The sequence below is a fragment of the Bacillus rossius genome, chromosome 1, assembly GCF_032445375.1.
Source record: "Bacillus rossius redtenbacheri isolate Brsri chromosome 1, Brsri_v3, whole genome shotgun sequence".
Lineage (NCBI taxonomy): Eukaryota > Metazoa > Arthropoda > Insecta > Phasmatodea > Bacillidae > Bacillus > Bacillus rossius.
The window spans coordinates 80,716,897-80,861,075 of NC_086330.1; the positions used below are offsets into that span (position 1 = coordinate 80,716,897).

Here is a 144,179-nt window from a genome sequence, read left to right on the forward strand (position 1 = left end):
AATCACTGGAGGCTACCCAGATTCTGCCCTTAAAGGGCGCACATGCTGAGGCCCAGTCTGGACTCTCTCATGCAGGCGAAGATGGCCTGATAACATGTCATGTTTTAATAGTGTATGTTTATCTGGTACATATGAGAGAAAATGATGTTTGTCGCAAGTGCAAAATTTTTCCAATGACTGATGCACAATGTTGTAAGAATAAGCCCAAAGGCATATTTTATGACAATATTTCATTTTGACGAGTAATGCTCCCCAAGCCTAATGAGCCTAGTTTCCGGGGCGAGTTATACTTTATTCTGGGCATAGAGCTCCAGTAGGGTTTTAAGTGCTCATATAATGTATTCTGAAATCGTTCATAATTTTATTGTTTTTATCTCTGCTAATGCTTGTATTTAATTGCGCACTCTTTTGATGGCAGTGTGGCATCGTAAAGGAGCGCTCATGGTATGTACGAGGCTGTTCACCGAAGCAAGAGAACGTGTGCTGTTTTTAACAATTTTTTGTGAATCAATTCAGTTGCAAATATCTGTTAATAAGTACGTGTCTCTCTCACCACAGTTTATATATATATTTATTTATTGCTTGGTTCAAACTCTTTCTTGTCCCTTGCGGGGGCCAATAAGTAATAATAACTTTGCCAGTTTAGCACGCTCCCGAATACGATGCCCGGGGAAAAGCCCCGTATATTCCCCTCCAGTTACGTCCCTGAGCCTCCCGAAACAGGTGTGTGTGGAGGTCTCTCTCGCCGGGTCTTGTCGTCGCTATTCATCGAGGAGTTTTCCCGTCAATCTATTCCTCTGGATGTCTTGCATTTTTGTAGTGGTCTCACAAATTTTCAGCCTCGTTTAAGGTTATACTTTTATACAGTCCATAAATGAATGTCCCAGTTTCAATGGTATATTATAACAGTTTAATTTACACTATTTACAACAAATCATAGATCAAATTGAAGGAAAACTAACCTAGTTTTACTTACAAATTACAAATGTTCAATATGTGCACCTTTAGTTATACAGTACACTCCAGCCTAAAGTCCAATTCTTCCTGCACTTTAGTTTTCACGTCCGGAGTAACAGAAGCAATAGCCTCTTCGATTCTGTGTCTCAACTCTGGCAAGCCATTAGGTAGCGGCGGAACGTAGACACGATCTTTTATAAAGCACCAAGGGGAAAAAATCGAATTTCCTTATGTCAAGTGAACATGGAGGCCAGCGAAAAAGAGCTCTGTCATCTCAACCATTACGGCCAATCCAACGGTCAAGGACATCGATGTTCGACCGCTCTTGTACAAAGAGATTCCAATAAGGAGGGGCTCCACCCTTATGCCAAATAAAGTTAACAGGTCAACCCTATACTAATTATGGAAATAGCCATTCTTTCAACATAGGTGGCACTGCAAGCGAGAAAAAATCAATGCAGTACTCGCTCATGCGCTTACCTAAAACTGATTGAGTTACTCTTTAATTGTGACCTTGAACCAACACACCACAACAATGCTTACAGTTGATACTTTTAACATTTATAACTGGGGCTTCCTTTCATAGACTTTTGGACTTTTTGAGTGGCATAAATTTCACCAAATATAAACCTATTTATTGCGTACGTTTTTCATTAATTAGCTAACAAAATTATATTTTTAACGTACATATAATAAAAAGAGATGTATTACAGAACAAAAATTTTAGGTTAACAAAAAGGTGCTGACTTCTTCATGACATTTTTTTTAACTTATTTCAGAAAAAAATATATTACTTTACGTGGCTGTCGAAATCAATACAAATGTGAAAATTTCTAAAGGCTAGGTAAATTTATAAATAATATATCCTGAAATAAATCCAATCTATATCATGAAATAAACAGTGGTATTGCCTTTAAATCTAGACAGTGTTAGTTAAGTAATCTATTTAATTTATCCTTACTGCCACGCCCCAAAAAAAAGTTAAAAATTTAACTTTATCGGCTATTTATTAAAAAAAGTATGCAACATATATAAGTTGCGTATATTCATTTTGTGAAAGTTAAGTCACTCATTAGAACTGTCTACAAGTTAGACCGTGTTTAACGCGCACATAAAATAATGACCTTAAAAGGGATAAAAGGGTCACACATCCTTCCAGTTTGTGAATTTTCCGACTTTAAATATTCCACAGTATTCTACATAGATGTACTAATATTTCTCTGTTATGCGTCAATTGGCTGTTGCGCGAGTTAACAACTCTAATCATGACATCAGACTCGAGAAATGCGCGAATTTATGCTGTATTTTTTTGTTTCTCTGTAAAAAGTACTTGATCTTCAACATAGAAACAATAGGGCCTAATGAATTTGTTGAGATCCAGCAATGTGTTACAATAAGTAGTAACAGGAAATTCAGGAATTTTTTAGTCAACGGGGATTAGGCGTCAAATAAGTTAATTTGGAGCCACAAGGACAGTATAATTGTAAGTAATTTAGGATTAGAGAAATTACAGTCAGCAGATCAGCAAACTCTGGTCATTGGGACACTAAAAATATGTTTCTGTAAAATAGGTAACTGAAATAATTTTTGATATAAAATTGCAATTTCAAAAAAAAATTGGTAGCCTTTCCCGTTTGCATTCTTTTGCAAGAGCAGCAATTGCAATTTTTGGAAGAAAAAAATTGTTTGGATTTACCCGGAGCTGAAATAAAAACCTAAATATTTTGAATTTTTGTGTAAAAATATAATTAACTGAAGGCTTACAAAAAAAACTTTCATATTGTCTCATTTAATACACTGTGTCTTTTTTTATAATATTTTTGCTAATTATTTATTTTTTAACACCGATGAAAAAAATGGAGGAGTAAAAATTTTGGAGTAAACTAATTACATGATTAAAGACTTGGCTTGCATTTAGATTTACAATTGCTTAACGATTTGGTATTGTTTTGTCACCTTTTTATTCTGTTTTAATTTTGCTAGTTTTAACTCCCTATTTAGATAACTTAGTGGTCCGCCGACGCATTTAAGGGTCAAAAATAATTTTGAAATTAATAAACAAGTTTAATTTTTGACTTTTTAAGAGTTATTTTGCTGTCAGTGTTTTAGTTTTCTATTTAAGTTTTATTGTAAGCTTTTTAAATTGTATTATCATAAATTATAATAATTTCAACTAAGACTCGCTTCTGTCGACATGCTATCCCCACACTAGCGCAAAAAGTTACCTACCCAAGCGATCAAAATCATAATTAGTAATTTTAAGTGAAAAGTTGATTAATATTCGTGGCCACTGTTTCCCAGTTAGAAATTTTACCAGTATTTATCAGCCCACATTAAAAAAATTATACTTGTAATAGTTAAATAATAATACAATACTATTTTTGATACTTTGATATTAGCTATTCCCTTAATTAAGAGCAGCTTGCATTTAGGTTAGTAAAATCGAAGCAAAAACTTCTCAGGTAAATCAGATTTATAAATAATTAACTTTGCCTCAATTCTCGACTGCGCAAGTCGGCCTAAGTCGTTTTCAAACTGTTAACTAATGTTTTTTTTTTAGAATTTACGATTTTATACATATAAATAAAATAATTTTTTATTTGAGAAATTGTTTGGACATACGCCATTGCTGTTTATACTGTATGTCGTAATAAACCTCAATTTGTTTGTGCCTGAGGACAAGAACAGTTCTCAATCCCCGAAACGTCGCCACTGCTGTTTTAGGAAGCCTGCCAGCTGTGTTCTTCTGTGCTGTCTTCGTTGTGGTGTCCAATATATATATATATATATTTTTTTTTTTGTCACATCATTGGGTTTGTCTGTGCGTTTCCGTGTTTTCGTTTTGTTGTCCACATTATTTGGTTAGTATCATAGTTGGGTTATTCTGATTTTTGGTTTTTATGCCAGGCCATTTTTGTCTTTATTTACTGTTCTGTTGTTGGCCCAATGTGTCCATCTATGTTGTAATAATTTTTGACTAATTCCTTCCACGAAATTTTTTGTTCTATATGGGTTTTAATTTGTTTTCTTTATTGTCCGTTAATGAGGTTTCTTATGGCATACTGTAAACAGCAATGGCGTATGCAAAAAAAATCAGATCAATCTTCCCCACAGCAAGTATCATTCAAAGAATGTATTTTTTTGTGGATAAGTGTAAGACATGTGAAAATAAGGCGCGTTATAATAAGTGAATAGTTAAAAAAAACTGTAAAAACGTGCTTATTTCTTACTAATTTATTTTTACATTGTACAAAACATGAACAGTTTACTACTAGCCATTGAAGAGTTCCACTAACCACATTCATGGCTTCATCATCTGATCAGTTCAATGGTACCAAATTATTGTATTGTCATCCGTATTACAAATACTTGCAGGGTTTAAAAATCGATACGTAAGTTAGAAGTAGGTTAGAATCGACTTCCAAGGTTTATTTACATAGTTCGTTAGTTAGTTGCGAGTGAAGCTAATGAAAGTGTGTTGATAACTAGACTCGCTCGTCACCTCGGAGCAGAGCAGAGGAGCCTTGCGCCTGTTTTGCGCGCGCCCGGCCCAGGCGGGCTCAGGAGCACACACACTTAGTCCGTAATTAGCCCGCTATCTATCCAGCTTATCAGGGAGGATTGTGGGAGGCTCGTGCGCGCGTGTGTTTGATGGGTGTTGGGGGCGGGGGGGGGGGGGGGAGGGTGGCGCCGCAAGGGGAGCATCGGGTAACCTCAGCCTCCCGTCACGCACGCACACGCTACAACCCCCCCCCCCCCCCCTTCCCGCCTCGGGGACGCGGGGCAAACTCGATTCACTGTCGATAATGAAGAGATGCTCTCCCCCTCCCTCCTCCCCCCCCCCCGACACCAGTAATCCGGTTAGGTCCCCCAATCAAATTGCAGGCAAACTAAACTACTTGCGTATTCTAAGGTCGTGCGCGCGGGTATAAAGGGTCTGCTTGGTTAAAGCGTGTAAGTTTCCTGTGTGGGTTCGGAAATGGCGTGGAGGGGGGTCGGGGAAAGGAGGAGAAGGCTTTTGTGAGGAAATTTAGGTTCGCGGCAGGAAATCAGGAGCCCTCTCCCTTCACGGGCCGTAGTAGTTTAGCATTCAGGGGCGCGGCGGCCGAGTTGGGCCGGCGAGGTTCATCTCTGTCTGTGTGCGCGCCCGCCCAGCTTCACACTGGCTCAGCCCGGCGTTCTCCAGTGGCGACTTTACAGGAAATACGTGTTTTTTGTTTGTTCTTTTTAGTGAAAACTGTCTTGAGGCTGAAGGCCCCCCCTCCCCCGGCCCACATGGGCACACATACGGTATGCAAAGCTTCAGAAGAAATTATGCTGTTACGGGGCGTTTCCCTGTAACACCACTTGAACGCCTGAGTAACCGCCAGACCCTGAGCCTGTGAAGCTGGTGGACACCGATATTGACAGAAGAAAAGGGAGTGAGGGGGGGATGCATTCTAAAACGAATTGACCACACCTGGCGGAGAGGTATGAATAGGGGCGCTGCCTCCTGAGTCTACAAACTTAATGAAGTCACTCACCGCCACTCACTCGCACGAAACTAACACCTTCCTACTTCGTCCCTGCCCTGACCTGTAATTTACTGCGTGCTTGTCGCAGTTTTAATCCCTCTGCGCTCTGTCTCACGGCTTTCGGGGCGTGTCCGTGGTCTCAATAGCAGCCGTGGCGCCAGACTGCGCTGCTAACAGCCGCGATGCACGCGAAACCTAGAGTGTACAGGGCTTGTCCTGAGACGCACTCAAACTCCAACTGAACTTAGCTACTGACATGCATGCCGGAGGGCCCACAGAACTGTGAAGAACGTTGGCGTGGCGGGATTTGGGGGCAAGAAAAAAATAAATAGTCTACACAGTCCACCAAGCCGGACAGCCATGCTCGCGGTGTTGCTCAGCCAGTCTTCAGGATGTCGCCCGAAATCAACGGCGAGACTACGCTACTGACGACGGCGACGAGTAGCTGAGCGAGTGGGCTTAGCGAGTCTCGTGAAAGCAACCAGGTGTTTGAAGCTGCAGCCATGTTGGTTACGAGACAGACGTGACAGGGCGCGACACTCGCTGGGCGAGTGAGCTGCAGTCCCAGCTAAACAAGATAAGCGGCGCAGTCTGCTAGAGACTCGTCGAGCCGAGGAGAAACTGGAACCCAACTAGCGGGAAGGATTCGCAGCCTGCAACTTGAGGTCGCTGGTGCGGCCGCGGACGTGTGCACGCAAACTCGCTGGACGAGTTCCCCTGCCGGAGAGGACCCGGCACGATGACTTGCGGCCACTGCAGAGATCCCGCAGGTGCGAGCACGCTGCAGCACTACTCGCTAGTGCTAGGGCGAGTCCTTCAGCCAGAGGCCCAGGTCGCCAGTCCTGGAGGAGCTGGCCGGAGGAGAATCCGAGTGAAGGAGCCGACAGCCGATGAGTCACCGCAACCCCAGAGTCCAGGTGATGCAGCAGAGTTCGAGTGTAGACTAGAGAAGGCGAGTAGAGACTTTCTTTGCCGACCACAGCCTTCGGCGGCTGGTAAGTTAGTGTTCCAAGTTTATTGACGACTCGCCTTGGGAGTCAACGAGTAAACTCGTTAAAGAGAAAGTATAAACTCTGGTTCCATTGCAAGTTTAATCTGAATATCCGTAATAAAATAAATAATATTTTAATTGTAATTTGTAAATAGCCCTGTTAGCAGGAAGTTGATGTTTAATGTTGGCCTAAAAATAAATTTCCAAAATTTTGGAATTTTATTTTGATGAGAATTTACAGATAATTACTATGCCATACAGTAATAGAAGTGTCATGTATGTGTTGGTCAGAGTTCTGTTAGGTATGCTTAATGTTTAACGATACATATTTTATTTCGTTCTCTGATTAAATGAGATAAAATACGCCTTTCAGAGGAAAATAATTTATAGCCCTACCCACGTTTGTGAAGAGTAAGCTTTGCTTTTTAACATTAATGTTAGAAGAAAACTGAAATCGCTTTGAGGCTGGTTCAATATCCCTGCATCCTTTACGTTTTTTGGTTGTCTAGCCACAACAACGCCGTATGAAAATTGATCATTATATCAGATTGAGGTCTGTTTACGAAAAGCATTTAATAATACTCCGTGGGCGTATAAGTAGTTGTTTCTGGATTGCGTGTGTAAACTGTATTCTTAGGATAATTTTTAGACATGAAACACCCGTTAGATTCTTGAAGGCTGTTAAGGAACTTGCATTACACCTTTATCTTCATTTACCCGTCATAGAATGTTATGGTTACCGCTCAAATCTCATAGTTTCCCTATGCACGACGAGAAGACTGCGTGCCTTTGCGGTTAGAGGCGAAACCGTGCTATAAGCGACAGCCAGTGTCGCACGTATCAACCCGCCTCTTTAACACTACACATCTTACTTGGCTGGCGCCTTAAATAAACGTACCTACGGTTTCAATTTTAAGTTCATTTAATTTTAGCAAACGAAAACTTATGCTTCGTAAGAATTAACAATATATCAATGTAAATATTTCTCTGTTGCGAGTTGCATTTAAAACTGCGAAATTTTTGACGGTGTGGTATTTCTATTCCCGCCACGCCACTTCTATAGTCTGTGCCATGTAACTTGTTTCAAATGTGATAGTTCTCGCAAATAGTAGCAATGGTCTACGTATCCTACCGCCACTGTTGTTTTGTTAACAGTGCGCGTGAAATTTCATGTGTCGCTCTACAAGTGCCAGTTAGGAAATGGATGCCAATGAACGTTTCTTCGAGACGATTCAAATTTGAGAAACATTACACGACACGGTCTCGATCCGTGCGCCGCCTTAACCGGAAACGAGCTGTCGCGCCGACAGCGAAGACGCACATCCGGGCCGTGTCGAGCAGGAAGGCAAGTCTGTCCGAGTGTAGGTCATCTCCGGACAAGCACGTGAGTTGCTTGATGCGAGGGGACATGTATTTGTCGCGGAAAGATGTCGAGATTAGCGAAAGTTGAAAAACTGCAGCATCGTCCGAGTTTCGTGATTGGTCGAGTTTCTTTCTATTGTCAACAGGGGCGACTCCAAGGCCGGGCAACTGCTCAGGGGTCCGCGCCTAGTAAGGCCCCGCGCCTGCCCGGGCCCCACGCCATCAGGGCCCCAGGCCTAGCAGGCCCCCTAGCCTAGCAGGCCCCCTAGCCTAGCAGGACCCTAGCCTATCAGGGCCCCGCGCCTAGCAGGACTCCGCGCCTAGCAGTGCCTCACGCCTAGTAGATCCTAGCGCATAGCCGGGTCCCACGCCACGAGAGCCGCGCGTCTATAAGGGCCTTGCGTGTAGGCTACCTCTTTTATTTTTCCCTAGTTTGTGTAAAAAATAAAAGAAATTAATGGGGAAAGGAACAAGTAAATTGTAACTAGCATGTCATGCTAGTCATTCAAATACCTTTCGTCTTTAATTGGATTTTCATGATTTCGTATAAGAAAATCTTTCAAAGATTTTATTTCCTCATGTAATGACTCGATTTCAACAGTTTGATCGTTAGCATTTTTTTAAAAACTAACCCGAGTATGATTTATCATGAGTGAATATTTAAATTTTTAAGACATATTAGCAAAACCATAGTCGACATTTAAGTTACAGGTTGGCTTCAAAACGTTGTTTCGAATAATTTCATTTTGAATTTTCAAGGGTGGAGCCCCCGAACGTCCTTTTTTGCGGGCTGTTTCTTCCCTCCTGCCAATCCCCCGGTTAAGGCGCTTCTTCACATATTATGGTCCCTTAAAAGTAAATAGGTCTAGAGCCCCGCAATTCCTAGGGCCGCTACTGATTGTCAACACACCAATCACAGCCACCAAGTGCGAAATGACCTGTTCAAATTAATGAATTGTTTCTCTTGCAAACGGTCGCCAATCACAAGGAAGAAACCTCTGGTGCGGGCGTACCTTAATGCAGTCTAATTAACGTTTAGATTTATTCGCGAAAAATGCATGGCCCTATGAACACAGAGGAGAAACGAAGGCGTTTAAATAACCTCTATAATGTTTCAAAACATAGGTACTGTGTATTTTGGCATGATCTAACAAGTAAACATAACTCATCAAAGACGTGTACTGAATTACCAGTTGGTAGCTATGGTGTGCTACCGTGTTGAAAAGTGAGGAAGAGGCATTGGAATAAATGTTTATGGAGAAGGAAAGGAAAATAACCTCTCCCCCCCCCCCCCCCAAATCGTTCATGACGAAACAGTATGAGAGTGCTTTAGCTGTCAAATTCTGAACTTCCTGTCTAAGATAAATGTCCCCCCCCCCCCCCCAAGTGTGTTTTCATTTGGTTTACTTGAAATCACGTTAGTCTGTAGGTCGTGGCCTAGAAAGGTTAACCCCTCCCATATCAAAAAATTAAAATAAAAAAAATGTTAACCAGTCTTTCAGTCGTCGCTATAGATGTGTAACATCAAACCTCGGAAACGAGCAACTTCGTGTGTTCTTATGTTGCAAAAACACTAACAATACGAAACTCGGACACGAAATTTGACTAGAATTCTTTAAAATACTGCCAAGAGTGATAAAATCGCAAATTGTGTTTTCAACTACATTTCTGCATGCGAATCAAACTTACTTCCCACACCCTATCTAGAATTCGCTGCCAAAGAAGCTACGTCAACTATAGAATCATTCGATTTATATAGCAAAATTTTAAACCATATGATGAAACGGCTCTGATAAAAAGCCAAAAAAACTACTCAACTCCTGCTTTGGACCTGATTTTCGTCAAGGAATTTTTATTAAAACACTGCCCATCTTGTTAAAATTCGTTAAACAGTTGATACTATCAACTGCCACAGGTGGCAGCACCGTGGTTGTTACGCATTTCCGGTCCTTGACTTCCGTCGCATTCACGAAATTTCACCCACCAAATGCCGTACACCGAGAGCTAAGATGTTTCACATCAAAAATTGGAGCTGACATTCCACACGGTATCAAATAATTTATAGCTGTAGGGCTCTCGGAGCAGACAAGAAGCTGTACCTACCTAACCCGAGATTTTGATACACGAACAATGCAACATTAAATTTCGCGCGTGTAAATAAATGTGAGCCCACTTCGTTAAACAACGTCGTCATAAAAAAAAGTTTACTTAAATGGCCCTTGATTGCGAGGAGTTAGTAACACGGCGAAGAGAGAAAAGGAGAGTTTGAAACGGGAAGTGTTGGGGCGTCGTTCGTGACACGGAGCTCTCTTCAGTTCCGGGCTCCGCCGCCCGTGGCGCTGACGCCTGCTGACGGCTGTCACGTGCTCTGAAGGGTTGCAGGGGATGGAGAGAGGAATAAAACACCCTCTCCTCCGGGAGCTCCAAGCGCTCGTAAATACGTAATTCCGCGCCGGGCGGCGAAGTGTGCCGACGGAATGAGTCGGCGAGACGGAACCATAAATCACCCTTTCTGCCCCGCGGATACACACGTCACAGGACTCCTGGGGGCAGGGGGGGAGAGGGTTGCTGTCACCGCGGAGCGAGATCAATTTAACCACTGCGTCGGAAGAAATGGCAATCTTCGCTCGGTGAAAGGGAACAAGAGAAGTGGAGGGGGGGGGGGATGTCCAGCGGCGAACGAATTGCGTCATAAGACAGATAAAACCTGCCCTCCTCCCACACGACATTCGCTGTGGCTGTGACGAATTACTGGTGCTCCCGTGGTCTGAATCCGTGTTCCACTCGACCACTAAACTAACACGGAGCTCTTGAATACTCCACCGTCAGACTAGGAACGAATTTGCTGAACTGAACCCTCAATGTGTGCCTACCCGGGCTCACATACGATGTGCAGAGGTTCAGAAAAAGACACACTGTTCAAGATATCCGAGTGGCATGTGTTTACGAGCAGTATTAAAAAAAAATTATGCTAAAAGTGAATGACTAGATCTGCTATCAGATTTCGTTTTTAAACTGTATTTTTAAGAGTGATAATGGCTAAAATGCGTGTTTTCAGAATATCGTTTAGGCACAGATTCTTGAAGGCATTCAAGAGCTTTGCATTAAACTTGTATCTTCTTTTCTCCACCGTATAAGGTCATGGTTACCGCTCATATATCTCAGTTGCCCTATGCACGACCAGAAGACTGCGCGCCAGTTCAGAGCCTTGCGACATCGCGCTGGAAACATCAGCCAGCGTCGCACTTGTCATTCCGCTCTCACCAACGCAAACACACCCCTTAAAGACGTTAGCTTTATACCTCCGACCATCACCGAGACTTCAACTTCCCGGTGTGTAAAGAACGTTCCAAGCTCACCACTCAGACGTCAACACCTTCATTCATGGGCGTCGCAAGAATATATATTTTTGGGGGGGACTTCAATTGATTTAGTTGTTGAGGAATATTCATCCCCTGGAAAAAAAAGTGGCGGGAAAATTTGGAGTTTGAAGGTGCAAAAAGGTGGTTTTTAGGTATTTTTCTTTCCTAAATATTATAATTATAGTTGGTTGCAATATATAATTTATTTTTTATAAAAAAATATTTAAGAGAACAAATTTGTAAAAACACAGTTAACATATCTGCTGGTGCTATATCCACACAAAATCATCAATTTAAACATCAGGAGAAACCTGAATGTTACACTTAAATGCCATAGCAGTATTAAGAATATTTCGCACATGTACACAAACATAAGTAATAAAGTGATTATATTCACTATTATTATAGTATCTCTCCTCGGTATCGGACCTGATTTTGATTTTACACGAAGATCGAATTAAAAAGTGCTCACATTACCACGATTGGACTAAATGAACCATACACAACATATGGGTTATATCACAGAAATCATAATTTTAATATAACTACGAAACTAAATATATTATTGGAGGGGACGAAATTGAAGACTTTTATAATTGGGGGGGACGTGTCCCCCCCCCCCCCCCCCCCGGTTGCGACGCCCATGCCTTCATTCATATTTCTTTTGCAACGCAACTCTCTCTCAGCTCACGTCTGCTAGGCCGCGCGCCGATCGCTTCTGAACCAGGCTTCAGCAATCCATCTGTGCTGGCCGACCTCCATGCTCCAGTGCAGTGGTCAGGCAAGGTACTCCCGGCTGTCGCGCTGTCCACCCCTCCCTCCCCCCCCCCCCCCACCCAACTCAAAAACGTCCAGTCTTGCTGACGTCACGAGGAGGGAGCTGGTCCAGCTCCTTGCTGGCTAAGCTGTACACAGCGGCAAAACTAACTTGTCCTTGTGAAGTAGGTAACAAACAAACCAAACTCCACAAAAATTTTAGATTATATTTCTTAAGGTTCATAGACGCCAATGGTTCAGTTGTTACCACTCAAAAAAATGTAATACAGTAGTTAAAAAAATTATACATCGCAGAATGATTATTTTAAGGTCTACGAAATGGTTTAGTACAATTTTTGCTATCAAATTATTATTTTTTTCCTGATTACACTTTAAGAAACTTAAGTTGGTACTGTATCGTTAAGTGGCAGAATAGTTAATATGAAAACATACTTATATATTCTTTTAACAAATTAAATACCATTTACAAATTTTTTCCCACTTAAATATTATTATTAAAAAATGTTTTCAGCTTTTTTCACTGCCATAAAATTATAGCTAAATAAAAAATTAAGAGAACAATTTTAACTCGTATAGAAGCTTTAAAAGGCCCTTAATTTAATTATTTTCTTTCAATTATATTCCTTAAAACCATATTGTTAAGTTTTTATTTTAAATCATAATTTCTTTTGAACCTCTGCAGTACAGTTTGATAGGGCAACCACCATAACTATTTTTTATTCTATTCTTATGCATATATTGTACAATGATTTTGTCTTCTTAGCATGAAAATACTTTTTGGATTATTTATTATTAAGAATCTGATTTATGATAAACAACAGTTATATTACTTGTATACGTTCACTTACAGTCCCAGAAACATCCCCGCCAGTATTGTTTTGCGATATAATATATTGTGGGCAATGTAGTGCGCATCTAATTCCTGCAAAAATGAAATGGTCGCATGTTTATGCTTGCTCATATTTTAAGCTGATGAGGAACGGTTTAGTTTGGCTAGAAATTTATAAACTTTATAAATGGTATACAGTTTAGTTTATTTATGTTCATAATTAAATTTAAACTGTTTTGTATGATTTCAACAATGCAACATTTAAAATTTATGACTTAAATATTAAATGTTATTGTTTTACTAAAATCCATACAAATATTATTAAATCAATCTATAAAATATGCTATGATTTTGAATACCATTTATAAATTATTCTGTATAGAAGGTTTGGTTCAGTGGTTCAGTAGTTAAAATTATGCATTTAACAATGAGATATTGCAAGGTTAAATCCCCATACAACAAATTATTCTTATCAATTTGTTTTTGAGAAATGTACGAAAACCTTTTTTTTTCTCAAGTCGTAACCTGCTACCTTTACTGCAGTGAAAAGTGTTTCAACCAATATCTGAAAATATATGTCTATAATTTTACATATAGGCTCAATAATTCCCTGAGGCTTTTTTATATCACTCGTAAATATAATATACATATTGTAATTAAAATGTAGTAATCTACATGGCACTTGTTGATAATAAGTGTTCTAATATTAAAACCACAACCAGGCAATCCATTTCTTATCCAAAATTATATCCCAATACTAACACCATGCAAATATGTTTTCGCTTAAATTAATTGCACCATGGATGTTGACTACGAATTATATAATGAGAAAATTTCTAAAAATTGTCAACTATCATTTGGCAATAATCACATTAATTAAAAACAGTTTTGAAATAACTAGACTTATAATTTCATTAAATTAAGCCCAGTTGTTCGGTTTTTATTTGATTATTTATCAAACCCAAATAAAGTGTTCAAATCATGGGCAAATATTTATAATCATGCTTACCTACTAAGAATTATATATATTTTCTATTATATGTTTTTTTTATTGCAGATTACGTGATGAGTCCCAATTAAAGTGATGCTAGCCAATTAAAAAAATTTTGTTTATAAAGAATACATCTAAAAGTGTCTAAATATCTAATATTATTACAATCTGTTGACCAGAAAGGTACCATACCATTTAATAGGGCTTATAAATCCTCTTAAGTAACAAAGTGATTTTTGAAACAAAACTGATATCAGACATGTTTTATCAGTTAGATATTTTTGAAGCACTGAATATTTTAGCAAGATATTGCAGAATTTATCTTTTAGGCCCAGCTAAAATTATAGTTTGGTAACTTTATTTTAACCAAAATAGAAAATTTATAAATCCTCCACAAAAATTTTTTATTGAAATCGGTGATAGGAGAAAAGTAGAGTGATACACATATATTTGCTTACATATATGTACATATACACAGACCAAAATACAAACACCTAGATGATCTTCTAAGCATATATTCCTTAGGAAAATATACTAAAAACCAAGAGCATTTTTTGAGATAGTTTTTCTGAAGCTATTACCATTGTACAAGTGTGAGTGTGCATGGAACCCAAAAGCATACAAGACGATTCTGAGCGAACGGCTGTATCCACCAACGACTAAAATTGGGTGCGTGTACTTATGTATGCACATTAGAATTTATAGCTACTTACTTGGCGTAATAAAAAACGAACTATAATATCGCATGCAAATAATTAATATGAATAAAATAATAAAAGGACTGGAGTGATATAAATATGTTTGGTATAGTATAAATTCAACCAAATTAAAAATTTTAAATAAATATTCAGTCGTAGGTATTTAATATTAATATAAATACATGTTTACAGTTTATTATTTAATTTAGTAAAATAACCGACACAAATTTTAATTAATAATGAAAACCATTAAATATGCTAGTTGGTTATTTTAATTTATTAATTTTAATTTTGTATTAAATACTAATGTAATACTTTATAATGCAAATTAATTATACATAAGGGAACATAACCTCACTTATATAAATACTCTTGAACAAATTTACAATTTACTGATTTTCACAATAAATAATTTTTTTTTTAAACATTTGGACCAGTATTCAATATCAATCACTTAAATATTAGCATTAAAAGCAAATATATATTTTTTTGTATATAGCTTTTTTTTTTTTTTTTAATCCTGTGAAAATTTCGTAGCATGATGTGTGCGCATCGTAAAAATTCACTCTCATATTTTTTCGTAATGCGGCTAAAAATCTACCTGGAATGATGATCAACTGCCCAAAGCTTCTTTGATATTATATTAAAGGTTTAATTCCCCTCTCACCCACCAGAGGGTTCTCTTTTGCAGTGTCAAGCAGATGTGCAATCTTCTTCTTTAGAATGAGGAAAATTGATGTGTCAGGAGAGTCCTACTTCCACATCAACTGTCAATCAAGGGCATCTTGTGCCGGCCAACACCCCCCCCCCCCCCCTCCCCCCGGCCATCACTTCGCTGAATCCAAAACACCCCACTGTGAAACGGTAACCCCTGGCTGGTGGAATCTAGAGGTGGTCACAAAACTATCATTAAAAGAGAAACACAGAGCAGCACTGGCTATATATTGATACAAAAATATTTTAATTTGATGATTTTTATATTCTAACACTACATTTATTTTTACCTAATCAATAAAACATTTTTTTATTTTTGTAAAATAACATAAAATCATTTTTAAAAGCAAAGCAAGAAAACTACTGAGATTTTAAGTAGACTTCCTACAGCCCTAGTTCATAATAATTCTGTAAGACTATCAAGATGTTAATTTACCAGATCCCATTTTTACCAGATGTCCTAGCTATGGGTGTACTTGACAGAGATTAACCTTTCCTGAGCCCATCTGTTATTTGCTACAGGCGTGTGTGGAGGAACAAACTTTAATAGAGCTAAACACACCATAAACATAAAGGCTATGAGCTATGAACTTGCATTTGGGCTCTTGTGGGCTATTAAAATTAAATTAAAACAATTTCTTGGACATATGCTATTGCAGTTTTGGACTGTTTGTCGTGAGAAAAAATTCATAAATGCAAAAAAAAAAAACATGAACCCACAGAAAATAAGCCCAAATCAACTGATGTTGAACAGATAAACCCAAAGATAAACCTAAACAAGTATTTTTGACATGATGACAGCACAGACAAACAAATTCAAACTTAAATATCAGCCAGCATCAGCTGATTTAGTCTTATTTTCTGAGGGGTTCGTGTTTTCAATTTTATTTCTTTTTTTTGCATTTATGAAATTTTCCTATGACAAACAGTGCAAAACTGCAATGGCGCATGTTCAAGAAAGAAAATCTTACGTTTGTACACGAACCATTTTCAGTACAGAACTGTCCTTCAAGGGGGCAGGTAGGCAGTTTGCGATGCATCCAGTGGTTCAAGGTGGTGCAAGGGCTCTTTTTTGAAGTGTGCTATGTTTGCAATTGTTTCCTCTTTAATTAATGTTCAAATAACCCTATTTCACACAAACTTGTACAGTATATTGTAAGACAGGTGATGCCCAGGTATTGTCTTGTCAAAATAGAAGTCATTAGACACAATGAGGGGTTATGAACAGGCACGCATGTAAAGTTTCATTTTTGGGGGGTGGGAGTTTGTTTGTTTTCAAAAAAATTTTTTTTTTCCTTTTTTTTGGTGGAATGATAGATTTTTTTATGATTTTGTGGGGTGGACGGCTACATACGCCCTCCACTGATTGAAGAGATGAGGATGAAACATTAACAAACTGCATGTGTTGGAGTAAATGAGAGCACCCTAAGAAGATCCATTGGATCTTTGTAACATCCAACACGTTATCCACTTGTGAAAATTCTAGTTTTGACCCCAGTAGGAATCAAACCCACACAACCTCGGAGGGGTGACAAGTGAACCGACCACTCACCCACATTAGCCCATCGCAGTCTCATCTGGCAAAAACATATAACATTTGTCAGAAACATTTATAACGCGGTCAGATGACCCATGTATCCTCAAGACTACTATCTCTCAGATCACAATACACATGGCGTCACTCACTGTCGTCCTTTGTCGACATCACTCTTAAAGGATGAAATCTTGCATGACTAAATTGAACATCACAAGGGCATGAAAGACTGCAGGGCCATCATGAGAAACCAAGGCCCCAGGGGCAAATAATTTTGTCCAGCTCCTTCCAAATTACTTAATTAATTTAAAAAAAAATGACAAAGACTAAAAGTTACTAAGGCCATAAAGAAATATTTGTTCTGAAAAAAATTGCATGATTTGTAATGTTTCCAACGAATTTTACTAGCAATAGAATTCTAATTTGTCCTATCAGAGAAAACACAAGCATAAAACAATACTTTGGAACTCAACAGGGCTCCTCTTTGTGCTCCTGCCACGGGTATTAGTCATCCCCTCCCCCCCCCCCCCCCCCAAATCACTTTCCAGCACATAAACTGACTCTATGCAAGAAATTATGTTGCACCATTACTCTATTGCTGCATGAAATAAGGACAAACCAACAAACACACTTTTGCATTTATAATATTAGTAGTATAATATTATAATAGTAGTAGTATTATATCATTTAGTGTCCCTGACTGTCTCTAACCAAATTTTCAAATTTCAGTGACTTTTTTAATATTTAAATTTTTTTTTATAATAAAAAATAAATAAAGATAAGCCCATTTCCAGCATCCCAATAGCTGTCCTAGTTCTCTCTTCACTATTTTTATTTTATATTTACAAGAACCTTGCATATGCAATTTCATAGTGTATAAGAATAATCTGCTCTAAAGAATCATCTAGGAAAAAAAAACTAATCACAGTCTCAGTGATAGCAGTCTGAAGCAAGATATTTTACCCTCTAATAACTGTAAAAATACAGTAGAAATTTTATTTATAATTTTTTGTGACAAATATAATTTTGTGTTGTATTATTACTCTTTCATAGACAAAACTATGGTTCTTTGCAATGTTAATTTTGTACAGAGAAAAGGTAATATATTATTTATAATCAATTAGTCTACGGAAAGTTATAAGAATAATAACATGGTATTCAACATTATGTTCATAAAGGAAAAATGTTGGAAAATATTTTTTAACTATTGTTTAGTGAATGTTTGTGTTAGTGGATATGCATCTATATATATATAAAACAAAGTCGGGTTAGTTACACCATTTATAACTCAAGAATGGCTGGACTAATTTTAATTATCTATGATTTTTTGGATTCGTCTCTGCCCCGAATAGCAGAATAACTATTAAAATATTGATAAAACTAAAAAAAAAACTTTAAATTAATTAGGTTTGGAACTCCGCCATATTCCGCAATTGACAGCTCATGTCACGCAGGTTGGTTATAGACATACAAAGTAACAGACGTACAAACTGCGAATGTTATTTCTCTATGTCCGCTAAGCAATAGCTGCGAAGCTATTCTAACGAATAAAGTAGAGAGAGTAAAAAAAACTAAAAATATAAACCGTTTGTTGTTGCCATGTTTGGGACTGTTGTTTCTACTTATTTTATGGTTTATTGTTTACTGTTATCATTAAAATTAATTAAATTTCTTAAAATTTCATGAAAGTGAAAGGAAACAATTTCGTGGTCAAAATCAGTTTGGATTGTTCCATATTCGCCACTTCTTTTCAAAACATTCAAGACAGATTGCAACGTTGAGTATTGCAATTCGGTGAAGTTCATCAAATACATCTGCAAATATGTCACGAAAGGCAGCGAGATGGCGGTTTTTGGCATCCAAACCTCCAATACTAACGATGAAATTACGCACTATCAAGTCAGTCAATATGTGAACTGCAATGAGGCGACTTGGCATATATTCTCATTCCCTATTCACGAACGTCATCCCACTGTTGAACATTTGGGTGCATCTGGAGAATGGTCAACGAGTTTATTTCACCGCGTAGAATTTTGCTCAACATGCTGAAGCACCTCCAGCGACGACATTGACCATTTTCTTTGCGATTTCCCAAAGCGATCCGTTTGCACGAACGTTGCTTTACTCGGAAATGCCACGTTATTACATTTAGAATGCTTCATCGAAGAAATTTCAACGTCGGAAGCAAGACGATGCGGTTCCTGGTCATCTGGATGTGCGTTCAACTGATGCTCTTGGTCATATTTACTCAGTTCATCCAAAGAATGATGAGTGCTTCTATTTTTGGTTGTTGCTGGCGAATGTTTGTGGGGCAACATCATTTGAATCACTACGAACTGTTAATGGTATAGTGTGCAAAACATTTCGTGCTGCATGTCAAGAGCTCAATTTGCTTGAAAACGATACTCATTGGGACACGACAATAGCTGAAGCAATTATTTCTGCATTTCCAAGTCAGATATGCACATTATTTTCTATTATCATTTCAACATGCTTCCCATCGAATCCACATGACCTGTGGAACAAATACAAGGATAAAACGTCAGAAGATATTTTACATCGAATTCGTGCAAGTTCAAGAAATCCCGATATAGAGGTGAATGAGGAGATGCATAACCAGGCTTTGCTCTTGATGAAAGACATGTGTTACCTCATGTGCAGCAGTTTGTTAGTCAGGTTAGGAATGCCAGCGCCAGATCGTGGAATGAATGACGCATTTAATCGAGAAATGGATTGTGAACGTGAATATGATCGACATGAATTAGACCAATCAGTTCAAACGAATGTACCCCTGTTGAACCCCTAACAGAAGAAAGTGTATTATACATTAATGAAGGCAATTTATGATGGAGATGGTGGCTTATTTTTCCTCGATGCCCCCGGTGGAACTGGAAAGACATTCCTCATGTCATTGATTTTGACCATTGTTCGTACGAGATCCAACATTGCGGTAGCAGTTGCTTCTTCTGGAATAGCAGCCACACTGTTAGAAGGATGCAGTACGGCTCATTCAGCGTTAAAATTGTCGTTAAAACTTGAAACTACTGAACAACCGACATGTAACATTGCAAAACACTCCGCAATGGCCAAAGTTTTAGTAGTATCTAAAATCATCATCTGAAACGAATGCACAATGGCGCACAAACGCGCATTGGAAGCACTTGAATGAACATTGAAAGATCTGCGCAATGACTCGAAATGTTTTGGAGGCGCAATGATTTTACTGTTTGGCGATTTCCGCTAAACACAGCCAATCATTCCAATATTGACTGCTGCCGATGAAATAAACGCTTGCCTCAAATCATCAAATCTGTGCCACTATGTGAAGACACTTCAGCTGGCAGCAAACATGAGAGTTGCATTGCTGAAAGATCTATCTGCTGAAGATTTCTCCAAGCAATTGCTTGTAATCGGTAATGGCCATGTTCCTGTCGATGAATCGAGCGGATTGATTTCATTTCCTCTGAAATTTTGCAATTTCGTCTCATCGAAAGACGAGCTCATCAACAAAGTGTTCCCGAACATCATTGCTAACCACAAAAATAACAAATGTTTGAGTGAGCAAGCAATTTTGGCGGCTAAGAACAAAGATGTGGATGACTCAAACTTCGTAATTCAGAATCAAATCGTTTGTACTCGGCATTCATTCAAATATATTGACTGTGTAACAAACGAAGACGAAGCCACCAACTATCCAACTGACTTTTTTAACTCCTTGGATGTGCCTGGTTTACCACCGCACAATTAACATCCGAAGGTTGGCTCAGTAGTCATCATGCTTCGAAATATAAACCAACCAAAACTATGCAATGGAACGCGTTTAGTGATAAGAAAAAGGATGATCAATGTGATTTACGCGATGATACTAAAAGGAAAATTTAAAGGTGAGGAAGTTCTCATTCCGAGGATTCCGATGATCCCAACTGATATGCCCTTTGAATTTAAACGGATTCAATTTCCGATTCGCCTTGCATTCGCCATGACGATTAACCAATCACAAGGCTAATACTAATAATTCTGAATCTAGAAAATGCATGTTTTTCTCATGGTTAATTGTACGTGGCATGTTCACGTGTCTGCAAACCAGCCGCTTTATTTGTTCTTGCTCCTGATAACAAAACAAAAAATGTTGTATATCACAAAGTGATTCACTGAAGAGAATCAACCCAAGAGCAACCCATGCAGCAAAATACATAGCTTCATTAAAGCAAACGTCTTGCTGACACACCATTGAAATACTTGTTTATTGTACTTTTATTGAATTTTTAGTATTCATATTATTACATTAATAAAATCCTAAATTAAGTTTAGCTAAAAGTTAACACGACATTCATTGACTTTTGGCTGTACGAAGTTCGCCGGGTCAGCTAGTATTGTCATAAAATGAAGGTAAATAATATTAATAAAAACAATTAGAGTTAGAATAATGAAAGTTTGGTACATTTTCCTAATGTTAAAAATTGATTCAGAAGATTGTTCTCTGGGTTATTCACTATCAGGTTGAGGGTAGTGATTGTGCTCGTACTCAAGAGCTAGACCTGGCAAATTAAAAGAAAAAAATTTCAGTTTTGCACCATTTATAAGAGAATTTGGACAGTATTTTCTGAATCAACAATACTTTGATAGTATTATCAATATGTCTACAGGGAGAGAGTCTAAATACAATTTCTGAGGGAAGGTTACTGAATTCAGTAAGACAGATGGACAGGAATCAAACGAAGATAGTGACACAGTATCTGCCAGTAGCACTGGGGTGTTTAGTGAGTCGAAGTGTAGGCCAACATACCCTGGTACCAGGAGCGGCAAGCACAAACACCTGGTCCACCATAGATGGAGGTTTTGCTAACTTAAACCACTGGAAACACAAATCTTGATTTCACGGATCTACAGGCATACATACAATTATTGTTAATCCAAATGAACACACAGTTTGGATCAATGATCACACAGTTTGAATCAGTGAACACTAAACACAATGAAAACAAGACATAACAGCTAATTTCGTACAATATCATTCTCATGTTTGTTTTGCAATTTGTGTTGTAATTTATTTTCTGTCAACACGCTATTCTGTTAATACACTAAATATTTGCACTATAAATGTTTTCATAATATTATAAGTACAATAAGTACAATAAGTATAATAAGTATAATTGTCTCTCCGGTTATGTAAGCATGTATACAATGTGGACGGCCGTGTCCGCTTGTGGTCGCTGAAGATGTCCTGCTGGCACCACACTTTGGCCTCCCTGGCACGGTAGATTTCCACAGGAGTACGGGACTCCGCGGGTTGCTCGGCCTCCCTGGTGTGATGATTTCCTGGCACTAGGCAGTGGCTTGCGCCACAGTTTGGCTTCCCTGACAGAGTTTCTGTGCCGTACCACACTTTGGCCTCCCTGGCTGCCAGCCTCATAAAACCACTACTGTATAGAATGTTCTATCCCTCAAATATTGGGCGCGAGAAGCAGTACATAAGGCCGCTTTCGCACTGCCTTGATGCAGAACACCGGGGACTGACATTGAGGTGCTGTCTCTGCCCGGCACCGCCAGCACCGCCTCTACCAATGATGTCACCGCTTCGACCAAATATGCCCAACTGCTGATCAATGGACTTATGCTCTGGTAAGCCTCGGCGCATACAGACTTAATCTCTAGAGTGTAAGACGCAGCATCAAAAAAGTTAAATGTTTGAGAAGTTGGGACTTGTGTTATGCAGCTCATGGAAGAAGCTGTTGTATGCACGAGTGTTATTCGCTGTGGAATAAGTCATACTCTAGCGATTAATTATGTATTATGTATGGGCATAGACTTAGCAATTCTTGCGGTAAAGTTGGCTATTTTGTTTGGTGGTGTGTGACATATCAACTGAACATAGAGAGAGAGAGAGATAGTGACAAAGATGGCCTAGAGGAGACCACGAATATGAATTACATTACCAAAAATTTTAAACTCGCAGTGCTGCAAGACACAACGGTCGTGTTTTCAAATGTGAGTGTTTTGAGTACAGGCTTCCTGTCGACAGAGAAAGTTCATCATGTATCGTTGTGACGGACACCTGCCTGCTGATATCTACCAAGACAGGCGTAATCTGTGTTGGGGTACCCGTCGTGCGACCACGTGGATTTCGAAGAAGGAACTACGAGCTGAGTGCCCCCATCGACTGGCAACTCATTTCGTCTACCGTCATACGACCTGCTGTCGCTGCAAGGCGAATAACCAATTATAATGTTGCCGCGCACTCAGGCAGTGATTGATTACATACTGTAAAGACTTCACCAATTATTCATCATTAATAATTTACCTTTTCACTTGTTACAAAAGTTTTATAAATAGCATTACACCATATGTTTCATAAAGTAATTCATTTTTGGATATGATGTTACTGTTTTGATATTCTTAATGTTTTTAAATAACATTTTTACTGTTTTTCAAATTAAATTGAGGCTGAATGGTTAGCCCTCTTTTATGGTTGTTTGAAGTGGCCTACTTGTTTTGCAATTCAAGTTATTGAAATGGAGTAATGTTTCGCCTTAATGCTTTGTGTTTTTGTATGGCCAGTTTGCAGTTCCAGTTTTGGTTCAGTTTGCTCAGTATTTTGGTACTTTTAATTGATTTAAAATTCCCTCTTTAAAGACATATGCCAGGGCTCTTTGTAATGTGAGCATTTCATTATAATTGTTTGTTTATTTGTTCACAGAGCCCCTGTACTTGTACCCTCAGAACTATTAAGACTTCAAGGCATTTATTTTGAAAATTTTGAGCGAGTATATTTTTGCGTTATGTCAAATAAATATTGTCATCTCGTACACCACTTGTAAATTTCTTAAGTACTTGGTCGCCCGTCTCTTCCAATGTGTGTATCAAGTACTTTATTTCCGATATACACCACCTTATGGCAGGCGCCATCTACACTGACTTAAAGAAATGCTCAAATCCCCAATTACAGAGCATAAATCCTACACGGGGAATAAAGAGATTTCAATTACAGTAAGTACGTACACAAGTAAAAAGATTTTTATTGTACATTCATGCATTAAAGTAAAAAGTTACACATGGTAATTAACTTATCTAGTTGTTACTGATAAATAGCAAATACCAAAATCTCGTACATGTTTATGATGTGAATTAACTATTAGTATTTGGATTGTTAGTTATTAAGTATTATTTCCTAAACAAGTAAATGGTTAGATTATAAATTATTATATCATCTTTCTACAGTTATATATTTATATAGATATCAAACAAAACATCTATAAAGAAAAATTACTTAAAACAGGGATAGTTTTAGGAGTTAGAATGCTAGCAAGTGTACTGGACAAACATTTTTTCAATAAATAATTTTATTGAAAGAGTGATACTAGTAATGGCACGAGTGAAATAACACCACATAAACAATAGTATGTGTGTAGCATCGTCAGAACTGAGTGTTGAAAAACAAAATGTGGTATGTTGGACCATGTGAGGCATCAAACAAGATGTGACGAGAGTAGCATTCCGCTGCGTGCTACCTTCTGCTGTGGCTGAGATGTCAACAACAACACAAGCAGCAGAGTTCGGAACGGCTGGCTTAGGCATCTGCTACCGTGCCACCGGACGACCACCAGTTGTAGTAACAGGCGCTACTTGACCGACAACTTCAGAGATGTACGCGGAAGAGTCTCTGTGTTCTACGATGCATCAAAGCTTGGGGATAAGTGTGTTCGACGTATCATAGAAGATTCAGGTCTCAAAGAGAGTGAATGTATGTAATGTTTATGTACTCTCTGACCTATTAATTAATGGATTCTAGTGTTATATTCTTCATGTGATCTATGTTCTTTTATTAAAAGTTTATTTGTTATTAGTTAAAGCACATGTATCACATTTTTACGTCCTATGTGGGGAGAAATGGGTTTGCAAGGAATAGCCCAATTAAGTTATATTACTGTTTTATTGAATACTAATATTTACATTAATAATAAATAATTGTACTTAAATGTGTCCGATCTCAAATCAATGGCACTTAAAAATGTTTATTCTCAAGTCACTCAATGTCTGTCAAGTTCCGCAGTTCGCACTCCTCATTGGAGCTAGACTCAACCGTGGTTCGCACCTTACTCTGCACCTGTTCACAAACAGTCTTGCGCCACTCAGTCGCTGCACTCTCACGATCCAGTCGAACTCCACGTTGCGCTACTTTCAGGGGGGGCTTTCACCTTCTTCGCAGATGTCACACTTCCCTTCGCTCTGAATCCACTCGGAACTCGGCACTTACGCAGCACTCCACGGACCTCTCATCGCACTCGCGCCACTCACCATCGTTGGACTCTCGCGGGACTCTCGCCGCACTCCTCGCAGAACTCGTCACCAAAAACTGTCGTGTAGACTGGCATCGCTGCTTAAGTACCTGAGCGCCCTTCTCGAACTGACGAGAGTGGTTGTGACAAGTCGCGTCATCCCGGGCCGACCCGAAGCCCAAACATTCCAGAAGGGCATCGTTTATTCTCACTACTCCGCACTGCGGCCCTCGGAATTCCCAAGGTCGCTCAGTAATAGATCACAGCACCGAGGCAGGACGATGAGCAGGGCGATGAGGTGGCGACGACCATTGTAATCTGGCCAGGTGCGCGTGGCATGCCTTACGTCAGTGGACCGCATGTGACTCGGCTCCAGTGGCCTTGTAGGGCCACCAGCCAGCTCCTAACATGGCACCGTGGTGTGGTCTCTCGCATTCATAACAATATTTTTAAAAAATGGAAGCAGTGAGAATAACAACACAAAAAAATATATACCTCTCATGATAAAATATTTAGGGTTAATATGCTTTTGGTGAAACAACAGATGTACTAATTTAACAGTGACTGTTTTGAAGCAGCATTCTGTAAAAATAAAGAAGATTTTTTTTTGTGACAAAATAAAATTTAGTGTTTTATTTTTACTCTGTCATAGACAAAATTATGGTTCTTTGCAATGTTAGTTTTGTATGGAGGAAGGGTAATATGTTATTTAAAATCAGGGTGTATATGGAGAGTTTTACGAATAAAATAACATGGTAGTCTAAATTTTGTTAATAAAGTAAAAATGTTTGAATAAAATCTTTTAACAATTGTGTGGTAAAAGTTTGTGTGTTAATGTGGCTACAGGGCTGAAGATATGCATGTGTTGTCAAAAAATGAAGATAAATATCTAGCATTGCAGGACAGTGCCTTCCCCAATTTTTCTTTAAGTTTTTATGAATAATATGTTTTAACAGTAATACAGTATGTAAGTTGTTTAAATAATTTTCAGGCATCATAACCTAACTGTGGTACATGTGGTAAATCATTGAAACTTACAATTGATCTTTTCAAATAACTTTGATGATAATATTTTACCATTTATAATTGTTTTCCAGGTTAATATTTATGTTTATTTATGTTTTATGAATGTACTCTCTCAAATAATTACTGTTTATAATATTTGTGTATTGTTTAAGCCTATTTTCTTTATTATGAAACAGCCATATAACTGTAAATTTACCGAATTCTACCTAAATAATTACGTTTTTATATGTTTTAAAATGGTTTTTAAGCTTTAAATATTTTGTTTGTATGCGTAAATGCACTGTAACGTATTTTTCTTTTGTAATTTTGTCTGTGGGATGATGCAATCATGAGAGCCAGTTGCGTGGCAGTTAGAGTGAGAAAGAAAGGCGTGCGTCAACACAGTGACGCTGAGGTGATAAAACGATAATGATGCATCCGGTGTAAGGCAGAGACAGAGCAACTAACGTGAGAAGATATTTTGGGAGTCCCCGATTTTGATGTGGATTTGAAAAGAGACAGATCAAGGGAAGTCCCGGGTTATGTGTGTACAGGGTTTTTTCATGTATTGTAATTTGTTCTGTGATTGGCTGGTGTTGGAGGGAGTGTTTGATACTGTGCTGTGATTGGCCGAAAGTTACGTCATGGTGCAATCCTTGGTCTCTCCTGAGACCAGTGTGTCGTTTTGGTTTTTTAGTCTTCTACTGAACAGTGACCGAGGAGGTGAGTAGTTGAGTAGGTGGCTCAAAACATTATATTATAAAGGTTTAAGAGTCATTTTCGCGGCTGTGGTCCAGGCGTCACCGGTTTATAATCAACCTTATTTTCGTTTTTATTGGACATAAATTAGAATTTAGTGACTACAGTCGTTGGTAATCGCCTAAAATATGACTTAGTAAAATTCGTCATTGTTTCCGAGGACATTGTCCTTCGGCATTGTACCGAAAAGTTGAGTGCAACTGTGGGACTTAACTTTGAACTGTTTTTAACATTCAATTTTCGGCCAGTCAGGGTGTGATTCAAATTAATGAAACTTATTCGTTGTAAGGAAAATACTGTTTCAACTTGTAAATGTTGTGGTCGCAAGATGGCGGCAAATGTCTCGTGAATTCGTAAGGTATAAATAAACCGTAAAAAACATTTTTGTGTACGAGAGACATCATTGCAATTCAACAATGCCCATAAATAATATTCTGCTCATATTAAAAAGAGCTAGACCTGGCAAATTAAAAAAAAAAAAAACTACATTATTATCACGAAGATTTTCCATGACTTTTCCCAGATTTGAATTAAATCCCCTGACCTTTCCTGACCATTTCCAACTTTCCCGACGCTTCCATGATTTTTCTTGACTTTCCAGACTGTGAACACCCTGCAAGCAAACACATACGGCATTTCATTCAACAAATAGTTCAGTAATGTGATGTGAGTAGCTTTAAAGGTTAAACTGTCAAGGAAATGCCAGTGTTTTGTCACTGAGAAGATTATTGGATTGGCAATATTTTCCACATTGCCAAGTAATGTAACATTTAAATGTTTGGATAAAATGGTACATTGAAGTCTTACACACTGTTTTAAAATGCAAATCCATTAAAAAAAAATCTTGACATTTCATCGGAAGATGTTTCACAAATTTCACTATCAGACTCTGTAAATACCAAGTGAACCATTTCAAGACCATTCAGTAAAGTTTTTTTTTTTTCATAACATAGGGTTATTTTTTTTTGAATAAAAAGTATAATAAAAAATTACAAAACAAATCTAGTCTTCACATATATCTGCTGATTTCTATGTCAGAGATAATTTTCATGTGACTTAAGCTTCGGCCACACAGAAAGCTACGCTATGTTCGCTATGTTCGCTATGTCCGCTATGTTTGCTGCGCGAGGTGGCCACACAGAAAAGTGCAGTTTGCGATGTCGGCGAGGTGCATGCCGTGGGATTCGAGTGATGATTTCGATGAGGATGATATTCTGTTGGCTCTCACAGTATGCAAACGAAAAAAAAAATGGGTTCATGAATTGAATCTCAAAAGAAATGAATTTGGTGAATTTCATCATTTAATGTAGCAGTTGCATGCGGACGAGGCCAAATTTATTGAATACTTTAGAATAAATACAACTCAGTTTGATAGCATATTATTGCTAATCAAGAATAAAATTGATAAAAAGAATTTAAATTACAGAAAAAGCATTGGAGCAGAAGAACGTTTAGCAGTTTGCTTGAGGTAAGTAAACAATGAATTCATTACGATATAATTCTTTAGCGATTAATATCAACACGTTAAGTAAAAGGAATAGTATGAATAAAAATTTTAAATCAATATTATTCCATAAATACCCAGCATGAGGGTACACTGCAATATACACACATATTTTTAAGGATTAACTCATAGGGGAAATGTTACTAATATTTATAGCAGATAACCAATTTAACAAAGTTGAAATAATTATAAGTCGGCTTCTGTTTCATAGTTTGGTGACAGTGGTATTTCCACATGGAAAGCAGGTGAAGGTGTTGATGTCTGTGGAAGTAATAAGTAAGGCGATGGTGTTTAAACCACATTAAAAGATGAAGAGGAATCGGAAACTTGAAGTTCATGTTCCATTTCGGCACTTACGACAACATTCATCACTTCTTTTTTGATTTTGAGCTGCACAGGTTGAGGGAGGCACTTGGTACTTTCACAAACACTCACAAAGAAGTAATCTATATCGCCCAGTTGCTTTTTGTTTTCTTTTTTGTTTTGCATCATGTAGGAAAGTACCTTATCCACATCTCGTTTCACGTCAGTGCTGACTCTCTTCCTCTTAGGTCGAGTATCATTTGATATTTCTTCAACCTGGCATTCAAGGTGTTCATTCACATCTGGGCTGGCCGGTATTTCCTGGGCCTCTTGAGAAGTGCATTGCAAATCAACATTGGAATGTGTTTCTCTCCCTAATACATTTGGTTGGAGGAAAGACATCTGCTGGTCAAACTTCCACACTTTCATGGTTTTTGCCCCATCACCACTCTTACTTTTCCTTCTTAGCAATGCTTGACGATAGCTGTCTTGCAGTCTCTTCCATTCTACTTTCAGATCTGCCACTGCAACAAACAATAGCACATACATACCATTTATTATCTACTGGTCGTCACTTATATTACTAAATAAGCTATATTATGTTTGAAATAAAAAAGTGTGAGAAACTTGTACACAAATTATTTTTATTTTTTGTTTTATTTTTCAGATACTTAGCCACTGGAAATTCATTTAAATCCATGGCTTTCTCATTTCGCATGGGCAGATCTACAGTTTCCGATATTATTAGCGAAGTTTGTGCAGCCTTGTGGGAAACCCTTCAACCTATCGTTATGCCCGAGCCAAATGAAGAGATTTGGAGAGCTTCTGCAGCAGTTTTCAGAGAGAGGTGGAATTTTCCCCACTGTGTTGCGGCGATTGATGGAAAACATGTAGGAGTTAAGGCCCCTGCGATGACGGGTTCACAGTTTTTTAACTATAAGAAGTTTTATTCCATTGTTCTCTTGGCTCTAGTTGATGGAAATTACAGATTTATTACTGTAGACATAGGACAGTATGGGAGGTTCAGTGATGCAAATGTGTTTGCCAACAGTAGTATTGGAATTCGCTTATCAAGCAACACTATTGGCCTGCCTCCTGACGAGAACATTCTAGGAAACCCTTTGCCCTATGTCATAGTTGGTGACGAAGCTTTTCTCCTAAAACGTTATCTCATGAGACCTTTCCCCAGAAGTGGCCGAGGTCTCAGCGATGCTGCTAAAGTTTTTAACTACAGACTTTCTAGGGTAAGAAACACAGTTGAAAATGTGTTTGGTATTCTTGCCAACACATGGAGAGTGTATCACAGTCCTCTGGAATGCAGTACTGAACTTGCAGTAGCAATTATCAAGGCTACAATTGTTTTGCACAATTATTTACGACAGAAAAACACTGCAACCAACAGTCACTGTAAACCTTACGAAGAGCACACTCAAGTAGTATGTGATCTTGTGCAACTAAATGCTACAAGTGCTACAAATTCTACGAAGGAGGCTTTGTCGGTTTGGAATTCGTTCATGGAGTACTTTGGTACCGACGAAGGGCGAGTTCATTGGCAAGATAATGCTGTAAATTGTGCAGCTTAAATAATTGTAACATATTGTGACTCCAATTATTGTTTTGTCATTTTTTAATTTTAAAGCATTGTTTAGTTTTTAAATTTAAAAATGTATTTTGAATTGTTAATAATTATTCACACAATGTAAAAACCTCAATTGTATAAAAAATTTGCAATATTACAGTCAATTTTATATATGTGCAAATTTAATTTGATCATTAACTGAATAACTAATAAATTGCAATTACACCTAACCTGGTTTATTAACCTCTTGGAAATCAAATCCCAGGCATTATCACGCATGTCCTGCTTTCTATAATCTTCTATTGATCTGTTCCATAATAATGGATAGTTTCTTACTTCTTCAATAAAATTTTCTGTTGACATTATACTAATAATGTAAACACTGAAGTGGGTACCTACAGCACAATTTTGCGCGAAAATATGTTTTTGTTTATCTGCGCATGCACGAAGTCAGCGACGTTTTAGAAAAATTGCCAAGAACCAAACACCTGGCGACGTCGCCAACATAGCGCACATAACGAACATAGCGAACACAGTTTTGTGTGGCCAGTGGCACCTGAAATGCAGCTGGCTATATTGTGATCGCATAGCGAACATCGCGAACATAGCGAGCATAGCGCTCTGTGTGGCCGTAGCTTTAAGTGGACAGCCTCCAACTTTTTACATTAATGTGAGACTATAAACTTAAGTTATGTGTCAAAAAACAAAATGCAAGCTAGCAAGAGACAACTGTAATATAAAGTTTTGTAACGTCAGCACTGTTTACTTTTTATTTCAGGACTTTTGTGAGACTTTCATGACCAAAAACTTCATTTTTAATTTTAATGTGACTTTAGTAATTTTTTTGGTACCTTGTAAACACCTTGACAACAGATACATCCTCCAGGCCAATAAACTTCATTGAAACACATTTAAATAACTTCATTGGTATTATATATGTTTAAACAAGAAACAACTTATTTTCTTCTAGTCTGTAATGTCATGTTGAGTTTATAATATTTTTCAATTTTTTCTCTCTCCAGGTTTTTACTGAGTAAAAAATTAAAAAAAAAATCCTGTCTTTTCTTCCATAGCTCAATATTGTTTCAATTTTGCCAATAATACATGAAAAGCCAAATCAAGGGATGGCTTTGCTATCATGTGTCTTAAGTTTTTATGTTTTAATAGCACTTAATTTAAGTGATTTCAAGATTAAAATGTACAAATATGAAACTCTTCAATAAGTCATAATACAGAAATGAATCAGAAGGACTCATTTCACAAGTAACATTGCAAACAGAATTGCCTTGAGACAATTAAATATTAAAGAATAAGCTCTTTTAAGTAGGAAAATGATAAAAATATTTTTATATGTATTTGACAAACCTAGTTTGAAAAGCATTGCACTTAACCTTAACTGTAATTGTCAACATCTGATAAAAGAGAAATTATTGGGATTAACTACAGTAAACTCCCGGTATACCGTGCCCCGATAGATCGCGGAATCGGGTATATCGCGGGTCAAACCATGTCCCCCAATCAGAAATGAATAATAATAATAATAATAACACAGTAGAACCTCGTTAATTCGTGATGGTCGGGAACGAGATAATCACGGATTACCGAATTTCACGGTCTAGCGATTAAAAGCCCGGAAGGTCTTGTCAAGCTTCTCAGACACCGGCGTGCAGCTGGGTAGGCCAAGGTCATGTGACGTAACATCTACCGAGGCTTACTGCGCCTTGGCAGCAGATGGATAAAAAATAGTAAACTCTCCATTATTCGTGTTAATTGGGACCCCGCCGATGCCCGGATAATTAAAATCATGTAAAAAAAAAAGTAATAAACCCGGATAATCCGTTCACGGTAAGGACCGTCTTCGAATTAGTCTCGGCTTAAAAAAATACGGCACTGCCTAGCCATTAGTTCACGGTCATTTACAACAGCGGAAGAGAGAAAGATAAGATCGTGCTGACCTTGCACCCCCCCTCTCCACCATCGTCCAGCCGAATGCCAGCCAGACACGTCACTCGCCAGGCGCCTGCCGTGCGTTGGCGGGTGGAAACAAACAAAGGGAGACGGGAAGCAGAAGTCAAGACATCCCCCTCAAGTTTAAAGAGTGACAAATGTGACAGGTGAAAGGGGGACGACACAAAGGGTCGGTACAAACAGCGTTGCAGAGTTTGGCGGCCCACGCGAAGGCTTGCAGTGTTTGCCGGCCGCCGGCCCGCGTGACGTTAATTTTAAGCGCTGACAATTTTTACTTCTCTTTTTTTTATGCACTTTTAAATCGTCCCGGATTATCCGGTTCTCGAATTAGCGCGTCACGGATTAACGAGTTTCTACTGTAATAATAATGGAATAAATGGTTGACAGCCGATTAGGATAATTTTGCGTTGTAACTCACAAACTAAGCATCGGGCAGAAAAAAGCCTAGGCGTAGAAAATGTCCGCAGTGAAATTCTAAACAAGATATCTCCGTACATTATTCCTCTATCTTGTAGTGTTTTCAAATTATGGTCCAATCCAGTCCAGTGTTATTTTCTGAAACACTAGTTCTTAACATTTTTTTTAACCCACAAATAAAGCATCGGACAGGGGACCCGATAAAGCCCACCGTCTAGCGACATCATCCAGCGTGACTCGGCTGGGGATTGATTTTGGATAGGTTTGGTTGACGGCCAGCGCTGGGAGGGGAGAGGCGAGCCGAGAATATGCGACCAAGACACCCGGGTAGACGGGAGGAGTGGAATATAAGCGCCAGTGATGAGAGGGGCGATTAAGACGAAAGGGGGGAAGTCTGGTGACCTTGAGTAGTTCACTCATTTCCGTCTGCACACTTCTCGTGGTCACGTGTGTTGACAAGCGGAGACATATAAATGTTTTGTTACAACTTGAACCTACAGACGTAATATTATTCGTTGTATTATACACGTTCATCTTTTTACTTTTGTATAATGTTTTAACATTAAATAGTAAAGTAAATCAGCTAGCGTATTTTTAATCTTTGCCGAGGAATTCCCAGTGGTCCAATACTTACGTGAACCATACTGTACCACTTTTGCCGTGAGGTAGTAAACAAGCCCCGGAAATGTTTATGTGTAGCGGCCTCCCGACCTTTAACCAGAGGCTGGGGAATATAACACTTGCCGATCCGAGCCACACACACTCAGCAACTCGACACAGCGTTTGATGGAATAAGTAAAGACAACGTTTAACAGACTTTTTAATACGGCGCCACTTATTGCGCTAAAATTATTTTGGCGCAATTTTTGTATCCCACATGTGACCATTTATAATTTACTGTAAGCATGGATAACAAAGTTTAACTAACCACTTTACACGATAGACGATTCTTTATTTTATATTGTACGAATGCTAGAATCGTTTTTCACGTATCTGCTGCATACTTCTGCAAAAGACACGCTATCTGTAAGTACGTAAATCTAGAATTTTTATTTTGTCAATCAAACTCGGTACTTTGCGATTCATATTCGGTTTGAAGTATTACTATGGCCTTTCTATTTAGAAGACTTTGACCACAGAATCGTGTGTAACCGCACACACTGCACTTACTTTGTTACGGACACTCAGACGAAGCAGATACTGTGGCTGACACCACGAGACTGGCAGCAGCTTGTGTGCCGCACGTGTGTATGGCGGCGTGTGGCGCGCTCGTAGGCCGTGCGACAAACTGTGCGCGGCGTGCGGAAAAATAAAAAATAAAATTCAACATTTAATATTTATCTTTAAAATTTATTATTTTTTTTTCACCCGCGTTTAGTGAAAACTGCGGATGCAAAGTTCGCACAATGGCGGGCCGTCTATTCTGTGCGTGCTTGCCGACCTATTAGAACACAGGCGGTGTTTTGACCTTGGTCACATCGAAACATCGCGGTTATGCAACAACGCGGGTAAAAGTTATGTCCCCCGACAACCGCGTTAAATAGGGAGTGTACTGTATATCTCGGGCAGATCCATTTTTATCAAAAGTCTGCATTCAAGTCACAAGGTTATATTAGTTTATTTATTTATTTTAATTTGTCACATGCCCACCAACAGTTGGGGAAATTATACAATGGACACACACAAAAATACATAGGACCATGTAGTCACTGCAAGTATGTGGGCACTGCTTTCGACAGGCACCACCTAAAGGAAAGCAACGCAACAGATAAGCACAACTGTAATTGGCCAACATACGCAAGCAGCCATTGCCACACACCTGCAGAGACCACAACAGACAAAACAAACACTAAGTTAATGAAGATCATAATATAACGAGAAAACAAACACAATTACACATACAAGTGCCTATAATGCTTAAGGTAACACAGAAGCAATACACAACCACATTAACATTAAATTTACTATTCATATGGATATTAAAATGTATAGGTACATGAAGTCAGGGCCTCATTTATGCATAAGCCTATTGGCCCACACAAAAAAAATGTTGGAAAATTTGAATTTTAAATAGACTAAAAAAAAGTGTGTGTTTAATAGTGCGGCGCGGGCTCTCATATAATTATAAAATATTTTGATGCAGTTGTATTGTTATCTGCTAATTTGGCTGAGTGAAGAGCTGTTATGAGCTGAATATCAATTGCTTAATGTGGTCTACAAACTGAAGAGGCAACGGAGAAAGAGTGCTGTCAGAAACTTTAAATAGATCATAAGCACTCTTTCGATTTGTTGAAATGCATGGATAAATAATTTGGATTGTTCTTTTAACATTTCATTATTGCGTTTTTGGTGATTGTAAACATATTTTATTATCTTTTTTTTTTTAATATGTGGACCCACAGTTCAATATTGTTATCAAAACATTTTCATAACAACAAAGTAAACATATCACTGCGATAAGTAATTTTTTATGTGCAATTTTATCTTACAGACTGATATAAAATACAAACTAATAGCCATAAAAAGAAAGAGGAATCGACTACACAAATATTTTAAACATTCAATTTGATATTCGCTTCACATCAAAAAACTAGTATTTACACAGGCCTATTAAGCATTAGCGAAAAAGAAATAACGATGCTCCTCTAGGAACCTTGGCAGAATTTGATGCAGTGGCACTGTGTTAAGGGCTTAAATGTAGCCCTACTGGGCTACTGGTGTTTTAAAGACCTTCAGGGGTAAAAATGGTGCTGACAATTTGCTCAATATACCGTTTTCCATAAAAGGCATATTGTTAATAATTCTAATAAGTCTTCCAGAACTGAGATGTAATATCAAGACATATGTATTGTACCATACTTGGTCTGGAGTTTAGCCACTTAGAATGGAGATGGATTGAGTTTATCAGTGGCATAGCGACAGTGGAGCGAGTGGAGCAGTCGCTCCAGGGCAGAAGGCTCTGGGGGGCGGAACTTCTTGGAGAAAATAGTTGTAATTATTACAAATATTGGATATATTTAAAATTAAAGTTGGCTCTTCATCAATCAGGTTTCTCTTTTATAAACTAAATATTATAAATTAAATAATTGTGATAAAGTATAATATTTGTAGCTGAATCCCCACCAAAAGGTTTGTCAAGGTCTGGATGTAAACTGAGCCACGTCGCCACGCTGCCGTCTGGCGGCGTATCGGCGCATGCGCACTAGACTTTTGCTACTGCGCATCTCATCTGTTGGGTTTTCACTCGTTCAACGAACTACAAGTTAGTGCTCAGTCTTGTGTAGTGAGTGGCTAGTGAGTCATCGGTGTCGCGCGATTTTGTGATCTTTGCGATTGCTTTGCTGTTATTTTATTTGATCTAATATAAACAGTACGTGCAATTTAGTTTTAAACCGCGGTTACATGGGTAAGTAATATTGTGATAGAGGGTAATAATTCGTTATATTTCCATTTTACAATGTCAAAGAAGTGTAGTGGTGCAGAATACCGCAAACGAAGGAAAGAGGAAGAAAGTGCAGAACTAATTGAACTGAAAAAAAACAAGAAAGTTATCATGTTATTTTTCGAAAACAAGTGAGGCGTTAAATAAACAACAGTTTTCCGGAGATAATGAAGAAGTAACACAGACTGAGACATCGGCTACTTCACACGTTCCCCCTGTTCCCAGCACCAGCTCAGAGTGCGAGTCTGTGGTTGTTCAAGGGCCCAGTGGCACAGTTGAGATTGCAAATGAAAAGATAGAGTGTGAACAGATTGCTGAAAAACGAGATGTCAAAGAGATTATTTCATGTGATAAAGGAAACTTTGAAGAAACTCTCACATCCAGGGCTCTATTTTAGCGCGTGTCCGCCTGCCCGGGACAGGCAAAATCTCGTCCGGGCAGGCAAAATAAAAAAGGCAACTGTCCGGTGGACAGGTGCAACTTGTGACGCCGAGGTTATTCGCACGCACTAATGCAGCAGAGGTGATTAATAACATTTATGCGACCGCAACCGCAAATAAAACGTCTTTGACAATATCTATAAATAAACAATAATGGCTGCTCTTTTGTGACGGACGACTCTGGCTATTGTATACCGCGGGGAAAAAAAGTAGGTTATGTACAAACCGTGCTGAAATCTTCTGATTCATAATTCTTAAAATCTTACCTTCACGTCATGATTCACGTAACATAGTCGTATTCGTATGCTAGAGATGCAAAACGTCTCACACCGATGATGTTTGTTTTTGTTGCCATGTTTTAATATTAATTTCGTTGCAGTGCAGCCAACAATTACGTAATTTACCGTTGTATACTTTCAAAATATAATTTTTTAAATTTATTGTCTTTATAAATCGCGACTTTACTAATTCCTTGTTCTACTTTAACATAGTTTGTTAACAGAAAAGCGTTTTCGCGTGGTTAACATTTCATGGCGTACTCCAGATGCAGCTGACAGTGGCCGCAGTGACTGCGACTGCTTGAAAATTCGCCTGTCAACTTTTGCATCAAAAAATAAACATTACTTGTTTACAGAGGACACTAATCTTTTACAGTTTATCTTGTCACAGCGATTGTTTAAGTATTTAATTAACTGCATTACACAATGTGGAAATTCATTACTGGTGCTTCAAAACCACCAGAAAAGAAAAGAAAAACGGATGAGGACAAGTCAGAATATAATGTTAAATATGACAAAATCGCCCGGTCCCGTACCTTTTTAACGTCTTGGTGTTCCGAGTTTCTTTGGCTTCGTTACGACACAGAAACAAAACAAATGTTTTGCAAAGTCTGCGAAACACATTCAAAATGATCTGGATCAGTTTTTCTTACGGGCTGCTCAAGTTTTCGCAAGGAAAACCTAACGTCGCATGCTACAAGCAGTGCCCACAACAAGTCTCAAGATATGGAAGATGCAATACTGACAAAACTTGGACAATCCAAAGCAGAGATTACCTTACAAAGTATTCAAAAGGATGTTTTCACTAAACTGGAAATACTGTTTCGTACGTCTCATGCCCTGGCTTAACATGGGCGACCTTTCACAGACTTTGTTTGGCAGTGTATACTTGACACAAAGAAAGGCCTGGATGTTGGTAATACTTACCGCACTGACAAGAAGTGCAAAGAATTTCTGGGTTCCATTGCAGAAATAGAACGCCAGGAATGGAAAATAACTTAAGAAGTGCACCATATATTTCAGTAATGTGTGATGAGTCTACAGACAGTGCTGTACAAGAACAGGTCATTGTTTATGTAAGGTTTGCTGTTAAAGGGGTAATACATTGTAAGTTTGTAGGTGTTAAATATGTAGAAAGGCCTAATGCAGCCCTGATTTATGACTACATATTGTGTGTTTTAAATGAGTATTGTGGTTTCACCATTTCAGATTTAAAGCTGCATTTGGTAGGCTTTGCAAGTGATGGTGCAGCAGTGATGCGAGGATTGCATAATGGAGTTAGTACCAAATTGAAGCAATCAATTCAGCCAAATTTGGTTGCTATACATTGTCTAGCACACCGTCTTGAACTCGCATTGAAGGCTGCACTTTCTGAAACACCATTGAATCTCAAAGTGGAAAATTTCTTGAAGAAATTATATGCATTCTTCCACCACAGTCCAGTGCACCGAGCGATCTTGAAAAAATATTGTGAAACTCTGAGAATCAAGTTCTACGTACCTACCAGAGTTGGAGGCACTCGTTGGGTTTCTCACACCAAACGAGCCTTGACAAATGTGCTCAAGATTGTTCCTGCACTTATCCTCACTGCAGAAAATTTACGCCAGGAATCAACGTGTAATGCATCAACTGCTGGTTCATGCAAATTTATTGAAGATGCACTGAACAATTTGGAATTTTTTCAGTATATTCACTTCTTTTGCGATGTAACCTCCATTTTGAGTTACTTTTCACAACTTTTGCAACATCCTTATTTGACTGTAGCAGAAATACAAAAGTCACTGTGTGATACTATCACCATGTTGCAGAAGCTCTGTGACAAAGATGGCTTTCATCTCCGTGCATGCAACAAATTAATTGAAGATGAAGCTAAGCAGTTGAAAGGAGCTCCTTTGCAGACACTCAAGAAAACAGCTGCTATAAATGCAATTGTTGAAAATTTAGAATCTCGCCTTGGAGATAAGAAAACTGGACTCTGTGAATTACTGACTGCTACAAATTTGTGTAGTTTTAAAACGTGGCCTACAAGCATTCAGCCAGAGTTTGGTGACACTTGCATCGTTAGGTTGATACACTTTTTTTCTCCCTTCCTTGTGAATAATGGAGTAAAGTGTGAAATGATTGAGTTGGAATGGACAAGTCTAAAGACCACAGTTTACCAGCTGTATAATCCAGTAACCAAAGCAAATTGGAGTGATATCAATCTCAAATACCACACTGAGTATGAAAATGTACTCTCTCTCATTGATCTTGTGCTATCCCTGCCAGCTCACACTGCAGATTGTGAGCGAGGGTTCTTGCTCATGAAGTCTATAAAGACAGACTGGCGAAACTGTCTAAATGATGATACACTGTCTGCCCTCATGCGTGTTCAAATACAGTCACCTTCTGAAAGTGAATTTGATCCAGCACCAGCAATAAATCTCTGGTATCATAATGTTCAGAGAAAACGTCGACCCTTTCAGCCTCCTTATCGAAGATGTTCAAGACAGAATCAGCCAAGTAATTCGTGCAGTGACTCGTCTGAAAATGATGATTAAATAAGGATGTTAAGTGTTTGATAAAAATAGGTGCAAAATATAGCAAAAATCCTTTTTTCTCACTTTTTCAGCGACTTTGAAATTTTTTTATTTGGGTAAAACAGCGGACAGGCAAATTGGATGGCGGACAGGCAAATTTTCGATTACACCTGTCCGTTGGGCAGGTTAAAATATTCCTTAAAATCTAGCCCTGCTCACATCTGAACAAAATAGGTTAATAATAAAGTTAGGTCCTCACCAGCCAAAAGGTCCATTTCCGAAAGACCAAGACGGTAGAAATAAAAATAGGGGGTTTGATGAGAAATGGTATTTTCAGAAAAATAAAAACCACCAATTAAAAGTAAAACGTAGCTGGTTATGCTATTCAAACGTCCTAAATGTTTGCTACTGTCAACCTTGCTGGCTTTTTGATATGTCTTGTAGTGAAGTAGGGTTTACCAAAGGTATGTCCGATTGGGCACATTTAGGACGAAACATAACAAACCATGAACAATCACAGTCACGCAATTTCAAGTGAAATATACTTTCGCTGGCAAATGGGTCTGACTGTTGACTGTGAAAATCTAGAAGAGGTTAAAAAAAGCTACTGATTATTGGAGGAAAGTGCTAAAACACGTTGTAGACGTAATTATAACTTTAGCTACTAGTGACTTGCCTCTGAGAGATCATAGGGTGTCAGTTGACGATACTGTATCCAACGGAAATTTCTTTGAAATAATTCACATGTTGGCAAGATATGACCAAGTCCTAGCAGACTTAATAAAACAACCCAAATGAAGTGTCAACTACCTCAGTCCTCAAATTCAAAATGAATTGATCAGTCTCCGTGCCAACGAAATAAGAAAACAAATAAGGACGAAATTCAGGAAAGCCCCTTTGTAACTTTAATTTTTGACACAACTCAAGACATTGCAAATATGGACCAGTTAAGCATAGTGTTTCGCTATGTGATAATCAAAACTGACGATGAAGAAAAGCCAGTAAAATTGGTAATAGAAGAAGCTTTTTGTGGATTTACTGAGGTAGAAAGCCAAAATTCAGAATATTTGGAAAAAAACTGTACTAAGTACAATTGAAGGATTCTCGGATGTTTCTAAAGTTCGAGGTCAAGGATAGGACGGAGCCGCAAATATGAGCGGTGTTTATTCAGGCCTTCAAGCAAGAATCAAAGAAATAAATCAGTCAGCAAAATACGTGCACTGTTGTGCTCATGCACTTAACCTGGTAATTATTGTGTAACAAGTATTCCTGAGATCAGAAACTTTTTCGACAATGTTCAAAAACTCTATGTATTTTTCAAAGCCATATCAAAATGGACGTTGTTGAGAAAATCAGCGATGTTAGATAAAAATCTGAAAAAGGTGTGCCCAACTAGATGGTCTTTGAGAAATCAAGCCATCGACGCTCTTCGTAGTGGTTATTTTGATATTATGGAAATACTTGGATGGTAAAGGCCAAGAAGAAATGGACCAAGCGAAGTGACTTTTAAAATATTTTGATTAATTTCCTACAGTAATTTTGATTTTGATAGAAAGTGTTGTACTAGAATCAATTGACATTATCTCCAAAAAACTGCAAAGTGTTGAAGAAGATATAGAATATGCAAGCAAGATGTTATCAAATCTCAAAACAAAAATCAGTAAACTCAGAAAAGGGGGGCAAACCATAAAAAATGATGCAACTGAACTTTGCTTAAAATGGAATGTTCCGCCCCACTTTCCCGTCTCAAGAATAAGAAGGAAGAAAAGAATGTTTGATGAAGTTCAGGTTGATGACTTAACTATAGTTGAAGAGAAGCATTACAGAGGTTACAGGTTACAGAGTGTTTTATCGTGGTCAGTGAAATCTGTTTAACTTGTAAGTGCTTGAGGCCCTCATTTTTAAAGGACTCAAATGATAAACAAATAGTATTAGAATCTTGCAAAGTTTTAGTACAAAACTACCCAGATGATCTCTTTTACAACCTAGGCCCACAGGCTGTTAGATTTAAAACTTGTTTTTTAAGTCACATTGAAGAAATGAAAAGCGTTAGGGACTTAGCGGATACTATAATAGTGCGTGCACAAGTTAGTTCCAGCTTTCCTGATATGGTCAATGCATGCTTAATTTTTTGACAATACCTGTTGCAACTGCAAGTGCAGAGAGGTCATTTTCAAAACTGAAAATCATTGAGAACTATCTAAGAAGCACAATGTCGCAAGAGCGGTTAAGCTCCTTATCAACAATCTCTATTGAACGTGCTAGAGCCAGAACCATTGACTTAGATGACGCCATAACACAGTTTGCAAGTGCCAAGTCACGAAAGAAGCTTCACTAAAAACCCTTTAAATTGTTAAGCAAGCCTCATATAAAGTATGTTTTATTTTGTTTATAGTGTAAAAAATCTTATGTTTGACTTTTGGATTAGCTCTTTTACAATGTAAAATGCTTTGCTTTTTGACGTGACAACGTCTAATAAATCGATGAACGCCGGCTGCACGCACAAAAAAGTGTCCTGTTATGCTGTCCCCCGTTACGCTCATTGTACACTTGCGCCGCATCTATCTCTCTTCCACTTGATTGGAACAACCATCGATTTGACTTTTTCGAGGCACATTAAACTTGAAACACTCCCATTCGTTTCATACTTTTCCTATCATCGTCCTATCCTTAACAGAATAACACAGATTGGAAGAAGTTAAATAGCAAACATGTATAAAAGTTATAGTTAAAATAATCTCTTTGTTAAAGTAATAAACATATTTGAATTAATGAGTACAAATAAAAGTAAATTTATCAATTAAATTGTAAATTTCATTTCACTCCTTCTTTGTATCCATACAAAATAGTGATAACTCAATAAAAATGATTCAATTTTATTCATAAAAGTATGCAATCATTTCATCAATGTTTTTTATAACGTTGTCACAAACTATCGTCCGTAAACCGACTTTACAGACAACCCATTTTTTTTAATCATTAGGTACTTGAAAAATTTTAATTATCGTACTTTGATTTCGCAATTAAATGCAATGTGAACAACCTTTTTTACTTATGAAACTGCGATTTAAAAAGAATTGCTTAATTTATAATATTATGCCTTCATAAAAAAGCAGATTACCATTTGTTACACAGTATTATTTATGAAAATGTACCACAGTTGAACAAACACATAGGTAATCAAATATAGTAGGCGACACCAATTCTGAAGCTTGATCATGAGCAGCTAATGTGGTCTTAATCATTTTACAAACATCTCCCGAAACGGATGTCAAATCTGTCCATGATCATTCAATCTAAATAATTTTAATATTTCCTTTTAAAAAAAGTTAATAAAGATAAATAAGCATTAAGTTCAGTTATGAAAGTATCGAGCTTCAGAATTCGTGCCGGATACTATATAATACCTTGTATACTATTTACTAATGATCAAAAATAAAAACACAATATAGTGACTACAATATTGTAAAAAAAAATGGGTGGGGCTATGGGAGTGAATGTTCCTTGCCAGTGTGATGTGTTGTTCGTTGCTTTCGGGGGGGGGGGGGGGGGGGGGGGGGGGTGGAATCATTTCCACTCCAGGGCACTTCAAACCTTGCTACACCACTGGAGTTTATTACTATTACAATACTCAAAATGATAATTATGGCCTGGGTGACCACATAATTGTAATCTATACTTGCTACCGACGTGCAACTTCCAATCACCAAATTTTGATAAAACATTAAAATTTGAAGATACAATAATACTGATAACAATAATTAAAATCTATGATGATTTGATTTACAGTTCAATACCGCGCATAAATATGAGCTTATACGTACTTGTAGTTCATTGCAATTAAGATTCTTTTAACTTTGACATAAGTGTTAATGTTAATACTGATATGTAACATAATTTTCATGTCAAAATACCACAAAAAAAGGCAAACTTAATTTTACAAAGTTTCACCAAAATGTTGGAGAAAAGTTGGACGTAACTATGCACGAAGCCAAACTGTCTTCTGTCTCGTGATGGCAAATTAACTGTGCAAAATCTCATGTAAAGAACACTTAAGTCTTTTCCTCGCACCACCCTGGTGTTTTCCACAGGACGGCGTGGAAACCTCGAGCAAGCAGCCCGCTCGCACTTGCTCGCGTCGCAAGCTACTTATAGTCTGACACGAACATAAGGGCCGCACTTACCTCTCGTTTGTACTGCAAATAATCATCTGGACTACTAAATAAATTCCCAGAAATGTACGAGACATAAAGAAGGTTTTATAGTTCATCAATCGGCATGAAGTTTGTGCATCTACCACAATTATTTCAACAAAAAAATGACAGCTTTACCGGTGGTGACAAGGTTGAGCTATACTATAACTGTTAGTTAGAGTTTGTCACCGCTACTGCTTAATGGCCACTTAACCATGCAAAACGCTGCTATCTCAATACCAGGAAAAGTTTATACACTCACTTTTCTGCAATTAATTTTGTAATACAATTGCTTTAGCAAAAAGTGTCCTTAAGAACAGTCAAGCCCAGGCTGCGTTACATAGCAATGACTAGGGTAGTGAAAATTATCCAAGCAATTACCATTGGCGTTCATACCACTAAGTCCAACACCACTTGTCTTAATGCGGCATGCACTAACAAAAAAAACGAGCCTGATTTCTGGCTCACTATACCCGTGTACCTCTCTTACTTGTGATATCGGTGCTGTAGTCTCCACCGAAACGCCCGCTGCCAGAGCGCATGGAAGGCGGTCGCAAGGGAAGTTGATACAGTCTGGGTAGGAAAAACCAATCCGGTCCACGAGTCGTCAGCACGACCACCTCGGTCAGCAGCTCCAATCCAACAGGCCACATCGCCGTCAATCATTGCACCGCGCAGTGGTCAGCTTGCGTACCAACACAAAATAACAAAAGTTATGGTACGACCCATCACCCAAATATGGTGCGCAAAACACAAGCTATGGCGCACGTACCGAAAAGAGTCTTTAATTGTGTCCTGCTAAAAGTCTTAATCGTGGGTAACAAATAAATTAAGATTAAGAGTAAATAAAAAAAGCTAATGATGTGCTTAATTAATTCAAATTACATGTAAAAAATATATACTTGAGACGTAGGGCATCTCAATTTAAAAAAAAAATAGTTCCACATTAATAAAATTAAGAAAATATTGATTCCCTAGCTAAGAAATAATTCTGGTGCTCTGTATTTCAAAAGTTCAAAAGTTGGTTAAAAGTGTTCATGAATCAATTTATTTAACATTAGGCACTTGATATTCAGTTCTTAATTCTCTGGGTTCAAGCAAAAAAAAATGATGAAAATTACATGCTCGGTTGGTTAGAGGCAGAGTTCTTTTAATCAAGTACATTATCTCTGGATTTAGCTATTAACTATTGCAGACAGTACGTAATTTTCTTGCATCACTGCTTTTCCATAAATAAAATAATAAAGTTTGGGAAATACATTTATCAAAAACTAAAGATGTTCCTCACGTTTCTTAATTCCAACAGGTTTCTTAGAAATTACCATTTGTAGTTCACATTTGATAGCCTATGCAGTGAAGTGGCCAGCATCATGTTATGCTTTAATTGCATTGCCGATCCTGTGGTTTTCCATACATAAGAACAGATATATATTTGATTTGGACATTGTAACGCAATTTAATGTAAGTACTAACTTTAAAAAATTTATCGAGTCCCTACTATGCATCCAAATCCTTGACAGGAATTCTTTCCGCAGTATAGAGGTGCAAAGCGTGACTTGTTATGTGCGATAGCGCGACTTGTTACGTGCTATCACACTTAACTTGAAGAATAAAAGTAATTATCATTACATTTAATACCAAAATGGCTATGGCCATTTATAAAATCAACAACTTATTTTTATATATTTAACATCTTCGGAGTAATACTTCAGCCACACAAACTAAATATCAGAAATACTTATAGGCTCATTTGGCTATAAACTTAAACAGTATTCAACTACGATATATGCCGAGTATATCCGTTAAACCATAAATTTGGCCAAGCCAAATTATATACATTGTTCCTCCATAATGATAAAAGAGCCATCTTTTTAATCTCTCTACCTCCTGGTTTACTATCGCACAATTTTAAAACAATTACAGCCAATAACCTGAGTTAACATACCATTTAAATAGTGCGCTAGACAGGCTGACAACCAACCCGGTTGTTGCTTAACTTTACTGGCGGATTAAAATTTTTTCCATATCACAGCTAGCATAATTTTATCTCTTATACAAATTACTGCAATTTTGATAATAAGACATCAACACATAGCAGTTAAAATACACATATAAAAGATTGCCAAACATGACACTAAAGAAAATGCATAGATATACAGTACCAAAGAAGTAGGTATTAAAAGTCTGTAGTGCAGAAATGTGTTCCTTTTCTCTATGCAGTTGAAATAAACTATTAAAAGTAAAGTTTCAGTAAGGATCTGCACCTATGTAATAGTACAGTGCGTGTATTTATGTAAATGCATTAGAAGTTGTATGTACTTGGGGCAATAAAAAACTAACTAATTTTGCATGCAAATAATTAATATAAATAAAATAATAAAAGGACTGAAGTGATATTATAAATAGGGTTCCTAATTTAAAATTTAAAAAAAATACTAAATATTCAATATTATATAAATATGTGTATAAAATTATTTATCTTAATAAAATCGAGATAAAAGTAATTAATAATAAAAATCAATAAATTTGCTGAATGTTTATTTTAAACTATTAAATTTAGTTATTTATTAAAAATAATGTAATAATGTATATGCAAATAAATTATATATACAGGAATGTAATATCACTTATATAAATACACTGAAAAATATACTTCAAAAAGTTTATAAACACAATTTATAGCCCTAAAATCCACAATAAATAAATTTTTTAATGATATGGACCAGTATTCAATATTAATTCCTGAACTATGAGATTTAAAAGCACATACATAACTTTTTATTTCTATGTAACCTTTTTTGCATGTAGCCTTATTTTAATAATGTGAAAATGTTGTTGCATAGTGTGTGAATATCGTAAAAATTCACTCTTATTATTTTTTTTCATAACACACCTAAAGAAGTATAACTTCAAACATACATTTTAGTAAAATTATTGATTACACAACTGATATTTTAGAATAACGGACACACTCGTACATTTTCTCCATCGCTCAGCAAAATATTAAGTCATTTTGCGCTTTTGCCCGCCTCTTTTGATCAATTCCATTTAACTCCCAATGCAAGAAAATCTCCTCTAAAGATATATTATTTTATTATCAAAGAAACTATCTCTCTAATTTTCCAAGAAAATTTTGAGAGTAACTTTTAATTCTCTTCTGCCATAAAGGGTATCTTCAGCTGGTCCCTCGTATCCCTCCGAGATGCCACAGGCAAACTGCAACAGATATCAAAAGGTAATTACAAATGATATAGTATTTAACTTATTATGAAAACTGTAAAGTAAAAAATAAAATCCAATAAACTTTCCCACAGGTTTCAATGCCAAGTCCACACAATGAACAATACATTGGTTGGGCAAATACACTAGCAACTTGGCAGAAATATTTAGTCCTTATACAGACCAAGCATTTATTTCCATATTACTTTTCTTAAAGGAAGTTATGTGCATTAGGCGTCCGATTTTGAATTGCATCGTGAATTATTTTAGTGATTTACTTTTGTTTAATCATTTCTGTATGGGATCATTACTTTATGGGTTTCAAGGAAACTGAAAACCCTTTGCACTGATTTTAAAGCTGGAGTCACAACGCCATGACAAACACGAAATTACATGCCCGACACACTCAGTAACCAATGAAATACAAGGTCGCAGTGACATCAAAACGACAAAATACGCAACCCAACAGCCCTCAAGAAGTAGATTGATTCTATTTCTAATTTCGTTGTGTCATGCCGCACAATGAAAAGCAAAATGGAAACCTTATAGAACTAAAATTCAAAAATATTTACCTACTTGGTAAATATTTATGCTGGAAACCGAAATTTGATTTATATTTGGGTTAAAACACTTGAAGAATTGCACATAAATAAAACACTTGAAGAATTTGTTGGGTGCCAAGACAAATATAAGTTCCAAGGAGGGCATGTCTGTTTACCTTGAAGATTGCCTCAAATAAACAAAGTCACAAATAAATTTTGATTTATTTCTCTTATTTATCAAACAATGAACACGGTTGTCATTTAATGACACGGTGACATTTATACTCCAAGAACCACTAAAACTTGCAAACAAACAAAACTTCTCAAAAAAAAATAGGTTCACCATTTGGGCACAATATTTTTACTCACAGTTCATTAACGAAAATCCCATAATTGCTTGCGACGCAAGGTACAAAGGGTTGACAGACCTTTGTCTGCTTGGCATGGCCACAGATTCACAAAAGCGGCTCTACCTGTGCCTACAATGCAGCCTGTGGTCGAAAAATTCTAATTATAAATGTCTAAAAAAATGTTCCTCAGCACGGCCTGAATAGCAGGGGTGAAATTCTTCACAACTCTACATTATATGTTAAACTTGGCAAGCCAACACAGCCACTCTCGCAGATGCCCAAGTGACGACTAACTAGAAGGCAAAGAAGCTGCGTTCACCAAGCCAGAAAGAGGCAAAACACAGCACTCACAAGGACACAACAGCATACAAATTTCATAACCCTCACAATGAGGCTTTTCCTGAAAAATAAAATAATACACGACAAATTATAGAGTCTTTTTTAATTGGCTACCATAAAAACATGATACAATTACGGTCTCTCTTGGGATTTTCCCATCATAAGAAAACATACAGAATGCACCAGAAAGCCTCTGCACACAAAATGAGTGTGTCTAAAAAATTGACGCTGCCGTGGTGTGCAACTGTCTCTTATTTCTTTCACCAACAAAATACACAATGTTCCCGAAGCATACTTACTTTCGAATAAATCCAAACGTAAAATACTGGCATAAAAACCATATTTAAAATGAATAAAATATATTTAAAAATGCATTTACACAAACAATAACCTAGCAAAAATGAGAACCAGTAAAAACAGTTAAGGCTTTTCTGAATAAAAAAATTACCAATATCAAAATTAATTATAAAAATATTAATAATGACCAAAATGCAAGTATAACAAACTAAGTCACTATGACCTTGGTTCATCTTATCAGCTAATACTACTGCATTACTTAAAAACATAATGGCAAAAAATTTCTCTGCAAAGCTGGGGAGGGCCGGGGTCTACAATGCTGCATTTGCTATGCACTTCAACTGTCAACAGGAAATAAAAGTGCCCACACTGTTTTTAGTGCATTCTATACTGCACTGTATGCATGCACTTGACTTGGGAAGACTGGCTGACAGCCATAACTAGAGTTGGTCGGGTTAATGTTGTCATGGTATTGTGACCCTGCGCTATTAAGAGTGAGCGATAGTAAAATTTTTTGCTACAGATTGGAATGAAATTTTGTCAAAAGTTTCATTTAGCTACTGTTGTTGTCTGTATGTAGTTTCGAAATTTTTCATAACATTTTAATTGAGATATTAAACCTTAAGTTTTAATAATTCAAAGCAGTTTTATACAGAATTTTATAAAGTCTCGTGTCTGACGCGTTAACTATATATGCACGTAACCTTCTTGTATACTAAAATAAAATTTCGTTTTAATAGGTGCAATAATTCTATCATAAAATAATTAAATTATAAAACTCTGTATAATGTAGAAGTGCAGTCTTTTATGAAATCGCCTCTTACACGTTACTAACATATTGTAGAGAGATGGGATGAAGCCCTTATAGAGATAAAGCACCATGGATATTTGTTATGGCTAAAATATGTCAGAGCTATATCTGGGAAAGCCAAACGATGATCAGTTAATATTACCAATTTTTCACACGTAGCGAGTGCAGACGTCTGTGAAACTATTTCTACCTAAGTTCGTATTCGACGAATCAAAATGGAAGTTAAACTATTATACAGTAGAAAGAATACTGCATCGTTTGATACCTAACATATGTCTGTGCACTGCCTGGAAACTCAAATCGAAGGTTAGTTGAAAGTCCAATTTCGCGTTGTTTTTGAAATTTTACACACAGCCGTTTAAAAATAATACGCGCTGAAGAGCGCTGAACAGTGCTGCTAAGGATTGAGCAGCTGGAACTTCCCTGAACCAGGTACTACCTGCTCGTAGTGGGGACTGGCGAGACCGCGCTAAGCCGCTTATCTCTCTTCAAGATCAGGAAAGGGGGCAGTGCATTGTTACCTGCCTTTTTCTGACCACTGAACCATGGAAGTGCAGAGTATATCAGTGCTGTCGTTCAAGCTCCTTGTGCCAGCCGAAAGAAACTTGCATCAACAGCTTCTATGTTCAAAGAGCTAATTAGTAATCATATTGAATTCTTTAACATTAATTTTTATTAACGTTACCGTATTTTTCCCTATTCACTTACAATTTGGTTTATCTCACACATCTGCCTCCCTACTCTCAGTACGCCTTCATGGCCAGTACGGAAACGTAATCAAACGGAAACGCATCTCGTAAACGCAAGACGACCATTTACGGTACTCCGTCAGCTCGTTCTACAGTGTACGGATTTCACGGAAACATAACAATACTTGCGCCAATAAGCGTACAAAATACTGACGTCACGCAACATCATTGTAAACAAGCTCAAACTTGAAATTTTAAACATGCATCGGTTTTTATGTTTAGTTTACGTTGAATTGTGCATGATGACTTCTGTTTGATGCATTTAACTAGTCAAACGGCTTATAATTAGAGACGCCTGAATTTCGCGAATAGATTTCGTGACTGGTTGTATTGCATATCACTGCATCTCGTATTCACGTAACTGATTGGGTGCTTGTTACTCTCGTGTGTCTGGGCACTTAAAAAATATATGTCAAATATCGTACCACACGTACGTTAATTTATGAATAATCACTTACTGTAATTTGTACATCTCGGAATGCATTTATACACAACACATTCGGCTTTGTTTTGATAAAACTTAAACAATTAGCTTGTCTGTATTTCACGGTAAATTTATCAATGTACTGAAATGTCACTTTTGGTTTTAAGTAGTGCATTGCTATTAACTGCATGGAAGAATGCATGCACAAGAGTTCCACATTGCCCATTTATCCATCTCTCTTACGCTTGCGGATGCGAATATGTGTACATTTACGTGTGAATGTAGAACGAACTTAGAGTGTCTTACGTTTCCCTTTTCGTGATACGTATACATTTGTGTGTCACGGTCAAATGGGCCTAATCATTACTTGCATATCCGTTTCATAAATAAGTACTTAAAATTAAATGTACAACTCCTGTGCCCAGAAAACTGCTCGTAACTAAATAGGCACTTAGTTTGCGATGCTAAGACTTTGCTGCAACTATTTTAGTACACAACGTGTATTTTAGTTAAATTTATTAACATTTCTGAATGCGTACTGCTGTATTTTCATAAAATTAATACCACATACGTGATGTCACGGAAGTTGTTATTATGGCATAGTTGTAATGCACGTGTTACTGAAGTCTCTATTGTTTTATATAATCATCCTAACTACACTATTAATTTCAACGACAGTTTGTCATTTATTTGGAAAAAAAAAAATCTTGGTTTTCATCTGAAATAAGTGCATATGGCCTGAACACTGGCGAAGTACACTGCTTTCAAATAACACTACAACCATTTAAATTACAAAAAATTACAATTAAAACTTGTTTCATATATCTGGTTATTTACTAAAAATATGTCAATGGAATTTTTAAGAAAATAGACCCTAGTTAACTTTAATGAAACCGCGTCTCTATGAAGATTCGAACAAAACACTTTCTCTATATTAATCTAAACACTGCTAACTAAACATACCCCAGAACAAATGAACAGTAAGCACCAAAACTAAAATAATTAACAGAATTAGCATAAAATGTACAAAATAAAAAAATGTTTTTTACAATAGCATATAAAATACAATATACAATAAGCGCGGATGTGTCTTATAGTGCCTGGTTGTAATACTACTATAACAACCATGATTTAGTGAATTATTATGGACATACGCCATTTCTGTTTTGAACTGTTAGTCATTTAAAAACCTCCAAAAACCAAATAAATAAATAAAATATTAGAAACAGAAAAAATAATTTCCAAAGAAAAACAAGACCGAGTCAGATGTATTCAAACACAGTCTGACCAGCAAGGAAAATAAAAATAAATATGGACAATACAACGAAAACATCACAGACCAAATATTTAACCTAAAAAAAAAAAACTAGACAGCACAAGAATTCCGTGAAAGGAACTTAGTCAAGAAAAATAATGTATTAAACACAGACGAACACAGTGGACATACAGTGAGACTGATTGGATGCAAGCAGACAGAAAAACTGGACAACGCAGCAAACACATAAACACAACGATGAAAATAAAGAATTCTATGCACAACACAACGACGACAGCACTAAGGAACACAGAAGTTTTTCAATGGCGGGAACAGATGTCAGTTCCCGAAACGTCGCAACTACTGTCAAGAAAAAAATAAAGACTCTGACAGTTTGTAGTGTCGCCATATTTGTTTCAACTTTCAATACCCTTTTTGTATATTACAAATTAAATTGCAGAAAACAATCATGTTTCATAGACACATAAATAGTGAGTGTGTGTCATTTCTCTATGTCCACGAGGTCTCGCCGCGTCAATTTTCTCCTTGGGGCGAACCCGTCCGCTTAGTTAAATAAATAGCTTTTATCGTTGAATGATTTCATGATTTATTTAATGAAAATATGCTCTCATAAAAAAGTTAGTTTTATAGAAAATCAATCTATAAATTGTTACAAATTTATTTTCTAAATTTTTTTTTGTTTGATTTGATACAATATGATTTCACTAAAAATCAATTTATACCCCTTCCTATTTTCATTTCCACATTACAAAGTTTCACTTCTTCCGCACGGAGGGTCTCCACGCACTATTTTTGCATGCAATTAAAAACTATTTTTTAATGATGCCAAAGAAGTATAACTTCTCACGCGCGTACCTAAGTACACGCACCCATTTTTTTAATCTTTCTTTATCATGTGCTTATTATAACACAGAAATTGAATTACAGTTTATGAAATTTTATGCCCAGAAAATTTGTTTAACGTATTTCGTTTACAACAAGACTGCAGACAATGTCAAACTATGTCCACATATTACAATTGATAACTGGCACGATGGTGTACTCTGAAAAATTACGATTTGAAATTAAAACAATGGCTAAACCTAACATGGTAATTTTCCATTTAAAACAATACGACTAGAACACTAAAATATTGTCAGCATACTTGTTATGTTACTTAACAAATACATCATATTTAATTTATGCAATTTTGTGTTAAATCCATGCAAAACTAATGATATCAATACATTTGGTTCTACAATATGTGCTCCAACGAGTTACATCTTTGCTTAACATGTTTCTTCACCAATTTCAGGCCAACCACACATAAGGAAAATTCAGTTTGATGTTTACAAACAGATTCAGTTAAAATGTTTTCCTCGCGTATTTACTTTTACAATACAAACTTACAACTATGTACTGAAAATACTTTCTCCCCTTCTTTTTCCAAATGCACATTTGTCGATGTTTTAAGATTACATGTAAAACGAAACAAACGTAAAATTTTAATAATTTATTTTGAGTAATATTATTATTTAAAATAGGATTTAAACAATGCTCCCCCAAAACTGTTTACACATAATTTGCAGAGCTAGACGAATGAACGATTTTACCTTTAGAATGAATTTTTATATTTTATGTAGTACGCATTACTTTTAATCTTAATTCTATACGCAACGTTTCATGAAATTTCTTTCACGGCATATTTATTACTAATGACACAATTTACACTGATTGTTATTAGGTAAATTTCAAGTAAATACTACCTATTGTAGCCGAACCCACGGTGCAAATTATGGGAAATTTTTATATAGTTTTTCGTTTCATGGTCCATAGACCTCAAATACAATTTGTGGACACTATAACTGCAGAAAATTTTTACCAATCACTTCTGAACTGATAAATAAATTCTGAAAGTGGAAAATCTCGATCAAGTTCATTAATAGATAACATCTGACCAAAGTGGTAGAATTGGGGAAGGTTTTTCGAAAACCTGTAAAATCGCTTTAACTCCCATAGTAGGTATGAGAAATATCATATACGTTTGAACGTATTACAATTTGTACAAGTAATGCAATGAAGTTTGGTCTTAGCTATTTTTTTATACGACCAACCATAACTGCAGGGGGTTGATAAAACAAGGATTTGAGGACAATAAAAAAAATCATAGCTCCCAATGTAGGCACAACTTCGGATCTATGCGATTTTTGTAGTATTGTTATGATTTTTATCTAAAACTCTTGTCTAAAACATTTTTGGGTTAGACAAACGTTTTCTGAAAGGGGTCAAAAAATAGGGGCGAATTATTAAAAATAATTCATAACGCCCTTAGTAGAAACACTACCAAATCCGTTCAAATTTTTTGTTAATTTTTCATTTTTATCTAAAAATCCAATATTGCAAGGGGTTAAAAAAAACAAAGTTGGAGAACGAAAAAAAAATCATAGCAAGGGCACAACCTCGGATCCGTACGATTTTTGTATTAATTTAATAATTCTAATCTTAAACTTGTGTAGAAAAATTTTTGATTACACAAAAAATTGCTGCAAGGGACTGAAAAAAGAGTGGTATAATAACACACACAGTTCCTTTCTTAGGCATACCATAAAATCCGTTCAAACTGTGTTTAAATCTTATAATATTCATCCAATACATTTTGTCTAAGAACATTCTTGATAATACAAACCATTGCTGCAAGGGATTTTGAAAACTTTGGTATGGAATATGAGAATAATTAAAAGCTCATTGTCATGTACTCTATGGAATTAATTTTTGTTTTTGTTTACATTTTTAGTGTTGCAAATATTTTCCTAAGTAAATTTTATGTTACAAGCCATTACTGCGTGGGGTGGGAATAAAAACGATAGAAATCTAAAAATGTTATTACTTTTTAAACAAATATTTTTATAAAACTTTAGAAACTTTTCCTAAAACATTAAGCTGAAATTTATTGTTGATAAAAAGAACAATAAAAACCGAAGTTGGAACTATAAAAAACAATAACCTTAATAAGTATCAATTTAATCGAATTTTATTTTTATTACCTTATTTTAATATTAACTTAAACCTTTGTCCAAAGGATATTTTTGTACGACCACGTATTAGTGGCAAGGATGAAAAGTAGTGAATGAAGGTTGAAAACAATTACATAACTACTTAGTAGGTACAATATTAAATTCGTTTAGACATTAAATGCGGAATGCACTGAGTTGAGAAAAAACATTAAAAATAGTTTCGCTGTCTGGAATGCAAGAAAATGTTTAGTCGGACATTTTTTTAATATTGGTTAACATATCTATAAAAGGATGTTAAGTAGATTAAGTTTTTAAAATGTTCCAGGAGTTTGTAAAAATCTTCAAATCACTTCCACTTTGAAATCTACGTGCGTCTGTAGGCTTTGCTGAAATTGATTTTTTATATCTATTTACAGATGCACACGAGATAGTTACATAAATGAATCATCCAGTGTCAACAAGTTACCAATTCCAAGTTAATGTGTTTCAAAAGGTAATATCATTACAAACTTTTAATATATTATCTTCGAAATATATATTTTGACTTTTTGTTTTTAAATATATGTTTCCTAATGCATAATGATAAACACAATAAAAACAAATTTAATTGGAAAATTAGTAAATTCACTTTGAAAAAGTTAATGCATAAAGTGGCTTGCTTACATTCTGCACTTAACGATTAAAATGTTGTTAGGTGTTTTACATTACCTGGAAGACATATGTTAATATTATACAAATTGAAACCAAATTACAAAATTTGCATCTTCGTTTTGCAGATGACGTGCCATATAACATATATATTTTCTTTGAAATTCTATCCAAATCGGCTGCAACAAAAGACCTAACTATAAAAAAGTGTTCAACATTTTTGTTTTAAATTACAGCATTTTGGAACAGATGTTGAAACTTATACAATTTTTATTTCTATAAATTTTGCAATATTATGCATGCAGAAAAAAATTCTCTTTTCTTTATTTAAAATACTTCGCAATGAAAAATCTGATACATCATGTCACGGTTAAGTTTTTTAAGGCCTCCTAGGTTTATTATATATATTTAAATGAAATTATTTACATTAAGAAGATTAACGGATATTATTGTTGGCAAAACAGTTCACAATTATACTGACAAATTTGGACGTCGTTTGACTAAATGGTTTTTGATTTATGGCGAGTTGAATTTGACAGATTTTTTGATGCGCGTGAGCATGTACTGCACGCGCTAGCAACTGACGATAAAAATTAGCGGACGCGCATACACTCCTTGCGACTTAAACATCCCTGCTACATCACAGGACGAGATCGCTCCCCCCTCCACCCCCTTCTGTTTTGCTCTTCATAACGGCCCAACCCAACCCTAACCGCTCTAGCCAGACACAGTGGCGGCAGCTAATCCTGCTTGATTGACAGCAGCTACCCAGCTACGACAACGGTCTCTATAACGATATTCTGGAACTTTTTGGGAGGCTTTTTCGTGACCTCGGTGGCTCCTCCTCGATTTTGTCATTTCCTCCTTCCGTCTCCGGCCTGTCGCTCACTCTTAACACTTGTGATGGAACGCTGTACGACACCTAATTTGATTAGTCGTTCGTGTTTGTTGTGGCATTGTGACTCCAGCTTCAAATGAGCTCTTTACATTGTGTTTACTACTTCTCAGGGTATTTTTATGTTATGTTTGGATTTCTATATTATTTAACAAAAATTAATATTTGATGATGCAATATATATTTGATAAACTGTAGATTCGTATACAGTAGTTACAGCCATTATGAGGGGGTTTGTGATGCTGTACAGTTCTGAGTGTAATTTTAAGGTGAAAGTAAAACAGAAGACCATAAAAATTGGACATATTTATAAAAAAAATCTAGGAAGTACCATATATTATGTTACAAGAAATCAACTGCATACATGCACAGTTCCTTGTGTACAGTTTTCTCAGGAGGCAACCGTCTAATCCACAACACGAACAGAAATGCTACTGATAGCATTGAGTTTACACAATGTGTATGACTTGACTGGGTAACAGCAATGGCAAGGTTTAATTATATTCATTTACAGAAAAAATTTATTTTTCTGCAATTAACTTTCAAAAAATTGAAATATTGTAAATGAGCTAAAATAAATATTGTGTTAAGGATTTTACCAAATAATAATATAACTTTGATTTTTATCTGTATTGTAAGTAAACATGCCAAATTAATTTGTTATATTGTTTGAAATAATTACTTTTGTGTGAAGATATTTAAATGTGATCTCACAATTGTGGCACTAAAAAGGCCGTCTAGAAACAGAGCACAATAAAATGCTCTACTACCAGACTTAAAACTTCCAACAGCAACACACATTTGACGACGTTCAAGAAAGCTGGCATGAGTGATCTAAATCCAGAAAATAAACAGAAACACCAGTTTCGTTCCTCCACATTAGTTTAAAATGAGAGTTTAAAAGAAAATCAAGACATTTGTCAATGACTTCCAAAGGTCCCCTCCCAGGTTGGTGACCCTACCCCGCCATTGACAGCTACAGCTCCTTCTGGGACTTCTCTGACGCCTTCACGACTTGATCCTTGAGAGGGTACTGTAGGCCTGCGGCAGCACCACGAACCTCTCCTGGTTGACCCTGTTTGGCACAGGATCATTTGCCTCGTCGGGGTGGTACTGCTTGGACAAGGCTCGGTACTGCGTACTGATCTCTTCTGAGGCACTGCTAAACAGGTCCAGCACCTGCGTGGGGACAGAAAAAGTGGTGTTTTTTAAATAATGAGGGCTCAATTGTAGTTGCAAGACATATGCATGCAACACACAATCACAAAATACTTCCTCCTTTAACAATCTTGCATCAATACTGCCATTAAAATTAAAGAACAACATTAAGGTTTATTAAACAAGTTTATGTAACAGCAGGCCTCTGAATACTGACTGCTTATATATCTAATAGTTTCTAATAGAAGTGTAAGAGCCTTAATATTTACCAGTCAAGTAGAGTTCAATGATTATGCTTTCAAGTCATATTCAGACATTTAATTCCTTTAACTAAGTCACTCATAAAGCCATGAACAAGGGTCCTAGGACACTCCCCTTCTCTACCCCTGACGTCACCTTCTCACATGCAATCTTTCCACTCCCAATCATTCCTCTGAAAGTCTCTACCTGTAGCATGCTGGGTTCAACTTGTCCCCTAGGCATGAGCCACCTTCAACTAAGCGAATGAATAAAAGCTATTTTTAATATTCGATTTTTGACTTCGCCAGGAAATTTACTATTTGTTTTATTTGAATTTTGGTTGTGATGCAAAGCTTTGCGTCTGATGTGAAGCTTCACATTTGTTGCAACGTTAAAACATTGGAAGCTTAAGGTTTGCTCATGAAAATATTTAGTTTTTTTCTTTTTTTTGCATTGTATATTCCTTGCTTCAATAAAGTTGGGTTCTAAAAAAACAAAAAGAAAAGGCATCTTGTTTGCTTTTATGAATGCTCAAAATTAATGGTTATTTTATAATTTTTTCAAAATATGATACATATAGGGCCCAAATTGTTGATCACTTAATCAGTTCAAACATTACAAACAATTAAGGAGTATTCTTTTACTTAAATTTTATATTTTATTAAAATAATTGTAATACAACTTCGCCAAAAACAACATTTGGAAATACATTTGATTTTGCTAGTATTTTAAACATTCAATTTGATGTTCGCTTTACAACAAAAAACTAGTAATCGCACATGCCCTACAACTTTACAAACAGGCACCACAGCCACCTTCCCCATTTCTGTGACTTTCCCTCCTCCAGCGATGTGCAGGCAGCATCCCTCGAGTTACTACAAACAGTGAAAGGTATTTCATCCGGCATTCAATGGTTCGGCAAATTCTGTAACCTGGTACTAATCGAGCCACTCGCATTCAGATATTTTTTGGATGAATTATACAATGCTGTCCTTTGCTGCCAAGACACACTTCTGTGCATCCAGTATTTTAGTTCCCTGTCATTTTTCATTTTAGTATGGTGTTCCAGCACCCGTTACTATTTCTGTATTTCAGCAAAATCAAAATATTTCTCCAATATTTACGTGTGAGAGACTTACCACACACCAAGCCAAAAATAATAAAGTGCTACATCAACTCTAGAAAAATTACTCTTGATAAATAAACAGCTAATTGTGGGCTCTGTTTTTACAAGGCATAAATTACTAGCGCCCAAACTTCTACTGTGTGTTACACTCTAGCCCAATAAATATAAAATAAAAAATATGTCAATTATAATGTTTACAAGAAAATATTATACAATTGTTTACAAAAGCAGTGAGAATTAAAGCCACCACCAAGTGCGTGGAAAAGAAATTGAAGTTTTAAAGTCTGTAATTATATTGCCACCGGTAATTATTGGACGTCGTGGCTTTTTAGAACGGAAAGAAAAGAAAATCTGAAAACTTGGTTTTCACACATTACACATGTCCCTAGATTTACTCCTAAGGGATGGTTTCGTAATTTCAACTAGATTGTGAAAAAATTAAAATTTTATATCTTACATGTGCTTTTGTGCGACGCCATTCATTATTTACCCGTGATGTATAGATGAATCTATGCTTTCCATATACTAGAGACGTTCCTGAATTAGCCCTGCAAGGAAGGTTTCTTATTTCTTACTGGTTTGTGAAAAAAAATAACAATTTACAATTTACATTACGCAATCGTCGACATTCATTATTTATGTTTACCCATGTGCGTTTTTTAAATATTTTTTTGGATAACTTTAGTTGATATAGGTTGTGTTGTAATAATGAAATTTGTTTAAATAACGACTGTATTGTAGTTTTAAAGAATTTTTAATGCTTGTATTTCATGTTTTTTTTAATTAGAATTAAGTAATTGTATTACGAAATGTTTGTTTTGTTACATTGAATTTAAAGTACATACTATTTTGAGTCATGTTGTAACGAACAAGTCTAACGAGAGCCTAAAATTTGAATTGAATTGTTAACATAATTTTCTGTGAGGAATACGTGCTGTGGACTGAAGTAGCTGACACAATGAATATTCCAGTCTTTCCAGGGAATTACAGCTGTTGTATATTCTGTGTTCATTATGGCTGCTGTTTCATTTATCCAAGTTTATCCCTGGATCCTGAAGGCTTGATCCTGATGGCATGATCCTGATGGCATGATCCTGTTGGCTTAATACTGTGGTAACATGATGCTTGATGTTTTAACTCAGTACATCGAAAGATCCCGATGGCATGATCCTGTTGGCTTGATAATGTGGTACATGATGCTTGCTGTTGTATTTCATTACATCGGAAGATCCTGCACATGAAAGAAATTGCAAAATAAGAAATAATTATGATTTTAGGTTGAAAAATATATATATTTTTATTCAACTTATAATTCATTATTATATGAAAATTTATTTTTATGTACAGGATCTTTCAACGTACTGAATTAAAACAGCATGCATCATGTACCACAGGAACAAACCAACAGGATCATGGCATCAGGATCTTTCGAAATACTGAATTAAAACAGCAAGCATCATGTACCACAGGATCAAGCCTTCATAATCCAGGGATAAACTTTAATATATGAAACGGAAGAGTTAGCGTATTTTTAATTCTCTTTAGTTGGCTACAGTTGTATTAAATAAAAAGATACACGATCGCGGGTAAACAATGAATGGTGGCGGCAGTGTCAAAACACAGGTATTGTAATGTAAGCTTTAAAGTGTTATTTTTAATGAACCAGTACAAATTCAAAAGCAAAGTTTTCAGGGTACATTAAGGGACATCTCTTGTACTTGAAAAACATATTTTACATTTTTATTTACTTGTTCCACGAAGCCGCGACATCCGATGCTGGTATAGTAATGTAAACTATTAACTATTATTTATCACAAACTAGTAGGAATTAAGAAACCATCCCTTCGGAGTACATTAAGGGACGTGTTTAGTGTTTGAAAACCATGTTTTTGGATTTTTCTTTCTGTTCTAAAAAGCTGCGACATCTGATAAATACTTTGTCACCACCTGCATCTGCTGTCTCCAACAAAGTTGACACTCACCTCTCACAGCATTGCTCATATAGTCAAGGTGTTCCACTCACTGTTCCTGTTTTTAGAAACTTCTAGGGGTGTCAAGGCATCGATCCCACGCTGCCTGCGCAACCTCTGTGTCGCTGCCCAGGGATGTGGGGCGAGCTAGTAGACCACCAAGTCAGCTGCACTCATTCTCCCTAGGCACTTTGCCTCCAGGTTCGCTACTTGGTGGTCTGCATGAGTGGCGACTCAGGATGTCCGCTCGCATGTACTGAAACTCGTTCGCAATGTCCACTTAATTCACTCCTAAACACAAGTTATTGCCCACTAGTTGTTCTTGCCTACACACTGAGGCTATCATCTGCTTCCAACAATATTGCTGCCGGTCCCTTAACACAGTCACAACTGCAATTCTACTTTTCGTATTTACAAACTAGACGTCAACTCGTGACAGACCGAAGATAGTTTCTCTCATCACAGGTATGTATATTCAAGCAACCATAAACAAAGTCGTAATCAGGTGTTTGTCGCCTTGGCCTGCCAGTACCTCGCTGTCGCAGCCTAACTTCGAATTCCACCAAGAATAGATGCTTAGTTTCTCTATACTTGTACAGAGTTTCTAAATTATCACTCTCGCAGATGTAACTTTGACTTCCAAATTTTACTAAGTAATTCCAAAATAAACCACGACAAGTTTAAGTCTAACTTCTAGCAATCTAATAAACGACCGGCTCACCAAACACAAGTCCTGATGGTCGAGGCGGCGACAGCAGGCGGTTTCTTGACGGTGTAGTCCCAGCAGCGATGACGTTGTCCACTCCTGATGGGCTTCTAATTGGTTCCTCCTCTCTAGGAAGTTGTGATACCCCAGGGGACTGCTTCTGTAAACTGTTAAGTATCAGAATTATCGAGATTGACCTGATGACACACCTTCCACAAGGCACATTTCCGGCCACGTGTTTGGAAAGCCGAGCGACTTCGAAGTCCACCAACCCCGGATAAGCTGACTGTTCCTCTATGGAAATAGCCAGAGCACCCCGTGCATCACAGGTGAAATCACCAATCGCACCAATAATTTAAAAGATTTTATTGCCTCATTTAATGACGCAGTTTCAACACAGTTCGATCGGAAGCATTTTTAAAAACTAACCTGAGTATAATTTATCAGCAAAGCCAAAGACTCTTTAAATTTCTTAGACAAATTAGCAACACCATAATCAGAATTTAAGTACCAGCTTGTCTTAAAAATGTTGTTTCAAAGAGTTTAATTTTCAAATTGTCCAAGGTGGAGCCCTGGAACTTCCTTTTCTTTGGACGGTATTCCTTCCCCCCTACCAGGCCCCCGGAAAGGCCCTCCTGGAAAAATATTAGGGCCCCCTCAAAGTTTAGAGCTGTCACTGCCCGTAGTCGCTAATCCAGCATGGTGGATACAAGACCTCTCACTGCACTTCCCTGCCCCCAACTTGGGGTGCCATGTGGTCCAGTTGCTCAAACTCCCCTCCCCCCTCACAGACCACACAATGCCAGCCACAAAACAGACAGGTACTGCTCCTGCAGTAACTGCACTGTTAGGGCCTGTGAGTACAGGCCTGGGAGGTCGGATTGACTGTTATTGCTTTCAGTGGTAAATTATTGTGATATATGCACATACACTTCAGGTACAAGTAACTTTATACTAAGAACATCCATAATTTGCTTGAATTTTATTCTTCAAAGACAGAAATTGAGCTTATCTACTATCTAACGAATCAAGTTTGGTAAACACACTTTTTTGGGTAATTGATCCTCATCACCTCTTGATTCTAATGACATATTCCTGTATTTATTGATCCTATGGTACATGCTTCTTGTTGTTTTAATTTAATATGTGGAAAGATCTTGTATATAACAAAATCTCAGATATCTCAATACTAACAAATTATGCCAGGTCTTGTGGAAATTTTTTCGTGTTCAACTTACGATCATAATTTATTGTTATATCACAAGGTTCTGTTAGGTCCATGATCTTTCGATGTACTAAATTAAAACAGCAAGCATCATGTACCACAGCGTCAATGTATACACGATCATGCTCTCAGGATACGTGATACGAAACTTTTACCCAATTTTGTAAAACAATTTTTAGGTTCAAAAACAAGGATATGATTTTGTCCTTCCTTTGTATGTAGGAAGATTTCAAAACTCTCGTTTAGAAAAAAAACCAAGCAAATGTTAAAAGCCTTATGTCTTTTCCCCCAAAAAAAAAAAAAAAAAAAAAAAATCACTAACCTAATCAACTTAACGATTTTACAGTATTTAGAATGAAATGTTACTAACCATACCAATGCTTTCAAATGGTTTTGCAATGTTTCTAATATCACTAACCTAATCTAAATAACCACTCAACCAGTTTTTTTCCCCGTATTTTTTAATGTCACTAACATAACATAGCAGAATTTTTATACAGTTTGACATTATTTAAAATTTCACTACCCTAATCAACTTGCCAAACAGTTTGCTGTATGTTAAATGTCACTAAAATAACCAACTTCCGTGAACTCTCCCTATCTTTTTCTCCCACAAAAAAATATAATTGTTCCATATCACATATCCGAGTTTATCTCTTGATCCTGATGGCATGATCCTGTATGACTGATCCTGTGGTACATGATTTATGCTGTTTTAATTTAGTATGTCGACAGATCCTGAACATAACAAACGTATTACAATACAAACAATGTTTGGAAGTAAAAAAAATTCATTTTTGGATTTTTATTTGGTCTGATGTGATCATAATTCATTGTTACATCACAATGTTATATCCAAGATCTTTCAATGTACTAAATTAAAACAGCAAGTATCATGTACCACAGGATCAAAGTATTCAGGACCATGCCATTAGAATCAAGGGATAAACTTGGATATGTGTTACGAAACTTTTACCCAAAATTAATCATTCTGAATGAGAGACATATTTCCATGAAAGTAATAATGAAAATATCAAAATGATTTTTTTTTATTTCTGACATGTTTCCCCATTATCTAAGTGGGCAAGATTATACTTCAAGTAGTTTAACCAGTAAATTACTACTTCAAAGAGAGGTTATGTGTGGTGTGGTACACTAAAATTAGCATAAAATCATAAGAATGGTTAGTTAGGATAGGTTACCTATATTAAAAATACTTTATCATAGTGTGAACGGTTAGTTAGATAAGGTTAGGTTAATGACATTAAAAATACTTTAAAAATTGTATGAACTGATGGTTAGGTTACATGGTACATAATTTTAAATTGAATGGAAAGTAGGTTAACCGTTAAAAGTTCAGTATCACGTATCCAAGTTAATCTCTTGATCACGATGGCATGATGCTGTATGCATTGATCCTGTAATGATGATTGTTTTAATTTAGTACATCGAAAGATCCTGGCCCGACAAAATAAATTTGTGGTATAACAATGAATGATTGTAAGATGAATACAAAATACATTAATTACCTCTTTCTTCAACTTAAGATCATAATTTATTGTTATATCACAAGTTTTTGTTATGTGCAGGATCTTTCAAAGTACTAAATTAAAATAGCAATCATGTACCACAGTAGGTATCAAAATATACAGGAACATGCCCTCAGGATCAAGGGATAAACTTGGATACGTTAAACGGAACTTTTACCGGTTAACCTAACAACTGTCTTCACTACTTAAAACTAAATTTACAATATCTTAACCTAACCCAACCAAATATCCATACTATAACACGTTTTTAACGTAGGTAACCTAACCTAAACGACTATTAACGCCCTCTTTAAAACATGTTGAATTTTTAATTTATTTCCTTAAAAAAAAAGTGGCTCCCCTACAGAAGTATGGAACAATATAAAAACAATAAGAAGAGCCTTTTGAATTTCTTCTAAGATTATAACAATGCGAACCAAATATACTGTCGATCAGAGCATATACGCTCAATGGGCGGAAACCCAATCGCAAGTTTATCAATCAATCCATCAAAATCAAAGAGATGAAAAATGCGCAAGTATTGCGTCTTCTGAATAAAGTAAAATTTACTTTAATTTAAACCATTCGTAACAAATCATCAAACTATTTTACGCGCAAACTCTGGCAGCTGACAAGGTATTATTTATGTTTATCTGTAAACCCAATGCTGCCAACCCTTAGGGTAGTACGAATATCCCAAGATGAATTCGAAAATATCATTTTTAGTCATGAAGTATCCCACATTATGCTGTGAAAATTCCCACAATATTTCGAGAAATGTAGACTGAATACAGAGGTAAAGCATCGACGAGTCTGTGAAATACCAAATTTTTGTGAATAACATTATACTGTACCCACAAACACGTGATATAATATGCTTTTGACTTATCAGTACCAAGAATATCTGCCGGGAAAAAAACGGCGGCAAACAAATAATTTGTTCAACTTAATATAAGCTTAGCAACACAACTCAAATCATAAATTAAAATTACTTTTAAAAGTAAGATTTCATTTCATTTTCATTAGCCAAAAATATTTATATAATAACTCACCATTAATAAAAATAAGTTTTACAAACCTGGGAAATATACTTGCCGGGCTTGGAATTTATCACCACTTGTTTACAAAAGTAACCATTGTTTAGTCTACACAGTGAGCTGTGCATTGATATGGTGCGTAGAAGCCCACGCACTTTTTATGTCTGTATTCACTCCACATCCCACAATCAAGCAACACTATGCTAACCACCTGTTTTTTTTTTTCCTCAACATCATCGCGTCTGGCTGACGTCACGTGGAGGAGGCTGGCCTAGCTTCTCACAGCGGCAAAACAAAACTCGTCATTGTGAATAAACTAGTAAACCAAGAGCTCCACGAAATTGTTAGGTTATATTTCCTAAGGTACATAGCCGCCAATTGTATTAAATCACCTGCTAACTTTAAAACATTAGCAAAAAAAAATACATTGCACAGTGTTTTTAAGATCAATGAAATGTTATAGTAAAATTTTTATCATAAAATGATTTGGTTTTCCTAATTACCCTAAGTAGGTAATGTAAGCGTACGAAATGTGCATCAACGGTCAAATATCAAATCGAAGTTTACTAAATATTGATAAATATAACTATTTCCTCGCAAGTCGCAATCATCTTGTATGTTTTCGGGTTTCCGCGAGCTCTCGCACAAGCACAATGGATATGGGTTTTGAAACTGCTGTCTAGAAATGCCCCTTATTTTCATTTTTGATAATTTTTAACATCATCGGTAATTTATATGAGTCACTATGCCAAGTAATATTTTATTTACAAACAAACAAAAATCTACGATTTGATCAGAACATTTTTATACATTTTTGCACTATATAGTCTTAGTTAAAATCGTTGATACAAAGAATATGTAATTCACTGTTCGTGATCAAATATAACTTTATTTTGAAAATTATGTAAAATAAGTTTGGGAAAACGTATTGCCTGTTTGTAAAAAAAGCGCAGATTTAACCTTGCATCTCATTGTTGCCTTTTGATACTTTATCACCTACGCCATTATAGAGCTACAATATTTAGTTTGAAACGTTGTACGTACAGCCTATGCATGCGAGAATTTGAGTTTATATAATTATGTTTTCAATTTATTTATAAAGTAATTTACTAAACACGATGACAAACTAAATTTTTAGGCGTTGTTTCTGAACATTCAAAACCTTTGATAGTGTGATAGCATTATATTGAGCATACTCCAGTAACAAAAATTATAAAATCATGAGTTTAGAGTTCTGGCAGATGTTTCAGTCTATTTATCAACAAATAACGAACAAATATTCTTCTAATTTCCGTATAAGACGACCTAATTAAATGTACCTATACACGTGGTGAGATAAGAATATTATTTAAAATAGGTTGGTAAATTATGTTAGATAGCATGCTAATTAAAAACAATCAATCTTTGGAATGTATAGTACAGTAAAGGATGGAAAAAGAATGGGTTTGCTTTGCATAATTCTGTGCATATTGTTTTACAATTATAGTGATATGTTGTGCGCATCAAATTCGTGAAAAAATGTTGTGTGTGAATTTTTATGCATGCTTATATGTACTTCTAACTAACGAGGAACAGGTTCTGTTTGGCAGCAAAATTATAAACGTTATAAATGGTACGTATTTATTATTTATGTTCATAATTCGATTTTAAAAGGTTTCCTATGATTTCAACAATGCAGCATTTAAAAATTATTAATTTCATGTTAAATGTTGTTTGGTTGAAACACTTATTATTTTTAATCCATCTATTAACATACACTATGATTTTCAAAACCATTTTTAAATACTTCTGTAGAGAAGCCACTATTGGTTCAATGGTTCAGTTGTTAAAGTACCTATCCTGAATTAACAATGTTTGGAGATACTGCAGTTAAAAATCCTCGTTCAAAAAATTATTCTTATCAACGTATTTTAGAGAAATTTACAAAAATGGTTTTCTTTAATCGTGACCTGCAATGAAATAATTCTTTCTAACCATGCTAATACAATACTAAAATTTATAAATATATTTTAACTGCAGCTTAAGTGTATTACCTATATTTGAGAATATATGTAAATAATTTTACATATAGGCTCACTAATTTCCTGTGGCTTTTTTATATCATTCTTGACTATCATGTACATATTGTAATTAAAACTTAAGATCGTAATCTTTAAAGAACTCGTTAATAATAAGTGTTCCAAGATTTCAACAAACAACAGGCATTCCATTTCTTACCAAGGATTTAACCCAATTCCAACACCCATGAACATAAGTTTCCGCTTCGATTAATTGCAATATTGATGTTCACTACGGATTATGTAATATATGAAAATATTTAATAATTTTTAACTAACACTTGGCAATATTCGCATTAATTGAACACATTTTTGAAATGACTAGACATAATTTAAAATTGGCCAAGTTTTTAAGTTTCATTTAATTATTTATCTAAACGGTTTAAAATGTTGAAATCATGGAAAATACTTAGAATCATGGTTACTATAGGTTAAATTATATTTTTTTCTATTATATATTAATGCTTTAAGTACACGTTACTTCATCACTGATTACGTAATTTATGTCCAAATTAAAATGATGCCAGCAATCAGCAAAATTTGGTTGTATTAAGAATGCATTAAGAAGTGTCTAAATATCAAATATTATTACAATTTGTTAATCAAAATTGTAAAACACAGTTTTAAATAGGGCTTAAAAATCATCTAAAAGTTTTTAAAGAATTGTATTTGAAACAAAAATGAAATCAGACACATTTTATCGATTAAATATTTTTGAGATACTAAATACTTTAGCACGTTTTTGCGGGATATGTCGTTTAGGAACTATTTAAAATGATGGTGTTTGGTAAATTAATATTGGCCTTATATTCAAAAGTCAAATATAAAAAAAATTAAAACTCTTCAATATCAATTTTAATTGTAATTGGTAAGTTAGGAGAAAAGTTAATGGTGATATGCATATATATATATATATATATATATATATATACACATACATACACCTACATATATTTACATACATATATTTACATACATATACACACATATATTTGTGTATTAAACAAAATCATCCCTATCATTTAGTAGAAATAAGACTTTGACCATTAGTTGGGGCAGTATATGTATGTACATACAAACACGTAGATGATCTTCTAAGCATATATAATTCAGGAAATTTGCTAAAATCCAAAAGCATTTTTCGAGATAGTTTTTCTGGAGCAATTACCAGTGTGCAAGTGCGAGCGCGCGTGGAAACCGAAAACTAACGATACTGAGCGAACATCTGTATCCACCAACGATTAGTAAACGTATTTTTGATATTTGATTCTTAATGCACATTTAAAATGCTTACATTACCTTTCTTGTATCATTTGTAAAGAAAAATCCTTTGATAACGAACATTGTACTAAATCACCTGCCAATATCACTTTTTGACGTATTATATTTTTTCTGCCATATTATTGTGAATGGGGTATTGAATACTTAACCATTAGAGGCTATGTGCGTTAAGAAATGTAACCTTCTTCTTCTTTTTTTTTTTTTTTTTTTGGATGTTTAGTTCCTTTCCAATGACGAGTTTATTTTATCACGGCGTTCTGCTGCGCTGGCCGGGCAACTTCCAGCACGCTCACCATCCTCCAAGTGACGTCAGACGTCCCTAGCCAATGAATGCGCAATGAGCAGGAATGGCTTACCTTATATACTCTTAATACATTGGTTATTCTGGCAATAAATGAAAATTTAATAGTTTAAAACTTTTCTGTAATATTTATAATCACCCTGCACGTAAGCACTAAGTTGCAATGAGTGGACTACTATTACAAAGTGAAGCTAAACCAATTAATACAATCGTCTTGTCAGAAAACACTCAAGTAAGCAGTTGTTGCAAAATGCAGATGTAAGATTTACATGCTCAATTTGAATCGCCTGGCAAGTAGGTAAGCACTACGGCGGCACAAAGTTAATAAGCAGAAGCATAACATTTTCTTGAACGAGGTAAAACACTGCGAGTAGTTGGAAGGCTACCGGGCCCTGGAACCGTGTTCGGAGGGGAGAATTAATTTCTGGTCGGGACGCGCCTTCTGGGAAGACGCGGCGTGTAAGTATTCCAGGGTGGAGGAGCTGGGGTAAGGGGATGGATTATCGGGGCAGGACCCAGTCATTACCCGGGACCCGGGTCTCTCGCGGCGAGGACTGGGGCGATGCTATCACCGGGCCCCCGAGTTAATGGCGACCGTCACGGAACACCCCCCTCCCCCTGCTCGCTCACCAAAGGGCCCAGGGGACTGACGGCGTGGTTGGAGCGGGCACGCGATCATCTGTCCGTCGCCTCGACCCCCGACCAGACACCTGACGGACGCCGCGGGGGGAGATCGGAGCACACGCCGGTCCGACGCGGCGCAACAGTTGTTTACACGTTTCTGTGGTGTTGCAGGAACGTTGCGAGCTCTGTGGGGAAGAGCTGGGCAAGGAGCCTGGGTCCCTACGGGGAAGGATTGCTGATCTGCGACGTGTCGGAGCTGTAGCCGGCTCTAGTATCTGAGTGATGCTCTCGTCAGGTTTCCGAAACGGGCGTGCGATACGAATATATAGCCTCTCCCGCTAGCCTTCTCGTGGCGCCAGTGTTGTTATACAAATAGGGCAATGCTGGGGGTGCTCACTCCTCTGACTTCCTCGGTGTGTCGGAACGAGTATTCTGGTAGACTTGCAGTCTGTGGTCGGGCGGCTACACCGAGGACCGGCCGAAAATCTATCGAGGGGTTTTGGACCCCCAAACCCTAGGTGGTGTCTCAAGACACCTGGTTCACTGTGAAGAACCAATGGTGTGTATGGAATAGCGAAGGTCTGCTGAGAGGTCTGAGGGTCACCGTGGTCAGGGACAACCCGGGACTCGAGTGGCTGTAACCCATAGGCGGGGGAGAATCCGAAGTGAGTAACTAAGGATATCCATCCCCGCTGAGGTTTTCTCTTACGGCCCTGGATCAGATCTGGAGACGGACTCGGGGTGGCAGTGGTAGCTCCTATGCTTGGAGCACACTCAGAGGAGTCCCCGCTCTGATGACGAGTGGAAGTGGCGCTCGGGTACTAGCCAGCACAGATAGTAGAGGTGGGGAACCTGGGCTAGATCACGAGCAACTGGGTGACCGAGGGGTCCCACGGATGTGAGAGGCAAGGGCCGTGTTGGTACTCACCAAGCCCACAGTGGGGGCAAGCACTGGTGGTTCTCTGGGGTATTCGGCTGCTGGAGGCGGTCCAGTGGTGTAGCATGTTGGGATGGGTTCTCCTCAACCTCTGTGCGTAGCTGTTCAACCTCTAGAACCATGCCACGTCTGAATAGCGTATCATTCCAGGTCCGCGGTGCCCATGGTAGGGGTGAGTACTTGTGCTCGCGCCTGCCATGCAGAAGATCCACCATGGAGCAACACTCGTATTCAGCCCATAATGGAATCGTTATCGAGCCTTGGTGAAGCACAGCGAATGGATCTGCGAAAATCTGTATGGGGAGGAGCGCGCGACAGTTAGGCTTGGTCCACGAATGAAAGTGGAAGAATGTGTTCTCTGACGACATGTGCTTATGTCAATCGTGGGTTTGTGCACGTGATCGACTCTTACATATACGTCTGGATCTTTATGCTCTTTTTTCGTCTCCTCCGATTCATGTCGCTAGAAATTTTTTTTAAGAGAAGCTTTTTCACGGTTGGTATGGTAAGTCGCGACAGTGACGAAAGTGTGACGCTCGGAGGGCCGTGTGGTTATATATACATTTTGAACTTGCATACTCGCATACTCGAATACTTACTCATTCACATACTCACACACATTCTTATGCATTATGTGTTGTACCCCAATCTGTGACGTTTAACTTCCAACGCACGTGACGGCCACGCACCCATGTATTGTTTATGTCAACATTGCAAATCACAGCTCTTTTTTTTTTTGTTCTCGAAAAACAAGTTTTTTTCTTCCCTGGAAGTATAAAGCAAAAATTGCAAATCCAATAAAATATTAAATATCAAATTTAATTTGCTAGCCAGTTAAACTCAGTTGCAGGAAATAATAGTGCTCAAAATGAAGTGTTAATTTTTTGACAAATTCTCTAAAAATATTGATCGGTTATATTTAATCAAATTAATCAAATTGTATCATGGTGCTTGCCTTTGATAGCAGTGTACTCGCGATAAAATAAGTTTTCTGGGAAGGACGGTGTTAAAAAACATTTATTTTCTAACAAGTGTTGCTATCCTTGTAAGCTATGTGTGAGTTTTTATTTATTTTATTCATTGTCATGCATGGACAGAGTTTTTACAGTAAAAATCCTGCTCCAGCAAGTGAATCTCAATACATATTTCCTCGCTAATCATTTCTCTTCGCTGTGTATTTTATGTGTTGAAAAATTAAACATATTTTGAAATAATTTTAATTTGGCAATCGGGCACACTGCCGCCGCTGAGGTGTTACAATGTTACAATGTGCAGTGCAGTACGATGAGGAAGAGTAGCAGGCGCGACTTTCAGAACACGACGATGGCGCTGATCGTGGCGACGCACAGTGGAGTATTTGTACCAAAATCCTGGCCAAAAAAGAAAAAAAAAATTTCGTTTAGTCACAGCAGAATTTGTATTTTCTTGTTGCCTAATCACATGCGCGTCGAGCAGGGTCTATTTTGGTACCATGAGTCATATCCGGTGACTGCTACGCTTAGTTGAAGAGTTGATGTCTATGTGTGCGGACGTGCTTGTGCTAGAGAGTTCACCGTTCGTGTTCTTCAACATACGTGTTTCTACTAGCTGTTAGGATTGACATATTGTCATGAAATTTCGTACAGCTGTTAAATAAGGAGACTGTTTCATTTAAATGTATATTTTATTGTGAATAATTATTTAAGTGCCGTAATAAAAAATAACAAACTTAGGACAAAATGTGTGTTCGAAAGGTTAGAAAAAATTTATGATTTCAAGAGACTTTTTGAATGTGTGTCGAGCCTTGTCGGGCTGTCATTTTAACATATTCTTAATACGTTGTCCACTAAGTTTCAATACCAGAAGAGAAATTTCCCGCATGTAGTTGCCATTTTTATTTAACACTAATTTTAAACATTGGTGTGGATTTTTACAATAGTTTTCAGATTAACAAATTTGACTGTTGCCTATCAAAGGATACCGGAAAAACTAATTTTACTTTGGTTTATTATAGCTCTTGTATTTGTAATACATTGCCAGCATTATTAAATAAGAAATACATAATAACATTACAGTCCCTACCAAACGTTTTGCACCGCTAGTAAATTCTAATAAAACTATTACAGAACTAGGTACAAGTTGCTATTCAATATTTGTGCTTAAATTAATATTATGAGCCAGTTGATTCATCAGTGCTGAGATATGCATGTGTTGGAGACTGGGAATTAGAAAATAAATTGAGGAAAATACCCTATGTGATGTTCCTCTCTTAATTTCGGAGTGGACATATTCCCATCAACATTCACTTTCAAAGTTCTGTGCGTTTACTATTTTCTTTGTCCCAATCATGCTTCTTATCCAGATATTAATGTGATAGGAAATGTGGTTTCGATAACACAGATTTATTAAAAATCTTATACATTTATATTTATCGTGATATAGATAAGATTTAAGATATAGGTTTTTAAGTGATTGCCTACATTATACTAATATAAACCATAAATAAGATTTAGATAATTTTTTTAAAATAATATGTAAGTATAAACTTTATTTCATAATTAATTACAGTCATAAATATTAGTTTATTTTGTTTTAGGTTCCGAACATGGAAAACGAATTTACAAGAATGTCATTATATGAACTACTTCGGGAATCTCCAAACAGGTCCATTGTTGAAAAGCTTCATTTTATGGAACACAGAGTAGCTGACATAACAAAGTGCCCAGAAGATGAAAGTCATTAAGTCGCTTACTCAGGTATTTTAAAGCCGATTTTAAGAAAAGGTTTTCTTTAGCTAATAACAAAGAGGAACGGTTTCTCCAGAACAATGGTAAATGGTTATCGCATACCATTAAGGTACCCAACTTTTCATAAACTACCTCAGGTCACGGTCGTCCTACGAAGGACTTCATTGAGTCAAGTGAGAGGACAAAACGCAGGAAAACAGAAGAACTCAGACAAAAGTTCACCCCTGAAGAACTAACATATGCTGCATCAATGAATCACAGAGTTTCAGGAAATTCTGATGCTGCTGATTTAATGAAAAAAATCACTGAGACTCCAACAAGGGCTAGTAAAATTAAAACAAATCTATTGTCAAACAGAAATTCAGTAAAAAAAACACAACCCTTCAGAAGCATTGTCTATTTTTGTTCAAGCGAAATTAACAAAACAGCAATATCAAGTAATTTATAGTGCAAACAAAAATGTTTACCCTTGCTATTCACTGCTCACAAAAGCAAAAAAAGAATGTTACCCAAGCGAAGACTCCATTGTCGTTTCTGAAACAAAAGCAGAAGTTAAGTTACAGTCTTTATTGGATCACACCTCTTCAAGGTTATGCAAATACTTAGAAGAAGTGTTACAGGTACTGTCGTCAGAAGAAAAACAAAATTTGGAATTAATCTCAAAATGGGGGTGCGATGGTTCTCAGCAAACACAGTTCAAACAAAAATTTGAAAACATAGTTGATAGTGATGCCAATATTTTTCAAAGCTCATGTGTGCCCATAAAATTAATTGCTAATAACCATACAGAGAAAAACATTATATGGCAGAACCCAACACCTTCCTCCACAAGATTCTGTAGGCCAATTGGCATCCGTTTTGTACATGAAACTGCAGATGTTACTCTTGATGAAATTAAGTACATTCAGGAACAAATAAAAACATTGAAAGAAACAGAAGTGCCAAGTTTTCATGGAGCTGTGAAGATTCGACACACTTTACTGTTAACAATGGTTGACGGAAAAGTCTGCAATGCTGCAACTGGCACGACATCGACAATGAGGTGTTACATCTGTGGATCTACTTTAAAAGATTTTAATAAATTATGTAAGGATTTCACAGAAAACCCCAATACTTTAACGTTTGGACTGTCCCCTCTGCACACACGGATCAGGTTTTTGGAATAAATTTTGCGTTTGTAATACAGAATACCAATTAGCATTTGGCAAGAAAGAAGTAAAGAACAGAAGAGAATTGTTGCGGATACTAAAAAGAACATTCAAAAAATGCTTAAAGACGAACTTGGATTATTGGTTGATGTTCCAAAGCAAGGATTTGGAACTACGAATGATGGGAACACATCAAGACGCTTCTTTGCAGAACCAGACACTGCATCACGAATTACTGGCGTGAATGTTGAACTTATTAAAAGATTAAAAGTAATATTGGAAGCTATTTCAAGTGGGCACCATATTGATGAGACGAAATTTCATAAGTATGCTTATGAAACAGCCAAGATATATGTGAGCCTCTATAGTTGGCATCCTATGAGTCCAACAATGCACAAAGTATTGATGCACGGAGCTGAAGTTATTAAAGAAGCTATTCTGCCTATAGGCCAGCTATCAGAAGAAGCTGCTGAGGCTAGGAACAAACATTTCCGGATGTACAGGACGAAGTATTCCCGAAAATTTAACAGAGAAGTGTGCAACAGAGATGTCCTCAATAGGCTGCTGTTAACCAGTGATCCTTTTTTGAGCTGCTCTACACAGAGGCGAAGGAAAACAACTAAGCCATATAGCAGCGAGACTTTGGAGCTTTTTCTGCCAGAGATGGCTGAAATTCGTTCTACCAATAGAAGCGAAGATGGGTGCGATGAAGAAGCTGAATATAATTACGAGGAAGCAGAGGAGAACCGTAGCTGTAGCTCCGAAGACTCGGATTAACACAGTGCGCGTTCATCGTAAAGACACAAGAAATTACAATGAAGGCTGAGAATAAACTGAACTCATTTTTGTAAATAACTTATCATCTATAAAGACTGGTATGAATACAGAAGTAAATGTAAAATGAATCAGCAATGTGAATAGCTTTCCACTTAATAGGCTTTGCTTTTATTTTATTGTTGAATCCAGTTGTTCTTTGGTGCACAAGAGCTTCATTTAAGTGTTTTATTGCAAAAATAGTTCACAAAAAGTCGTCTATACTGTTTGACTTCAAATAATCAAAAAAATATTTTTGGCCAGTTTTTCGGTACAAATACTCCACTGTGCGACGCCAGGAATCAAACAGAGAGGGCACAGTATCCTTGGGGCCGAAACCTCTGCGCATTAAGCTGTCACTCGGGTATTCGGCAACAGTCGGCGCGGCCCGCCAGTCCACGATGATGCACGATCTGCTGTCTCCCCGAACAGCTCTCGCGGTACTCGTTCCAGCGGTATCGCGTAACGCGATAGCTCTCCGAGCTACTGTCAGTCTGGATCGATGAAATAATTGCATGATTGGGCGTTTAGGCGTTCAAGGGGAATGAGTCGAGGTCGAATCGGCAAACGCCACAAATTTAAAAGTCATCCGTCACGTTGCGTGTGCATGCGTTTGAAAAATAAAAATAAAAGTTTTTTTTTCTCCGCTTGAGTAAAACTCAACTATTATCAAATTATAACGTATTTATACTACAGACTGCCGTATATGTGTTAAAACGTCTGTCATATGCCTAACTTTGAGTATAAATTACCTAGTGACTCACAGTGAGTAGGTACTTATAATAATTAATTTCGTATACTTCAAAGTAGTTAAATTTATATAATTAAATTGTCCTTTTTCCTAACTTTCTTCGTCCGATTTGTTACTTTCCATATGTGTTAACCAACGGAAAGAGTATTCTTGATGTCACTACATGTCTGAGTTTTTCAGCTTCTAAATTTGGCTCTCAATCCTATTCCATACTCACAAATAACTTGCGAAGAATCCTTTAAATGACAAGAACAAACCATCGAGTCGCCTTGACGGCCTGGACATTTCGGGCGTAGATCGATCACAAACTGACTTACTTATTTCAAATACTGCATGTACACTCCTCTTTAAAAAAAAAAAAATGTACAGCCGTCCTTGCTGCCATACTATGTACCGCGTAAGCGCTCGCCTGCTGTCGTCGACAGAAACACAATGGTGTTTACTAAGAACTATTCTTATCTACAGATCCCACACAGTCGTTTTTCTGACTGATAAAATGGCATACACCCTTTTCATTCTTGTGTTACGTCCATTGTATTCCATCTTCTTTGTTGAAGTTCATTAGGCGTGTCATTCTTTATTTGTCTGTGTTGGAAAGGAAACTCATAAAATTATAATGGGCTGTTAGAAACACATGACTTGGGAAAAAAAATTTGTTCTTTAATCTTGATGTTGGCTGCGTCTTCCGGTGAATAAGAACAACAATATCATACAGTTAAATTTGATTTAACGGCCAGGATACAACTAAACCTTCCACAGACACTCCCTGCCAGCGACAATGAAAGCTTACAAGTAGTATAGGAATGTATTTCCTAGGACACGGGTTCTGGGTGTGGTGCCGGTGTCCGCCATCTTGGATTGTGACGTCACGGCGGCCATCTTGGATGGTTGTGACCTTGACCTTTGACCTTGACCTTGACCCCGGCGGCCATTTTGGATCCGCCATCTTGGATCCGCCATTTTGGATGACGTCATTGTGTTCTAGAAAATTCCGGCGATGTGTTTTCCGCCATATTGGATGATGACGTCACCGTTGCAATTTCCGTTACGACCGCCATCTTTAACTTTTTTATTTATTATCCGATTTTAATGAAATTTTTTTTAAAAAATATAAAAAAAATTCATTTAATAAAATTTTAATAAATTATTTATAAAAAATAGTACATTATCGACACGGAGTTTGGAGTCCTCGGTTCGAACCCGTCGAGGTCAAAAAAAAATTAAAAATGGCGACAGGCTCCTTCCTCAATGGTGGGTGCTAGCAGACTGACTCCCACCACTTTTTTTTCAAAGCATATATATCGTCACCTAGTATGACGTCATGTCCGCCATCTTGTCTTCGATGCTGGAGACCACCATCTTGTTTTCGGCCGCTAGAGTACGCTGACGCCATGTTAGTTTAACTCTTACCCGCTAGAGTGCAGTAATCATTTATTATTTCTGTGACACCCGCCATCTTGTCATTCGGCCGCCATCTTGAAAATCCGTAATTATTTAGCTAGAAATTCGGGAAAAGTTCCAAAATTCATTAAATAAATCACTCATTAATTTACATATTGATTCGATGGATTCCTGTCCTCGGTTCGATACCCGATCGATGCAATAATGTTTAATTTTATGAAAAAAAAAACAATAACTTCAATAAACCATGTTCAACATTCTTAAAGAGACTTTAAATCCTCTACTACCATCATCCTATAAGCCATCAAGACCAACATATTGGAAATTCGTTATTTTAATGCTAGAGATTCGGGAAAAAGTTCAAAATTCATTAAATAAATTTGTAATCTATATACTGACTGATTAGATCGACTAAGCTCCTTGGTTCGATCCCTGGATGACACAAAACAACTTTAATTTTAAAAAAGTACCACTAATGTGTAAGGTTTGAGAAAATAAAAACACCGCAAGTTCTATTAAAAAATACTTTTATTACATACATACTACACTACTACAAGTACAAAAAAATTACACAGACAAATTACTAAAGCCTTGTGGATTTCTCGACGTCTGCATCAGCCACCCACGAATTGAAGCGAGGTGGAAAGCCCCACCACTTGACGTAGGACAGTCCATTTCTTCGTTTTATAATCTTCTCCACCAAGTACGTATCGGGATACAACGTAGGCTGAATCTCTTCGGCATAGAAGCCGCCATGGATAGGTTTGTGGTCCAAATCTTCGAGGTAGTAGGTCCTAGGCTCTGATTCACGAACATGTGTCACACGGAAAAGTTCGGGACTCCAGTTCGCAGTGAAACCTTTCTCGAAGATACCTTTCTGCTTGGAGATTCGCACAATGTCGCCGACGTTAGCTTTACGCTTTCGTGGATCTTTCTTCTTCGTGTTGGGAAAAACTGTTTGAAGCAGGCGATTATCCTTTACGTCCTTTGGCTTCATTTTCGTGGTAGAATGCACCGTGGAATTATACTCGCACTTAACTTTCTCGATAGCATTTTTTATAATGATGATGTAAGCTATCGAGACGTGAAATTAGTTTATTACATTTTATACACTGAAATTGTATTCTTTGAGCATTATTCTGACAGCTGCTTCTTTCATGTCTACGCGCATTCGTAGGTTTAGTAAAAGATGCGTCACAATATTTGCATTGATGCGCTGTACGCTCTTCATTAATTGATGTCTGGAATGCAGATGGTGAAACTTCAGCTGATGATGGAACAGCACGTATCGTTGTCTCCTCTGCAGCAGGTATCGGGATCTCCACCGCCGCCGTGGTCTCCTCTGCAGTCGGTATCGGGATCTCCGACTCCATCATCGTTGCTACCATCGAGGTCCCAGCTGCTGTCGGTAAACATTCTATTCCGCTCGACATAACTAAATCTCACGAAACTTAATGGAGAGAGCACGTCCGTACTGCACCGCGACCAGAGGTGAACTGCGGGTCCAGTCGTCTGAACCTCGCTTATATACCCGTGGTCTACTGGTATACCTCATGAGTCAAAATAATGTCTGTATTTAAAATTATTTTTTTTTCCTATTAGGTACCTAAAAATTGTAGAAATAAAAAGCATACGAGTTCAAGTTTTACACATTTATTTATAAAAATTACACAAATACATATTAGGTTAAGGAATCAAGCATTTTCACAAGCAAAGTCTTTAATGCCGCACGAACTGACACGTCGACTCCGGTTCCAACTGGTTCGTTGACTCCGGTTCCAACTGGTTCGCAGGCCACAGGATCAGGAACACAGGTTTCCAGCTGGTCATCTTCTGTGACGTTGACAACTCCGACAAGACATGGTCGATGACGTCTGTGACCACGTCTACGTCTGGGCTTTGGCTCAGTGCTAGTTGGGACAGATTCACTGCCTGAACTGCGACGACGAGGCACACGCCGTTTGGCCGTCTGCGTAGAAGCATCACAGGTCGCAACAGGTTGCAACACGCTCATGTTTGGTGTTGCACATGCAGACGAGGCGACTACCTCAACGATGCTAGCAGGAAGGATTGTGTGTGGTCTCATGTGATAGACGGCACAGTTTCCAGGTTCACAACAAGCTACCAGCTGCTGAGTCGGTTCGTAGGACACAGGAAAGTGCGCAAACCGCCAATGCTGAGCACCTCCATCACAGGTTTCTGTATATGTACGTAGATATCCGGAATCCCAGTAGCTGTACTCGACACTGCTGAAGCTAGGTCTTGCGCTCACGTACACGTTAGCAGGATGAAATGTAAACATCTTCTTGCAGGTCGAACGTCGACTGAAGGCACGTACGTATGTACGCCATTTATATATGCAGGCTCCTACTAACATTGTGTGTGCCATTTCTGCATTAGCTGCGAGTTTGTACAGGCAGAGACACGTTCAAACTTGTCACGTAGCTGCACGTCGTATATTGCACTAAGCTTGCGCAGGGAAGGACAGTTATAGTCGGTCTGTAGGTCTTCAATTTCAACTGTTCCGTCGTCACATAGATCTCTTAGCCATTTCCTCTGTTCAGGTCCGGCAACGTATATTGTTTCGTTTTGAACTAGTAAATCTTGAAGTGTGTTTTTCACTTGGTGGTATGGGATTTTTCCTTCGTCCCACTCTAGTCCGTGATAATATTTGCATAGCCATTCGTTCGACTGTTTACTTTTTTCGTCTAGTAGTTTCCACGGATACGGAGGTCGGAAGCTGCGGGTTCGAGTCTTGTCTCCAGAGGTGACACTAATTTCCTTGAGCACGAATCCATTTTGACTCTGGAAACCTTGCAGGTTGCAGTACATCTTGTCGCTAGCAATGCTCGGTCGTAACTAAATTATTATCGAAAACGAAACAGTATTTATGTCAGAATTTTCACAAGTTTGTCTCGACAATTGTACGAAGCAAGCCGATCGTGAAGTATCAGACAAAAAGCATAGGTGTTTGGTGGAATATTTCCGCTAGTCGTTATCTCGATCCTACAGTCGATGATGTTTGAATGTATTCGATCATCCTGTTTGGAAACGTCAAACACCATTAACGGTGCCTTGTTCTTGAAACTGTCGGGACTCAGTATCGGTGACTGTCTCCGTCCATAGTAAGCTTGCTGAAACTTGGCATACATTTGATATGCTAGAAGGAATCTTCCACTTTCAAAGTCCATGTTCATGTCAACGTACGGATAACTTTCGCTGTTTAAAAATATTTTTACATTACGTATTTGACAGTTATCGAATACGGAGCGACTTACTCCTGCATTGAGCTGTCTTCCGGTCTGAAGCCCGACGATGATGTATCTTGGTTTTTCCGTAGCGAAGCTGGACTTTACTATCCAATTGATACGCTGACTATGAGGCAAGCCAGGATAAGTTTCCAGGCTCCAGGATCGGAATGGCACATCGAAATTCTTGCCATTTTCTATGTTCTTCAACATCTTGACTCGTTCAACGGTGCTCACTTGGATGTGGGGCAGCATCCACTCGATATACTGTAGTGTTAGCGAGACATCTTGAGGGTTTTCTGCAGCGGCGACAATTGCATTAATGTGCGTGTTGGCTAGAAGCAGTACGAGCTCTTGTTTCGAATTAATGATTATATGCTTGTAGTCCTCAGCGAATCCAAGAAACATGGACAGAGGAACACAAACTTCGAACTTCCCTTCGGCATAAACCGGAAGCTTATATTCATCCTCGAGAGCCCAACCGGTCATCTTTGCAGCAGACAGTTCATTTGGCGTGAGCGAAAGGTAATTTTTCATAGCAGATGTTATGCCTACATCTCTCGTCTGGTCTACCTCGACACCATTGAGTACATAAGTAATGCGCTCGATTAGGTGAAGAATACCATTGCAGGATATTGACGTCGTTGTCGGATGCGTACCATCCGCTTTTGTAAGCGTGCCTCTTATACGTAGAAATGACTGCGAAGGTAAAGTACAAATATCTTGGTGCTGTACTGCAATGCGTACTTCCGATGGTAGTGCGTACGGTCCGAGCAGGAAAGGCTGGTACTCGTGCAATTCCATTTTCGTAATGCTGTCATCAAAAATGACTGGATCTTCCACGTTGAGGATTTCGTCTTCCATATTTATTCGGCACTCGTCCAATACTGAGAAGATACTTTATGTTGTCAGGTGTTAATGCACCGATGTCTGGTAGAGAACTGTTCTTGTTCTCGCCAATACGATTTCTTTTATAACTGTTCGGTGTTACGAACTTTATGCCCATCGCTTCAAGTGCAGACGTAATGTAATTTCTTCGTCTTGAAAATTCACCAATCGTCCTCGCTGGTCAACGATTCGGACGACGACTTCGTGTGCGCACTTCACGACGACTGGAACGTAAATGATACTTTGCGGTACTTCGACCAGTTTATATCCTGGCGGGACCATCGGCGAAAACTCGTGCAGCATGTTGCTTAGTCTTCCGTTGAGATACGTTCCACTTGCCAAATTACAGTTTATTCTTATGACATTCACAGGCAAAATGTTTACTGCGCGTGTAGATTCGTACGTTCTTCCCGTATCATAAACCTTTGATTCCAATCCGAGCATGGTACCTATGGTGCCAGGTTTCGTAAAGTCGACATTTTCACTGCATGTTAGAATGCTTTTTTGAGTGTTTGGATTTCCACGCAGTTGAAAGTCTACATCCTGTGGTAACATATCCCTGATGTAATTTGCAATATCGTCAATTTCGTAAGAGCCAACAGGTAACCGTATTTCATGAGCGGTCCCATCACTTTTCAAGAAGCAGATCTTGCAATTTTCTTCGTCGATATTAGGTATGGCATTATACGTTTGAAAATCTACGAGTCCGATACACCATTCTCCGTCTAAATCCAGAGGCGGGAAATGAACCGCCCGCAGCTCAGATGCGTGACCTGTCAGGGTAAGTGTTATCGACATGACTAATAAATTAACATCACTGCACAACCTTTAAGTAGCAATTTTTATTTGTCCGCTAATTTTTGTTTGTTAAAAAGCGAAGACACAAGTGTCCGCAGTTTGTTTGATTAGGCTTCTGTTCCGTTTCGTAATTGTAAAACAACGTAGTGGACCGGCCCAGGTACTGTCGCAGTTCGGGCGGAGGGCGTAAATTTCCAAAACTGTCGTAGTAAGTAGCTTTTTTTCCAGACTTTATGTACGCCACCCAGTGCGTGCCGCGACCCGCCGACGTGTCTAAATTAATTATGGCGCACTCACGTGTCTTTGGCTTGCTGGGCAAAGTGTCTCGCATAAACACGCCGCGGAAATTTGGTATTTTCAGTTTGCGTGCGTACTTTATTAAATCTACGTTGGTGAGCGGTCGTTTCGGTAGGGAACTTAGGATTTTCTCTTTACACGTTTCTTTCTCATGCCTCGTCCTGTCTTGTGAGGATGCAAGTACAGTCCTGCGCCGTTTTTTTTACCGATGGCAATGGCTTCCATGCTGGCATTGTGTCGCTGTGCTTCTTTTAACTGCTTGCGCTCATTCTTCGAAGTGTTGACTGCCCGCACTATACCGCTCGTTGCACCGATAAGACCTCCGAGAGCACCCAATGCAGGCAAAAGCAAAGGAAGAAATCCTCCTATAATCTTCTTGTCGAGAGTCTGTAGTTTTTGCTTGGCTTTTTGCACGCCTGCACCGATCTTGCGCTTCTTGGTCTTGCGTGAGTTAGTCTTTGACTTGATGTAGCTGGTTCGACGAGCACCCAGTCCTAATTTCGTCTTTGCCTTCATGATCTTAGATACGCCCCACGCTGCGATTTTCTCTCCTAGTCCCGCGTTCGACGATTTACTTATATCTTCGGCTTCCTGTGCCAATATCTCGTCGGCCCGGTGCCTGGATTCCAGATCCTTGCTTAATGAATATGCGATATCGTGCTGCTTGCACTTTTCGTCGAGAGAATTAATGCCCACGTCACCGCGAGCTAATCTTTTCGCTAGTTTCGTGCCGGGGCCGAAAAATCTGTAGCCGGGAATGTGTAACTCGAATGGTAGATTGTTTATCAGAGAGTTCACGAGTCCCGCGCCGATGTGTTTTTTGTTCTTACCTCTTCGAGTCATTACGCACAACTGACCAGAAAGTATAAATGTGTTTGATTTTATACAATTACTTTAGTACAATGCAGGTCGTCAAGCAAGACGTGTGTTTGCCCGTGCGCATTACGCAAGACGATGTATTTAGTGCGCGTGAATCACGACATGGCTTACTGTTGCCTTCTGCCGTACGTTGCATAATGGCGGGTCCGTCAAACTGCGGTAAAACGTGTGTTTTACTGAGTTTACTGGAGGAACCAAATGGTCTTCGGTTCGAGAACGTTTACTTGTATTCCAAGTCGTTGCAACAGCCAAAGTACCAGCGCCTAGCAACTGTTCTACGATCTGTGGATGGTCTGGAGTATTTTCCGTTTAGTGATAATACCGATGTTGTACCTCCAAGCGAAGCAAAAGCCAATTCCGTGTTTGTTTTCGACGATGTAATGTGCGAGAAACAAGGCATAATACAAGAGTACTTTTCCATGGGCAGACACGCCAAGGTAGACTGCGTTTACCTGTGTCAGACGTACAGTCGTATTCCAAAACATCTCCTACGAGACAACGCAAATGTTATAGTTTTGTTTCGCATGGACGAACTTAATTTACGCCACGCTTATGATGATCACGTAAACACCGACATGACATTCCAGGAATTCAAAGACATGTGCTCCTTGTGTTGGAAAGAAGAACACGGATTCCTAGTTATAGTCAAAGACTGGCCTCTATATAAGCAGGTACAGACGAGGTTTCGATCAGTTTATCAGCAAACATGAGTCATAGCATTTCGAAATTCGGTCGTAGCAGTCGAGACTTACGTACTGCTCTCAAGTCTCATGACGACGTTATCCGCAAATACATTTCGCTACTGGCTCAAAAAATAGACGGGGTGAAAAAGGAATTACTTGAGTACCTCGTAGCCATAGACCAGCGCGTGGAAGCTTCGGATTCTCGCATTCGCGACATGATCGAAGTTTCGAATGCACAAAGACGGGACGATCTGAGGACTTTTCAAAGTAGTCTGAAAGCATCACTATCTCAATCGTCAACAAATTCAGATTTGGCCAAACACAAGAAAGAAGTTTCTGCGAACGAATAGAAAAGTATAAAAGGAGGTCTTGCAATAAGTTTTCAGCCAGTACAATGTCGGACCTGGCCAGTGACCTTCATCGAGCTATACAGTCTGTTCGCGAAAAATATTTACTTGCTAGACGAACCAGACTTGCACGTGAGATGGAAAATGAGGAGATATTTAAACCAATCACTAGTCGCCTCGACGAACTTAAAAACAAGGAAGAACCAGCCTTCATTGTGAAGACAGAAGTTGAAGATGAAATGCCGACTGTAAAGAAGAGAAAGTATGAACCAGATCGAGAAGAAGAGGACTTAACAAGTACAGAGTCCATGCACAAGAAAAAAATACCGAAAAAGGGACATCAAGTTAATGCAATGGTCCGACCATACCTGATATCGTTTACGAGCCGGAATAATGACACGACCTACGGAGTGTACAGAAAACATAATAAATGGTTCCTCGGTGCTAAAGAAATAGACTTTCTACCAGGAAATATCGTGCGCGTAGCAGAGTTCAAAACGCGCGGGACTCCGGGTCTGTACGAATTGCTGTTTCGCAGGGAGCCTAAAGGATATTCTCACAACGACTTACAAGAGTACAAAAAACTGCTAGAGCTAACCAATGCACATTTTCGCGATAACGATCCAGATAGTGGTGTATATAAAGACGTAGATCATGAAAAAATCGACATTCTCGCTAATCTCTTCAGTGAACTAACAATACATGGCGAAGGTTTAAAAAAGCTAGAAAGTGGTCAGACATTTGACTATGTATATTGGGACGACCCTAATGAATTAGTTGATCGCCTTAGAATTCTACAAGCATCGCTTAGTGTAGGAAACTATTCGCACATCAACGAAATAGTCTCCATACTTGAAGAACTGAAGGAAGCCGGCTACATACAATGAGCCGAACCGGAATCGCTCGCGAACTTCATGCTCCTGCTAGACGGAAATACCTTCGTCGCAAAGTCATAGTTCGTGGAATTGATGATTTATTCCAGGCGGACCTTGTTGAGATGATACCGTATTCCCGATTGAATAAAGGTTTCAAGTACATGTTGACAGTCATCGATGTTTATAGCAAGTTCGCTTGGGCTAGACCTGTCAAATCAAAGACTGCAACTGACGTAGCCAAGGCCATGAACAATATTTTGCGTGATGGACGTGTACCGTCGCACCTGCAAACGGACGACGGGAAAGAATTCTACAATGCGACCTTCAAGGCTTTGATGAAGAAGTATGGCATCAAACACTACTCTACATTTAGTAACGTCAAAGCCTCCGTTGTCGAAAGGTTTAACAGAACTTTGCGTTCCAAGATGTGGCGGCAGTTCACGGCTAACGGAAATTACAAGTGGCTTGACATCTTGCCGAAACTTATAAGCGAGTATAATTCCACGGTGCATTCTACCACGAAAATGAAGCCAAAGGACGTAAAGGATAATCGCCTGCTTCAAACAGTTTTTCCCAACACGAAGAAGAAAGATCCACGAAAGCGTAAAGCTAACGTCGGCGACATTGTGCGAATCTCCAAGCAGAAAGGTATCTTCGAGAAAGGTTTCACTGAGAACTGGAGTCCCGAACTTTTCCGTGTGACACATGTTCGTGAATCAGAGCCTAGGACATACTACCTCGAAGATTTGGACCACAAACCTATCCATGGCGGCTTCTATGCCGAAGAGATTCAGCCTACGTTGTAAGTAGGTGTATTTGGTTCATATGGGGACAGGGGAGGGGGGAGGGGGATTCGGGGATTCGAGGCGGCCATCTTGGATGACGTCACTTCCAGCGGCCATCTTGGATGACGTCACTTCCGGCGGCCATCTTGGATTACTTCACTTCCGGCGGCCATCTTAGATTGCGTCACTTCCGGCGGCCATCTTAGATTGCGTCCCTTCCTGCGACCATCTTGGATTACGTCACTTCCGGCGACCATCTTGGATTACATCAAGTCCGGTGGCCATTTTGTTTTCTACAACATTCCTCTATTTTGAGTTTCGTCCGCCATCTTGAAAATCTTTATTTATTATCCGATTTTAATGAAAACAAATTTAAATTTTAAAAAATTAAATAATCAAAATTTTAAAATAAAATTAAAAAAATATTATTTAATAAAATTTTAATTAAAAACCTACGTATCGAACACCCCACTCCTCTAAATTACAAGTACATCATCTAGCACCCCCACCCCTCTGTTACAATGGCATCGTCATCGAACACCCCACTCATTCATGTTACAATTTTTCGTTACATCCACCATCTTGGAAAATCATAATTATTAACTTAGAAAATCAGGGGAAAAAATATATACCATCATTGTCTGCTGGAGGGACCATCTTATTTAGTGGAGACTGCCATCTTGATTTCATCTGATGGATGTCGTCATCGGCTGTAGGTTTATAAAGTATGTTAGTGTATGTAAGGTCGAGTTACAATTCTCTACCAACATTGTTATGAACCTTATAGACCAAAATCCACAGAATCCACAAAATCCACAAAATCCACAGTCATTTTGTTGTTGTAACCGACAGTTTTTTCTTAAAGTCTTATCACTTATAGGTTTTAACTAAAATATATGTTATCAATACTATCGTTGTGGATGCGTTAGTTAAAGTAATGATAATTTTAAAAAAACATTTATTACTCCATCTTAGCTGGCCAAAAAATTTTCAGAGTCCTAACTCACAAGTAATAATCTCTTCTCATGTTTGCGTACACGTGTTTTAAAGCTGCATGGAAGCAGATATTTTTAATGTCTGCGTTCAATTTCACTTTTATAAACAAGTTCATGTTTGCGTACATGTGTTTAAAAGCTGCATGGAAGCAGATATTTTTAATGTCTGCGTTCAATTTCACTTTTATAAACAAGTTCATGTTTGCGTACTCGTGTTTTAAAGCTGCACGGAAGCAGATATTTGTAATGTCTGCGTTCAATTTCACTTTTATAAACAAGTTCATGTTTGCGTACTCGTGTTTTAAAAGCTGCATGGAAGCAGATATTTTAATGTTTGTGTATAATTACATTTCACCATTCTGTAAGACATTTATAAGTATCAGTACCTCGTGGGATATAGGTTCTATATTAAAAATAATAAACAATATGTAGGTAAAATTGTATTTATTAAATTAAGAACATATTTTACACAACAAAAATGGAGCAAAAACAAAAACTACACATAAAAAAACTGAAACTTTACAACAAAAATGGAAACTATAAATCAAAAACATAAACTGTACAGCAAAAACAGAAAAACTATACAACAAATGGAAACAACTACCAAACTGCCAAACTATTTAAATCAAAAACTATTTACAGAAAAAAAATTATTCGCCGCCTCCAACATATCCGTGGGGTACTGTGTGGATACCATCTTCGCAGATCAGCCGTTTGTCGTCCTCCCACGTTATGGCCAGCTTATTGCTGTACTCAGTATAGAGTATGTGCTGATGGGAGCGAATTGCTCTAACGCCTGCCCTCATTGTGCGGTGGTCTTGCAGGGCTTCCAGGTAGTCATCGAATGTTATGTGGTTTTTGACCACACATCGCTGGATGCCCTTGGCCTTTTTCTCGCTCTTACCACCACACCTGTAGGCGTAGAGTTTGGCCCGTAGGCTTACAAACTCCTCCATCACTTCTCCCCCACATTCATCTTTGAATTTACCGACAACTTTCTTGTTGATGGGGGAGAAGCATGGGTGGTCGGAAGGGTAGCAGCTGGTGTCGAATTTAGCCATCAGTGTAGGGTCGGCTTTGAGGTCTGAGTAAAAGTCTGTTGTCTGGATCTCATACACAAAACTGTCTGTATCCATATACATCAGGTGAATATTGTCATGGTAACGGGGTTTCATGGTATTGTAGTGGAAGTCGTACATGAGAGTCTTTGAAAGATCTAGTATGGCCAGTCCGGCATAGATCGGCTTGTCGAAAATGATGGTCTCGTGATTAAGGTGGACTAGAGACAAATTCGGTTCGTACATTGTACGGTCCTTGAAGGACGGACGACACACCAACTTCTTGAACCTCTTCTCAGAGCACACCAACTCCATTTTGAGCCTCCGCCTTTTATTTTCCATCAGTTTACCAAATGTCGAGTTCACAGCGAGCTTAAAGAACTCCTTCTCGAACTCGTTGGCTGCTGCTTTCCGCTTGTTGGTATTCAGCCGAATATAGGGCTCCAACCATGCCGACTGCTCAAACTGCAGGACTCGATGAATCTTAGTCACTCTCAGCCCATGAGATACCGCTTGCTGGAGGTTTTTGTAGTGGACAATGTAGTGCTCTTTATTTTCAAGTGTTGTCATCAACTTTGATTGATTTGAGCCGGGCGGACACTGATTTATGGGGAGAAATGGCAGGTCTTTATGACTTTCATGGAGCTCGGGAGGGTACTCCACATCACACTCAATAATGTAGCCTGTAGGAGAATCATCTGGGACAGACACGACATCAATTGATGTGTCTGCCCATTGGAAATGCCGAATTGGAAGCGGCAGAGACATCGCCCACCCGTACAAATTATTTGCATCAATGTACTCCAGGAATGTGGATGGCTTGGATGCATCATATGTCTCAGGTATGTAGGAGTTATTGGCTACGCAATGACGTTTAATGCTTTGCGCTACTCCCCCCCTAATACCAGCCTCCACAAACATGTACATATCATAATCGGTAAGAAGCTCTAGCTGTACGCCTGTGGTTCGAAGCATCGCATCGAAAGCGAACCCTGGACAAGAAACATAGTGAGACGGATCTAGGCTGTATGTCTCCAAACATATGGAACGGAAATTCTCGAATACATCCGCCAAAATCAGGACATCTGTCTTTAGATACAAGTCAGCGTACTCCCCCAAAGTAGCACACTGAAACTTGTCCCAGACTTTCACTGCATGAGCGTACTCCATCTCTGAAATCATGGAATCAGTCAGACTATTGTAGAAATCATCGATGGATGGAAGACGAGTATCATCTAGTCGAGCAAAAGAATCCACAAAATCATACGGGAAGACACCCTTGCGGGTAACCAACTCCAACTCATCAGGCGCGAAAAACTCAGAAGTACTTATAAACTTGTCTGCAGGCAAGAACTCAGCGAGCGAAGCAAGACCCCGACTCATAAAACGGAACGTATCGACAAACTGAATGCTGAACTTATCATGTAACTTCTTGGAAAAAGTTATCAGCTTCTCCTCTGAATTCGGAATGATGAAGATGTCTTTACTATCATACCCCAACTTCCTGATAATGAAGTTCTGATCGTATGCCAGGTTGTGGAAGAACACAATCAACTTTTTCGGTCTGCGCCTGAGAAGGTTGCAGTCATTACATGCAGGCCCAATAAATTCGCCGGTGAAGTGATTGTGGTCACGAACTTTCTTTACAGTTCCTCCGAACTTTCCTCCACAGTAGCAACAACACCTTGCTTGCAGAAAAGCAGTGTTTTGTGCATGTGTGAGTGGAGTCATAGGAACAGACGTAGAAAATATTTTCTGTACGTCATGTCCAATCTCCACAATGCGGGATATGAACTTATCCTCTGCGTCACAACCGCGATACAATTCAGGCTCTGATGGAAGTGCTGAAGTGAGGTGTGCAGGAATGATGGTATTATCAGCTTTCACGTAAATACAGTAGCTGTATGCTTTATGCTTTTGGTACTGCAGCGTGTATGACTCATCAGTATTCGGGTGACATGTATGGATTTTCTCTAGAATAGCTTCAAAGTCGCAATATACCACGATGGGCATCTTATCACTGTGATGGAAGTTTTTGAACTTCAGAACAGGTGGCTGGCCGTTTTGATCGGGCGATGGCATCTCCATCCTAACAGCAGCATGCTGTTTGCAGAGCTCACGGTGTTTTTCCAAACACTGAAGACCAGTGAGCCCGCTAACCCTACCCCGATCATCGTAATGCTTGAAGCATCTTTTACAAACATGAATAGCATCATGATGTGTAGTGATTTGGGACCGAACCAGAGCAGAAAAATTAGTGATGTAGGTGAAATGGGATGAATCGTCATTGACCAAGAGCAGAAGATCGAAATGATGTTCTTTTTCTCCAGGAGCGACTCGTGCAGGAACAACATTCAGATTCTCGTCGATACTGTAGATGTTGATGGAGACTCCGGGGTTCTGTTTTTCAAACAGTGGTATTTGCTTGATTGGAGTAGGGAAGTCAGTGTTGTTGAAGTTGAACTTCCCCTCCAAGTCATGGTAGCGCTGGTTGACACGTTCAGGATGCTCACCTTCCACGTACTTCACAAGAATCGACCACTTAAAGCACATGTGGTCTTCGAGGTTTTGCGGATTTATCACTGCGTATTTGTCTTTGATGGAAGTAGGTAATTCGATGTAGGAGCTGGCACGGAGTGGATCGAGCTTGTTGATTCTCAACTGTAGTCGCTTAACGGCCGACAAAGTCCATCCGGACCCCTTACCCATGTAGTCTTCCTCCTCCTTGCAGATCTTAGAGATGGACTCGGTAACTGCCTCCTCCACCTCATGAACTGCGTAGAGGGGGACATTCATGGTTTTGAAGGCCCTCTTGTCTTCACAGGCATCTACGGGTTTTTTGTAGGCGCACTCGAGCACGATATTGAATTTGAGAGGTCCGTTCTCTTCAATCTCCTCCACAAGTTGGTTGATTATTTTGTTCTTGATGGAGTCCAGGTACGTACAAATATCCTTGGCAGAACTTGACGTATTTTCTGCCACGTACGTCTTCAAGTTACCCTTGAAACCCACTTCGGCGGTGATGAAGCCGTGGGTATTGGCCAAACCAGTCCCGGTCACCACCTTTGTTCGGCTGGTCGAAGGCTTGGGCGTAACTGCAGGCTTAACTGCTACCATCCTCTGCTTCTTTGTTGGAGGCGGAGCAGGCCCCTTGCATACCTTGATGTGGGCTTTTAACTTATCAGCCCTGGCGAACTCCTTAGCACAGTTGTCGCAGGTATGTGATATGCGGTTTGGGTTAAGACCGCAAGCCGACTTCTCATGGCGTCTTGCAAAATCAGCACGGGCGAAGGCCTTGTAGCAGAAGCTACACCGCATGCCTGATGTCGTAGCGACAGCTCCAGCACATGATGCAAGGTGCTGCTGCATCTTATCGCTGCGTGCGACCATCTTTCCACATAGGTGGCACTGTTGGTGGTCACGATGCTGGTTCTCAGCACACTGACGCTCGTGCCGGTAGCGGTTGTGGCCTGCCGTGAATGTAGCAGAGCAGAAACGGCATTTCTGAACGGTAGACGCCATCATCACGACACTCGGTAGACTGGTCTCAACGTACGGAACACACAACGGTAGCTCGACGCACGGAGAACTATAACAAAAGAATTAAGAATACAATGTAGCTAGATGTTAACACGAAAAAGTTGCAAACATAACCTCAAAACTCTATCCCTCAAGCTTATTAACCTAAACTGATAGCAATGTAACTAAATAAAAAAGTTACAAACATAACCTTAAAGCTCTAGCACTCAAGCTTACTAACCTAAACTACTAGTAATGTTACTAAATAAAAAAAGTTGCAAACATAACCTCAAAGCTATTCCTTCATGTACAATCCTAAAAATGGTAGAATATTTAAAGTACCTACTCATAAAAGTTAAAGCTGAAAAAGTATTCAATGTTAACTCAAAATGATTGATTACATAACCTCAAAACTACACTAATGCACAACTCAAAAATGCTAGAATATTTAAAGTACTGTTAAAAGTTTAAGCTAAACAATTCCTGGTTACCCATACATAAGTGTACAGAGAAAAAACTAGCTATCAGATAACCTACGAAAAAGCTGAGAAACATAAAAATATTAACGAAACATGTAGCATACCTCAGAAAACGATGAAGTGGAGCTGCAGAAGATGATGTATCGGTGGCGGTAGGAATCGTGGTAGCAGCGAAACTCACACACGAACTAGCTCACTCAAACTCCAAGAACACAATGAAGCTCCGACAGTTAATCCTGGCCTTTTATAGCCTCGGACCTGCCTGTTCTTGGAAAAACATTAGGAACAGAGTATTTCTGTTGTATCCGCCAATAGGAATGTAGTACATGGAAGTACCATTGTCTTCGGAAAAACCCAGCATGACTCATGTGCATGTCGTAGCAGGTCTGTGAGTGGTGGTGGTAGAAATGTAACCTGACAGCCAAACATGGGAAACCACACTCGGGTAAAACCACGAATGACCTAGGTGATTAGAGATTAGGGCGCGAGGCACTGCCTGCATCGTGACTCATCACTCAGGAATGTCATCTCACAGTGTCCAGGGGACCCAAACAATAGACTTGACCGTGCATGTCACAACTGGTACATTAGTCCGCGACTTTGTGGCGCCATGAGGCGCTCATGAATGTCTGAGCCTGCCACCAACTACTCGTCAAAGTGTCATCACGAAGCACTCGAGCTGCAGTCATGACGCGCATGCTACAACAGGCCCGTTAGTCACCGACTTCGTGGCGCCAATCTGACACTCGGGTAGACAGGTAGCTAAATGGTAATACTAGTAATGCAAGGAAATAAAAAAAATCGGGTATGTTTAATACATTTATTAAAAGTAAGAACACATTACAAAACTCAAACATTAACAATTTATTCTACATTTATTATGACCAACATTCGTTTATAAATTTTTAGCATTTCATTGCGAACAATCAGTTGAACATCCACAGAATGACACATTTTGCTGATGTTCCAGGAACAAACCCTTTTCACAAACATTTAAGGAGACTTACCTTAAGCTTTCTTTTCATTGGTCAAATAAAACATCTCCCTCTCTTCCCCTTTTACAATGATGCTGCTTCACCATTACGCTAAAATTCTGTAAGACCAAAAAAAAAATATACTTCCCTTAAACCTTACGGTAGAAATTTCATCCTAGGATGCTGTTACTGCATCTAGAAATTAAAAATTATATTATCTCATACAGGTTTTATTTACATGTTAGGCTTAACCATCCTACCACACACACACACACACATGCGTGCGCATGCGTGCACTGAGATGAAATACATACTTGCCCAAATAATGTACTTTTATTTACAAAGGCAACATATTAAAACACATAATATTTAAATTTTGTGTAGATTGGATGGTACCAGAAACCATACTACAAAACGAGCGGACAACACTTGATTCTTTACTATGATTGGGCTGACGGATTGCCTCTGGAATGTCCTTGTTACCTTCAACGACTCAGAATTAATACTTTTATCCATCAAAAAACAGCAACAGTTTAACTAAGCAAACATACACCCCACACCCCTCAAAAAATTGTTATTACACAAGGCATTATTTACATGGTAGGAGACCGCACATACGAAGTGCGAAGCTTCAGGTTAGAAATATTGATTAAAATAACTACTAAAGATGCTAATTTGTTTATGAAAAAATTGCACATGAAATACAGACACTTGCTTATTTACACACACATACATACATACATACATACATACATACATACACCCTGCATGGCTTCAGAAGTAAGTACGATATTTTGAAAACCACTCAAGACTTACATCTGTTTATGAAAAGGAGCTAAATATTAAAAAAAATTCAAAGTTAATTTTAGAGATGAAATATCATGTGCAAGTCCTTGCATGCGAGAAGATTTTATTACGCAATTATCTTCATTTTCCCCAAACCATAGGTCTGATGTCTGGATACCACACAAATCCCACACCTAACATATGCAATACGAGCTGACTGCACGCCAGTCCAAGCCCCTGCGCTTAGAGACGAATCTGCACTAGAAGCGTTAGCAAGCATTGCAATTATCTCGCTTCACTAATGCAGATTCACCTCTGACTAGGTAGACCTCCTGAAACAGTAAACATAGGACGGTGAAACACATTAAAATAATGCATTTCAAAATAATTGAATAATATAAAACACTGCATATTTCACGAAAATCACCACGCAATTGACAGCCCTTTCAGTCACAATTCTGCGAATGCTATCACAGAATGCTAGATTTAGAAAGAAAGGATAATTCATTCCTTCATTATGGAACAAAGTAATACATCACATGAAGAGAAACAAAAAAGGCACACACTTCGTTCTTAGACTCGTGCCGCCTCCTTGACAGAGAGAAAAGATTGTACACATAAAATAGTATATATTTCATTTCCAGCGATGAAGCGATAAAGTAAATATATTAACAAAAAAAGTCGACTAAAATTCATTTACAAACAAAATACTTAACATTCCTTCGATTACATATTTTTCTCAATTTAATAAATGAGAGAACACAAACATTTGCTTAAATCACTATTTATCAATTTTAAACTCTCTTGTACATCAGGAAAAAATATATTGTATCATTCATTATTAGTTGTAATGTAAAAAATGCAAAACAGTTTCTTTGTGGGATGTGGAATGCTCACTCACGATCGAAAAAAGAGGGGCTTCGCTGTAACTCAAGGGGAGGGGGGGAAACCATCTTGAAAGTTGAAGTTTCTCATATATTTGGATGTATAGTAATCAAGTAAGTAATAACATTTAGTGGTATAATATCCGTCTGATTAAAGTTTATTTGCTAACATGAATTCACAAATTAAACGAATCTCTGAGTACATTTGCTTATCTGTTTTTAAAAAAAAATGCACAGATTGATTGTTTTATCATGAATAACCAGGAGCACACTAAAAAAACAAACGAAATTCTCGCCAATAATAACCAACAGCACACAAACAATAAAAAAAAAAACCATGTGTCAGTAATAACATGCAGCATGCGGAGAAAATCACCAAAATATTGTCAAGAATAACCATCAGTACATGTAGAATACCAATAAAGTCTTGACATGAAAAAGGCTGAAGTGCACGGAGAAAATCATCAAATTCTCGTCAGGTAAAAAAAGCAGAAGCACATGAAAAAAAAACCAACAATATTATAACACAGTAATGTTGAAGCACACGTAGAAATCTATCGAAATTAAAAACTCATAAATTATAAATTTTTTTAAAAAAGTTCAATTTAAATCCTGCTAGAACTCTCATGTTGCTTAAGCAAAGAGTTCACAAGCCGAATTGTGCCAGAACTCTCATGTTGCTTAAGCAAAGAGTTCACAAGTTGACTTGTGCTAGAACTCTCATGCTTAAGCAACATGAGAGTTCTGGCACAATTCGGCTTGTGAACTCTTTGCTTAAGCAACATGAGAGTTCTAGCAGGATTTAAATTGAACTTTTTTAAAAAAATTGATAATTTATGAGTTTTTAATCTTCTCCCTGATAGTTTTCTCTGAGTGCTCCTATTTTTTCACATGAAATTTCGATAGATTTCTACGTGTGCTTCAACATTACTGTGTTATAATATTGTTGGTTTCTTTTCATGTGCTTCTGCTTTTTTTACCTGACGAGAATTTGATGATTTTCTCCGTGCACTTCAGCCTTTTTCATGTCAAGACTTTATTGGTATTCTACATGTACTGATGGTTATTCTTGACAATATTTTGGTGATTTTCTCCGCATGCTGCATGTTATTACTGACACATGGTTTTTTTTTATTGTTTGTGTGCTGTTGGTTATTATTGGCGAGAATTTCGTTTGTTTTTTTAGTGTGCTCCTGGTTATTCATGATAAAACAATCAATCTGTGCATTTTTTTTTTAAAAAGATAAGCAAATGTACTCAGAGATTCGTTTAATTTGTGAATTCATGTTAGCAAATAAACTTTAATCAGACGGATATTATACCACCAAATGTTATTACTTACTTGATTACTATACATCCAAATATATGAGAAACTTCAACTTTCAAGATGGTTTCCCCCCCTCCCCTTGAGTTACAGCGAAGCCCCTCTTTTTTCGATCGTGAGTGAGCATTCCACATCCCACAAAGAAACTGTTTTGCATTTTTTACATTACAACTAATAATGAATGATACAATATATTTTTTCCTGATGTACAAGAGAGTTTAAAATTGATAAATAGTGATTTAAGCAAATGTTTGTGTTCTCTCATTTATTAAATTGAGAAAAATATGTAATCGAAGGAATGTTAAGTATTTTGTTTGTAAATGAATTTTAGTCGACTTTTTTTGTTAATATATTTACTTTATCTCTCCCTAGATCATCTAAGCTTGTCAATGTGATATTAGTACAGCTTCATCGCTGGAAATGAAATATATACTATTTTATGTGTACAATCTTTTCTCTCTGTCAAGGAGGCGGCACGAGTCTAAGAACGAAGTGTGTGCCTTTTTTGTTTCTCTTCATGTGATGTATTACTTTGTTACATAATGAAGGAATGAATGATCCTTTCTTTCTAAATCTAGCATTCTGTGATAGCATTCGCAGAATTGTGACTGAAAGGGCTGTCAATTGCGTGGTGATTTTCGTGAAATATGCAGTGTTTTATATTATTCAATTATTTTGAAATGCATTATTTTAATGTGTTTCACCGTCCTATGTTTACTGTTTCAGGAGGTCTACCTAGTCAGAGGTGAATCTGCATTAGTGAAGCGAGATAATTGCAATGCTTGCTAACGCTTCTAGTGCAGATTCGTCTCTAAGCGCAGGGGCTTGGACTGGCGTGCAGTCATCTCGTATTGCATATGTTAGGTGTGGGATTTGTGTGGTATCCAGACATCAGACCTATGGTTTGGGGAAAATGAAGATAATTGCGTAATAAAATCTTCTCGCATGCAAGGACTTGCACATGATATTTCATCTCTAAAATTAACTTTGAATTTTTTTTAATATTTAGCTCCTTTTCATAAACAGATGTAAGTCTTGAGTGGTTTTCAAAATATCGTACTTACTTCTGAAGCCATGCAGGGTGTATGTATGTATGTATGTATGTATGTATGTATGTGTGTGTAAATAAGCAAGTGTCTGTATTTCATGTGCAATTTTTTCATAAACAAATTAGCATCTTTAGTAGTTATTTTAATCAATATTTCTAACCTGAAGCTTCGCACTTCGTATGTGCGGTCTCCTACCATGTAAATAATGCCTTGTGTAATAACAATTTTTTGAGGGGTGTGGGGTGTATGTTTGCTTAGTTAAACTGTTGCTGTTTTTTGATGGATAAAAGTATTAATTCTGAGTCGTTGAAGGTAACAAGGACATTCCAGAGGCAATCCGTCAGCCCAATCATAGTAAAGAATCAAGTGTTGTCCGCTCGTTTTGTAGTATGGTTTCTGGTACCATCCAATCTACACAAAATTTAAATATTATGTGTTTTAATATGTTGCCTTTGTAAATAAAAGTACATTATTTGGGCAAGTATGTATTTCATCTCAGTGCACGCATGCGCACGCATGTGTGTGTGTGTGTGTGGTAGGATGGTTAAGCCTAACATGTAAATAAAACCTGTATGAGATAATATAATTTTTAATTTCTAGATGCAGTAACAGCATCCTAGGATGAAATTTCTACCGTAAGGTTTAAGGGAAGTATATTTTTTTTTTGGTCTTACAGAATTTTAGCGTAATGGTGAAGCAGCATCATTGTAAAAGGGGAAGAGAGGGAGATGTTTTATTTGACCAATGAAAAGAAAGCTTAAGGTAAGTCTCCTTAAATGTTTGTGAAAAGGGTTTGTTCCTGGAACATCAGCAAAATGTGTCATTCTGTGGATGTTCAACTGATTGTTCGCAATGAAATGCTAAAAATTTATAAACGAATGTTGGTCATAATAAATGTAGAATAAATTGTTAATGTTTGAGTTTTGTAATGTGTTCTTACTTTTAATAAATGTATTAAACATACCCGATTTTTTTTATTTCCTTGCATTACTAGTATTACCATTTAGCTACCTGTCTACCCGAGTGTCAGATTGGCGCCACGAAGTCGGTGACTAACGGGCCTGTTGTAGCATGCGCGTCATGACTGCAGCTCGAGTGCTTCGTGATGACACTTTGACGAGTAGTTGGTGGCAGGCTCAGACATTCATGAGCGCCTCATGGCGCCACAAAGTCGCGGACTAATGTACCAGTTGTGACATGCACGGTCAAGTCTATTGTTTGGGTCCCCTGGACACTGTGAGATGACATTCCTGAGTGATGAGTCACGATGCAGGCAGTGCCTCGCGCCCTAATCTCTAATCACCTAGGTCATTCGTGGTTTTACCCGAGTGTGGTTTCCCATGTTTGGCTGTCAGGTTACATTTCTACCACCACCACTCACAGACCTGCTACGACATGCACATGAGTCATGCTGGGTTTTTCCGAAGACAATGGTACTTCCATGTACTACATTCCTATTGGCGGATACAACAGAAATACTCTGTTCCTAATGTTTTTCCAAGAACAGGCAGGTCCGAGGCTATAAAAGGCCAGGATTAACTGTCGGAGCTTCATTGTGTTCTTGGAGTTTGAGTGAGCTAGTTCGTGTGTGAGTTTCGCTGCTACCACGATTCCTACCGCCACCGATACATCATCTTCTGCAGCTCCACTTCATCGTTTTCTGAGGTATGCTACATGTTTCGTTAATATTTTTATGTTTCTCAGCTTTTTCGTAGGTTATCTGATAGCTAGTTTTTTCTCTGTACACTTATGTATGGGTAACCAGGAATTGTTTAGCTTAAACTTTTAACAGTACTTTAAATATTCTAGCATTTTTGAGTTGTGCATTAGTGTAGTTTTGAGGTTATGTAATCAATCATTTTGAGTTAACATTGAATACTTTTTCAGCTTTAACTTTTATGAGTAGGTACTTTAAATATTCTACCATTTTTAGGATTGTACATGAAGGAATAGCTTTGAGGTTATGTTTGCAACTTTTTTTATTTAGTAACATTACTAGTAGTTTAGGTTAGTAAGCTTGAGTGCTAGAGCTTTAAGGTTATGTTTGTAACTTTTTTATTTAGTTACATTGCTATCAGTTTAGGTTAATAAGCTTGAGGGATAGAGTTTTGAGGTTATGTTTGCAACTTTTTCGTGTTAACATCTAGCTACATTGTATTCTTAATTCTTTTGTTATAGTTCTCCGTGCGTCGAGCTACCGTTGTGTGTTCCGTACGTTGAGACCAGTCTACCGAGTGTCGTGATGATGGCGTCTACCGTTCAGAAATGCCGTTTCTGCTCTGCTACATTCACGGCAGGCCACAACCGCTACCGGCACGAGCGTCAGTGTGCTGAGAACCAGCATCGTGACCACCAACAGTGCCACCTATGTGGAAAGATGGTCGCACGCAGCGATAAGATGCAGCAGCACCTTGCATCATGTGCTGGAGCTGTCGCTACGACATCAGGCATGCGGTGTAGCTTCTGCTACAAGGCCTTCGCCCGTGCTGATTTTGCAAGACGCCATGAGAAGTCGGCTTGCGGTCTTAACCCAAACCGCATATCACATACCTGCGACAACTGTGCTAAGGAGTTCGCCAGGGCTGATAAGTTAAAAGCCCACATCAAGGTATGCAAGGGGCCTGCTCCGCCTCCAACAAAGAAGCAGAGGATGGTAGCAGTTAAGCCTGCAGTTACGCCCAAGCCTTCGACCAGCCGAACAAAGGTGGTGACCGGGACTGGTTTGGCCAATACCCACGGCTTCATCACCGCCGAAGTGGGTTTCAAGGGTAACTTGAAGACGTACGTGGCAGAAAATACGTCAAGTTCTGCCAAGGATATTTGTACGTACCTGGACTCCATCAAGAACAAAATAATCAACCAACTTGTGGAGGAGATTGAAGAGAACGGACCTCTCAAATTCAATATCGTGCTCGAGTGCGCCTACAAAAAACCCGTAGATGCCTGTGAAGACAAGAGGGCCTTCAAAACCATGAATGTCCCCCTCTACGCAGTTCATGAGGTGGAGGAGGCAGTTACCGAGTCCATCTCTAAGATCTGCAAGGAGGAGGAAGACTACATGGGTAAGGGGTCCGGATGGACTTTGTCGGCCGTTAAGCGACTACAGTTGAGAATCAACAAGCTCGATCCACTCCGTGCCAGCTCCTACATCGAATTACCTACTTCCATCAAAGACAAATACGCAGTGATAAATCCGCAAAACCTCGAAGACCACATGTGCTTTAAGTGGTCGATTCTTGTGAAGTACGTGGAAGGTGAGCATCCTGAACGTGTCAACCAGCGCTACCATGACTTGGAGGGGAAGTTCAACTTCAACAACACTGACTTCCCTACTCCAATCAAGCAAATACCACTGTTTGAAAAACAGAACCCCGGAGTCTCCATCAACATCTACAGTATCGACGAGAATCTGAATGTTGTTCCTGCACGAGTCGCTCCTGGAGAAAAAGAACATCATTTCGATCTTCTGCTCTTGGTCAATGACGATTCATCCCATTTCACCTACATCACTAATTTTTCTGCTCTGGTTCGGTCCCAAATCACTACACATCATGATGCTATTCATGTTTGTAAAAGATGCTTCAAGCATTACGATGATCGGGGTAGGGTTAGCGGGCTCACTGGTCTTCAGTGTTTGGAAAAACACCGTGAGCTCTGCAAACAGCATGCTGCTGTTAGGATGGAGATGCCATCGCCCGATCAAAACGGCCAGCCACCTGTTCTGAAGTTCAAAAACTTCCATCACAGTGATAAGATGCCCATCGTGGTATATTGCGACTTTGAAGCTATTCTAGAGAAAATCCATACATGTCACCCGAATACTGATGAGTCATACACGCTGCAGTACCAAAAGCATAAAGCATACAGCTACTGTATTTACGTGAAAGCTGATAATACCATCATTCCTGCACACCTCACTTCAGCACTTCCATCAGAGCCTGAATTGTATCGCGGTTGTGACGCAGAGGATAAGTTCATATCCCGCATTGTGGAGATTGGACATGACGTACAGAAAATATTTTCTACGTCTGTTCCTATGACTCCACTCACACATGCACAAAACACTGCTTTTCTGCAAGCAAGGTGTTGTTGCTACTGTGGAGGAAAGTTCGGAGGAACTGTAAAGAAAGTTCGTGACCACAATCACTTCACCGGCGAATTTATTGGGCCTGCATGTAATGACTGCAACCTTCTCAGGCGCAGACCGAAAAAGTTGATTGTGTTCTTCCACAACCTGGCATACGATCAGAACTTCATTATCAGGAAGTTGGGGTATGATAGTAAAGACATCTTCATCATTCCGAATTCAGAGGAGAAGCTGATAACTTTTTCCAAGAAGTTACATGATAAGTTCAGCATTCAGTTTGTCGATACGTTCCGTTTTATGAGTCGGGGTCTTGCTTCGCTCGCTGAGTTCTTGCCTGCAGACAAGTTTATAAGTACTTCTGAGTTTTTCGCGCCTGATGAGTTGGAGTTGGTTACCCGCAAGGGTGTCTTCCCGTATGATTTTGTGGATTCTTTTGCTCGACTAGATGATACTCGTCTTCCATCCATCGATGATTTCTACAATAGTCTGACTGATTCCATGATTTCAGAGATGGAGTACGCTCATGCAGTGAAAGTCTGGGACAAGTTTCAGTGTGCTACTTTGGGGGAGTACGCTGACTTGTATCTAAAGACAGATGTCCTGATTTTGGCGGATGTATTCGAGAATTTCCGTTCCATATGTTTGGAGACATACAGCCTAGATCCGTCTCACTATGTTTCTTGTCCAGGGTTCGCTTTCGATGCGATGCTTCGAACCACAGGCGTACAGCTAGAGCTTCTTACCGATTATGATATGTACATGTTTGTGGAGGCTGGTATTAGGGGGGGAGTAGCGCAAAGCATTAAACGTCATTGCGTAGCCAATAACTCCTACATACCTGAGACATATGATGCATCCAAGCCATCCACATTCCTGGAGTACATTGATGCAAATAATTTGTACGGGTGGGCGATGTCTCTGCCGCTTCCAATTCGGCATTTCCAATGGGCAGACACATCAATTGATGTCGTGTCTGTCCCAGATGATTCTCCTACAGGCTACATTATTGAGTGTGATGTGGAGTACCCTCCCGAGCTCCATGAAAGTCATAAAGACCTGCCATTTCTCCCCATAAATCAGTGTCCGCCCGGCTCAAATCAATCAAAGTTGATGACAACACTTGAAAATAAAGAGCACTACATTGTCCACTACAAAAACCTCCAGCAAGCGGTATCTCATGGGCTGAGAGTGACTAAGATTCATCGAGTCCTGCAGTTTGAGCAGTCGGCATGGTTGGAGCCCTATATTCGGCTGAATACCAACAAGCGGAAAGCAGAGCCAACGAGTTCGAGAAGGAGTTCTTTAAGCTCGCTGTGAACTCGACATTTGGTAAACTGATGGAAAATAAAAGGCGGAGGCTCAAAATGGAGTTGGTGTGCTCTGAGAAGAGGTTCAAGAAGTTGGTGTGTCGTCCGTCCTTCAAGGACCGTACAATGTACGAACCGAATTTGTCTCTAGTCCACCTTAATCACGAGACCATCATTTTCGACAAGCCGATCTATGCCGGACTGGCCGTACTAGATCTTTCAAAGACTCTCATGTACGACTTCCACTACAATACCATGAAACCCCGTTACCATGACAATATTCACCTGATGTATATGGATACAGACAGTTTTGTGTATGAGATCCAGACAACAGACTTTTACTCAGACCTCAAAGCCGACCCTACACTAATGGCTAAATTCGACACCAGCTGCTACCCTTCCGACCACCCATGCTTCTCCCCCATCAACAAGAAAGTTGTCGGTAAATTCAAAGATGAATGTGGGGGAGAAGTGATGGAGGAGTTTGTAAGCCTACGGGCCAAACTCTACGCCTACAGGTGTGGTGGTAAGAGCGAGAAAAAGGCCAAGGGCATCCAGCGATGTGTGGTCAAAAACCACATAACATTCGATGACTACCTGGAAGCCCTGCAAGACCACCGCACAATGAGGGCAGGCGTTAGAGCAATTCGCTCCCATCAGCACATACTCTATACTGAGTACAGCAATAAGCTGGCCATAACGTGGGAGGACGACAAACGGCTGATCTGCGAAGATGGTATCCACACAGTACCCCACGGATATGTTGGAGGCGGCGAATAATTTTTTTTCTGTAAATAGTTTTTGATTTAAATAGTTTGGCAGTTTGGTAGTTGTTTCCATTTGTTGTATAGTTTTTCTGTTTTTGCTGTACAGTTTATGTTTTTGATTTATAGTTTCCATTTTTGTTGTAAAGTTTCAGTTTTTTTATGTGTAGTTTTTGTTTTTGCTCCATTTTTGTTGTGTAAAATATGTTCTTAATTTAATAAATACAATTTTACCTACATATTGTTTATTATTTTTAATATAGAACCTATATCCCACGAGGTACTGATACTTATAAATGTCTTACAGAATGGTGAAATGTAATTATACACAAACATTAAAATATCTGCTTCCATGCAGCTTTTAAAACACGAGTACGCAAACATGAACTTGTTTATAAAAGTGAAATTGAACGCAGACATTACAAATATCTGCTTCCGTGCAGCTTTAAAACACGAGTACGCAAACATGAACTTGTTTATAAAAGTGAAATTGAACGCAGACATTAAAAATATCTGCTTCCATGCAGCTTTTAAACACATGTACGCAAACATGAACTTGTTTATAAAAGTGAAATTGAACGCAGACATTAAAAATATCTGCTTCCATGCAGCTTTAAAACACGTGTACGCAAACATGAGAAGAGATTATTACTTGTGAGTTAGGACTCTGAAAATTTTTTGGCCAGCTAAGATGGAGTAATAAATGTTTTTTTTAAATTATCATTACTTTAACTAACGCATCCACAACGATAGTATTGATAACATATATTTTAGTTAAAACCTATAAGTGATAAGACTTTAAGAAAAAACTGTCGGTTACAACAACAAAATGACTGTGGATTTTGTGGATTTTGTGGATTCTGTGGATTTTGGTCTATAAGGTTCATAACAATGTTGGTAGAGAATTGTAACTCGACCTTACATACACTAACATACTTTATAAACCTACAGCCGATGACGACATCCATCAGATGAAATCAAGATGGCAGTCTCCACTAAATAAGATGGTCCCTCCAGCAGACAATGATGGTATATATTTTTTCCCCTGATTTTCTAAGTTAATAATTATGATTTTCCAAGATGGTGGATGTAACGAAAAATTGTAACATGAATGAGTGGGGTGTTCGATGACGATGCCATTGTAACAGAGGGGTGGGGGTGCTAGATGATGTACTTGTAATTTAGAGGAGTGGGGTGTTCGATACGTAGGTTTTTAATTAAAATTTTATTAAATAATATTTTTTTAATTTTATTTTAAAATTTTGATTATTTAATTTTTTAAAATTTAAATTTGTTTTCATTAAAATCGGATAATAAATAAAGATTTTCAAGATGGCGGACGAAACTCAAAATAGAGGAATGTTGTAGAAAACAAAATGGCCACCGGACTTGATGTAATCCAAGATGGTCGCCGGAAGTGACGTAATCCAAGATGGTCGCAGGAAGGGACGCAATCTAAGATGGCCGCCGGAAGTGACGCAATCTAAGATGGCCGCCGGAAGTGAAGTAATCCAAGATGGCCGCCGGAAGTGACGTCATCCAAGATGGCCGCTGGAAGTGACGTCATCCAAGATGGCCGCCTCGAATCCCCGAATCCCCCTCCCCCCTCCCCTGTCCCCATATGAACCAAATACACCTACTGTTGTATCCCGATACGTACTTGGTGGAGAAGATTATAAAACGAAGAAATGGACTGTCCTACGTCAAGTGGTGGGGCTTTCCACCTCGCTTCAATTCGTGGGTGGCTGATGCAGACGTCGAGAAATCCACAAGGCTTTAGTAATTTGTCTGTGTAATTTTTTTGTACTTGTAGTAGTGTAGTATGTATGTAATTAAAGTATTTTTTAATAGAACTTGCGGTGTTTTTATTTTCTCAAACCTTACACATTAGTGGTACTTTTTTAAAATTAAAGTTGTTTTGTGTCGTCCAGGGATCGAACCAAGGAGCTTAGTCGATCTAATCAGTCAGTATATAGATTACAAATTTATTTAATGAATTTTGAACTTTTTCCCGAATCTCTAGCATTAAAATAACGAATTTCCAATATGTTGGTCTTGATGGCTTATAGGATGATGGTAGTAGAGGATTTAAAGTCTCTTTAAGAATGTTGAACATGGTTTATTGAAGTTATTGTTTTTTTTTCATAAAATTAAACATTATTGCATCGATCGGGTATCGAACCGAGGACAGGAATCCATCGAATCAATATGTAAATTAATGAGTGATTTATTTAATGAATTTTGGAACTTTTCCCGAATTTCTAGCTAAATAATTACGGATTTTCAAGATGGCGGCCGAATGACAAGATGGCGGGTGTCACAGCAATAATAAATGATTACTGCACTCTAGCGGGTAAGAGTTAAACTAACATGTCGTCAGCGTACTCTAGCGGCCGAAAACAAGATGGTGGTCTCCAGCATCGAAGGCAAGATGGCGGACATGACGTCATACTAGGTGACGATATATATGCTTTGAAAAAAAAGTGGTGGGAGTCAGTCTGCTAGCACCCACCATTGAGGAAGGAGCCTGTCGCCATTTTTAATTTTTTTTTGACCTCGACGGGTTCGAACCGAGGACTCCAAACTCCGTGTCGATAATGTACTATTTTTTATAAATAATTTATTAAAATTTTATTAAATGAATTTTTTTTATATTTTTTAAAAAAAATTTCATTAAAATCGGATAATAAATAAAAAAGTTAAAGATGGCGGCCGTAACGGAAATTGCAACGGTGACGTCATCATCCAATATGGCGGAAAACACATCGCCGGAATTTTCTAGAACACAATGACGTCATCCAAAATGGCGGATCCAAGATGGCGGATCCAAAATGGCCGCCGGGGTCAAGGTCAAGGTCAAAGGTCAAGGTCACAACCATCCAAGATGGCCGCCGTGACGTCACAATCCAAGATGGCGGACACCGGCACCGGCACCACACCCAGAACCCGTGTCCTAGGAAATACATTCCTATACTACTCTTACAAGTAACCTGACATCGTTGCTCCGACAGCGAATTCTAGCTGCAGGTACGGAAACTACATATGGTTTGCGTTCAGAAATTTAGTTGAAAAAACATTTTGCGTATATTTATCACGCTCGACATTAATTTAAATAATTCTGCGTTCAATTTCGTGTCCGAGTTTAATATTATTAGTTTATTTGCAACATGAAAACATATGAATTTGCTGTTTAGCGAAGTTAGATGTTACACAATATTGGAGAGTAAGAAAACACTCACTCACGTACATATGAACATAGGTACATATTTGCTTCCCAATTCAACTGCCAGAAATATACACGTGTTAATAACTACAGTACATCTCGGAATAACATCTTGTCAGTACCGAAGTTAGATGTTACACAATATTTGAGAGTAAGAAAACACTCGCTCACGTACATATGTACATAGGTACATATTTGCTTCCCAAATCAACTGCCAGAAATAAACACGTGTTAATAACTACAGTACATCTCGGAATAACATCTTGTCAGTATTAGGAAGACTGCAGATAGACTCTTTACTTTCTGGCTCTGGGGTAGAACGTCTGACTTGTGACTTGTAGGACCCGGGTTCGCGCCCCGGCTCCTCCAAAGCGGATTGTCTCAGGCAGAAGGTGGCATTTGTCTGACAGGAATACAATCCCTTGCAACAAGTCAGGCTACGGTGGGTGGAAACAAAAAATCTTCTAGGGTGGCTTCCAAATGGGGAGGCTGTTTCTTTTCTAGGGCTCCCGATGTGGAGGCCATTCGGGGGTTTCTCCGGGGTCTCGGAGTTTTGAAAAAATTCCCAAATTGTATACTTCTTTTATATTCAATATGTATAACTTAATTATTTTATTTAGTAGAATAAAATAAAAATTAATTTTCATATTCTGAAGGTTTATTATAATTTATTAATTGCTACATTTGGAATTACAAAAAAATTATTCATACGGGAACCTCTCTTGTATAAATACATAAGATTATAAACACAATTTCTTAAAATGTTTTTTTTCTATGTGAAACGTAATCAATTTAATGTTACTAAAAGTAATATTATAGCAATTTGATAAACAATTAAAAAGTACTTGCTTAAGTTCCAGTAATCTGCATTGTCCACTACCCAGTTCTTATAGCACTATAACCACTATGTTACGAAGCATGATTAAAAATAGTAGATTTTTAAAAGCTCTTTAATATGACTATTTTATTTACCAAAAATATTACATGGTATTTTCACTATTTTAAATTATTCATTTGGCAAAACAATACTTTTGGTTCCATGTTTATACACGTTGATACTCCATCTTCCTATGTTGCGTTGCTTGCGCATAGTATAAATTCACTCTCATTTTTCCATAACACGCTTAAATGATTATAATTTCAAAAATTGTGCGCTTTCGTCCTAAATATGCGAGTTCTTTTTATGAAGTTGACAGTTTACACGCAGCTTAACCTGTGTTGAAAAGGGTGGCATTTGAGGAAATAAGCATTGATTGCTACAGTTACAATGCCGTATATTTTATACAGAATGTTATATTAACGTCTAGAAATCGAAGAATCCAAACATAATTGTGCCAAATGTATTGTTTCGAGGGTAGGCCTACTGGTTTCTCGTTTCACTTTTATGCACTGAGATGGTAGGGGCTGGGTTTGAACCGAGTGAGCCACCTCTGCAGTCACGGTGCTCGAGGAACCTGTGTTAATTAAATGATTTGAAAATGGGAATTTTTTATGTGTGTTAAAATACTAAATTTAATATTTAAATTTAATTGATTTTTATAAATATTTATTACCACATTTATTTAATTAAAATAAATAATAGGCTTAATTGCTACATAAATTCTGTGGCACATATATATAAAAAAAATTAAGTTATTGTCGACTTTTGAACACCGCACCTAACCAGATACTCATTTCTATTACTATGTAAAATTATGTTCCGTAGAGAAGTACATGCATATATACGAACACATGTATAGTTATGTTTTCCGTCTCCATGTCGGATCGCTTGTACACGACCGCCTTTCCTTTCTTTGCGCGGTTCCCCTACCTCGCGGTCTTCTCCCTTCCCTCTACTCCAAAGGCAGCGGCCAATGAGAGTGCTGTTAAGGCATGCGTCGGATACAAAAACTGCTTAAAAAGCGCTATTTGCACTTTTAAAATCACAATTTTCAAGTGGAGGACCCCCGGACCACCCGTCTTACCCGTCTTAGTAAGAGGGGAATGGGTTTACATGACATCAAAATCATTATTTGTCCCCCCCCCCCCCCCAACTTTATGAACACAGTTACGCCAATGACTAGAGGATGGAAGATGACGATGGAGCATAGCTGGGCTGCCTGGAACATCGTGCGCCCGCAGTTCGAGCCGGTTTACTGACTCGTCTGTCCACCGCCGAGAGCACTCTTGCTGGGTTTAAGGCGTGTATTCACAGTGCGAGGCTGCTCGCTGCGAATGCCTCGCGCCATCTGCCTCAGGGTGAGGCATACGCTCTTCAGCTAGTTTGTAACCACGAACGCTCACTGCGAGCACGCGAACCTCCCGCATTCGTAGTGAAGGCAGTATGCAACATGTCTCTTGGTTCTAGAAATGTGCAAGTTGCTGCCGCTGCTTATATTGTGATGGCGACGATTATTGGAAAAAAAACAACGGAAAAAGCGACGTAAGCGTTGGTGGGTCAAAAAGTTGTATCAAACTCGGTTAGAATATGGGAACAGACTCCTAGAAGACGTGAGATTTGAAGAAGACGTGCCAAATTTCTTGCGAATGTCCAAGCAAGATTTTGACCATTTACTTACATTGATAGAGCCTGCCGTGAAAAAACGTGACACGTACATGCGACGTGCTATTACCACCAAGGAAAGATTAGCTCTTACTCTGAGATTCTTAGCTACTGGAGATTCATTTACAAGTTTGCAATACCTCTTTCGTATATCCAAACAACGAATATCTGTGATTGTTCCAGAAGTATGTGATGCACTGATTGAAGCCCTAAGGGACTACATAAAGGTAAGAAAACAATTTAGGTACTTCAAAAGATCAATATATTGTAATGTTTAACAATGTAGCTTGCATATTATAACATTTCATGTTATTATCTTTCGTCAGTCAGGTAGTGTAGTAAAGTGTCTTCTTGTTGAGGAGGCCTTGATTCAATTTCAAGTACAGCATCGGAAGGTGGAGGCGTAGGAGTTGGATGGTAGGTACTTCCAGACGAACGCTGTGTGGGCGTACTGAAAGAACTGTAGTACCCATAAGTATTAAGGACGTTGTGATTGGGGGTAAATTCTCCAATATCTGCTCTGAACAACACATCTGATATTGCCCTCTTCACATGAGGTAAAGTGTTGGAGTCATATTTCCTCAGTTCACTTGCTACATGCATTCCAAAGGTTTCATAGTGGTCAGTAGGAGTAGCCGATGTCTTTTTCAAAATGGAGTATGCATCAAGTAGCATTTCATTTTGTGCGTTGTCAGCATCATTACGACGTTTTCTTTTCCTAGCTTGGGAAATGTTAGAAGTAGGCGCCGTCGCTGTACTCGTAGACGCCGCCGTTGCAGTTACAGACGCCATTGTTGTATTTGTAGACGCCGGTGGTTCATCTTCGACCGTTGCGGGTTCATCGATAATAGATTCATCATTGTATGATTCTTCTCGATTTTCCTCAGGACCCCTTTGCGTATTAGCCTGTAACCAAAAAAAAAATTGTAAATACAATGTTGGATAGGGTGCGGCAGAATGAACTCCCCGATTAGCAAAGCTAATAAGGAATAGTCTAATTAAAATAAAGTATAATTTTTTAAACTCAAGAGCACATAATATAATGCTTTTACATGTTTTGGTTCTATTCAAGTCATTATACTATTACATCTATGATTCTGCAATAATTTGCTTCCAAAAGTCTTTCTTCCCTGCTATTGTTAATGGTGAAAGCTGTGTACTGTTCCAAAGGGTCTCTTCTCCATATGGCCAAAACAAACATGGCTGTTGAAGAAATGTGGCTTTTTACATAAACAAAACGTCCTCTTTGTCATTACGGCTTCCATGTTGAATTGTTATGCTTTATGTATTAAGTGATTCAACGTGACCTTTGTCCTCTGTTTACAATGCCAAAATGTCTCTTATCCTCATTATATACTTTTACAAAACGTCTCTCGTCCTATTTACTTGTACAAAATGTCCTATGTCCAACCTATTTTTTCCTTTTACACTCACAGTTTTGAGCGTAATACATTATCACTTTAAATATAAACAGTATTACAACCTATGTCAATGTTGTTCATGATTTAAATGTTACCAGGATCTAAATTATTTTCTAATACGTTTTGTGTGATTATCCACAAGTTTTGCGACATGGACAAGGGACATATTGGAATTGGTCTACTCAAATACTACCCACTAGCAGGTATCCCTGTTCTTTTAAATTGATAATGTATTTTTTTTTTTTAGGTACCCTCTTCTAATGAAGAATGGTTATCTGTAGCAAAGGAATTCGAAGAAAGGTGGAACTTCCCTCATGTTATAGGTGCAATGGATGGGAAACATGTCCAGCTTCAAGCACCATGGAACAGTGGAACTGAGTATTACAATTACAAGGGTTTCTTTAGTATTGTGCTCTTTGCATTAGTTGATGCCAACTACAATTTTTTGTATGTTGATGTTGGCTGCCCTGGTAGATTTTCAGATGGAGGCGTTTTCAAACATACCCAATTGTACAAAAAGTTAGAAAACAAGGAACTGAACATACCGAAACCAAAAGCAGTGCAAATTCCTTATAGTATTAACGTTCCTTATTTCTTATTAGGTGATCAAGCATTTGAGTTAAATGAATATACTATGACACCATTTAAAGGTACTCCACCAGTTGGTTCTATTGAAAGAATTTTTAACTACCGCCTATCCAGAGGACGTAGGGTCGTAGAGAATGCTTTTGGAGTAGCTAGTTCTGCATTTCGGGTTTTGAGAAAACCAATACTACTACAACCCGAGAAGGCTAAGAAAGTAGTTTTAGTAGTTGTATATTTACACAATTTTTTGCGAAAACGATCTATCACAAATCCTATCTACACACCGCCTGGTTTCTTAGACAGAGAAGAAAATGGTCAACTTATTCCGGGTACATGGAGAAACAACAATGAATACGGTGGCTTGATCCCAATTGGACAGACACCTCGAAGAGCAAATCTAACATCCAAAAAAATCCGAACCCATCTGGCTGAGCACTTTGCCACTAATGGCTCAATTCCATGGCAAAATGACTATTAATGTTTCCCGGGAACATGGAAGACCAACAAGGAATCCGGTGGCTTGAAAAAATATGAACCATCTGTCTGAGGACTTTGCCACTAATGGCTCAATTCTATAGCAAAATAACTACCTATTAATGTGTGTTGTTACATCCTTATTTTGTAAGCTTCAACTACAGAAATGTTTTGTAAATGTACTTACATTCTCCATTGTATCGAATGTGTCATTTGGCGTGTCCTTATCAGAAAGAAAGTCAAACAATGTATATCCAAACCATTGTGACTTGTAAACATCTCCTTGGCCTGTAACATTAAAACCTCAATTACGTTCTTGCCAATTTAACTTCCAAAATACATTGTATTATACAGTACACTAAATGATAACAAAACATCTGATCCTGTCATTTGAGTTTTTAACCAATTCAACTCACATAGTAAAATTCCAAAATACATTGTATTATGTAGTAAAATAATGATTATAAACATACCAGATCCTGTAACTTGACTTTTCTTTTCCCTTGACCTTTCACGTCGGTAAGAGCCCAACAGAGACGTCATCTTCTTTTTCAGATCTTTTACAGAAACATTCATTGATAGCGATATTTCGCGCCACAAGTCTTCTCTCTTGTGTTTGTTATAGTATTCAGGGTGTTTCGAGTCCCACAGTAAACGTTTCGTTTCATAACATTCAACTAATTGTCCGATCATTTCATGATTATCCATGATGACAGTTTCGTTGTGGAGGCTTGTTGAGTTTGCAGTGCAGAATTGTGTCTTGTACGATGCGAGGCAGACAGCGCAGGTATTCACTTGACGCACAGCTCGGGGCGAGGCACCTTTGAGCACTGCTCTTCTACCGACAAGCACACGGCTCGCCTCGAATTGTACGACGCGAACGCCGCGTAGCGAGCACACCCGGTATTCACAGTCCGAGGCAAAGCCGAGCCTTCGCCACGAGGCATTCGCAGCGAGCAGCCTCGCACTGTGAATACCGGGCTTTACCCGCTTGCAGGGCTTGACCAGGCCTACCACTGCTGTGGATATTGCCTGAACAGTAGCTGTCGCGCAGGCTGGGGCTAAGGTAAGGGAATATATACAGTAGCACATTCCGTTTTTTACAGGCAGTTAGTTGACTGGCAGTTTGTCTGGTTGGCGGCAGTAGTCACCTTCCTCCAGGGGCTAATGCTTCCCTGGTGAAGCAAACCAGGATTGCGGGCAGATAACGCCCAAGTTTCCAGTTGATTTTTCTTCCCACTCCACACACACACACACACACACACACACACGCACACACACTTATATTGTAATCGTGACTAGATATGTGTATTTAGAAATTTCTATCCATCTTTACATCTTACATGTAACTCGGGATTGTTAACACCGTAACATTCCACAAAAAAAATATTACATGTTATTTTACATTGATGTTGTTTGATTAAGTTAAATTTCTCACTTCGATATGGTATTATTTTAAGTATCAAACACCCTTCCAATCTAAAAGACACAGTGTCTCAAAATATATTTTTTGAATAGTTGTATGTTTTGTAAAATGAAATTCATCAATAGTAATATTATTAAAATAAACCAAAAATTGTGAAAATTTTCGATTTGTTTTCAATAACATTACAGAGCTTTCTAGTATATATTTACAACAACAAAAAAGCCATCTTTGATATCTAATTATCTAAAAAAAAATATTGTCAAACATATAAAGAAACATTAAATAGATCATGCTATTCGTAGTATAGTAAAAACATTTTGATGGGTTAACAGGTGGCTTAGGAGAACAAGATACTTTTTAAATTGATTTATTTACTAGCCTTTTTGATATGCATAACTTGAATTAATTTTTTTCTAAATTGTGATAAAAACATTACAGGTCACAGAATTTTGGACGGACAATACAATGAAGAAAAATGTTTTCAACATTCCGAGATGCGATAACAATATCTGCTGTTAAACACACAGGTAAAACGGCAGAGCGAGAGAGAAAAAAGACAGTTTTCTAAATAAACATAAATTAACCAAATTATTACTGAATTCAAAATAACGGCTCAGGATAATAATAATTATTGTTTAATTAATAATTATTAACTGATTAATAGTGATTAATTAACAATAAATACTACTCACTGTTTAAGTACTCACACCGTAAAGAAAAACTGTGCGTGTTACGGTTTCTTCAAACAATGCTGCCATTTGTAACATGCCTAATCTCTGAACGAAATATGAAATTCGTAACAGGTATCTATGGGGGGAATTTAGATACTGTTTCAACAGCGCTCTCTACGCTGCTGGTTGAACAAGGAGGAACGCCAGCGTGTTGGTAACAACTATAAAATTCAAGGCATTCTCAGCCGACTGCATAGGATACCTATAATTTTTTTCTGAAACAAGCGCACGCGCACACTCTCTGTCTTATTCTGTCGTTTATCTATCTCAGTTATATATATATTTTTTGGTGGGGGACGAATCATCGCACAAAGAGAAAAACGAAAACGAGCCAGTAACATAATCCTCTCTTTTATATCTCTTTGACCAAGTACTTATTGTATGTCCTTTTCACGCCAGAAATGTTTCACAACAATTGAAACGTTGCATTAAAATTCGGCCTTGAAATTTTACTATCATCGCACTCAAAGACGTTTCACTCCAACAACTCTTCCAAATGGTAACAGGTCTAATAAATATTGTCCCGAGGACGCTAGGGACGATATTGGCCAGCCGGCTGGTGGGGAGGGGCGCGATGCAGGTAGCACCTGGTTGCCCACGGTAATCCGATTAGCAGCGGCCCCTCTCTACCACTATCGAGGCTCTTTTCCATGACCCCATCTGCTTGAAATGGCGTAACTATAACGCCGTTGTTCTCGCAACTTCGAGTGATAGGTTGGGGGTTCTGGGAACGTGACACTTTGAAGAGCTGCGACACCTTCCAGTGAGGAGGCTGCGAGGTATGTAATCTGGGTGAAGGGAGTAAGTAGGGTGAGTGGTAGAGGGCGACAGCGACGGGCTTCGTGTGCGGAGCATCGGAGAGCAAAGGATCCGGGACAGTGTTGTGTGAGCGGCGGACAGGCGAGCAGTGCGAGACAATATGTTGGGACAGAGCTTTGCGGTAAAAGACGAGCAGTAGAGAGAGCATTAGTCGAGCCAAGCTCCAGTGGGGAAAATAAATTGTGGACTAATGAAAGAGTGATTAATTTGTGGACAGACATTTAAATTGTTGTACTTTAATTAATACTGTAAATATCAGCTAATAAATAAAACTGCAGTATGTTAATCGGGTTATCCTTTCTGAACATGTTTTCCACTAGTAATTTTATATGTATATATACGTATATATATGTAAACTACAGAAAGAAGTATATTTTAACATGCGTTTCAAAGCTTGCTCATGCAGTCTGCAGATTGTATGGCCGTAATTTGACAGCAATTGTGCCACCCACTCACTACCTTGCATAACTTGCATTATCATTTAGACACAGGTTAAATTGGACACCGTTACACATTTGAATAACATATTAATTTACTCTTGGGTTTTTGACGCACCCTGAAATACACTAGTGATCCGGATAGAAGGTATTTTTAGTCAGCAGCCAATGAACGACAGACATTACCTTTTAAATGCATTCGCCTGAGAGGTAAGTGTTTTCTGATTGACTGCAGCTGTTAATTAGTGGGTCCTCGAGCTCAGACGCGGTTCTAGGAAGACTTCTCGGGAGGGGCTGTCGTACAAAGAAAGGATGCAATTGCAAAACATGACATACGGCTCCCTTCACCCCGTGCCACTGCGAGTGCTCCAATAGAAACGCGCCACACCGCGGTAACATGAAACCAAACAGAACTCCGCCAGTAGTGGCCGGGGCCTGGGCTGTTTATAATCAAGCCACTTCCTGCAATACAGCTAGCTGTTTCTTCCACTGATGGCGGGATGAAGCTTACACAACGAAAGTTTATTTTAAAAATGCAGGAGGGAATAGCAATCTGGGACAGACCTGCAAAGGGAATGAATAATACTCAAAGGTTTAAAAAAAAAGTGTTAGAAAACATTATGTTACTCAACAAATGACGGGTAAAACCGTTTTTACAACATTTCTTTCGCTTTATCAACAAGACTACTTGCTTCCTCCAGATTCATTTTTATACTAGAGATTGGGAATGTGGTGGTGGAGTGACGCGTTTTGAGTAGCGCTGTGTGAAGAAGCCTGAATAAGTCAGAGAGATAGGCTTGGAATATTTACAAATATTGTATGGTCTCAAATACTGTTGTTATTTAATGACAAGGTAATAAATACTACTGCACTCTAACTGGTAGAAATTACACTAATATCATGGCAGCACACTCTAGCAGATTGCATGTGTAGGTACTACGTGATACTAGCACTCGCGATTACTGAAAACAATTTTTGCGGCGGCGCCCTCTAGCAGGTGATTTGTTAACTAGGGCACCTGGTATTATAGTGTATTGAAATAAAGATGGCAGAAATGTCGTCTAGCAGGTGATACTATTCATATATGCTATATGTTTGTTATTTACCTTGTCATTAATATTGATGAATAAAGTTTAACACGTGAGTTGAATACAGTATTTAAGTTAACATAAATATATACCCTACGAAATAAAATAAAGATAAAATAAAATTTTGGAGTCGGGAGGGGCTCCAGCTGGAGATACGACGAGCGCGAGTCCCGAGCACGGCGAGGCTGGAGCGGCTGGAGAACCGCTGGAGGCGAACAGGGCCGCAGGAAGGCAGAGGAGGTAGCGCGCGTCCCCGTGCTCTTATTGGCCGTCGCTCGCCGGAGCCCGCGCGCCCACCCAGCGAGTCCCTCTCCAGCGGAGGACAAGGAGGAAGGAGGGGGTAGGGAAGCATCCTGTTAATAAACGGAGAATTAATTGGCTGGAGCAGCCATCCGCGGCCCGCTGGACATCGGGAAGGGCCGTGAGGAGCTGGAGGGTCGTTTGGGGAAGGAGGACTCAATCACTCGGGTGGAAGGCGGCTGCGTTCCTCCTGGTATTTTTTTTATATTCTTCCAGAGTTTAAATGAACGATACTCCGAAACTGGATCGCAGAATTTACGCTAAGTCCCTTTACTGAAGACCACAAATAAATCTCTGTAGGTAGATAAACTGTAAATAATATTCTTATAGCGAAAAAATTTTCCCATAAATAAATAAATAAATAAATAAATATATATATATATAACTCCCGTCTGAAATTAAGTGGATTGATTCTTCTTTAATAAAACATGACCAATAACATTGTTCTTAAAAAATAAAATGATAAATTATTTAAAATGATTTTTATTTTATAATTAAATATTAACTTGTATTCTTCCCTGGATCCCATATCCTGGGTAGTATGTAAGTTTATATGAAATAAGGTATATATATATATGGGATTCCATATATATATATATATATATATATGGGATTCCATATATATCCCGTATATATATATATATATATATATATGAGATCCAGTGAAGGATAAAAGTTTATATGTAATTAATCAAAAAAATATATATGGGATCCAGAAAAAAATATAAGTTTACATTTTAAAAATAAAATAAAAAATTATTTGGCTTAATTTAAAATTTAATTTTTGTTAAGACGATTGTTTATTGTTTATATTTTGCTTATTTAAGAAGAATCAAGGCACTTAATTTCAATACATGGGTGAGTAACAAAGGATAATTTGAAGTTGGCAGATTAAGAATTAACTCAATGAAAAATGAAAGCAAATAAAGTTGCTTGGAAACTTCGAAACTCAACAAAAATAAGGAAAAATTTTAAACCCCTAGCATATCCTGTAAAGAGTATGCAAAGAAACTGTGTTCCTTTAAAACAACCTCGAAATGCTCCCGGAAAACGGGGATTTTAAGATACGTAAATAATAATTATCGCAGAATATAAATGAATCAGAAAGATGATAAAACTCGTAGTGTAGGTACCTTCACCTGGGCTTGGATCTAGGAGTGAAGATAAACAAATAAAATAGCCTAAAATTTGGAATCATCCGTGTCCTTTGCTTGGTTTGGAAACACGCTCAAATAAACTTCGAGGAGTGACAATGACAGAATTAGTAAAAATAAATAAAGTTTTAATAATGAAAAATTTTTGTTTGCGAATAGTAGATATAATGTAGCATGTAGGAGCGACAAAAATGTCAACTAAACGTGGCCGGGTCCACTAATTACATATTTGCTTTCCAGGTTGAGGCCACGTTCTTGAGAATGATGGCGTGCAGCGTTTCGTCTTGCCTTGTTCAAGCCATCTTCACAACTGAAGACCTGGTGCCACGGGGGCGGCTCCGGTCAGGGCAAGCCGGGCTATCGCCCAAGCCCCACGACTATCGAGGCCCCGCGCCGGTGTTTTACAAATTTATTTTACTTTTTTGTCTAGTGTCCTGCTGAAATATGTACATTAAAGACAAAAGGAAAATGAAAATAAATAAATCATATTAGCACGTAAACTTAAGTGCTAATCAATACAAATTTCAATTCATGATTTCGAATTAGAAAAAAAAAACTTGTAAAGTGTTTATCTGACAAGTAATTTACGCAATACCACCGGAATTTGTTTGTAAGCATTTATAAAACATGACCCAAGGAAAATTTATTTTTTCGTCTTATTTTTACATGTGATGAAGTTAAGGCATATGGACAAAACTTTTCTTACACTTAAACACATATTAAATTTATATATATATAACTTTGAAAAATAAAAATTAACTTTAAATAGTAAAACAAAGAAGTAATTACTAAAAATAATAAGACTAAGGTAAGAAAATAGCTCAATCTTAAACTGTGGGGAAAATGTATAATTATATTTTTAATATGTGCTTAAAAATAAATGACAGTCTCATTTCTTATATAAAAAAGTACACAATACACATATAAAATTTTTAAAAAATACACAAGAACATTAACTACAATTTCCAAAAATAAAATGAAACTTATGTCAACTACGCCATATTACTTTAAAAACTAAAAACTATTCATTATTTAACCCTAAATATTAAGCTAGTTAACTTATCACATAAAATGTATACGCCAACCATACACATACACACTCGTACATACTCGTACACAGGAAAGAATATCGACATTTCTTAAGATAAATTAGTAAAACCACCGTTGAAATTTAAGTTTCTAGTTAGTTTAAAATTTTCTTTGAAAGAGTTATTTTTTTATAATTTTTCATAAAAATAAATGGCTCCGGGGTCCTTCAAAGTCTAGGGCCGCCCCTGAGCATTCATATAGGGCCAGGACACCAGGTGTTCAGTTGTTAATCGTCCTTGAGCTTGAAGATGGCTGCAGGAAGACGTGCCGAAACGTTGGGGCACACCATCAGTTCCACGGTCGTGGACTCAACCCAGAAGCCTACATAGCTGAAAATACTTGGTAATATCTACAGCACAAAATAGCGGGTGAAATTGAGTTATAAGAACCTCCATCCCTACGCAAGTTTCATTGCGTCATTTGGTTTGTAACGTGTGTTTTCTTCTGTTAAAAATTACGAAAACGTATCTTCAAGATCGTGTTAAGGAACAGAAAGTCTGGTGCATGATTTTTAATGTTGTTTACCTCCGCAATGTTGTTTATTTTAATTTTTTATGAAGTTGATTTGGTTTAAAGGAAATTACGGACTTTTTACTCGCTGTACAAAAATGAATTCATTTGTATTATCAACTACGTCCTTTTTGAAGTTAAACTTCTTTAGGCGAGTTTTGAAAACCTGATGAGAGTGAATTTTTACAATGCGTACGCACCACGCAACGAAATTTTCACAGGTTGAGAGAAAAAGGCTACATTCAAATAAAAATTATAATTGTGCTTTTAAATCTTATACTTCAGTGATTCATATTGAATTCTGGTCCATATCATTAAAAACATTTATTTATTGTAAATATTAGTGATATAAATTGTGTTAATAAACTTTTTCAAGTGTATTTATGTAAGTGATGTTCCCGTATGCATAATTTATTTTATTAGAAATTATTACATTACCTATTATTTAATAAATACGTAAAATTAACAAATAATAAACATTCGTCGCATTAATTAATTTCATTATAAATTAAAATTTATCTCGATCAATTTACTAAATTAAATAATATATTTTATACACCTGTTTATATTAATATTGAATACTAAGTATATATTGTAAGTTTTTAATGTTATAGAATTTATGCTCTAGTCCTTTTATTATATTATTTATATTAATTATTTGCATGCAAATATAAATATAATTTTTTATTACGCCAAGTAAGTATAACTTCTAACGCGTTCACATAAGTACACGCAACCAATTTTTTTTTAAATTTTAATATATATGTATGCTAGATGCCATTCATTCAAAAACATATATTTCATAGAAAGATAATCGTTTAAATGTTCTACTAATGTTTGTTAACTAAAAAGTTTTATTTCAATATTTTTTTTTTAACTTTTAAATTACCTTTATGTTAACAGGTTTCATGCTTCTTGTGTTTAAAAATCCGTTCAGCCAAACTAACTGCGTTATATGTTTAAAATAGTAATCAGCTAATTTATTTTCTTTATTGGGAAGGTTCTCTTAGTGGAAGACTGTTCGTATTTAATTTTCGAACCGTCGTAAAAACCTTCTTAACTGCCCTGGACGCCGCCAGCAGGGCGACTGTCCGCGATATTCAGCGAAGCGTCGTAAATCACGAGCGACTGCGCCCGGGTCCGCGCACCTTTGGGGGGGAGGGGGGGGGGGCTTCTTGGGGCTTAACGCCGCAGCGGGAGCCTTATTACCTCATCTTCTTGCAGAGAGGAGCGCTGGGCAGGGAGGGTCCTCCAGTCTGCTGTCGCACCAACAGAGAGCGCAGTACCAGGGGTGCCAATTCCCCCCTCCCCACAACGATGACGTATTCCCCCTACATAAAAAATACCAACCCCCTCCCCCCAATAAAAAAAAACATATACTTACCTTTGCCATTGTGTTTGATAGTGTCTAACAAGGTGATCCTGACCCAGGATTTTTTTTTTAATTAGTTTATAAAAATCGTGTTTAAGTGCAAATATAACACTAAAATACTAGGTGAACTATTGAACTTTAGGGGCTTTTAATGCCAACTAATAATTTTAAGCCTTTTTGTTTATTTATTTTTCTTATTCCCCTCCAAAAAATATTTCTCAAAGGCGCAACTCTCGCCATACATCCCCTCCTGTGGGAGTACCCAAGATGGACAATAGGATGGGTCGGAAAAAACAAAGATCCTTTTTTTTCAACCACTGCGCTGTAGTGCGGAAATGTTGCCTTCTATTATAATATGGAGGTAAAAAAGACGTAAAAAAACTAAAACTAGGTTGTGATATCCCGCTCACGTGCCGTAACTACTGAAAATTTATGAAAATACTTGAAACTTTTTTTTTGTTAAATTTAGTACTACTTAAAATTTTACAATAGACGCATGAAATTAGTATTTTCACGTTTACTTTCATCGCACATTAGAGGGGTGCTGTCACAACTTAGAAACACACAACTTAGAAACACATAACTTCGAAACACACAAGATATAATCTTCTAGGTTATGCCTGTTCTAAGAAGTGTGTTTCTAAGTTATGACAGTTCTAAGTTGAGTTTCTAAGTTTTGATAGTTCTAAGTTATGACTTTCTACGTTACGACGTTTTCTGAGTTGCGTTTTTATACGTTACGTGTTTCTAAGTTATGACAGTTCTATGTTCTGAATTTCTACGTTACGACGTTTCTAATTTGTATGATTCTGCGTTGTGTGTTTCTAAGTTACGTATTTCTAAGTTATGATCGTTCTAACTTATGACAGTTCTAAGTTATGTGGATTTTTTTCGAGGTTACTAAGTTATGACTATTCTAAGTTGTGTGTTTCTAAGTTTTTTGTGGTTCCCCACATTAGACACACGACGCGACCGGAACACGTTGAAAACGTGGGCAGTGGCGGTTATTGCATTAGAGCACACTCGCACGTGAACCCCCTCGCCTCATTTAAATAGGCGCCTGCTGTAATACTTAAATATCATACACATCGAATAATAAATAAATGCAACCCATTTTGTCTTATAACCATTAGCAATATTTTCCAAACCCGCCGCTATAGAGTAAGCGCAGCTATGCTGGGATCGCACGTGCGATGGTGGCTAGGCGGGCGATGGCGCGCCGCTCGGCTCGGAGCGACGTGGTGGGGGTAGCTCCCCATAAGCCAGCCCAGGAGCACAGTCCAGGCGTGCGCGACACTATCCTGTGCGCGGCGCGACATTTCTTGTCCTGTTTCTCCCGTTTTGGCTCGCTCTTCGAGAATGATGACGGCGCTGTTTGTCACGTGTTATTGTTCTACTTTAGTGCGTTTAGTGCGACGTTTAAAAAGTTTGTTTTAACTACTAAGTTAAGTTACTCGTTATGGCCTTGAGTAAGTTAACAGTCTCGGACATAAAAATACTGGTGTTCTCTAATTTGTCATTGGAAAGGAAAATCTAAATAAAACAAGCAGGCAGGCCAATGCCTAAACTTACTATAGTGCAAGTGACTAAGTCAAAAAATAGGGAGTTCAGGAGAGAATTTAAGCAGGACATTTACGAGAAAAACTCGTGGATCTGTGGATGCGAAGAAACCAACCGGCTCTATTGTTTTCCCTTCCTGCTCTTCGCGAAACGAAGTGGTGAATCTAGTTCTGTAAGTTTTGGCGTCTCACATTTGTCTCACTTAAGTCAAAAAATAAAGAAGCATGAGAGTGCAGAAACACATTTGAATTCCGTCCTGGAGTTTCATCTTTTGGGGAAATTAGACATTCGCCAACAACTTGATTGTGCCTACCGTTTGAACATTAAACAACATAACGAGCAAGTTACAAAAAATCGTTGTCTTGTCTAAAATTATAGGTTGTATAAACATTTGCGGGGCGTTTGAACTCGCGCTGCGAGGTCACGACGAGACACAGGAATCTGCTAATCCTGTAATTTTTAGAGGGTTAATTAATTTTTCAGCAGAGTTAGACAAATCTTTGAAAGAACACCTTGCAATTGCAACTATTTTCAAAGGGACTTGTAAAGAAATCCAAAACGATTTGCTAGATTGTATGCTTAAAGTCTGCCAAGAATACATCAAAAAATAAATTTCATGTGCAAGTTTTGTTTCAGTGATTGCAGACGAAACGACAGACATATCTTTATTCCAATTGGTTATAGTTTTTCGCTATGTGTTACTTAACGGGCAAGCAGTATAACGATTCTGGCAGTTTGTAAATCCTCCAGGACACGATGCTGCGTCAATCGCAGAATGTATTCGCATTGTTTTGGAAAGTATTGTTGACAAATCCGAGAAATTGATATCTCAGAGTTATGATGGGGCTAGTGTAATGAGTGGGCATCACAATGGTGTTCAGGCCATTATTCAACAAAATTATATATATGCGCATTACGTGCAATGTTATGCGCATCAGTTGAATTTAATTGTGGCACAATCGACAAGCCAAAACCAGCAAGTACGTGTATTCTTTTCCAATTTGAGTGATATAACTAACTTCTTTAGCCACTCACACAGAGAATTGCTGTTCTTGATGGCGTTGTTGGCAGGAGAATTCCTCGTGCTTCTTCTACAAGATGGAATTTTAAGAGTCTTACTGTTAACACGGTGTACGAGTACAGAAAACAAATGATTGAATGCATGAAAAAAATTTAGTCGTCATGCAAGCAGTCAACAACAATCAATCAGTCGGGAGCTATTCGGCGTATGTTGAATGATCCAGTGTTTGTATTTTGGCTGACAGTTTTTCACAATATAATGCCGCACGTAGACATTTTGTCTAATCAGCTACAAAAAAGGAGCATCGATGCCGATAAAGTCAGGAAACATGTTGACAGTTTTCGACTTTCATTTGAGAAAGAAAGAGAGAATATGGATAAAGTGAGAATGGGAACTGAAATGTCGGTGCCAGAGCAGCATTCTAAAAAAAAAAGTGGAAGATGTTCATGTAAATAGAACTGTTGCAGCCAAGGTAGTATGTGATGTGATTACTAATCAAGTAAAGGAGAGGTTTTCTTTCACAACATATTATTCTGCGGTATGCCTTTTTGGTCACGTCCGGACTACCCGCTTCAAAAAGGAGGGGGGGGGGGTTCGGTGATTCTTTATAAAAAGAGCCTAATGCTGTGAACCCCCATTTTCAAAAGGCACCAGCCGCCACTGAACGTGGGGTTGTGAAATACTAGTATATCGATCAGTATCGCCAATGACTGAAATTAAACCGGGGATAATGTATAGGCAGGCGTAAACATATTGTTACGACCTATGTGGGGAAAACTGGGTTCGTAAGGGATAGCCCAATTCGGTTTTCCAATTAAGTTTTACAACAGTTTTATTAATTACTAATGTTTACATTACTAATAAATAATTGTACTTAAAAATGTCCGATCACCAATCACTGGCACTTAAAAATGTTTATTGGCAAGTCACTCACTCGAACCGACGAGAGTAACTGTGACGAGTCATGTCATCCTGGGCCGACCAGACACCCGAAACATCGAGATAGGCGGTTTTTATTTGCGCCACTCCGCGTGGCGGCCCGCGGAATCACCAAGGCCGCTCAGCGATAGATAACAGCGCCGAGGGACGATGATGCTGTTGGAGCGTGGGGGAGGGGGTAGCGACGATCGTTGTATTCCGACCAGGCACGCGTGGCATGCCTTTTCTCAGTGGGGGGCACGTGACGCCAGTGGCCTTGCAGGGCCGCCAGCCAGCTCCGAACCTAGCGCATGTCGCGGTCCTGTCTGCGTTCGTATCTTTATATATGCAATATGCATGTCTTCATTTATGTTATATTTTTATATTACACTTATTATTATTTACATTCAAAGAAGTTGATTTTGTTAAAGGATATTAAGAATTATTGTTCTTTAGACTTTTATAATGGCTGGACCTAAGATTTTAAGTTATTAGTTTAGATTAAGTTACGTTTAGTATTGTCGGATTGTAACGAGATTGTGTGTAGTTGCAATTGGTTAAGGGTTAGAGAAGGCTAAAAGTCGTTAATAATTAATATTAAGTAAGTTTTAATTTATTTAACTTTATTGAACCATAACTAAGCACAAAAAAACTATGTAGATGAAATAGCGAGGGCAATTTTTAAGTATATTTTGTGCAAACAAGTACAGAGAAAATTAATGTATGCAATGAAGTAAACTATGCATCATGCTGGATTTGGGGACCATATATTTCATGAGCATTTACAAAACACGACGACAGCAGGAGTGGAGCATGTGACCTTCAGAGGAGCAGTCGTCCAACATCTTAGAGCCGGTGCTGCCTACTTGAACTACCACCGTGTTCGAGTTTAAAGTTCAAGGTTCAAGTGAAAATTCAGGAGGGGGAATATACAATACTCGAATACACTCTCTCCTTAAGGCCCTGTCACACTGTCAATTTTTTTTCTCCAGTATATTTTTGACAATAGAGGTGTAGAGTAAGTATTAGACGAAAAATGGCTTCAAATGTTCTTCTTTAAATACAATTTTTACCTAAAGTTTAAGATCGCCATCACTTTTCACATAGTACGACTTTGGGCAGATACTTCTGATGCAATTAGCATCTTTTATTTTTCTATCTGTAAAAGTGATATTCGGGTGAAACAAAAAGTTGAAATATTCCGACTATTTATTTAATTACAATTTTTGTAAGAAAATAGAATAAGGAAAATACAGAAATTTTTTACCTAATACACAGTTATTGATTTTACACAACATGCATAACACTCTAAGGAAACTATAGCTTAATTGGTGGCAATGAGCCAACCCCGAAAGTTACTTTTTTTTGTCTATTAGAGTCATAACAACACTGCTAGGAAATATAAACTCGACCTTACATACACTAACATACTTTAGAAACCTACACCCGATGACGACATCCATCAGATGAAATCAAGATGGCGGTCTCCACTAAACCAGCAGACTATAATGCATGGGTAGGAGTGGGGAGCTTTATGATGGCATATTAACGAAAAGTGCAATGCACAGGAGTGAGGAGCTCGATGATGAAGTCATCAAGTTTTTAGATTAAAATTTTATTAATATTTTTTTATAATTTTTTTTCCCGATTTTCTAAGTTAATATTCGAGGATTTTCAAGATGGTGGATGTGACGTTATAATTTGGTGGAATGTTCTAGAAAACAAAATGGCAGAATTTTATAAAAAACAAAATGGCGAAATGCAAGATGGCCGCCGGAAGGGACGTATTCCAAGATGGCCGTTGCGGATCCCCGGATCCCCCGCCACCAGCCACTGCCCCAGAACATACTATAATTACCTACTTAAATGTTTTCGCGTGCGACATTAATATTAACATTATTTTAGTAATCTAACTTTTTTAACCTCTTTAATAGCCCATGGGTTTTCCGCCATTTTTAAAAAATCATTGAGACGGAAACCGATGTCATTTCCGTTTTCGCTAGGCACGATTTTGATTGGCCGAGCGCATCCAACATCCAACTTATTTTAAAACCCGTCCTATATGCAAAATATTTCATGGAATTTCAAGTCATCCAACTTGCCAAACATACATGGCTGCGCTAGTGACTTTTCGGTGACGTCAAAACCCTTAAAACTTGACACAATTTATGTCAGAAGGTGTTCGAAGCGAAGATTTGACAGTGTGACAGGGCCATAACAGTGCTTTTTTGTTTGTTAATCTGAAAAGTAATACAAAGTCATCCATTTATACGAGAATTTTTTTTATCGTGTATATGATTTGTATTATGTGCTCCAGTGAAACAAAAGAGTTGGTATAGAAATCAGTTAAAAGTTCCTCCAAAACTTTACAAAACTCTGTGGGCTGTAAAAGTGAACGTTGAAAATATTTTAGAGGCCATGTACGGAGAAGAAATTTTCACTGATTACCATGACTTTTTTATAGCCATGATTTAAGAGAGGAATAACGAACTCTTTTACGAAAACCGATGCTCTGGAAAATGTATGCTCGTTCAATGATTGGTTGTTACCGGACACCAAAGAACGCAACAAGTGCGGGGTTTCCAAAGTCCATAAAACAAATGTGCTGTCCTTATGTCTTTATGACCCGGGTCTCATAACACATTGCGATGATTCCGGCCTTTTTTGTTCGTGTGGTTTATGGCTTCGGTAGTAAAATGCTCTAATTTCAGGGACAGTTGTGTTACGTCATAAAGACCACAAAACACGGAATTTTTTTTTGTAATGATACTGGTGTTTTCGTTTTAACATGAGTAATAAAATCTTGAAAGTTGTGTAATTCTCTCATGTTCTTTTTGTAAAGATATTCGGTCTGCACTCGTGATGGCAGTCAATCATTACCGCCACAAAGAAGTCAACTTGAAACGTGTAATTTAAAGAAACGCCATAAAACAGCAAAAATTCAAAACACTGCATTTAAGGCTAAGTTAATTTGCCGCCGCAATTTCCCCTTCCCCTCCTAGTCCTTTTCCCCTTCTTAAAACAACAGAGTGGTTCGGTCGAAGATGGTTGGTATGCCTTGACCTTGTATATTCCTGAGTAATTTACATGCAGAGAAGTAATGTAATTTTTTTTCTCTGTCCAATACGTAATCGTCGAATCTTGTTCCTCCATTACCGGAATATTTATTACGACACGGCTGAACACGGATTGCGCGCAGCCGATGATCACTAATCGCTAAAATTTGCGTTGAAGGAAAGCGCGGTGTATTAACTGGAAATATTAGCAGACATTGGGTTACAATAATCTTGTTCAAGAGCATACATATTGGTCGCTGGCTTATAAACATTAATTAAAACATAGACAAACTTGATTTCAAGGATAAGTAAAAAGATTAACAAAAAAAATATTAACAGGTTGGTTGTTGGTATTTGAAGAAAACCGATTACGAAATTGCGTTATCTGGTAGAATTCACAGGACCAACAACCTTCGGACTTCAAAACAATGCCCCCGCTTTCCTTTCCTCTTTTATATTTTTAAATGCCTACGTACTTGTTTAATTTCCAAAACAGAGCAATTTCCGAACATTAGAAGGAAAATCACTCATTCAATTTTTTTTTTTTTTTTTTTTTGCAAAATCAAATATTTTTTTACAAACTGCTACGAATGGGAAATACAGGTCCGGAAAGAATAGCCCAATTAATTAATTCCAATTTTATGCATTAGCTAATATTTAAACTATTCACTTAACTGTAACAACTGAGATATCTGTCCACAAATTAATCACACCTTTGTGAGTCCACTTTTTCACTCTCCCCGCTGGAGCTCGGCACGACAGTGGCTCTCTCTACTCCTCGTCTCTCACCTCGCACCAAGGTCCCATGACACTGCTTCGCACTACTCACTCATCCATCGCACACACAACACAGTCCCGGATGCTTCGATCCTTGATGCACCATTCCTCACACACGAATTCTGCCTCTCGTCGACCGCTATCGCTCACCAAGAGGTCACTCAATCTCTTCACTTCACGGCTCTCACAGGTTTGTCTCTCCGTTTATATACCTGCCAAGTCCCGCCCTGGAAAGGTCTCGTAGCCCTGGGAAGTGTCGCGTCAACAGAATCCCCGATGTAACACTGGAAGGTCTAAGAACAATGGCGTCCTAGTTACGCCATTTCATGCAGACGGGGCTCTGGGAATGTGTCGAACCCTCGAGAGCCAAAGATAATTCTCCAGGGTCAATGGTGAGCGAGGGGGAAGGGGAAGGGGATTAGTGAGTTGCCGATGCTAATCGGGTTATGCATGTAGCTGTAATGGAGGGATGAGAACAACCTATTTTGCTCCCCACCCGCAGGCAGGCGAGTGGACTGGATGGCTAGCCCCGTCGCTAGAGTCCTCGTAACAATACGTATGTGACGTTACTCTGTACAAAAACCTTCCCAACCATTCAGTTTAAATAATGTGTGATCAGGTTATGCTGAGACATCTAAGCGTCGCGTCGTATCATTGTATGATATTGACAAATGCGTGTTTAAGTGTTTGTTGACGCTTATGTTACATAATTTATACAAAATTTCATTTTGAAGTAGGCTTTTAAACAGAACTAGTGGTATTTTCTGAAGGAATTGAACAAAATCGACACCTATTTCAATGTGGAAACACGTATGAATGAACTGATGACAAAATCTGTAATAATGAAGTCATGCTAGTTGTAGAATAAATTTATTTCAAAGTTATTTGTGAGTAGCTAAATTATTCACAGTGGTTTTTCTTTGAGAAGTGATTAAAAAGAACGCGAAGCAGAAAAAGTATTTGTGTCATCTTTATTTATATATATCTAACAAGAATTCCGACAAAATTAACCTGGTATGGTGTTTTTTTTTTAACACTTTATTTTATTAACCTATCACATTTGTCTTTTTTTTATTCCCGCCCCTTCTCCCGAAAGCGCCGGGAATAGCAGATAATGAATGAGGCGCAGCAGCCCGGGTTAGTGTCTTACTCACCGTCGAAGTCTCCAGGGCTCCACGCTTTTTGGTCCGGAGAGCAGCGGGTTGGCACCACTGCGCGCTGGGCGTGCCAAGTAATGGTACACCGGCCCAATACAATGGTACAGTTTTGGTAAGTTTGTGTAAAACATAATTTGTAGGATTCTGCATGAAATGATTTCAATGCAGCATGAAATTAAATAGAACTTTTCTATTTCTCAAACATAAAAGAACCGAAAAATACCAAAGAGGGCATTTTAAAAATGTGTACTGTTATAGACATACACAATTATCATATTAATTGTATTGACATACACACTGGAAAAATGTTAGGTATGACTGCACATAAAAACAAGAAAAAATTTACCCAAAAAAGTGTACAAATTAAGACGAGAACACTTTGTTGGAAAACCAACGACGGAAATATAGAAGTACAGGATACATGTCACAAAATTGTTATTTTTCACGAGAACAAGTTTTAAATTTTTTTCAACCTTATTTTCAGGTTTCTTGGCAAGTGAAAGGAATTGATTTATAAACTTAAAACACCACACAAAAGTAAGGTTAATCATACTAAAGGTTGCGAAGAAAATTGACTTCCGTATGGCGAGTTTGGCACAGAGAAAAATTTCTGCCGCTAAGGTAGGTGCGCGGTTTTTCTTTGAGCGTGACATGTTTACTGTATCTGAATGGAAGAATCATAAATAATGATAAATTAACGCTCTAGGGAAAATGTTTACTTCCTATAATGTAACCTATCCTGTAAGTTTAATGTCAACAGAAGTTCTATCCGCGTCGAAGGCGAAGATGCCACCGACGTTTCGGTCGGCCTTGTAGTCGCCATCTTCAGGCACTGTTATCTGGCGGCGAAAAAAAAATTCAAGTGTGCCAAACTTATAACATTGATATTCCCCGGCTGCGGTAGAACTGAGCTCAGCAGAAGCAGAGAACCTGTCCGTGTGTACCGTATGTTTCGTGTACGGTACGGGAGTGTCCGACGCGCGGGGGGCCAGGTTGGCTGCGCTGCGGCCTCCGAGAGGTTTCCCACGGCTCCTCGGAGCAGACAGGCGTGGGCCCCGGGTAGGGGAGGGTGTGGGTGTGGGAGGAAGCGGGGAGGAGGGGAGGGTGGCGGTCACCCGTGTTACCCGCCCACCCCTCCAGCCGCGGCTCCCGCGTACAGGCGCGCCCAAGAGGACGACAGCAGCGCCCGACCGGAATGCGGTCCCGTCGCTCCATCTTCCCGGCAGCGGGACGTCCGACACGCTCTCTGCGCTCACCAGGCGGTGCATCTGGTTCGCGTCACACCGCACACACGGCAGAATTGAAGAGTGCTGTAGATATGCAGAATGAGTCCGCAGTCGAGCGAAAAACTTCAGCTGCAGGTTTCATCACGAAAAAAATTAGTTAAAAAAAAAAAAATAACTATGCACGTCTTATAATCTAAAGTGCTTCCCAAGGCGGGTGTACGTCTTTGAATAACACTCTTGTTGGAAATAATAGAGAAAATATTTAAAATTGAAGACTAAAAGTCTGGATGATGTTTAATTGAATTAAGCTCTACAATAATCACACATATTGTCCGTGATGAAATAATTTTGTGGTAGTGACTAAATTTGCGGTGTTAGTAGAAATTTACACAATCAAACATAATTCAGACAGTCAGTGTTTAATCTTAAATACTTTATTATTTACAATAACAATTTTGTTCAGGTCCAACTTCCAAAAACGTGTACCAGACTTGGAAGCACTTTAGACCATAGGTCATAAAGATGTTTTCAACTTATTTTGTCGTGATAAACCTGCAGTCGAAGTTAGACTCATCCTGTAAATAAATATTTTTGTCTTTGTTCTTATGTTTTGAACGAAATGGAAACTAACGAGAATTTGTATCAATGGTCTGCCACATTCGCGCAGTCGGGTCTGACTGATGCGTCGGAACTCGTGGTGCAGTTGCGGATATGGCATTATTTGTTTGGTGCACGTGACCTGTGACGTCATTTGCTGATGGTACAGTCGCGTGGAGCGGATCTGTCAGACCAGAGCTGGCCAACTTGAACTTCCGAGATCAGACATGTCAGACAGCACCATCAGTATCTGACGTCATAAACAATATTCGCCAATGAGAAGCATGATGAGTGTAAAACAACTGTAAAATCGCGCTAAAATAATTATTTCTTAACGAACATTTTAATTGTATGTTTATCAGTTATAATTTTGTCTTGGGCACTATTTTTTTTAAAACAGTTTTTCTTTAAGTAGCTTTGAAACAGAAAACGAAGTACCCGAAAAGTAAATGAAATGATAATCGTGTGTAGGCATGAAAATAACAGTTTTCATTCAAATATATATTAGACTCTTAGTTAAATTTTAAAAAAGTACTGGTATTCCATTTATATATTTATATTAATCTTTATTTTTTCTAAAGATGCATAAGACAAGTGAATGTGGCACACAGCTACAGACAGCATTGTCAGACAACACGGTCAGACAGATCAGACAGATGGGACTTTAATTTAATTTTGATACATATTTTTTAAATATAAACATATTTATGTGGGTTTTTCGTTTTTCGTAACGAAAACAAATACAAAAAAAAAATGGTGCCCAAGCCGAAACGTTAAGAACCAAATTTAAGTGCTGGCTCGGATACATTATTTTCGCGCCTTCGCCGTTTTTTTTGTACTCACCTCGCTTCCCACTGGTGAACTCTGTTCATGACACCATATGCAGATGGTGAAGTCTGGCCTCAGAAGTTAATGTTCGCCAGCATCATCGCACTGACGTCATGTGTCACGTGAACCAGAGCCGTAGCCAGGATTTTGTGAAGACGGAGTTTCAGTATACCCCTTATGTCATTTTTATGAGCAGGTTTTCTTGGTAGTTGAATTTCGACATAAATATTGTTTGTCACACTTAAATCTCAGGGAACAGTAAATTTTTAGAATTCCAACGATCACGCATAGAAATCTGAGTAATGATTTTGCTGGATAAAAGCGAAATGAACATTTTATATTTTGGTTTTTATTTTAATTATCTTTCATATTTTGTTCCTATGTCAATGATTATTTGATTATTTTGCTAAAAACAAGTCAAAAGTATTTATGTAATGCAAAGTAGAGCAGCATTAAATATAAACTACTTGGAAACAATTCCTACCGCTTATATGTATAAGGCGTATCGGGCTATACCGGGGGAGGAAACAGGTTATTGCAACCCACAAAATAATTACTCTGTAAACTTATGTAGCTAAGTTGCTTTTTTAATTTTCTCTTTCTGTCTTCGCTTTCTTTTAAATACTGGAACCTTCGCGTGGACCATCAGCTGAGACAGAACAGACTGTCGCATCTGCGCGGCTGCGGTAGGTCCTTCAGGGTTCAAGCGTGATCTCATTTTAATAAACTGGCAATGATCATGTTTCGTCTACATTTCATTTTGCACCAGTGTTATTTTGCCCGCGGGTTGATGATCATTGAAAACTTCTGGATGAACTGACCGAACTGGTAGTTCGTAACTCCGATCTCAGATCGACATAGCGCGAGCAGGACTTATTCGGAATTTGTACTGACTAAATGCAGTTTATCGTTGAATATAGATAGACATTTATTTTTATTTCTAACAAAACATATATTTCATTCTGATTCGTTTGTCAAAACATTTTAAACGCCATGACGTGTTTGTCAGTGCCTAGTTATTAAAAAATCACGAGGCAGCGACCGCTTTAAAGAACCTCAGTTCACGCGACGTGTGGTCCCAATATGAATTGGTGCACCGATTGAGTGAATGATCCAATTATAATTCTTGAGCTAAGATCATTGGATCGTGGATCGAAGAGCAGAATCGTGCAACTAACGATTAGAAGTATTATGTTTTTGATTTTTCTAAACTAGTAGCCTATAACTTTAACAGTGTCGAAATTTGCCTTTTAATACCAACTATTTACAGCCTTTCTTAAAATTACAATACTTCCAAATAATTAACAAAATGTTCTTAGATATATGAGTAGTACAATTTTTTATTTGTACTATCGGTGTGAGAGTGTTTGCAAATAATTTGACCTGTACCTTGATTCTTGTTTTCTTTTAACATCATCGTTGCATCTTGTGTAGAGCAATGATTCCTTAACCCAAATGTCACACGTGGCATTGGATGATAATTTTAATTTTTAACCAGAAGAAACAAACAAAAAAGTAAAACCTGCACATCAAAAGAATTCTAACGAATATCTAAGAAGAAAACAGGAATCAAAAGGAAACTTGAATTCAGTGATGATTCTTCTGAGAATGAAGAAATCATCGCTCACTGTCTAAAGTGTGGGGAAATATGTAAGAATAATGAAGAATGGGTACAATGTTTAGGGTGCAAAATGTGGTCACATTGGTCCTGTGCTGAAAACGATCCTTTTTATGTGTGTATGGACTGTACAGATTTAGGATCTGTAAATTCCGAATATGATAATGTTTCAAAGTGCCCCTTACATTGTTGCAATATGCCCCACGTGCGGGGCAAATTGCAACATGTGCATGTATTTTTTTTAACTAATTATGTCAATAATGAATATTTATTTGCAATAGTAATTTTTTATTTTATGTTGTAGGTAAAATATCATAGTACATAAAGGTTGTTAGAATTGTTTAATATTCATAAAACTAATCCAGAAAAAAATAACTAATTTTTATTGCAATGTGCCCCGGTTTCCCCTACATACTCATATTCATGAGCACCATTTAGGATTATCCAATTGGTTTGGAGTTCAGGTCTCGTCGTACGCCACTGCGTGCGACGTGAAACTCTATTTTTGTAAGTTTACACTCATTGTTATCCAGCGTAAGTTTACACTCATTGTTAATCATTAAAATTAAATTTTATTATTATTTTTTAATATTTTATTAGTTTTGGAGTCTAAATAAAATTGATTATTACTTTGCAATAATAACTGTGAGCATTTTAAAATCATAACCATAAAGTCTCGTAGACGTGTTATACCGACCTAAATCTGCAGGATGATTGCATTTTATTCTTTTACTGCAAAGTAGAGGAAAGTCACACTTTGGTCGGGTTTATAAACTACGCAAGAAACGCATGATCGCAAGAAAAGAAATACACAATAGTTAAATAACACTTTTCAGAATATGTGTTCATAAATTAAGAAATATGTAAGAAAAAACTCAACGCTATCATTGGCCAACTTTCAGCTTTCTGTGTTTCGGCTTGCGTTTCCGCCTTTCATTTTGTAATTAAGGGTTCTGAAAATTTTTAAAGCTGCAGACGTTAGAGTATGTAAAGATAAGATTTTCTTTTTACCAAACTCATCACGTTTTCACTTATCAAACAATCGCACATTTTAAACAAATCAATCTTTTAGTTCGATATTTTAAAAACATCACACGTTTATGTGGGAGAGAAAAAAAAACAAAGGAATCGAATATGAAATGAAATGCTATGAAGAATTTTTTTTTCTACACTTAATAGTTTAAAGATGCAGGGTGAAATATTGTGGCTTGCGTAGTTTATAAACTACCGTAGTTTTTATTTGCTTTTCTCTTTTTTGTGTTTTGGATTCTAGCTGTGTTTGGTTTCCTGCGACGCAACACTATTCCAGCTCCTTCACTACTGTCTGCAGCGCGCGACTGGAACAGGCTCCCTGCAGAGTTGAGAGGCTCAGAAACACTCTCCAGGTTCAAACGTGAGGTTGCGAGATACATCGTTCAGTGTCGTTAATGATTCCACCACCACAGCCGCTTATGTGTACCTATGTGTAATGTTTATAACCACATACATATGTATCTGGTGTATTTCTGTTTTAATTTCGTTTAATGTTATTAACTTTGGTTTATGTTCATTAATAGTGCAAAATTCTGGATTTTAGTTCTTAAGCTATTCGTTTAGGATAGTTTAGTGTTGTAAGTTTATGAAGAATATTTTAGTGGTTGTGTAGTACCTACTGTGGTTAGGTCGTCAGCTTTAGCTCTTCTGGATCACGTATCCGTGAAATTTATGTTTTGGTCGTGACGTTTTTGTAAAGTTGGTAAGGCACTAACGGCACAGTTAGCACAGTGGCGTGAAGTGTGCGCGCGAGTGCTACATCTTCAGTTAGCACCGCCAATCGAACCAGCTGTTCTTGGGATGGCGTCGCTTTCCGGTGGATTTGCTTCCCCGTCGTGTTTGCCGACTCCGGGCCACTTGCGGTTCGTTAACGGGTCCCGGGCAGCGAGTAAACAAGCCATTAAAACCTCGTCATGCGTCGCGCACAAGCACCGCTTTCTTCTGGCCCGTAGTGCTGGGGGAGCGTCCTGAATACACGCTCAGCAGAACTACAGTTGGAGTTCTGAGGCCACACAAGGGCCTACATAGGAAAGAAATTGAAAGCAAACAGTGGGCAAAGTGGTTCTAACCCCCAACTGCCCCTCCCCGCCCGCCCCCCCCCCCCCCCCCCCAAAAAAAATCCTGAGTACGCTCTTGAGTGGAAGAGTAAGAATGTTCATCTAGCAAACATGATTTAGGAGTGTCCATTCAAAACGTGCTATTCCCACTTTAGTAAGCTGTGGGCAATTTTATTTGCCAACTAGGTTGGAGGGATCGTATTGGATACTGGTTACATTTAACAAATAAAGTTGCACAAATAATCTTAAAAATCGATGTTTTTAATTCTGTCACACGATTACAATTTATAATTGGATTCATTCAGCTGAAACGTTTAAATTTGTTTTTAACTTTGTGTAAAATATAAAATAATGCATCCTACAGATGGAAGAAAATTTAAACACGTTACTGTTTTTATTAGTCTCTTAACGTTTAAAACAAATTGTATCTATATATAAATCACGTTAATATTGGATGCATTATAAAATTATTGTTCTGTGCCTTTCAAAATTTACGGACACGTCATTCAATTTTTCCAGATAAATTACTTTACTTACAAATTTCATAAGGACATAAGGTCCTTCATAACCTCGTTATTCTCGCGTTTGTAACCTTTAGCATATAAACGATTCGTTAACGTCCAATGTTTCCGTTCATGCTATTCTAACTCCTGTGTTTCTGCGGCGCGCTCCCTGCAGAGTGCGGGGCTCAGAAACACTCTCCAAGTTCAGACATAAGGTTGCGAGACACTTTGTTAAGTGTCGCCAATGATTCCACAAGCACAGCCACTTATGCGTATGTATAATGTTTGAAACTATATGTATATCTACTGCAATGGCGGCTTCAGGATGACTTTTCGGGAGTGGCTATCGCACATAGAAAGGTCGTAGTTGCAAAAAATGAAAGTGGTCAGATATTGGCCTTGGAATATTATTTACAAATTACAGGTTTCAAATATAGAACCTTAGTAGCACCATGCAACTGTTGATGAGATAAGAGTTTAACATATGAAATTAAATATTTGAGTAAACATAAATATACACTAATCAATAAAATTGGTCTCGGGAGGGGCTACCGCCCCCCTTCTGGAGCCGCGCTTGATCTACTGTATGCCTGTTTGAAGTTCTTGTAATTTTTAATGTTATTAACTTTTGTTTATGTTCCTTAGAAGTGCAAAATGTCTGGATTTTAGTTTTTAAGTTCTTAGTTTAGGTTAGTTTAGTATTATCAGTTTATGAAGTATGAATTTTGTGTAGTTGTGTATTACTGTCATTAACTTTACCATTAAGTCATTAAATAAATTTGAAAGTCCGTCCTGTGCAGAAAATATTTGACGGAAACTCATTTGATTGAACTCATCAAACTAATGTGGGCTGGACTAGTGACTAGTACGTGTTCGGTGACGTCATTACCCTCCAAAGTGATTCGACCAACATTACTGGAAGGTATTCGAAGCGAAGGAAGCTGACAGTGTGACAAGGCCTTCAGGTAGCCGGGTGGTCCCGGTGGAATGCAGGGGCATGACGAACAATTCCGGGTCGTCGTCGGCTAAAGTGAGAGGAGGGAGAAATTTGTTTGTGGAGTGGGGGGGAGAGAGAAAGAATTTTGGAGTCTGCCTGGAAACGTGACTCAGCTCGGCATCTGTATCTGGCATGTCCAGCGGGGAGGGGAAGGGGTAAAGGGGTGTTAGCGGTATGAAAATGGAATAAAGGGGGTCATCCTCGGCCCTACCTCGTGAGGCCCTTCTACACCTTTCCTCCCCTCAGCTACACCTAGCCCCCCCTCCCCTACTATCGGCCCGAGCACACAACAGACACTTCTTTTGTTAGTAGGGGGAGCGAGAGGGGTCGGGCGCACCTCGTGCATTCCACTGCAGCCCGCAGGGGTGACCAAGCCAGGCGCGTTGTCGCGGGACGTAACTGCCAGTAGCAGCGTGCTGCCCTCTGGGCTGTGAGTGATTATGAACAATCAAAAACTTTTGATGTGAATTCGACCTATACGTTTTTATGTTACGTACAGGATAGTCATTACAGAATCTTGGCGACACGAACGTAGGAAACTTTGAAACGCTCACTACCGCCAAACTATACACTCGAGATTAATAATAACTATACCATAGTAAAGCCCGCTCTGACGGCAAAGGGGCTCAAAAGCTCCCCCCACGTAATCCTTAATCACGTAACCCCGCGGCAGCGAATGCTAAAATTGCGTAGTAGGCGCAGGTAGCGTTCAGTCACAAGGTACTTGGTAGATTTGCTCCAAACAACTTTTATTCTTTACGTTAGGGTGTAAAATAGGTTTTTTAAAAAAAAATACTTCAATATTTTTTGCACAATATTTATTTTACGCAATCGGCAGATAATAATGCCCAAACCAAAAGTGAATAACTCGAAGAAGCAACGAGTGACACCCAGACTTTCCGATGCACAGAGACGTCGGCTGTATCGACTAGAAAGGAAGAAGCCCAGAGAAATGCCATGGACTCGGCCAGGCGGCCCGGAGTGGCGAGCGCGCACCACGCAATACGACCCTCGAGCTGCAGTCGTCTGCATCGGCCCGACCCAGCGATAACGCATCGGATATAGAATCAGTGGACGTGGCCAACCCAGGGGAACAAGCAAATCACAACATCGCACTTTTAAACTTGATCGAATACGCGGGGGGAAAAACCATAGCGATAGTCGCTCCAACTTAACCACCCCAATTTTTTTATTATTTTTTTTATCGTCCTCACTGGCGGTGAATTTGAGCGATGCGCTTTTTCTTACATTTAATCACGTTAAGAAGTTCTCTATTATTACCTTACATTAAAAAAAATCAATATATCATAACTAAAATAGATTTATGATAAAGTAAACAAGATGATACAAAATAGAAAGCTAAGTAAATATTCACAGATTAAATCTGTAAAAGAAAAATAATTCATATGTAACTCATAGTTAAGCTACACCCTGCAGTCATTCGTCGTCAATATAAATTAGATAGTGTCACGGTAATACCAGTCACGCACACATTCCCATAGATCCATGCAGCTGGTAAGCCGCAGTGTGAGCATGCTGAGAGGTATTCCTTATATTCTTATTCAGTCTTATTCGCTCCCCTCCTCTTGCCTGATTTCCGGCTCTCTCTGGACTAGAGCACATTCTAGCCCAGATTATTTGTGCAACCAACTGGTCTCGTTAAGTGATACCCACAGTTTTAACACACGCTCGAAATCGAACCTTAAACTTCGTGTTCCCGCCCACAAGAAGCCGCACTATTCCAGCTCCTTCACTGTTTCTGCAGCGCGCGACCGGAACAGGCTCCCTGCAGAATTGAGAGGCTCAGACACACTCTCCAAGTTCAAACTGAGGTTGCGAGATACATTGTTCAGTGTCGCCAGTGAGTCCACAAGCACAGCTGCTCATGTGTCTGCGTAATGTTTGTAACTGCATGACTGTTGTATTCCTGTTTACGTTCTTTGAATTTTTAATGTTATTAACTTTTGTTTATGTTCCTTAGAAGTGCAAAATGTCTGGATTTTAGTTCTTAAGCTATTAGTTTAGGTTAGTTTAGTATTATAAGTTTATGAAGTATAATATTTTTTTGGTTGTGTAGTATTGTGGTTAAGTCATCAATAAATAAATAATGAACTCAGCTTTAGTGCTTCTGGATCACGTATACGTGAAATTTATGTTTTGCTCGTTGTAGTGTAAGGATATACTTTTCTTTAGTGGTAATTTTTTTTAGCTAAGTACTGAAGGGTTTAAAAGAGTACATAAGAGTTTCATATACCCTGTACAGGAGCTCAAATCTGTAGGATTCGCAGAGGGAGGGGGCGGAAATTTCCTGGGAGGGGGAGGGAGGGTGCGGCCCCAGTTTTGCACGCGGGCTTAACCAGTAAGTCAGCTCTGGAGAAGGTGCTTGTATGTTTTATATTGCCCATATTTTGGTCTACATGCATACAATAAGCAGAAAACTCTAAAATATACAGAAAGTTTTGACATCAACCCCACTTCTCAGCCCCGCTTTTGTAAGCGCAAACGGACCCCTTCAGAGATGGGCTTCTTAATTCTAGGGAGGCCCGGGCCACCCTGTAACCCCCTTCCTCACCCTTGACCCTATATATACGTTTTTAAGAATTATTTTTCAAATATTCTCCGGGAGAGGCTTCCCTGAAGGGTATTTCATATCCTCCAGACCTCAAGATGCCCCATAAACAGGCCTATCCAAAATATATTGTTGCGAGGACGTTAGCGCCGGGCTGACCATCTGGAGGGGGGCACGATATAGGTAGCGCCTATCCCTCTATTGCCGCTACACGGTAATCCGATTAAGCCAGCCCCACATGATACACATTTCATTAGCAGTTTTAATGCCTATTTTCTGTTAGCGCACCTGCTCTCGTGTAGGTTACATTTCAGCACCCTTCCAAGGGGTCTGGCTCTGGGTATAAAAGTTTTCATACCCGAAGTTGTATCCAAAACCTTAATTATAACGTGTTCTATTTATCTGCTCTACCCTCGAGCGGAAGTCTTCAAAATGGCGGACCCACGTGTAGCATTATTAACCCTTATGTAGTCTCTTTTGTAAACATTAGGGGCATATCAGACAATATTAGTTTGCCAAATGAAACTTTATGATAGTAAAACGGATATGGAATATTTTTGGAAAACTATAATAATCAAAGAAGAAATAATTGCAAGTTTTAAAATACGTAATGAAAATGCATTACATACTTAATAACTCGTAGTCTCCACCTCAACGTAGGTAAGTCTTGGGAATGTAGTAGTATAGCGCGTGTTTGGTGTGATCAACATGACATGCTTACAAAACCTCGTCATCGTAAAACCTTTTTTAAAAAATTTTTTATGCTACAGATTCCTGGATTATACATCTTGTCCTTTAAGAAAATATGTATGTATTAATACATTTTAATCTTATTGTTATAAATAATTATTAAATACATAGCTCAGATAATTGACTTTATTATAATTTTACTTTAAATTAAATAAAATTTTATTTTCTAAAGTAATTTAAACGAAAAAATAAATCTCTAATTAAAACTCCAACGTTTATTAGTCCATAAATTGTTAATGAATAAACTAACACTTCGTAGAAACCCACTCCCGTTAGCCTAAATGAAATGCGAGATGGTTTTCCTTCACTTTAGATTTAAGTTTAGTATGCGAACTATGTGGGTTTCTTTTTCTCGCTGGGTTACAAAAACTGTTATTTACAATTTCTCAAAGTAAGTAGCATTTTTTTTTTTACTATTCAAATGAAACGAGCACAATTAATACTGTGAGTTAGCTAGATGAACTGTCTGTTTAATGTAATATTATAATTATATCATAAGTTAACCACATTAAAGCATCTCTAATTTTCCTTGTATCGTTTAAATTTTATATTACTAGTTTTTGAAACCAATCTACCAATAAAATATACAATCTCATTTATTTCAAAAATACTCTGTATTTGTTTTTGAATACTAAACCAACTGTGTTATATTATTTGCTAATGAAATGTAGAAGATAAAATATTAAAATATCATTCATCAGGTTACATAATTTTTAACATAAACAGCTGCAATGTTCATAATTGTTTTCAGTATTTTGTTTAAGAAACAGATGTATCCTTCCCCGATATGCTTACTTTGGTCAGCAACTGCGTTGGCTGGTTTACTGGTAACATTATAGGTATCGTGTGTATGGAGTTAAGAATCCTTTCTTCTCTTTTGCATTACAAACTTTTATGCAATTTTTATCCCCATGGGTATAAGAGAAGTTATAGCAGAAAATGGGCATCGTGTGGTTTGAGCTTTAGAAGCGACACTTCTCCATCTCTCTCTCTCTCCATCTCTCTCTCTCTCTCTCTCTCTCTCTCTCTCTCTCTCTCTCTCTCAAAGGTTCGACACATTTTCAGAGCCCCGTCTAGGGATGGCAACAATATATCAATTTATCAATATATCAATATATCAATTTATCAGGTTCAAAATATTGATAATTTGGGATCCATATTTTGGTTCCGATATTTTTTGGTATCGTTGTTATGTGTTCCGATAGTATCGAATTTTAATAAATTAATATTTCTCAAGTGTTAAAACTATTTTAATAAAATTATCTGTTAATCATTTTGTTATTAACAGAAATAAAACCTTAGATAACTTAAAATATTGATAAAAAGGAATATATTAATGATAGTTTCAGTTAACTATGATTGGATTACCAATTGTACGGTTTGCTCTATTCAGAAAAATCAAATACAACTAAGTAATTTTTCAATTTTTCATTATTTTGTATTCTCTTTTCTACATGTTTGATTGCTTCATTTTAGCTTTAATTCTTCAGAAGTCTGTAATAATTACAATAAATAATACTTAGAATAAATTGTCGAGATAAACTATTTAAACTCATGTAGCAGGTATTATGAAATAATGAAGAAATAAAAAAAAAACTAAAAATTAGATGTATGCACTTTAGCTAGAAAGAGATAAAATTGTATTTGGGGATTCCTTTGCATTAGCTTAGATATATCTCAATATAACATATTATAAATCATAATTTTATAATAATTACACATGGGTAAAAGTTTTTATATTATAATATACCGATATATCTAAATACCAACATGTTTAGGTTGGTATTTTATATAATTCAAGCGATGTAATGAAACACTAAAATATCGCTGTGTTGACAATTTTTGCCATCCCTAACCCGGTCTGCGTGAAGTGGCTTAACTAGGACACCATTGTTCTCGTAATTTCGAGTGTTAAGTCGAGGATTACGATGACGCGACAATTCAAAGAGCTACGAGACCTTCCCAGGGCGGGGCTGAGGAGTGTGCCACCGGAAGAGACTGACCTGCGGGGGCAGTGAAATGAAGAGGCTGAGTGACCCCTTGGCGAGCGATAAGCGGGCGACGAGAGGCCTTCGTGCGCCAAGGTCTGTGCATTGGGGACAGTACGGCGGCGCGGCGAACGATTGAACAGTACTGGGACCGAATAGGGAGAGCCACTGTCGAGCCGAGCTCCAGTGGGGAGAGTGAAGAGAGAACTTATTAAAACTGGTATTTTCTTTGTGTACAAGCAATTAAACTAAAAAAATTTAATTAATAGTGTTAATATTAACTAATAAATAGCAGTGCTTTTAGTTAATTGGACTAACCTTTCCGGGCCTGTTTTTTCCCCCCACTCGTACCAATTTTCTTGTGCAATCTTTAAATGAATCATGTAATTCAGAATTTTTGATTTAATACAATTTTTTTTGTAAATAGGCCATTGCAGTTTTACATGGAGAAAATAAAAATAATAAAAAATAAATATAAAAAAGCCAGGGAGAATAAGCCTAAATCAGCTGATATCGAAAATATAAACCCAACGATGAAACTAAACACGAATTATGGACAAAACAACGACGACAGCACCGAAGAACACAGAAGGTTTCCTATGACAAAACATTTGCGACGTTTAGAGAACTATCATCTTTTCCCGGCATCATGCACAAACAGACTGTTTGAAGGAATCCCACTGTGTTAGTCTGTGTTGTAGACAGTTGTTTTGTCCATAATACCTGTTTAGTTTCATCGTTGGATGTCCAACCCCATTTCTATTTCTTATTTTGAATTTTTCCCGTGACAAACAGTGCAAAACTACAATGGCGTATGTGACGTGAAATATAGCACCCCAAGACGGTGTGCAGATCATTTAATTAAGAATGGATAAGTGACAGGATGAATTGGGTGATAGAAAAAAAGAACAGCCCGGAGAAAATCTGATCTTCTAACGGCAAAACCCCTGCGTCAGGATTAAAACCCAGAGATTGTGAAACATTTTGTTCGTGAATGTCATGTGAAAATTCTGTGGAAGCTAGCTATTTGAAGACCTGAAGATGAATTGCCGAAGTGGTGCCGTTTTCCCCCCACATATTTACGGTGGCTGTGACGTTCCCCTGAGCAGTCGTGCTCGCTCGAGGCCCCGAGACAACCCAGCGCGTGTGGGTGACCAGCTCGTGCGGGAAACGGAACACAGCACGAGGCAACCGCGCTAACTCGTGCGTCCAGACAAATACTATCTTCTTCAAGACGAGACCACGTATATCGGCAGTCTCGGCTGGGGTTGGTGTTCACCGACGTTTCGCTGCCTTGCAGTTAGCATCATCAGCGTGGAGGGTGAAGATGGCACTGCCGCCCCCAAGTGTCGTGTTAGAGTTGTAATGGAGGAGGCACGTTCATTTTTGAGACCGAATGATTGACAAGAACGTTGCCCTTGCTCCACTTGGTTACAAATAGCAACTAGCGTAGTACATGCTTCTGAATAGATTTGTCTTGTCTTCATATTTGTTTCTTGTTACTTTACAGTTCTACACCGAGTATAAGGCTCTTGACCGAAAGATATACGATCGTAAATATCGGAGAAACCACTGCAGGCAGATTACATTTTCGGTTAAATTACTTTCGATCTCGTGCCTGTTTCCAGAGTTGGCAATCTTCCAGGAAAATGAAAAATTCAGATTGTTGGTAAAATTACTTTTCTGTAAACTTTTCTGTTAAATGACTGTCGGTCTACTGCCTGCTGGTCAAATCACTTTCGGTCTACTGTCGTGGCCCCGTTGCGAGTGAGGCACTAATATCTGGAAGTGACTTTATTGTTGGCCCTAAACACTTCGATGTTACCGCCACCAAACCGCATTCAAACGATCCATTGCAATTAGCTCGCCTTATAATTTTAATAACGTGCGCTCACAACGGGCGCTGTGAACAGAGAGCGCGATGGTATTTGGCATCGAGCCCAAAGCTGTCGAGAGACTCCGCTGCTACGAATAATGAAATTAAATGAAATGGACTGAACTCAAGGGCCCTGACTACTTGGGCACACACGCGGCGTGCAGAGCTTCATTGAAACCACGCGATTTTAAAACTGCTCAAGATATCCAAGTGAAGTCTGTTTACGAAAAGCATTTCAGCATACTATGAGGACGGATGAGTAGTTTTGTGAGTGAATATTGCTAAAACGCGTGTTTTTAGGATGGATACTTTTTAGGTATGACACACCCGGTAATGATTATTGAAACTCAACGGACTTGCATTACACCTTTATCTTCATTTCTCCACCATAAAGTGTTATGGTCACCACTGAAATCTCACGGTTGTCCTATGCACAACGAGAAGACCGCGCGCCAGTACACAGCCT

At 38.2% G+C, this 144,179-nt stretch overlaps 1 long non-coding RNA gene across 5 annotated transcripts; it reads right to left on the minus strand.

Moving 5' to 3' along the window:
* Positions 1-24,036: 24,036 nt before the first annotated feature.
* LOC134538482 (uncharacterized) lies at positions 24,037-64,573 on the minus strand. 5 transcript variants are annotated; one of them, XR_010076153.1, is made up of 7 exons: positions 62,751-64,573; positions 61,171-61,322; positions 60,503-60,705; positions 56,918-57,134; positions 46,557-46,628; positions 43,903-44,097; positions 24,037-29,100 (listed from the first exon to the last, which is right to left on the minus strand). It is a non-coding gene; the product is annotated as an uncharacterized LOC134538482 (long non-coding RNA). The 5 variants fall into 5 exon arrangements; XR_010076155.1 differs by having other exon boundaries at positions 43,903-46,628; positions 64,275-64,573; XR_010076152.1 differs by having other exon boundaries at positions 43,903-46,628.
* Between the last annotated feature and the right edge of the window lie 79,606 nt (positions 64,574-144,179).